The following is a 144,179-nucleotide window of genomic DNA, read 5'->3' on the forward strand; positions in this document are numbered from 1 at the left end:
TATCTGGTGTCGTCAGACCTCAGGTGTGAATAAAGCTGAAATGAATGAAATACTCTGATGTTTGTCTCTGATGTTGAACGGAGACGTTACGTCAGTGACGACGAAATGGGGGTTTCGCTTAGAAGCCTTCGAGTATTACAAAACAAGCCAATGGCAGTGGAAATGCCATGGGTCTGCGGAATTTGCATACCCTACCTCGTGGGTATATAAGGAAGTACGCCGCAACATGCAGATATGTTTCCTGCTGAAGAGCCTAGACTGAACTCCGGCGTTTCCAGCGGTACAGCGGAAGTGGCAGGAAGATGTAACATCTCCGTTCCCTACTCAGGGAACGAGGGTTACATACGTAACTGAGACGTTCCCTTTCATGGTCACTACGAGTTACGTCAGTGACGACGAAATGGGGGTTCCAGTCTAATCACGCCACCTTCTCGGCTGTCTTCCAGTGCCCTGTGTAAGTCTGAGCTCCCTGTCGTAAGACTGGCACGGACGAAGGAGTCCTACTTATCACAGGAATACCAAGGTACACTGGGAAGCATATCTCAGTGGAAATATGCAACACAATGCCTGCCCGAAGGGAGGTCTTAGAATACACATATGACCCGGAGGGGCTGCATATGGAGTATCACTGGGGTGTCCAGCCCAAAGGGTGGAATCTTTCAACCCCAGGGGTGGCAAAGTGGCTTGCCAAGGGAAAGACACATGCTCAAGGAGGCTTACAGTGGAAATACACACGGGGGGGTCGCCCAACGGGGGAACCATGCACATGGAGGCACCTAGCCAACCGCGAAAGCTGCCAGAGGCAAAACTCTGGCAATGGCGTCAGCAGTGCTGGAGGAACTTAGGGTTTCTTGTGGATACTCACCTGAGGAGAATATCGCACTGCCAGAGCAATGGCATCCACTATCCAGTGAGACATCCTTTGCTTGGAGAGAGCCTTTCCCTTCAGCTTCCCACTATAACAGACAAAGAGCTGGTCATTGGTCCTGAAACACTGCATTCTGTCTACATAGGCTGGACAGAGCAGTGCCAAGGCTGGGTCTGCCTCCTCCGAGGGCAGCGCTTGCAGGTTCACCACCTGATCTCGAAAAGGAGTGGTAGGAACCTTGGGCACATATCCAGGCCGGGGTCTCAGGATCATTTGAGAGTTAGCCGGCCCGAATTCCAGGCACGCTTTGTCAACGGAAAATGCCTGCAGGTCCCCTACCCTCTTGATGGAGGCCAGTGCAAGCAGGAGCGCTGTCTTCATTGACAGGAACTTAAGCTCCACAGCTTGTAAAGGCTCAAAGGGAGCACTCCGCAGGGCAGTTAAAATGACTGAGAGGTCCCAAGAGGGCACGAGAGGAGGGCGAAGAGGATTCAGTCTCCTCGCTCCCCTCAGGAACCTGATGACCAGGTCGTGCTTTCCAATGGACTTACCCTCAACTGCATCATGATGTGCGGCGATACTTTAAGGGTGGAGGGAGACAGCCTTCTCTCCAACCCTTCTTGCAGGAAGGAAAGCATGACATTGATCGGCATTTACTGGGGTCTTCTCGGCGAGAAGAGCACCAGGTGACGAAGAGGTTCCATTTCAACGCATAGGCATGTCTCGTGGACGATGCTCTAGCGGAAGTGATGGTAGCCACCACCGGTGGTGATAGGGTACTCAAACCTGCCTCGACCCGTCCAGGAGCCACACGTGGAGGTTCCAAAGATCGGGACGAGGGTGCCATAGGGTGCCCCGTCTCTGAGAAAGGAGATCCTTCCTCAGAGGAATTGGCCAGGGAGGGGCTGTCACGAGGAGTATGAGTTCGGAGAACCAAGTCCGGGTGGGCCAATGAGGTCGCAACCAGAAGGACCTGCTCCTCGTCCTCCCTGATCTTGCACAGGGAGCGTAGACCACCTTGACGGTTGATGTACGCTACAGTCACGGTATTGTCCGATCGGACTAGTACGTGCTGGTTCTTGAGCAACGCATGGAAGCGGTGCAGAGCGAGACGTACAGCCAGCAACTCGAGGCAAATGACATGCCAAAGGCTGTCCAGGAGCCCGTGGCAGCATGTCCATTGCACATGGCACCCCAACCCGTGGTGGAGGCATCTGTTGAGACAACAACATGCCTGGAAACTTGTTCTAAGGGCACTCCGGCCCGTAGAAAGCTGAGGTTTGTCCACGGGGTGAAGGTCTGACGACAGGTCGGAGTCACTGGTACTTGGAGCGTGCCGTGTTGCCATGCCCACCTCAGGACTCGATCGCGTAGCAAGTGCTGAAGCGGTCTCAAAAAATCTGAAAAACAGATTGTTTTAAAGGAGCAGCTCTAGTTCTCTGGTGATTTTGGACTTGATTTGGTAGTTAGTCTTTAAAGAGACAGTGCAGTCAGCATCAGTGTTGCTCGCCCGCACGGCTCTCTGGAAGCGATGGCAGAAGCCGTGGACGATCACACAGTCCTCCTCCAGTTTGAAGGACTTGTCATCTTCACAGAGGAACTCCACTAGAGCCTTGCTGCTCTTCTTTCCAGCTCATCCTGAGCTTCCTTCAGCCTCACCTCACAGCCTGAAGGAAGAAGTGATGGACTTACACGCTGAACAGGAGCATCAGCATCTGTGAACATGATCTGGACACACACGCACCTCTAGAAATGTTCTGGTCTGCATCTGGATTTCAGCATCCGCCTGAGCTCTGACTCTGAGCTCTGAGACTCGGCTTTGTAGTCGAGAAAGATCCTCCAGCACAGACTCTTCTGACGACCTGACCACAGAAACAGCTGATCGTTCACTCTCTAATATTATCCACTGAGGAACATCATGTCCTACGAGCACGGCTTGTTTTTGTGTAAAGCTGATGAAAATGAGGTCACAACAAACAAAGCCTATTTTTAAACCTTTATTTTCCACATTAAATGTAACATATAATTTGTGTTGATGTTGGGGTGAATCTGACCCAGACTGGCTTCATGACACTCATCCGCTGATATTCTTCTAGACTGATCTAAGAGGTTTGTTTGTCTCCTGATCTTGAAGCTGGAGCGACGTGACTCAAGCGGCTGGGAAACATCAGCAAGTCTTTATCCTTCTTCACAGACTCCTGCAGTGAGAAGAAGAAAAATCACTCATGCTGAATTTGATCTAGAATTCTGTCCAACTGATTCCATCCCATCATAATGACATCATCTGGTAGTTTCCTCTCATTTGAAGTGGCGTAATGAAAGTGAGGCTCTTGTGACATCATCACGACACTCACCATGGCAACAAAATGGAGGAGATTCACGCCTGGTTTGTTGGCTTTGGTGTCGGTCAGTTTGAGCAAAGAAGAAATCCTGAATCCAGCAGCATTCCCAGCGTAACCACCCTGCCAGATTTAATAGTGATATACTCACGTGAACAGTGTCGTGAACTCCGTTCCAGCCTGCATCCTGGTCGGTGGATCCCCGTCTCCGCCTCCGACCTCCGCGACCAGAACTCCGCCTCAGCCCAACGGTCCATTAGCTTCACCTTGGCTCCTACGTCCCTCAGCTCCACCGTGGCCCGTCAGTTCACCAGTTTCGCCAGGCTCCCTCGTCCGCCCAGATCCACCTTGGTCGCTCGTCAATCTACCCTCACCTCTGGACTGCACTCCTCTGGCTACGCCCCGTCCCTTCGTCCCCCCGGATCCACCTTGGTCGCTCATCGATCTACCTTCACCTCAGGACTGCACTCCTCTGGCTACGCCCCGTCCCTTCATCCCCCCGGCTCCATTGGACTCCTCACTTCCTTCTGTTCCTCCTTGGTCCTCAGTCCCTCTGTCTCCACCGCACCCTTCTGTGTCCCCACCTGTTTCTCAGTCGCCTTGGCTCTCCGGCTCTGGTCTCCTCTCCCACCTGCTCTCATTTCCCTGATCTGTTTCCCTATGTACTTAAGCCCTGTGTGTTGCCTTGTTCATGGTCCGATCTACGTCGTATTAAGTGTGTGAACCTTCTGCCTGTCTTCGTACCTGTATGATTTTCGTTGTGAGTAAAAGTTTGCATTGGCACTTTTGATTCTCCTTCGTCTTCTGCCTGAAACACACCATGACATCAACTTACCCTTCGAATTTTTGGACATTTTGTACTTTAACAACTAAATTAGCAAATGTTTCTATTTATTTCCTATAATAACACATTGACTGATGCATCATCATCCTGCTGTCAGGAAACACTCGCAGGAATAATGAGTAACAATAACACATGTTTATTTAAACAGGTGAATGGCAAGGTAAGTGTAGACAACCATGAAGATGAAGATAAATCAGTCCAATAAAGGTATTGCACCACTCGCACACACACACACACACACACACACACACACACACACACACACACACACCAATGAGTCTTGAATTAAGGATAGGTTTCTTCCATTGCTTCTTGTCAACACATCCACAGACACTTATGAAGAAATTATAAAAAGCTTGTTTTATCATATTAAACGTTAAGTGTGAACTATTCACCACTAGGAGTCTCTTTACCAACACAAAAGAACAGAACACAGTGGACTGTGTTAAATCCATGTTGAAAACGCTTCTCTACTCTGTTGCAGAGGCTACAGTCGCCCTTATGGTGTTTGGAGACTATTGTTAGGCTTATGTGCAGTGAGTGTATTGTCAGTGTGTGTTTGTTTTAAACATGTTGAGAGTGTAAAGCACTTTGGTCAACTTGTGTTGTTTTAAAATGTGCTATAGATATAAATGTTGATTGATTTATTTACTCATTTACTGTTTTTTACATTTATCAGTCACTTTATGTTATGTGGTCTGAATATGCTGTCAAAATAGGCCTGTTTAATACAATATTTATTATGCCCATGTATATTGTAAAACATTTTTGCTCTAAGTGATGTCACGTGTTTTTTAGGCCAAAATATTTTTTGTCACATACAGCAAACATCTCCTCACCATCCGCTAGCTGCCTGTCCCCTGAACACACTGTAATAAAACGCGGTCTCTTTAGACACCACAGGCTCCACAAACAGCAACAAAAACAAACTGGGCTCACCCACACTATGAAACATAACAAACTGTTCCAGCCAATAACTGACCAGAATGATTTGGGGGTGGGGTTTGGGGGGATAGTGCGTGGATGAGAAGGAGGGAGGGTCTAGCTAGCCTCCGTTTTGTTTGACAATACTTCGAACGTCAACAAGAAGTGACGTCACCCAACATCACTTAGAGCACCTTTAATAACCATTTGAAGTTATTCTGTTAACTTTAATCCCTAATCTAACCCCTTATACTAACCCTAAACTCCTAAACCTAATCATACCTCACAGTCATTAGCAGTTTAGTCAGATTCATTGATTAAAACGGGAGATTTATAGATCAGTGCATGCGGTGAACTAACTGGCTTCAGAGATTATGAATGAAGCGATCGTTGCTGGATTTGTGTAATTCATTCGCAATTTCAAAAAGGTTTTTATTTTTAATGAGAATTTTTGGACTGTTCCTACTTTATACTTCTGTACAAAAAAGTGCTAAACTTTGACAAAATTATATTTCTTAAACATAGTGATTTTATCTAGCCTAAGCAGGCTATAGTCTAAATATAAATGAATAAGTAAAACATGAAAACAATAAGGGTTTCTATGAGCCAATAGCTTCTCATCTGCCACAATCTGGTGACCTGAGAACCTTTATTTTTTTTAATAACAGTCATTACATATTTAGGTTGCAACTGCATCTGTCTCTGAAAACACACACACACACACACACTTTTTCCATCTCAGATATGTCGAAAGCCTATTCTGAATGTGAATGCAGTTCCACGTTTTCCATCTGCAGCACAAAAATAAATAAAACATTACTAAATAAAAAAAATAAAAAACAAATCAAGATGTGCAGTCAAGAAAAAAATGTGTCAAAAAGTTAACGCGTCTCATAGCCGCCTTATAGCAGCCAATAAATAATTTTTTTTTTTTTTTGAGTGTAGCAGCCAGTAACTAGAGTCATTTAAAACGCAGAAATTGTGTAAATAAAATATTATAAACAATAAACATTATTTGATATTTTAAAAATAGCCTTGGATATTTCACCTGCATCTGCTCTATCCTGATTCCCGACCTACAGATGAACCACAAATGATGACCTAAATATTTTCCATCCGTTATATCAAAAATTACCGATTCACATTTAACAGATTTCTATGTAAACTAATTATATAAAACTATAGGCTACTGTTAGTACACCATAATTATACAAAGGAACTAGATCAATCAATGCCTTTAATTCCATTCAAAGGAATAGAAAGCAAGTGAAAAACATTAGGCTGAAACGATTCCTTCTCCTGTGTCTCTCTCTAGTGGCCAACATTAATATCACAGCCTCATCTTTCAGGGTTTCAGGGTTTAGCTTTGGAATTTGCTGTTATACTCCGGAACATCATGAATTCATACTTCTGTATTATCATTACCCCTTCTCTAAGTCTTTTTGGTCACGAGACAGCGAGTCCACATGAAGTGTACCATTTGGGATCCAGCCTTGAGTTTATTGTAAACACGTAATTTGAACTGTTGAAAAATAAATGTTTTGGATGCATCTCCCTCAGTTTATATGGTGCTTGTTAATGTTATAACTGCATTTTTTTTTTTTTTTTTTTACGATTTTATGTAAGATGTGGCTATGTTATGTCTTTGTTTTATGTTCTTCAATAATTCTAATTTAAGAATCTAGTTTATCGGTTAGCCATGTCACTCTGAAAGCAATTGGAAATGTTTAGCTATCCCACATGACAACTTCATCAAAACAAGTGATTGGAGAATAGACCAGAGAAGGAAAACACCACTAAAGGCAAAAACACAACTAACCATTTGCTAATGTGTGTACAATTGTAAACATAATTATGTGAAAACAGACAATTATCACAAATTAGAAGAAGCTACACGTAGAACAGTGTCCAATCTCACCAAGCACCAATTAAAGTGTTTCTGATAATAAACTTTAATGTAGACAGAATAAAGGCAAATTGTGATTCTCAAGAGCATTTATTATACACAAATCTGTGAAACAGTAACAATAACATAAACTTGCACAACTTGCCACCAGCAACGAGCGCAGTTACTATGAGAATCAAAATCAATCAATACCTGAAATAACATAACCTACAAACTGAAATAAATACTAAAAAACAAAAAATTAGATTAATTATTTCTCATATGGTCCACTGATTGATCTAATATTGAAAGCATCTGGTCCATCTGCCGTTCTGCTCTTAGAGACTGCTGTTCCTCCTTTGCTCTGCTTCCATCTGACGGCGGTCTTGCTTGGCTACTATTTCTCTGATAACTTCAAGGGAGGTTTCCTCACTACGCCTCTTTCTATTTGAGGGTTTTTTCTCCATCCCTGCACTTGGCCTTGTGGAGGGTGTAGGAATCCCCTCTGGTGTTGTAGATCCACAGGTATGATCAGCCTCTGAAGGTCCTGCTTTCACAGTGTCCTCCATTTCTGCTGGTCCTGGCTCAGGAAAGGTGGGGAAAGGCTCCAGTAAATCAGCATCAACAGCACCAGAGGGACCAGCCTTGCATTCTGTCGGGGTGCTGATCTGGGAACTGTGACCAGATGAAAAGTTGTCCACTGGCAGCACATTCGGCCTCATGCATAGCTTCAATAAATGGCCATGATGCTGCTGTTAACTCTCCTTCATCTGTCCCAGATCCTTCTTAGGCAGGCACAAATCCTATAACAGTATTAATCAGATTATTAACAAACAAATGCATTAAACTTAATACTTTTTTACACTTTATATCACATTAAATTGATTCCTGTTACAAAGTAGTGTTTGTAGTGTACTGAAAATACCTTGTTTTTCCCACTTTCTTCTGGCTTGTTGAGGAGTGAGAATGTCTTGCAGTGACATTGCTTTAATAATCTCTCTAGCAGACAGATTACAATAATGGGTATGCAGTGATTTATTTCTTACAACTGCAAATTTTCTAATGCAGAACACAGACTTACTCAAACCCTTGAGCAGAGGTGTTCCTCATGCCTGTAAAGGCAAAATCTCTCTCAACACATAGCCGAATAAACTGCAGTGTCCTCTCATCGCCCCTTTATCAGATAAAGACAAACACATGGCATGTAGCATCAAGAACAATTCCCCACACAGGCTATATCCACCTTTAGTGGAGGACTATTACCTTGTATTTGCATGGTTTTATGCCACAAAGATACTTTTATTTATGTACACATTTATGCATATTTACTTGTACATTTAATAATTGAAATGAAAAAGAAGAATTTATATAAAACTACAATAAACTGTCAGGAGTGTATAGAACCTCAAAGTAGGGTAACCCGATACTAACATAACCCGGTAACCCAACATAACAAAATTCCTTGCATTAAATGGTATTATAATAAAATAATGGACTATAATTGAATAATGAAATCATACCTAAATAATGGGAAATAGTATTGCCTTAATTACCCACTATAAGAGTATTAATTTTCAGGCAGTTGTCCAACATATATGTTTAAATGTGTTCATTGTCAATTGTGCTATTGGTCAAAGCCATGTCTGGGGGATTTATGATGATAATCTTAACAAAACTTACACCTAAAAATCTTCTTCTCTGCCATGCCAACGAAAGTCAAACAGCCACGAAACTCCTGCCCTCATTTCTGATTGGGCGTTCGCAATGATTCGTGGGTAGGTACTGTAACTCGGCCCTGTCCCAAATGGCACCCTAAGCACTCCCTAAGGTGGCGCTCGCGAGCACACTTCTGAGCGCTGAAATGCCGAATGGGACACCCTACAGACTTGTATACTTGGCAAGCAATTTAAGGCGCAATTTAAGGCCACGAGACCGCGAGTCCACTTGAAGTGTACCATTTTGGATCCAGCCTTGTAGTGGCATTCACCCCTCATACTGTTAAATGCAGCGCGCCTCTCCTCGGGAGGCTGTTCTGAAATATTCGGTGTCTGAGATTTTCTGTGTCACCATGAGCAGAGCTTACATGAATATTCACGAGAATATTCAAGTGTAGCATGTCTGGACCGGACACACTTATGGCTCGTTTCCACTGAGCGGTACGGTACGGAACGGTACGCATTTATTTGCGTTTCCACTATCAAAAGTTGTGAATGGTACTAAAATGCCGAACCGTACCATACCACTTTTTAGGTACCCTTCCATTGGGGTACCTAGCACAGTGGAACGGTACTAAAAGGTGGAGCTAGACTCACTGCAGGACGTTGATTGGTTGACAGAGAATCGTCACTTGCGCGTGCTACAAGGGGAATGACAACATAAGAAGCGCCATTTTTTAATATACAGTTTAATATAATACTACAGTTATTGTATCACGAAATGTAATTTTAAGAGTTTTTCAGGCGAGAATGTAGTTGTTTAAAGCTCAAATCTGTGGTTTATTTATAAAGATGATTTTTTTCCCCCCGGTTGTGAGATCCATGCGGTCAGCGGGCGCTCGGCGCATGTTTCCTGGCTGGATGAGCCTTTTCTCGGCTAGTTCTTCTGACGTTCGCTGCTGGCCGCTGACGGTAGTGGTTAAACATGAGATATAATTCGTCTTGTGTAGACCTTAAGGGGCGATCTTTGGTCTCGTGAATATATAATTCGTTCCCTGTCAATCGTTTTGGCTGAGGGCTAAGTTTAGTTTCATATTATAGGCTATTTGTATTTAACTTTACTGTTACGTTAGACTAGAGCGCTGCATTTGGATATTTGACTGAATTGTTTGCTTCATTTCTTATTGTATAGCTTCTTGTACTTTTTACTTAAACTTTTATATTAGCTTTTATTGATAAAACTGAAATTTTACAAAAAGAAATATGGTTTCTTGTCATTTTTTATTACAAGATTATCACTGATGTTTATTGCAACATTTGTACAAATGCATATATTGCCTGGAATATGTTTACATTTTTTTTTATTTAAACGAAAAGAGGTAACGTTAGGGTTGTGTTTTAAATTTCGTTTTGTTATAAATAGAATAACGTATAACGTGCAGTGAATAATCAATATGCGTTGCGCATGAACCACATTTGTGTCCCTATAATGTTTCATTTATTTAAATGAAAACAAAAAGAGGCAGAGTGGTGTTTTATAACATTTCGTTTTATTGTTGCTTAAAATGTATACAAAGTAACAGAGATAAGCGGAGTAGCAGAGCGAGCTGAGTGACGCTTTTAAAGGGGTGATGAACTGAGAAATCAAAATTTCCTTGAGCTTTTGACATATAAGAGATCATCATACTATAATAATATCCTGCAAGTTTCAGAACTGAAAACTACCTTGTTAGTCCAATAAAAACTTTTATAGACATCAGGCTCAGCAAACCACTCGTTTTTCAAAGTGGGGAACTATGACGTCAAAGAGGATAAAACACTGCCTCCTATGGCAAGCCATTTTGACATTTAAAAGCTAGACTGGATATGTGTTGCAGATATCTGTAATTCAGTTTTGCCTAGTCAAAAAGAACATTTCAGATATCCGCAACTACATTCTTCCTATCCATAATTGCCATTTCAGATATCCACAAAGACATTCTTCCTAGGACAAATGACGTCACTTTTGCCATTCATTTGTATGGGGTTTATAATTACAGATATCTACAATTCAGTTTCAGATATCCACTATGTAAATTACTGATATCTGCAATTGAATTGTAGATATCTGTAATTCTAGTTTGAGATATCTTCAATTTGATTCTGACTAGTCATAACTCCAGTTCAAGATATCTTTAATTCACCTCAATTCAAGATATCTACATGTTCCTTTTCAGATATCTTAAATTAAGTTTTGACTAGGCGAAATGACGTTGTAGATATCTGTAACTGGAGTTATGACTAGGCGAAATGACGTTGTAGATATCTCAAACTGGAGTTAGGGATAGTCATAATTTAATTGTATATATAATTGTATATGTATAATTTATTTATAAAGCACAATTAAAAACAACGGGTAGTTGACCAATGCATGGGCGAGGCTAGCCCCTTTTTAGGGGTGCTTCAGCACCCCTAAAAAGGAGCTCAGCACCCCTAAAACTTGGAGTAAGAAATGTTGTTATTCTAAAAAAAAATTTTTTTTATTTTTTGTCTTTGACAAGGTTAAATAATGTTCTTCATCTTCAGTCCGCAGCAGCGCCAAGCAGAGCGCAGGTCAGAAACAGAGGCGCGCGCGTGTGTGTGTGTGTGTGTGTTTGTTCATCTGAGCCTCATTGGTCTTTCACTTCTCGTCAATGTCAGAATATTTGAGATGACCAATCAAATCAAAGTAGGCGGGCTTTATGTTCACAGAAGCTGCTGAGCGCGAATTTTAGCAGCACGACTGACACTTCAGTTTACGGTCAAGTGCGAGTTAAGAAGATGTAAGTAGCTAAACTAAACATTTTATATTTGACAGTTTTTTAGGTCATAAATGTTAAACGAATTACAAAAATAATTAGAAAACTAATAAACTTTTGTCTATTTTCGCCATTTTGAGCTGAAAATAGGCCTATATAACGTGTAATTATGTCATTGTGAGGGGACAAGAAACATTAACAAAGCCGTTTTCATAGGCACAAGATTAATAATGCATGTGCACATGTTGAGAATTAATATAATACAATTTGTAGCCTTCAGTAAATTAAAAAAGTTCAGCTTTAGGAGGGGAAGAGACAGGGCAAGATGAGGAGACTGAGAGAAAAAGACAGAGTGATGGAGATGAGGAGAGAGCAGGTTTTAAATCTATTTCTTATCCTTTTTTGGCCTTCAAACGTCTTGAAATGCACATATCAGAGAAATAAAATGTTTAACCCCATAACAACCTCAAATTTATGACCTCTTTGATTATAAAGCCCTGTCTACGGCCATGTATTAGGCCTAGATCAATAATGAATATGTACATATTGTGAATGAATTTAATAAACTTAGTTACCTAGCTTTCCTGGTAGCTTTGTCTGAGAAAATGATTCATGAATCAACCTATCAGTTGACCCTATGTTTACTTTCTTCACTGACAGACAAAAATGAAAAGCCTATATCAGTCAAAGCTCAGCTTCAGGAGGGGAAGAGACAGAGCAAGATAAAAACAAAGAGAAAAAGAATGTGATGCTGATGAGGTGTGGAAAATAAACAGCTGCCCGCACATGGTTTTAAAGCTGTTGTTATCCAATTTTTTTGGCCTTCAAAACATCTTAAAATGCACATATGTAGATCAGAGAAATCAAAGTTTTATCGGGGGAGCATGACCCCGAACCCCCCTACATACCTCACATTCGGTACCTCAGTGATTATAAAACCCTGCCATATGCATGTTAATGGATGAATGAATGAAACTAGTTAATAATGAGCATTAGACCATAAACTAACTTTTTTTTTTTTTTAAATCATACCCTCATTGGGGGCTGAGCACCCCTAAAATGAAAATCCTAGAATCGCCCCTGGACCAATGTGCTGTACAATTTGTAAAAACATGCAAAAAGCAAATGTACAAAACATTTATACAATATTATGCAAATATCTAACTACTCTCATAAAACAAACAATCAACTAACTCAGCTATTTGGTTTAGACAGGAAAGCCAGAGAAAAAATATGAGTTTTTAAAAAAGATTTAAAAGATACCACTGTGGAGGCAGTTCTAATATGCAAAGGCAGCCTATTCCAGAGTTTCGGAGCCAACACTGAAAAGGAACGATCACCCCAAAGTTTGCGTCTTGACCTTGGGACAATTAGCATTTTCTGGTCAGAAGACCTAAGTGATCTTGAAGGAGAGTATATCTGCAATAGATCTGAGAGGTAAGGTGGTGCCAGACCATTTAGAGATTTAAAAACAAACAACAAAATCTTAAAATCAATCCTATAACGGATAGGCAACCAATGTAAAGAAAACAAAATCGGAGTGATATGGCTCCGCTTCCGAGATCATGTCAGCAATCTAGCTGCGGCATTTTGAACAATTTGCAAACGTCTCAAAGTCGACTGATTAATTCCTGCATACAAGGCATTACAGTAATCTAAACGTGAGGTCACAAACGCGTGCATTACTCTCTCTAAATCCGAAAATGACAAAAATGACTTGACTTTTGTCAATGTTCTTAATTGAAAGAAGCCTGATCGCACAACAGCGTTTACTTGTTTGTCAAATTTTAGGGAGTTATCAAAAATGACCCCCAAGTTTTTCACCATGGATTTACAATAAATAGATAAAGAACCTACATCAACCCAGGGTGACTCAGATACATTAGAAGGTGCAAACACAACAATCTCAGTTTTACATTCATTTAGATGCAGAAAATTTGCAGCCAGCCAAGTTTTCAAATCATTCAGACATGCTAAAAGGGGCCCTAATGAATGATTGTCTTCCTTTTTTACAGGCATATATATCTGTGTATCATCTGCATAGCAGTGAAATGATACTCTGTGTTTTTGAAAGATAGCACCAATAGGAAGCATGTATAATGAAAACAAAATGGGTCCCAAGATGGACCCTTGAGGTATCCCACATTTAAGAGGGGCAGACGAAGATGTAAATTCCCCCATGGTAACTGAAAAACTTCTGTTTGTTAAATAAGACTTAAACCAATTTAAAACAACGCCTCGCATCCCTACCAACCTCTCCAGCCGTGCGATAAGAATTTCGTGGTCTATGGTATCAAATGCCGCGCTCAAATCAAGTAGCACCAAAACTGCTGCGTTTCCAGAATCTACAGTCAATAAAACATCATTAAGAACTTTTAAAAGTGCAGATTCTGTACTGTGATGTTTCCTAAAACCAGACTGAAATTCTTCAAAAAGCAAATTTTCATTTAAAAAAGACTCCAGCTGAATGAGAACTGCTTTCTCTAGTATCTTTGAGAGAAATTACAATTTTGAAATAGGTCTAAAATTATTTAACTCATTTGAGTTCAAATTGGTATTTTTAATTAAAGGCTGCACCATAGCATGTTTAAAAATGGCTGGCACAGACCCTGATACAAGGCAGCTATTTATTATATTTAAAACACTAGGACCGACTGTATCAAAAGCCTGTTTGATTAGTTTTGATGAGACTATATCTAGTGGAGAGTCTGATGGCCTTAACTGATCTACTATTTTTACCAAACTAGGATGATCAAGAACATCAAAGTGATCAAATACCACAGGAACAGATGGTGTAGCTGTAATATTACAAACAGCCAGAGGAATTTGAGACCTAATTTTTTCAATTTTTGCAACAAAAAATGTTTTAAAATTTTCACACATATCCATCGACATATCAGGCACAATTACATTGGGTGGATTTATAATAGAGTTTATAGTACTAAATAGTACTCTAGGTCTATGACAGTTTCTCTCAATAATATCAGAGAAATACTGTGCCTTTGCTGCTCTAACAGCACCTTGATATGTCTGCAAAGAGTCTCTTAATATATCATAAGACACTTGGAGTCTGTCTTTCTGCCATTTACGCTCTGCCCTCCTGCAGATTTGTCTGAGTGCGCGTATATTATCATTTATCCAAGGTTCTGCCTTAGTTTTTACACGCCTCGCCTTCAAGGGTGCAATATCATCTAAAATGGTTTTGCATACAGAATTAAAAGAAAACAGCAAAGACTCAGGGTCTGAAAAGGATAAAGGTGGATCAACCACATTATAGTTATTTTCAAACATCGTAGCGAACTCATTGATGACGCTAGTATTTATCCTACGACATAGGCGTACTCCTGGGAGAGGTTTGTCAGTCTGGCATGGAAAAGTAACCCCAAAAGTAACTGGTTTGTGGTCAGAAAAAACAGCATCACAAACATCTACATAACATACAGAAATGCCATAAGACAAAACTAAGTCCAGTGTGTGTCCATGCTCATGTGTAGGAGCATTCACAGATTGTACAAGATTAAAAGTCAATGAGATTCAAAAAGTCCTTCACCAGGGGGTCCGCTGGACAGCACACATGAATGTTAAAGTCCCCCACAATTAGAAACTTATCAAATTTCAATAAAATTTCCCCTAAAAATTCAGAGAAATCCAGAATAAAGTCTTTATTAAATTTAGGTGGCCGATAAATCAGCCCACAAAACACTGGCTCATCCAATTCAAGCTGAAAAGTCTGCAGTTCAAAACTTGGAAAAAGTTCAGTTTCCACAAGACGACAATGATAGCTGTTTTTGAAAACAGTTGCTAGACCTCCACCCTTGCCTGTAGACCGAGGAGAATTTATAAATTTACAATCTGAGGGAACAAGGTCGGCAAAAGGACTTAAATCACCAGTAGATAGCCACGTCTCAGTCACAAATAGTACATCCAGTAATTTCGATGTAAGGAAATCTCTCAAGATAAACGTCTTATTGCAGAGTGATCTCGCATTAACCAGTGCCATTTTGATCAATAAAGAGTCACCTGCTACTGACTGTGATGCATAACACAGTGATCGAAAGTTTCGGAGATTTACACCCCTACCTTTACGGACATATGGCATCGTATGTATAAGTTGTTGTTTGGTGATGATTGTCGGAACAATTTGCCGAAGCGCTACATATGCTGGCTCCAGTGAGCGCCAATGAATGAATCGATGATCGTCCCACGCGCCATAGCCATGACGGTCGAAATTGGACCTAGACTCCATCAACAGTTTTGCCTTGAGTTTAACAGAAAGCCCGCCGCGTTTCCCACGTCTTCTTCTACGCTTCTTCAGCGGAAAAGCGCAGGGGGCTGAGAGCCGATACAGCGCCAGTGGTACAGCAGACAAATCTGGATGAAAATATGAACACGATCCTCCTCGTTCTTTACCCGCCAGTATATCCACAGTAATTTTGATGTTAATAAGCATTTGCCGATCATAAACCAAAATAGCAGTAACATCCTGGACCAGGAGCGAGACGAACAAAACAAACACAAACAGGACAGGTACAGGTAGCAGACGGCCAGCCACACACAACGGCGCCATCTTGCAGGAGGTAATAGAAATAAAGAAATTAACCCACTTCTTCTTTGATTATGGCGGGGAGGGGAAATGGATATCTAAAATAGAGCAACGTCATGCACAATAATTTGCACTAGTCATAATGACGTTTGAGATATCTTTAACTTTCATTCTGCCTAGTCAAAACTGAATTACAGATATCTGCAATTGTCATTTAAGATGTGTGACGAGTTGAATGTCGTTTTCAATGACGTCATTGCAGATATCTGTAATTCAGTTTTGCCTAGTCAAAACTGAATTACAGATATCTCTATCTGTCGTTTCGACTAGTCACAATTACGTTACAGATATCTTGAATGACAATTCCAACTATCCAAAATGTAATTACAACTAGTCAGAAAGACATTGTTGATATCTACAATGTTAGTTCCGGATAGTCAAAATTAGCTTTTAAATGTTAAAATGGCTTGCCATATTCTCCACAAAAGAAGATCAACGCCTACTTCAACACGACCTGTTTAGCCCCGCCCACCGATTCGCCCAAACATGCTAAATATTAACATAGGACGTCATGATGCTAAACCGGATTGAGCTACTTCCAAGCAATAAACATGCTGTTTACTAAATATTGTGCAGTGCCTGTTTGTGGAAAAAGACAGTCTGCATAAGCTTCCTTCGGATTTCAGCATGGTTAAACTTTATCAAATCAGTCAATCACAATTTCCCGACATGGATCTGCCAGCAACACGTAAGTAACCATGTGTATTCTAATGCCTGATCTGCAATCAGTGATTTCTGTGTAATTATTCAAGTTCAGATTCTCTTAAAATCGTTCAATACTGTTTATGCATCAGTGACTAAATGATCAACTTCACATAATTTCTCGTAGTATTATGAAAATAATCTTTTTAAAACTGTTGTTAAATTATATACAGAAAGCGATCAAAGAACGATCCCTTTCCATTCGCCCAAGCTGTCAATCAAACAGCACAGTGCGAGCCGCGAGAGCTTATCTGGACACTTACCAAACTCGTGATGAAATAATGACACTGTTTCAACGTAGCTCTTACTGTGTATTCACGTCGTGTTTGCATTGTGATTTGGTGTTAGCATTTGTGAGAGTGCAAAAATTGCGTTGCAATGATAAGATCTTTATTCACGCGATCAACAGACTGTCTGTCATCTGCTCAGTCAGTGCTCATCATGCTGCAACCTTTCATGTGATGGAATAGATTTGCCCATCATCAGGGGGTGGCGTAGTCAGACTTAAAATAAGGTATACTGCATGGCAGGTACCACATAAATATAGATCAACAGTGGATCAACAGGGCATCGGCTTCTCTCTCTCTCTCTCTCTCTCTCTCTCTCTCTCTCTCTCGCGCTCTCTCTCTCTCTCTCTCTCTCTCTCTCTCTCTCACACAGTGATATTCACGGAGAGAAGCAAACATTGCGTATGCTCATCAGCCTCGCGCACAGGTAGACTGACATTATTACCAAAATTAAACAAAGAATTAAAAATACATATAAATAAATAAATAACTGATTACAATGTTTAAATGTATAATCTTCCATGTGATACATCACATTAATACTCTTATGAATACACTACAATAGTGTATAGTAGGCTAGCCTACATTACAATTAATGAATTACAATATTTTAGGCTACATACCTACATGAAGGTTTACAATTTTTACATAAACCATTTCAAATGCATGTTTACTAATACCAAACTTTAAAAATTAGAGACTCGTTGACTATTTTTATTTATTTATTTTATCTTTTCTTTTTACTTATAGTCAGTAGAATATCTGTTGGAGGAGCGTCAAAATAAAGAGTTCGCAGATATTAAGCAGACTGTCTACTAATACTCTAATGATAGTTGACATTGCAAAGTTACTTCAACAGAATGTTCAAAAGGGACCATCAAAATAAATTGTTACCAAAATTCTAAATTGTAGTAGGCTACTTTTGTTTGTGCAATAGGCTGTTCATTAACAAATTAATTCCAAATGCTGTTTCAAACTCTTCTATTCTTATATAATAAAAATTGCTAAGTGAGAATGCAAAAAAATAATTTTTATATGGCCTCGCATACAAGTATTTACCCCAATACAAGTGTTGTAATTTATTTCCTCGTTCCAAACCGGGAAGTGTGAAAATAATCCATTCGAGGAGGAGCTGCTGTATGTTTACCTATGACATTTAACTTACCTGTCTCACGGTGAAATCGAAAGAAGCCGATGACTGTAAAGACGCCATTTCGGAAGATAGAAAATCAGCAATTGCTTCACATGTGACAGTAAGTTCGTTAAACTTTTCATCTGTAATATTGATAGAGTATGCGTCTAAACAGACATTATGACGAACTCAAACTCAAATACATGATAAAGTGGAAAATTACTTGCGTGATACTTCACGTCAACTGTAACACTCATTAAATGGCCGAAAATGGTTAAACTTGCAATTTTTTTTCCTTTAACAGGAGAATTTTAGTTCAATGTTTAAATGTTTAAATTAATGTTTAAATCTTTGGTTGACTTTAAACAATTTAATTATTTATATAATCTATAGGCTATTGTAATGTGTGTTCAGTGATGACTGGGGGAAGTAATTGTAGTCGCAGATATACACACATAAACGTGTAAAAATAACATAATATTTGCTTAATGCGAGACGAAAAACGGATTGTGAAAAACACCTGCAAGAGTTCAGCAGTGTCATTAAAGTGAAGGTGAATCCAGTGTTTAAACGAGGATGCTGTGTTTGAAAGTGTGGCCGACATGTTGCTCTAAAAAACAACATTTACAGTAACTGGAGAAAAACTGTTGATGTTAAGTTAAAGTAAAATAAATGCTATTTAAATTAAATGTGTCAATGTGTTTTGTGCATGTTATCTGTGTCCATGCAGGTCTGGAATCAAGTCTCATCAAGGAGGAAGAGAAGGAGCAAACTTCCTGTAAAATGAAGAGGAGAACCGTACCTGTAAAATGAGTGTATGTGAGGAGAGAGATGAGGCATCTGTTCACACTCAGAGAGCAGCATCTCCAGTATCCAACTGTGTGTCCATGAAGAGTAACAGCTCCATGGATAATCCTCCTAAATTCAGTGATGGATCATCTTCAGGATCCAGCTGTGTGTCCATGAAGAGTAACATCTCCATGGATAATCCCCCTAAATTCAGTGATGGATCATCTTCAGGATCCAGCTGTGTGTCTATGAAGAGTAACATCTCCATGGATAATCCCCCTAAATTCAGTGATGGATCATCTTCAGGATCCAGCTGTGTGTCTATGAAGAGTAACATCTCCATGGATAATCCCCCTAAATTCAGTGATGGACCTGCTGTGACCTCTTACCCTGTGTGAGTATCATGCAGTTCAGGGCTGGTCCAGATTCTGTTGGCGCCGTAGACAAGATATTATATTCATCGCCCCTAAAAACTACAACACTGACAATAACACACACAAACACAAGTGTGTGTATGGGTGCACAAATAGTTTTTAAAATAAAGGGTAAAAAGGCTATATAAAATATGTATTCAAATTGAATATATGTATAGATGATAGTCTTGGTATCCAGATAACTAGTTAGTCTCATTAGCCTCTCACCTGGCAACACTATTCTTAAACATAGATTGGAAAATTACATATCCAAACTTAAATGGATGCTGAACTTAATGTGCTGCTTTACATTTATTTTTATTTTCTATTAATATAAAACCTGTGCCTGGGCACCTAAAACTTCAAGTCAAAAGTGGTAAATCCAACCATTGTTGTCTTTCAAATTTGTCTCAAACTATCAATATGCTCTGGGAGTTTTAGGCGCAGTAGCCAATATGGCCGCTAGGTGACATTCAAACTCCATTTGGTGATTTAAAAACTTGAAGGATTTAATTTCATGAATGCTTTGGACTACTGGCCTCTTTTGATAAAAGACACATAGGGTTTTATTGCTGAAGTGAAAGCAAGCAACAACAGAAGTAAAAATAAAGTTTTACACTGAACTTGCATTAAATGTAAATAAAATGAAAAAGTTTCCACTAGTCCTCCATTCCAGTTAAAATATTCTAAAGTAGCTCCTCAAAATATCAAATAATCATCAACTACTCAAAGAAATTGTAGTTATGATTCTTAGTTTTATATTGTTTTTACTGGTCTTCTTCTTTGCTTCACTTTACCAGTTGTCTGTGCGTTTATTGACCGTTTTAAAAAAGTAGACAAAAAAAAAACTGTAACTGACAAAAGGCAATTGACTAATTCAACGTTAATAAATGAAGAGTTCATTTGCAAAAAACGATAAACGTCACGTTTAAAATTTGTTTTTGTTTTTTGCGGACTTCTGTGCATTATACTCCACATATAGCACGTTCTGAATCTTAAACACGTTTTGTCACAAAAGCCGGTATTGTCCATTGTCAAGGCATCGCAAGTTCATGTTCTCTTACGAGAGGTCTCTCGTACTGCGTAAGTATCTTACGCTAGGGGAAAATCTCTTTTCCACGAGATATTGAAGGCAAAAAATTATCCTTTAATTTTGTATTAATGTAAAACGCATTGCAGCAGTATGCAGGCATAGGCGAGACAGCTCGCGCACATATTGGCTGCTCTGCGGCAACTGCATCAGCCTATCGAGCGAGGCCTATCGTGACGTCAGATCCAATGAGGGTGCTTCGCGCCCACTGCGTCACATCCCGCCGAAACGGGCGTGGCTTAGGCCTATAAAACAAGGCTCGGAGGCAGCTGATATCTGATTTTTTCATCTCTTCAGCGAAGCTCACGCATCGCTGGATCCGGAGAGAGAAGCCGCGCGCCGTCTGAAGAAGCCTTTCAGCGGGACGAGCCATCATCTGAAGCCGCTGGCCACGCCGCCTTCTACTGCCGTTCCCGCTGCACTATCCGGCGCCTATATCCTTTTCACTCTCTGTTCTGTGAGTGTGTGTTCACCGGCGCGACACACACTCTAAAAGAGCTCGCGTCTTTTTCAAGATGCCTTCATGCGGCTCGTGCAGAGCCCCACTCAGCAACGGGGACCGCCATGTTATCTGCGTTTCCTGCCTGGGTGAAGATCACGCAGCGCTCGCGCTCGCTGACGGCGGCTGCCTTCACTGCGAGCTACTGCCTATGGCGACTCTGAGGACTCGCCTGGCAGCTTTCTCCGAGCCTGCACTTCCGCCCGCTGAGGTGCCGCGCCGTAAAAAGCACCGTGCTCAGCGGAACCTTCCCAGGTCCCGGAACCTTCTCCAGCCCGCCAAAGCTTTGGTCGAGTCACTTCCTGTTGGACAGCGGCCGCGGTCCGTCGCCGCTTCTATTGAGGAGGATGATTTGAAAGCCGCGTCTGGGGAGGATGACACCTGCTCTCTGCTGGCGTCGGGCAGTGAGGATTGGGCGAGCTCTGTGGATCTCGCGCCTTCTGCTCGCGGACCGCTCGCTTTCTCCACCGCTGGGCATCAGTTCTCCAGCTGGGCTTGCTCCGCATGCGCCCTCTGCCGTTCTGGCTAAAAGCGCGAGTACCGGGCCGAGCGTGGGCGTCCGGTCTGCTTCATCTCAAGGTCGATCAGACTTGCATTTTAGCTCTGAAACCTTGGAAAGCGAACAACTGGTACCAATCAGGTGTAAGCCTGGGGACTTCCTCGAGGATGAAAGTGGTGTCAACAGACGCCTCCACCTCGGGATGGGGAGCGCTGCTCAAGGGCAGACCGTTCTTCGGCCAATGGTCAGAACGGGAGAAGCTTCAACATATAAACTGCCTGGAAATGTTGGCAGTGGACAACACGCTGGCGCGTTTTCGTCCTCAAATAAAGGGTCACCACGTCTTGGTCCACTCGGACAACATGTCGGTGGTGTCCTACATAAATCGCCAGGGCGGTCTCAGATCCCGAAACTTATACAGGTTGGCAGAACGCCTTCTGGTATGGGCTCAGCGCAACCTGCGCTCGCTGAGAGCGGTGCACGTGCCTGGGCTGCAGAATTTGGGGCCAGGCAGGCTGTCCAGGAACAACGTTCCAGCGGGCGAATGGTCTCTACACCCACATACAGTTGAACTGTTGTGGGAGAGGTTCGGCAGAGCGAAAGTGGACCTGTTCGCGTCTCACGAAAACGCTCACTGTCCGGAATTTTTCTCCAAGAGCAGGAACGCGCTGGCCCAAACGTGGCCGCGCTGCCCGCTCTATGCTTTTCCCCCAGTCTCTCTCCTGCCTCAGGTGATAGAACGGATCAGGGAAGAGGGATGCTCAGTGCTGCTCGTAGCGCCGCTCTGGAAGAACCAACCGTGGTTCCCAGTTCTGATGCAGCTAGCGGACACTGTCCCGTGGCCAGTGCCAGTGAGGAGGGGCATCCTCACCGGGAGCTGTGGTGCCTTCATGTGTGGACTATCAACGGGTACCCGCTGACCTCCCAGAGGGAGTGTTAAACACTATCACTCAGGCTAGAGCTCCGTCTACTCGACGGCTTTATTCCTCAAAGTGGTTGGTGTTTTCCGGCTGGTGCACAGCTCGGGGCATTTCACCCCTAGATTGCGGGGTGACGGAGGTTCTCTCCTTCCTACAAGAGCTACTGGATAAGGGCAGGACCCCTTCCACGCTCAAAGTCTATGTGGCGGCTATAGCAGCGTTTTCTAAAACAACGCTTGGTCAGTCAATAGGAAGGGGAGGCATATATATATATATATATATATATATATATATATATATATATATATATATATATATATATATAAAAACAATTTCATTGAACTTTAATTTTGTAAGTTACCTGTATTTGTTTTAGTTATTATTACTTAAAACAACCCGCCTTCAGTTTGATTGATATTATTTGGAATGCACAATATAAAAAAACATGATTTATGTTATTTAATTGACACTATTTTACATTAATACATATATTTAATGCTCTGTTAGTAATTATAGTTTAGAAATGTTCCTTTTTTTGTGAAGAGGGTTAATAGAATGTTTGTAATTATGGAATTATCGGTTTAAAGGGGTGGTATAATGCCCTTTTCACAAGATGTAAAATAAGTCTTTGATGTCCCCAGAGTGTGTATGTGAAGTTTTAGCTCAAAATACTCCACAGATATTTTTTTATATCATGTTAATATTGTCACTTTTTGAGGGTGAGCAAAAACCCACCATTTGTGTCTGTCCCTTTAAATGCAAATGAGCTGCTGCTCCCGGCACAGGGGGCGGAGCTACAACAACTTGTGTCCTTTTACCTCACACAGACATGCACTGGAAATTTAAAAAACTTTTAACCTTTTATGTTCAAACCAAAGTCAAACAATGATGGAGAGACTCAAGAAGAAGTGTCAACATGTAGAAGCAACAGGACGTTTCTGAATGGTTAGTTGATGATTTTTAGGTAGCTTATGTGTAGTTATCTTCTAGTCATTGATTAGCATATTCTGTCATGTTAATCTATAAATGGCATTCCCAGGGGCCATTCATGTACATTTTAGGGTTGGTGATGTCACTAACTCAGGAGGAATGTCAAAAAAACAGTATCAGAGGTTCTCAAACTTCTCAGACCAAGTACCGTCTACCAAATCCAAACATGTTCAATGTTATTTCAGCATAGAGCAAATACAAATCTTGATCCATCCCTCTTTTTCATTGCAAAAAGCAAAAAATTGGGATTACGGTGAGGCACTTGCAATGAAAGTGTTTATTTAAGTGATATTGTTTTGCAATATAAATTGTTTAAAATCAGCTTAACAGATAATGTTTGTCTCCTATAGGCACAAAACAGCTTAGTTATTTTGGTTAAAGTCAATATTCTTTGAGGTTCAGATGAATGATGTTGCTGCTGGAGTCCTCTGGAAGAGACCCACATTCAAGTGTTGATAAACTAAAGCTAGAATAAATGTTTTTTGTTTGTTTAAAAGCAAATGGTCTGTTTTTTCTTTTGATAAATTGCATGCTTGGATATTCATACAACAAAATATTCTGGGGGCCATGAAATTTGTGAAAATGATCAAAAACACTGGAGGTGGATTGCAACTTTTTTAAACGCTGGTTGGGGAATATTTTCCCCAAAAAATATATTCAATCATTTTAGCGATTCTCGATGGCTAATTAAATCAATAACGCTTTAAAAACAATTAAATATTAAATAAATTTAGCATAGAATCAACTTTGCACTGCTGCCTGCACGATCACATGAAGGATCAGCCAAATTTCCATGTGCATCTTGAAACATGGATGTTTTGTTTTTTTGTGCCATCTAGTGGTTTAGAGGAGAATAAAATCAAATGCACCTTTTACCCCGGTGGTCCTTTAGCCCTGTTTACCCTACCATTAATAAAACATGTTTTCTCTGTAAAACTATGCATAATACACATTCTCTATAAATTATAGTACTATTGCCCAATGTTAGTTTTTTTTCTTTTCTTTTTTTTTCTCTCAGTATCAACAACAGGAAGAGAAAGAGAGCAGCTTCTCCAGGATCCAATTGTGTGTCCGTGAAGAGGCAAGAGCCCCCAGAATTCAGTGATGGAGCAGTGACCTTTGACCCTGTGTGAGTATCATCATGGAGAGTGAGAGATACATGAACACAGAATGCACAAATGTTAACTAACAAACTAGTGGAAGGAAAGGAATCCTTTCACTTTGTTAAAGTGTCTTTGTTATAGTGTTTTTTTTTTTAATGCTTCTCTCTGTCATTTCTCTGTTAGACCTCCATTTACACAGGAATGATTTTTGTTAAATGTGTTGCATCAGTGTTATATTGACAGTTATCCTTTAAATGAGTTATCCTTTTAATCTTGATAAAAACTGAAACAAGAAAATTCTGGCTAGGAATAAATAAAATCAGTGGATCCCAAACTGGTTGTCGTGGCGAATGGCTCATTATTTCAGCTTCAAAAGTCCAATTGATGTCACAGTGACGGATGACAAATGCGACTTTGCAGATTTACATTTCGACTTGAGTTAACTCGCACAATAACTTTGACTGTTTGCCCTTTTGAACTGTAATAACGATTGCTCATTCAGTGCCATGGCCGCTGACATTAGCATAATTTATTTGCTATCATCTCTGTTCTCTCTACACCGAGTCTAACCACCAAAAATTTAAGATTAAACAAGACGGTTCATTCATATTATTATAAAAATGGGAGAAAGTGTAAAGTGCGGCTTGGCGGAATAAGTCCTGCCTTTTAATTAAAAGAGCTAATCGTCAATTGGTAAAATCATTGTGTCACTGCAGAAGCTCTGGTTGTCATAGCAACCTGAAGAGCTTTTTAACGCAATTTGTGTTTTTTATTTAACCTTATTTCCCGGCTCACACTTTTCTTATCCTAATTTTACAAGTTGCAAGTTACAAAAAACACACAAGCAGTACTGACTGACCCGGGATCCAAAGTAATAGATTGGGACCTGACCCGGACCCGGCTGACCATTTAAAATAAATAGGATCTCGGGTGCTCTGTGTAGACCTCTAGTTTGCAGTCTCTTTTATAATATATCATCTGTCATCAGTCTCCATCTACATGTAAATTTATTTCTACATGTGGTATGATTTTCATATTAAACCTACTTAAATATTTTTCTTTGTTCACAAAGAAAGTCTTCTCTGTTTGTTTTTGTGTCTCTGTTAAGTTAATGTGTTTTCAGTGGTGGGAGAGCTGACCAGATCAGAGATGTGTCCTGTCAGAAACACATCAGTCATCATGACACAGAAGCAGCCCTGCAGCTCGATTCTCACCAGCCAGTGCATGATGATCTTCAGAGAGTCAAAGGCCGGCACAAAACCAGCATGAAGAACAAGTATGAGAGCTTATTTGAGGGAATCAAACTACAAGAGAATCAGACCCTCCTGAACAGGATTTACACACAGCTGTACATCATAGAGGGAGAGAGTGAAGGAGTGAATGAAGAACATGAGGTGTTACAGATGGAGAAAAGTTACAAGACCCTTCAGGACAATCCAATCAACTGCAATGACATCTTTGATCCTTCATCTGAACTAGGATATGAGGAGAAGAGAAGAGAGAAGGACAAAATCAAGACTGTTCTTACTACAGGCATCGCTGGAATTGGAAAAACCGTCTCTGTGCAGAAGTTCATTCTGGACTGGGCCGAGGGAAAAGCCAATCAGGATGTAGATTTCATGTTTGTTCTTCCATTTAGAGAGCTGAACTTGATTAAAGATCATCAGTACAGTCTTCACAGACTTCTGCTGGACTTTCATCCTGATCTTCAAGATCTGGACTCAAAGATTTATGATGAATGTACAGTTGTGTTCATCTTTGATGGTCTGGATGAAAGCAGAATTACGCTGATGTTTTCAGACAGTGAGAAAGTTTCTGATGTGACTGAGTCTTCATCAGTGGGTGTGTTGATGTCAAACCTCATGAAAGGAGATCTGGTTCCCTCTGCTCTCATCTAGATCACCACCAGACCAGCAGCAGCCAATCAGATCCCCTCAAACTACATCAAGCGTGTGACAGAAATTCAGGGATTCAATGACCCTCAGAAGGAGGAATATTTCAGGAAGAGAAGCAGTGATGAGCATCAAGCCAGCAGAATTATCTCACACATCAGAAGAGCAAGAAGCCTCCACATCATGTGTCACATACCCGTCTTCTGCTGGATCTCAGCCACTGTGCTTCAAAACATCCTGAAACAAGATCTCAGTGCAGAAATCCCTCAAACTCTGACTGAAATGTACATACACTTCCTCCTCATTCAAACTAGTATGAGGAACCAGAAGTATGAAGAGAGAGATCCAGAGAAACTCCTGCAGTCCAACAGAGAAGTGATTGTGAAACTTGCTGAACTGGCTTTCAATCAGCTGATGAAGGGCAATGTGATGTTCTATGAGGAGGACCTGATTGAGAGCGGCATAGACGTCACTGACGCCTCAGTGTATTCTGGGATTTGCACTGAGATCTTTAGGGAGGAATCTGTGATTTATCACTGGAAGTTTACAGCTTTGTACATCTCAGCTTTCAGGAGTTTTTTGCAGCACTGTATGTGTTTTACTGTTATTTACACAAGAACAGTGAAGTTCTGAAAATGTTCCTGACTGGAATGTCCAGAACTCGGTGTAAGATTGTTTCTCTGGATGTGTTTCTGAAGGGAGCAGTGAATAAAGCCTTGAAGAGTAAAAATGGACACCTGGATCTTTTCCTTCGATTCCTTCATGGCATCTCACTGGAGTCCAATCAGAGACTCTTACAGAATCTGCTGATTCACACAAAGAACAACCCAAAGAGCATCAAGACAATAATCCACAACCTCAAACGAGGTCAAAAAAACAATATCAGCCCTGAAAGATGGATGAATCTGTCGCATTGCTTGATTGAGATGAAGAATAATTCTATTGTTGAAGAAATGCAGGCATTTTTAAAATCTGGAACAAACGACAAACCTCTTTCTCTTGCACAATGTTCAACTTTGGCAAACATGATCCTGATGTCAGAGGAGGTGATGGATGAGTTTGACCTTAAAAAGTACAGCATCACATCATCACAAGAGGGTCGAAGGAGACTGTTACCTGCTCTGAGGAACTGCAGAAAAGCTCTGTGAGTGTGAAAATATGAACATAATATCAACTGAATTGAAATATGAACATAATACCCCCATAATTATAGATTTCCTCTGGTAAATGCACTGTAATGATAATTTAAAAATATATATTTTTATTTATTTACATAAATTTGAAGTGTACACTGATTAAAATATTTAATATATATACATTTTGTAATTATAATTAATATCTCAGTAATTGCATTTCTGAATTCCAGAAGTTTTAAAAGCTAAATGTTCTCAGGGATTACAGTCTTTTTTTGCTTTTTATTTTAATTGATTTTCATAGATGATTACAGTCTTTTTAACCAATTAATTTACATGACTTTCCATCGTTCATGATTTACTGGATAAGGATTAAGTATTTTTAGTAAAATATTTTTCTCTACCCAATAAAAATGCCCAATTTTTGGTTTTTAGGTTTTTATTTAAATTACCTGACTTTTTCTGGTCTAGAAATCACACTTTTAAAATCACGCTACCTCATACAGTATATCTGGTTGTGGAGAGGCTTAATTAGAATAAGAAATATCTTGATTTAGGTCAGTGGTTTTCAATCCCAGCACTGTACATTTTTTATGTCTATCTTATCTAACACACATATAGAGGTCTTGGAGTCTTTACTAACTAGCTGATGAGTTGAATTTGAAAATGTGCAGTGCTGTGGGTACTCCAGGACCAGAATTGCCCAGAAACTGAGCCTGCTAGTCCAGGCCTTAAAGGAGAACTCAGGTCAATTTTAACATTTAACATTTTTTTGTCAATTTGGAGTGCTGTCAATACAGAGAACAATGACAAAAATCGGTGTTGCCTACACCGTGTTATCCTCTTTTTAAAATTTGCACCCTGTTGACTTCAATGGGGCAATATTTAAACCTGCTTTTAGCCTCTTAACATCCTTGATGTGTCATTACAAGTGCACAGGTCATGTGAGTGATTCCTTCAGAGTGAACACGAGTGAATCTGACTGCAGTAGATGTGAAAGATATGGATAAAAATGATGTTATTTAAGCCAGCGCAAATACCTGTATTTACATCCTGCTTTCGGTTGAAGTCCAAAGTAGTCGATTGCCGAGTTCACGCGCGTGATCATAGGTAACTAAACCTATGCGCGTGAACTCGACAATCGACAACGATCCACACATAGGAAACAGAGAGAAGATCCAATTGCAATATGTATCTTTAATGAGGGTAATCCATTACTCAGAAACAGTCCATGCAGGGGTCAAAACCAAGATAGCAATTCAACATAAAAAGACATACGAAAAACAGGCAAGAACAGAACTCGGAAGTGGCGTGATAATTGCAAGGACTCCACACACAGGGAAACGACAATGATAATGGGAAATTGGGTGCAATGATCAGTGATAAGGGACAGCTGAGTGCAAAGATGAGACAAGAATCGTGGGGAATGTAGTTCAGAAAGTGCCAGACACCGTGGGGAAGGAGGACATCTAGTGGTTACCCAGGGAACACAAACCAAACACTGTGACATAACCCCCCCTCTACGGAGCGGCTACCAGACGCTCCAAGACGTGATAAACAAAACAAGAGTCCAGGCGGGAGGTGGACTGGTGGAGGATCAGGGGGAGGGATGGGGGGCCAGGTCCATGGAGGGAAACGGGGACAGGGAGTGACAGTCCATCTGGCGGCCAGGGCGGAGACAACAGTCCATCGGGCGGCCAGGACGGAGACTCTCCCTCGGGCGGCCAGGGCAGAGACTCTCCCTCGGGTGGCCACGGCGGAGACGACCCCTCGGGCGGCCAGGGCGGAGACGACCCCTCGGGCGACCAGGGCGGAGACGACCCCTCAGGCGGCCACGGCGGAGACGACCCCTCGGGCAGCCATGGCACAGGAACAGACACCGGCTCAGGAACTGGAACAGACACCACCGGCTCAGGAACTGGAACAGACACTGGCTCAGGAACTGGAACAGACACCACCGGCTCAGGAACTGGAACAGACACCACCGGCTCAGGAGCAGACACCACTGGCTCAGAAACAGACACCACCGGCTCAGGAACAGACACCACCGGCTCAGGAAGAGACACCACCGGCTCAGGAACAGACACCTCCGGCTCAGGAACAGACACCACCGGCTCAGGAACAGACACCTCCGGCTCAGGAACAGACACCACCGGCTCAGGAACAGACACCACCGGCTCAGGAACAGACACCACCGGCTCTGGAACAGACACCACCGGCTCAGAAACAGACACCAACGGCTCAGGAACTGACGCCGGCTCGGCGGTGATAATCCTCTCCGAAGACACAGGCTCAGCGGCGGCCATCTTGTCCGAAGACACAGGCTCGGCAGATGTGACGTGAACAGTCTCGACAAAGACCCTCTTGTCCGCAGACACTGGATCCGGCTCGGCAGCGGCCATCTTGTCCGAAGACCCAGGCTCGGCGGCGGCCATCTTGTCCGAAGACACAGGCTCGGCAGATGTGACGTGAACAGGCTCGGTGGCGATCATCCTGTCCGAAGACACAGGCCGCTACCATTTTGTCTATTTGAATGGAGAAAAATCGATCATAACTTCAGTAAACTATGGAGTGCCGCAGGGATCTGTGTTGGGCCCTCTATTATTCTCAATATATATGATGCCACTTGGAAATATTATAAGGAAACATGGAATTAGTTTCCATTGTTATGCTGATGACACTCAAATATATATTTCATCACGGCCGGATGAAAACGCTAAATTATCCAAATTGACAGAGTGTGTTAAAGATATAAAAGATTGGATGACGCGTAATTTTCTTTTATTAAATCCTGACAAGACAGAGGTAATACTTATCGGTTCAAAAAACCGCCCACAAAACCTTTCACAATACAACTTTAACATCGTAGGATGTCCTGTTACTTTATCCTCTACAGTAAAAGACCTGGGTGTTATACTCGATTGTAACCTGTCTTTTGAAAAAAAAAAAAAAAAAAAAAAAAAACCAATTGGGACAAGAGGGCCAACCACTAATAACATTTGGTTATGTCAGGTCACAACCAGACTAAGGGAGCTTGGTATGGTGGTGCCTGATATGGTGCCCCAGCATACTTATTGGAGGAAGACTCAATGGAGCATAGAGGATTAATTGCTGTGGCCGGGTGTCACTGGTGGCGGTGGGGGGGGGGGGGAGGGGATTGGATTGTCGGATCAAGGAGAGGTGTCTATGTCGGGGGGACATGCTGGTTGTGCTCACTGGCAGTTGTGGATCAGCCCCTGACCTAGAGTTTAGAGCAAATATACAATAACTTATGGACTGATCTTAATGTATTGTTATTGTTATTATTATTACTGTCACTAATACTATCATTACTATTTACTATTTATTTATTTTTAATATATATATATATATATATATATATTTTTTTTTATAAATCACTAAAACTAACACTATTACTATTGTTATGATTATTATTATCATCGATAATAATAACACCACTAATATTGATATATTATTATTGATTATAAATATCAACAATGAGATTGAGCTGTCTTTTTTTTTTTCTTTTTTTTTTTCTCTCTTTTTCTTTCGTTGTTGTTATTCTGTTTCTGTTCCTCCCTCGCTTCTGTATTTATGTCAATGATTTCTTACCTTGTATATGTTACTGTTTTGTTAATCTGCAATAAAAAATAAAAAAAGAAAAAAAAAAAAAAGAAAATCATATTTCATATGTTACAAAAACAGCCTTTTTCCCAGCCTTTCACCCAGGCTTGGCGGCGGCCATCTTGTCCGAAGACACAGGCTCGGCTGATGTGACGTGAACAGGCTCGGCGGCGATCATCCTGTCCGAAGACACAGGCCGCTACCATTTTTTCTATTTGAATAGAGAAAAATCTATCATAACTTCAGTAAATTATGGAGTGCCGCAGGGATCTGTGTTAGGCCCTCTATTATTCTCAATATATATGATGCCACTTGGAAATATTATAAGGAAACATGGAATTAGTTTCCATTGTTATGCTGATGACACTCAAATATATATTTCATCACGGCCGGATGAAAACGCTAAATTATCCAAATTGACAGAGTGTGTTAAAGATATAAAAGATTGGATGACGGATAATTTTCTTTTATTAAATCCTGACAAGACAGAGGTAATACTTATCGGTTCAAAAAACCGCCCACAAAACCTTTCACAATACAACTTTAACATCGTAGGATGTCCTGTAACTTTATCCTCTACAGTAAAAGACCTGGGTGTTATACTCGATTGTAACCTGTCTTTTGAAAATCATATTTCATATGTTACAAAAACAGCCTTTTTCCACCTTAGAAACATTGCTAAGCTACGTAATATGCTATCAGTTTCTGATGCAGAAAAGTTAGTTCATGCATTCATCACCTCGAGACTAGATTACTGTAATGCTTTATTAGCTGGTTGTCCTGCATCCTCAATAAACAAGCTACAGTTAGTCCAAAATGCAGCCGCTAGAGTTCTTACTAGATCAAGAAAATATGATCATATAACACCGATTTTATCATAACTGAATTGGTTACCTATAAAGTTCCGTATTATTTACAAGGTATTGCTACTGACTTATAAAGCCCTAAACGGCTTAGCTCCAGTCTATTTAACGGATCTTCTATCGCCCTATAATCCATCGCGCTCTTTAAGATCAATAAATTCGAGGCTTTTGGTCATACCTAGGATCACATTTGACTCCGAAACTCTGGAATAGCCTTCCTGATACTGTTCGTTGCTCGGACTCGCTCTCCCAGTTTAAAACTAGATTAAAGACGCATCTTTTCGGCCAGGCATTCATATAATATTTTTAATTTTACAGTTCAAACTACAATCCGGCCTCTAGTTCATAAATGCCAGAGGAGAACTGGCCCCCGACTGAGCCTGGGTTCTCCCAAGGTTTTTTTTTTTCTCCATCAGGTCACCTGATGGAGTTTTAGGACACCATTAGGTCACTTGATGGAGTTTTTTCGGTTTCTTGCCACTGTTGCCTTTGGCTTGCTCAGTTGGGGATATTTTGGGGATATTTAATTTTATTTTATCAATCAATAAATTCCACTAGAAACAAACCTTGTTGTATTATTTTATTTTAATGTAATACTGTGAAGCTACTTTGATACAATCTGTATTGTGAAAAGCGCTATACAAATATACTTGACTTGACTTGACACAGGCTCGGCGGCGGCCATCTTGTCCGAAGACACAGGCTCGGCAGATGTGACGTGAACAGGCTCGGCGGGGGCCATCTTGTCCGAAGACACAGGTTCGGCAGACGTGAAGTGAACAGTCTCTGGATCGGCAGACGTGACGTGAACGGTCTCTGGATCGGCAGACGTGACGTGAACGGTCTCTGGATCGACAGGCGTGACGTGAACAGTCTCTGGATCGGCAGACGTGACGTGAACGGTCTCTGGATCGGCAGACGTGACGTGAACAGTCTCTGGATCAACAGACGTGACGTGAACAGTCTCTGGATCGGCAGACGTGACCTGAACACTCCTGGGAATCTCTAGGATCTTGGATAGCATAGAAAAATAATCCAATAACGTGTCAGCGGCCATCTTGTCCGAAGACACAGGCTCGGCAGATGTGATGTGAACAGGCTCGGTGGGGGCCATCTTGTCCGAAGACACAGGTTCGGCAGACGTGACGTGAACAGTCTCTGGATCGGCAGACGTGACGTGAACAGTCTCTGGATCGGCAGACGTGACGTGAACGGTCTCTGGATCGGCAGACGTGACGTGAACAGTCTCTGGATCGACAAACGTGACGTGAACAGTTTCTGGATCGGCAGACGTGTGCCTCCTCCCCCTTCTCCGTCCGCGATGGCGAGACGGCAGCTCCGATCTGTCCCTCACGAGTCCAGGGTCGAAGGGGGGCCATGGCGGAGAGTGATGTTGACTCTCCTCTCGACCACTCACTCCTCTGCGACCTCCCCGGGTCCCACGGAAAATGACTAGGCGGGTTCCCTCAAAACCAATCCTACTCTCCCGCTCGATGGCTGGGGAAGAAACACCGGAAAACATACCGCTGGATCCTTGGTGACGGAGTCTTTCGGTCATGATCCACACATAGGAAACAGAGAGAAGATCCAATTGCAATATGTATCTTTAATGAGGGTAAACCGTTACTCAGAAACAGTCCATGCAGGGGTCAAAACCAAGATAGCAATTCAACATAAAAAGACATACGAAAAACAGGCAAGAACAGAACTCGGAAGTGGCTTGATAATTACAAGGACTCCGTGACACACACTAAAACAGACAGGGTTATATACACAGGGAAACGACAATGATAATGGGAAATTGGGTGCAATGATCAGTGATAAGGGACAGCTGAGTGCAATGATGAGACAAGAATCGTGGGGAATGTAGTTCAGAAAGTGCCAGACACCATGGGGAGAAGGAGGACATCTAGTGGTTACCCAGGGAACACAAACCAAACACTGTGACAGTAAAGTTTCCATTGTATGCGCACTTCAGAATCTTGCCAGAAGTTGTAGGTCATCCGGTGACTTTTCGGAGATTCGGTTTTTCAAATACTATGTATTCAGACATACTGCTCTGTTAACATACAGTTTTTGGCATACTATATAGTAGGGAAGTATTCAATTTCAAACTCCGTGTCAGTTTCTCTGTGACCATATAAAGCATGGCACTCGATTGGCTGTCCATTGCCAAGTATTTAACCATAACATTCTAACACTGTAGTTTCACACTGTGCAAGTTTGGCACTGCAATGCAGGGTTAACAGCTCTAATCCTGCTAAACCCACTTTTAACTTTTAACTTACAAGTGTGAAATATTTCTTTACCCAGGGTTAAAAGTGGGTTTTGAATGACTATAACCAGTGGTTAATTGCAGTGTGAAAAGCCCTGTAAGAACATGTACATGCATGTAATGTGAAATTAAAGTGCAACCCAGGCCTTCCCGCTCTCAAACGTCTCTCCAGTGCTCAGAAGCTTCTCTATCATTAACACAGGACCAAGCTCTTGACTGATCATAACCTTTTAACCATAGTCATCTCTTTTTTTCAGATTAACAGTCTGTAATCTTAGTGATCAGCAGTGTGAAGTTGTGGCTTCAGTTCTACAGTCATCAAACTCCTCCCTGAGAGAGCTGGACCTGAGTAACAATGACCTGCAGGATTCAGGACTGAAGCTGCTCTGTGCTGGACTGAAGAGTCCAAACTGTGGCGTCAACATACTGAGGTTTGAGTTTCACATTCATTCTGTAAAGTAGCAGAAAGCGATTTCTGAGAAACAATGTCACTTTTTGAAATCAACACCCCTCCCTTCATTGCTCCGCCCCTGAAAATAATGAACACGGTATGCATCACACGTGCATTAGGTGACCATACGTTTTTCCTTTGACAGTCCTTTATTTAATCTCTCTTTTAAGTGTACCAAATTATTATGAGAAAATCATGTTTTGTCCCATATTTCTTCTTTCCTAAATTGTCTTTGCTAGGTGATCATAAAAGTGAATAGTAGTCTACTATTATAATAGTAAATTACCATCCTTTCACAATTCGTAATTGATTAACTTGCAGTTGGTGAAGGCGGGATATTAGAGAGTAAGGAGATCAAGTCAGACGTGAAGATGTCAAAGCAATGTGTGTGTTCATTTAAAAAGGATCTTCAAAAAGAGTTTATCCAGTTATTATGCGCAGGAAGTTGTGAAAAAAAGAACTAAATGTGGTATTGCACTGATTGACACACCAGAAGTGCTCTCTCAGACAGCGCCGCAATCCCAAATCAGGGTTTTTCCTATATTGATTTTTTTTTGTCAGCCTCACAAAAAAATGTTTGTCCTGCCAAAGCCTTATTTGATCAGTTGCCTGTCCATCCCTTCTTGTATACTGCCAAGAGAAATCTGGTTACCCTACACGTGCAACATCTAACAGCTGGTGCATCAGACAGTTTGAGTAAAAATGGATGAAACGGCTGTGCTTCAGCAACAACAACATCATACCTTGGTTCTGTAAAACAGCAAAAAACAATGTTATTTGCATATCGAGCAGAAGCAAAGCAACCTCGGCATCCGTTTTCAGGCCTTGGTAGCACTTTATTTTAGAGTCCTTTTCCTCATGTACATACTTATTACATATAGTAATTAATATGTTATAATAGTAATTACAATAACTGGGTACTAACTAGCTACTAACCAAGAACCTACAACCGGTACTTTCTAAAGTAAATACACTGTAAGAACATATAAGTGCATGTAATGTAAAATAAAAGTGCAACCCAGTCCTTCTTGCTCTCTAACGTCTCTCCAGTGCTCAGAAGCTTCTCCATTATTAACCCCCTGGGGTCGGCTATCGCGCCGGCTCGCTTTTTTTCTTATCAGTGCAAAAATACTTTGTTGACTTTGATCTTACATACAAGTGTCATACATCATTCGATCCTGTTAAGTGTCTATTTTTTTGTGTATACTCACAATAAAAACAAAGTATTGTGCTTTTTGCCAAATAAAGAAAAATAAACATGATGCGAGTTCTGCCTTCTCTCTGTCAGTGAAGTCCATTCTGAAACGCGTCCGAAAATGAACTATAACTCAACGAATACTCAGTCAAACAGTCACACAGGCACACAGACATGAAGCTTGAATTCTCTTCTTTTAAATTAAGTAATTTATATAAAAAACATATATTCTCAGTATATGCTGTTCTCAGTTTATGTAATATGTATGAAAAGAGAGAGATGTCAGTTGTTCTCATTTCAGCTCATTAAGTTTTAATGTGACCCCGCCCACGGAGAGCGCGCTATTCAAACACAAATGATCTGAGGCATCCATGCAAGCGTGTAAACGCCCACATCAGCTGGATAAAACACACCGCAAGTAATCAGAGTTATGTACTTTACGAGGTTGTGAGGAATAATACTATCTTAATAATAATCCTGGAAAAGTTACCTCAGAAGTGCTGGAAGTTTCATTTCGAGGAGCAACGGATCCAGCTGAGGAATAGGTCAGTTCTATATTTGCTTTGTTCTGATCGCATTAGTGTCTGTACACGCAAAAAGACATATTTCATGTTTAAATATGAATCGTGTTTCTGTGTGTGAACGAATGAACAGCTTTTACCAAAAAAAATCTAACCTTTCATTGAAGTAAAATAATTGAAATTGGGGGGTAAATCACATTATGAAATAAATGTTTATCTCTAAAACACGTCGGCCACAATTATTGGCACCCCTAGAATTTTTTATGAGTAAAATATCTCTGAAGTATATTCTCATTAATATTTACCTTTATTTCGCACACCAGGGTGACTAGGAACATGAAATTGTCCAGCTATGACTTCTTGTTTCACAGGAGTTTAAATATGACAAATACACAAAGGCCAAATTCCCTTAATCATCCATCACAATGAGTAAAACCAAAGAATATAGTTCTGATGTGCAGCAAAAGATTGTTGAGCATCACAAAATAGAAAGTGGCTGTAAGAAAATAGCTAAAGAATTGAAAATCCCCATTTTGACCATCAGGACAATAATTAAGAAGTTATAATGAACTAAAGATGTTACGAATCTGCCAGGAAGAAGATGTGTGTCTATATTGTCTTAATGCACAGTGATGAGGAAAGTTTGAGTGGCCAAAGACTCTCCAAGGATCATAGATGGAGAATTGCAGAGATTACTTGAGTCTTGGGGGTCAGAAAGCCTAAAAAAATATATATCAAACAACCCCTACATCACCACATGTTGTTTGGGAGGGTTTCAAGAAAAATCCTCCTTGCTCCTCCAAAATTAAACTCCAGCATATTCAGTTGTCAGACACGACTGGAACTTCAAAAGAGACCGGATTATGTGGTCAGCTGAAACAAAAAAAGGGCTTTTTGGTAGCAAACCCACCAGATGTGTTTGGTGCAAACAGGGATAAAAAGTACCCCATGCCTACGGTTAAATATACAGCTGGATCTTATATTTTTTGGGCATCAGGTCCTGGACATCTTGTTCAGATACATGGTATTATGGATTCTAGCAAATACCAACAGATAAAAAATCAAAACCTGACTGCCTCTGCTAGAAATCTTATAATGGGCCGTGGTTGGATCTTCCATCAGTACAACGGTCCAAAACAAACATCAAAATCAACACAAAAATGGGTAACTGAGCACAAAATGAAGCTTTTGCCATGACCGTCCCAGTCCCCTAAACTGAACCATATAGAAAATGAGTGGGCTGAACTGAATAGAAGAAGCACCAACATGAACTTGTGAATCTGAAGGATCTGGAGAGATTCTGTATGAAGGAATGATCGCTGATCTCTTGTCAGTTATTCTCCAAACTCATCAGGCATTATAGAAGAAGACTCAGATCTGTTATCTTGGCAAAAGGAGATTACAAAAAGTATGTAATAACAGAGTGCCAATAATTATGGCCAGCGTGTTTTGGAGAAAAACATTTATTTTATAATGTGATTTACCCCCCCACTTTCAATTCTTTTACTTCAATGAAAGGTTTGATTTTTGATTATTTATTTATATATATATATATATATATATATATATATATATATATATATATATATATAAAATCAAAAATAAAGTCATCAACTAAGATGTTATATAGTGTTTGTTCTAATGTAGGCTATATTCAAACTAATGAATCCTTAACTTTGAAATATGTATGATAACATGTATACATTAGTTTTTACAAAGAAAGATTACACTGGAAATATTGTTAATTTTAATTGTTGTTGTAATTGTATAACCTTTTTAATAAAATAGCACAAAAAAAAAATACAAGGATAGATGTAAACAAATTCTTAAAAGGGACAATATAAGCCTTCTCTTTAAATTATTTTTATTGTGTTTTATTAGTGACACATATGGGTAGAGAATATATTCCAAAACTTTCTGAAAATACAGTATGAGAAGAATTAACTGCACAATTACTAGGAATGTTTACCTTGGATATAATACAATTTGCAAGCACAATCTGTACACAAAAAACAACAGCAACTGTGTTTCCAACTGTGAACCAATTTTGTATTTTATATATATATATATATATATATATAGGCTCATTATGCAGCTCATTATGCGGGTCGTCGTCTTCTCAGGTGTGAATCACAGCCCCACGCATATTGCCTTTCCAAACAAAATATGTCTTACAAAATTTAAATCAATGTATTGTTTTATGTGAATGATTAGGCAGGATGATTTTCAGATCATTTTGAAGAAAAAAATCTAGGCGACAAAATGCATTATTCAAAAGTCTTGTGGACACATATTTAGTATGTATTTTGTGGCCTTATTTCAGAAACTTTCATTTTTAGTTTTTTCAATAACCATGCATAAACATTATTCTCTCAAAAATACAAACATGTACATACATGTTGCTCACATATTAAGGTAGCCCTGTTTGTGCTAAATAGAGTGTAATTACACCTTTGCCATTAATATGTTTATAAGCAACTGAAAAAAGCACAAATGTCAGGGCATGTCAAAACATCTCAAGGACCCCAAAAACACCTTAGACCCCAGAGGGTTAACAAGCTCTTGACTGATCATAACCTTTTAACCCGAGTCCTCTCTTTTTTTTCAGATTTACAGCCTGTAATCTCACTGATCAGCAATGTGAAACTGTAGCCTCAGTTCTACAGTCATCAAACTCCTCCCTGAGAGAGCTGGACCTGAGTAACAATGACCTGCAGGATTCAGGACTGAAGCTGCTCTGTACTGGACTGAAGAGTAAAAACTGTCAACTCAACATACTGAGGTTTGAGTTTCACCTTCATTCATTCATTAATGTTAATAATAATGTCTGCTTTTTATAAGTTTATACTGTGGGGGCTGTTGAAAGCATGAATCTGATTGGTTGATGAATAGGGGTGGTGGAAAAAAAAAATCACATATGAATCGTGATTCTATCTTCTGCCGATTTGCATCGATTCACACATTTTACAAATCTATATTCTAAGGTGTTACATTTCTTAAACTTCACTGTACAACTTAAAGTTATTGCCATGTTAGAGTGTTATTAATCACAATAAGCCACAAAAAAGGACTCAATGTGGTGCTCTCCAAGTGTGTCGGACTGCATCCCTCAGTGCTACAAACCACTACCCTACTAATCACGCCCCCGATCTCAAGTCACAATGAAACAGCCATTTGGAATGTCATCTGAGCCCCTCCCTCTGAAATCGCTGATGTAGTCACTACTGCTCTTTTTCTACTTCACTTTTCTTGCTATTTAAGCTTCACTATCTCCACCTAGTGATAAGGCATGCAGGTCGTATTACATAGGTCACCAGTAAGTAATCCTGTTTGTTTTCATCAGTTTTTAAAGTATTTTAGTTCTGAAACTCTACAGTAAATTTTTATTTTATGGAAAGGGTAGGTTTAAGGTAATTTGATAGTATAATTTGTTTTGCTTGCTGTTGTTTCATACTTTATGAAATTCAAAAGCAATATAAGATAGACTTATAAACATTTCATACATAATCATATAGTTCCGGTTACTAACGTAACCTTGGTTCCCTGAGATAATAGGAATGAGCATTGCGTGTTTTCTCCAAAATACTAAAGTCTGATTGGTTCACGTCTGTACAGCTGCACAGACAAATGGCTTTTCAGCCCATCAAAATGGGCGGAGCCGACTGCCTATTTAAGTTGCGCTCTGAGCCATTTTTTACTTTTATTTGTGTAAAATAAATAATGACAAAACTTTAAGTTTTTTGTAAAATAAAGAAAACAAACAGGGTGCGCTTTCTGCCATCAGAAACGCGTTTCAAATATTAACCGAAACTCTGTGAATACTCGCCACACAGACATGAGGCATTAGAAAGCTTGAAGTGTCTACTTTTGAATGAAGTAAGTCATATCAAAAACAAATATTCTCAGTTTATGTAATCCATATGAAATCAACAAGAGGTACATTTTCTCACGTCTCTGCTCATTATCTTAAATGTGACCACACCCATGCGCAGCAAGTTTATTCACGCGCTAATTGTCCACGTAAGGCATACCCACATCACCTTGATAAACAAACGTCAAGCTTCATGATTTATCTGCTTTTCATCAAGTTTGGAAGACGTGCTGTGAGGAATAAGGGACCGTGTTGGAGCGAGACTCCCGGCCCCTCTGAGAAATCTGACCACCACGTTGTGTTTCCCATCCGACTGGCCAGCCATAGGAGCATGGTACACCGTGATAGCTGCCATGTACTCTTTGAGCGTGGACGAGTGTGTCTGTCATCCAACAGTTCCTGCAAAAATGACAGTATAGAAGCGATTTCACAAGATATGGGGTCTTTGTGCCGGGCTGAGCACCAGCCAGAAAAGATAAACCACTTCTGAACTTAAAGGAGATTGTGTTCATGATCTCTCAGGAGAGGCGTGAAAGCTCCCGTTGAGTGGCCACAGATGGAGGCACCACAACTCAGGTTGGGGATTCCAAATTAACCCCTCCACTTGTGAAAGGAGGTCCCCCCTTAGAGGAATTGGCCACTGACAGCAGCTGAATTATTCTGGTTCTGGTTCTGTCAGAGTGGTGCCATGAGTAAGAGCACCTGTCCTCCCTGATTCGGGTAAAACACGCTTGAGATGTTTTACCCCTTTACTTACAAAGATCGCCGACAGCCCCAGATTATTGCACTATAACACTTCCTTGTTTCAAGCTCCATGAAAAACAAACTCAAAGAAACATAATTAAAATAGCCCCACATCATCACATACCCATCACCATACCTAGAGATTGGCATGGTTTTATTTCAGTTAGCCTAATAGCTGGTTTGATTTGCATTGAGAGATGATCTTATGGAAAGTACCCCATGCCAATCTCTAGGTATGGTGAAGGGTATGTGATGTGGGGCTATTTTAATTCCAAAGGCCATGGGAACTTTATCAGGATGCATAGTATCCTGGATCCCTGAAATAACTGGCCTTTAAAATAAAAATCTGCCTGCCTCTATGGGAATTTAACATAGGGGTGTCCTGACTTACGATACGTTATTCATTCACAAAGAAAATTGGTGTCCTTAAAGGTTGGAGTTTTCCTCATTTTTTAACCCTCATGTGGTGTTCGGGTCATTTTGACCCGGAGAAGATTTTCTTTTTCCCGAAAAATACTAGTTAATGTTATCGCTTTGTACTGAAACTTGGTTACTTTATTCACAAATGGTATAACTACTTCTGAAATGTTTTGTGACAATTTTCTTAATTTTTTAGGGGGAGTTTTGTCACCTTGTCACTCTTGTGGTGTTCCCGGTCAAAAATGACCGGACTACAAAAAATAGCTTATAAATCAGTTGTTATGCTATATTATCACCCGATATTGGATTCAATCTTTTTGTCAACTTGTTCTCTTTCAATTAGGACTGGTTTTATATTTCTATTTGCATCTGATTAATCGTAGGCCTCATTTATTTGAGAGTAGGCATCTAATTTTTTGAGTAAAAAAAACATTATTTTTGAATAATTTTGGAAATTTTAAATAAATTCTGAAGAAAATTGCCACTGTTGATCACACTAGTCTACTTTAATATTTCACCAGGAATTTTGTTTTGAAAAACTTTTATTTTGTACAAAATGGCACATTGTTACACTTGTGGTGTTCCCGGTCAAAAATGACCGGACTACAATAAATAGCTTATAAATCACTCATTATGCAATATTATCACCCAATATTGGATTCAATCTTTTTGTCCACTTGTTCTCTTTCAATTAGTACTGGTTTTATATTTCTATTTGCATCTGATTAATTGTAGGCCTCATTTATTTGAGAGAAGGCATCTCAATTTTTGAGTAAAAAAAACATTATTTTTGAATAATTTAGGAAAAATAAAAAAAAAATGCCACTGTTAATCACACTAGTCTACTTTAATTTTTCACCAGGAATTGTGTTTTGAAAAACTTTTATTTTGTACAATATGGCATAGAGTTACACTTGTGGTGTTCCACTGGGCCATTGAGGGCCATTGTGGGCCATTGTTTCAATGGGCCATTGAAAGTGAATGGGAGAGACCAATGCAACCAATGAATGGAACAACACAAAATATGTATCATTTTAAAGCTTAGAATCTCAGCTTGGATCTAATCACTTTGATCAACTCCTAACATCTGCTGAGTTATCACTCTAAAACTGAGTGTACCCCCCGCAGGCGCCACCTAGCTGCGAAACAAATAATCATAATATTTTTCAAAACTATTACCTTGATCAACTTAAAAAAGGTGTCATTTGAAAGCTTAGAGTCTGAAATTTACAATGAATGTAGCCAATTTGATAAACTCCTAAGTAGTGCTGAGTTATTTGCTGATAAATAAAAATAAAAAAAATCATAATTTATAAACTACTTTTTTTGTATTACATTCAGCAATATGTCAAATACATCATACAGCTCTGATAGTCCTGTGTCATACGTCATTTGAAAGGTCTCAATGAGTAGAATACAACAAGCATAATTGTTTGAGGCTTTTTTACTAAACTTGAGCAAGGTTTTTCTAAAAGAAGCCCTTCAAGAGACCCATGTGTAAACCATGTATGGATGCTTAATTTTAGACACATTTCCGCTCGTAACTTCATGAAACATGCTCCGATTGTGGAAAATGACACATCATTATTTACAGCAGATGCTTACAATTAAAATGAGTCCAAACTCAACATAATCCATCACTCAGAACTAAAGATATTCCTCATGGAGTTCTAACACAAAAAAATATCACAGACGCACAGACTCACGTAGCCAATCAAGGTAGCTTAGACTTGGCCTTTTTACTTGTATCTTCATGAAAATTATATCGATCATGAAAAATGGCACATCGTTATTTACAGCAGGAGCTCACGATTAAAAAGAGCCCAAGCTCAATATATTCCATCAATCAGATCTAAAGATATTCCTCATGGCGTTCTAACACAGAAAATACCACAGACGCACCTAGCCAAGTATATACTCATGAAGCACTCGCGTTTGGTTTTCGCTCATAACTTCACGAAGCATGCACAGTTCGTAGAAAACTGTACATCATTATTTTCAGCAGACTATCACTATTAAAAAGAGCCCAAACTCAGCATAATCCATCACTCAGATCTAAAGATATTCCTAATTGAGTTGTAACACACAAACCCCCACATGCGCTCACAGAGCCTTGAATATAGTTGTAGCCTAGCACTTATGTCGCGTTTTAACTCATAACTCAATGAAGCATGCATAAATTGTGGAAAATGGCACATCATTATTTACAGGAGATTGTTAAGATTAAAAAGAGCCCAAACTCACCATAATCCATCACTCAGATGTAAAGATATTCCTCATGGACTTCTAACACATGTCTCTCCCATTCACTTTCAATGGCCAATTGAAACAGTGGCCCTCAATGGCCCAGTGGAACACCACAAGTGTAACTCTGTGCCATTTTGTACAAAATAAAAGTTTTTCAAAACAAAATTCCTGGTGAAAAATTTAAGTAGACTAGTGTGATCATCAGTGCCAATTTTCTTCAGATTTTATTTTATTTTTCCAAAATTATTTAAAAAATAATGTTTTTTTACTCAAAAAATGAGATGCCTACTCTCAAATAAATTAGGCCTACAATTAATCAGATGCAAATAGAAATATAAAACCAGTCCTAATTGGAAGAGAACAAATGGACAAAAAGATTGAATCCAATATTGGGTGATAATATTGCATAATGAGTGATTTATAAGCTATTTTTTGTAGTCCGGTCATTTTTGACCGGGAACACCACAAGAGTGACAATGTGCCATTTTGTACAAAGTAAAAGTCTTTCAAAACAAAATTCCTGGTGAAAAATTAAAGTAGACTAGTGTGATCAACAGTGCCAATTTTCTTCAGATTTTCTTCAATATTTCCAAAATTATTAAAAAAAAAAAAAAAATGTACTCATAAAATGAGATGCCTACTATCAAATAAATGAGGCCTACAATTAATCAGATGCAAATAGAAATATAAAACCAGTCCTAACTGAAAGAGAACAAGTGGACAAAAAGATTGAATCCAATATTGGGTGATAATATTGCATAATGAGTGATTTATAAGCTATTTTTTGTAGTCCGGTCATTTTTGACCGGGAACACCACAAGTGTAACAATGTGCCATTTTGTACAAAATAAAAGTTTTTCAAAACAAAATTCCTGGTGAAATATTAAAGTAGACTAGTGTGATCAACAGTGGCAATTTTCTTCAGAATTTATTTAAAATTTCCAAAATTATTCAAAAATAATGTTTTTTTTACTCAAAAAATGAGATGCCTACTATCAAATAAATGAGGCCTACAATTAATCAGATGCAAATAGAAATATAAAACCAGTCCTAACTGAAAGAGAACAAGTGGACAAAAAGATTGAATCCAATATTGGGTGATAATATTGCATAATGAGTGATTTATAAGCTATTTTTTGTAGTCCGGTCATTTTTGACCGGGAACACCACAAGAGTGACAATGTGCCATTTTGTACAAAATAAAAGTTTTTCAAAACAAAATTCCTGGTGAAATATAAAAGTAGACTAGTGTGATCAACAGTGCCAATTTTCTTTAGATTTCATTTAATATTTCCAAAATTATTCAAAAATAATGTTTTTTTTACTCAAAAAATGAGATGCCTACTATCAAATAAATGAGGCCTACAATTAATCAGATGCAAATAGAAATATAAAACCAGTCCTAACCGAAAGAGAACAAGTGGACACAAAGATTGAATCCAATATTGGGTGATAATATTGCATAACAAGTGATTTATAAGCTATTTTTTATAGTCCGGTCATTTTTGACCGGGAACACCACAGGAGTTATTGGGTTGTGAACACCACACAAGGGTTAATTAAGGCTTTAAGATCAATTTCCAAAAGATGATTTTTTATTCCTCTTTTTAGTCAACTTTAGCATGGGTGTGTTCACTTATGGTAAGCACTGTATGTATATTCAAAATCGTCTTATGTGAACATATTAATGCCATTGTGAAGTTTAGAAGTGTGATTAATAATCTGTCAAATGTACACTTAATGTATATTGACCTATCCATGTGTGTTCGATTAATAAAGCTAACAAGTTTAAGGATGCACTTTATTTGTATATTGTATTACAGTGCTGAGTACAGCTTTACATCTGCTATGCTATCTGGTAATTTACATGTGGTATTGTTATCATGTTTATTTTTGACTCACTTAATTTGTCATTTATTTTTCCTTTCCTTTGTTAAGGACCACACACACACACACACACACACACACACACACACACACACCATCCATACCCATGTACACAAGTGACCATCCATACCAATGTAACCAGTGAACTTGATGTACATTAAAGTCATTTAAATGGGGTTACTGTCTCTGTGTCCTTACCGACACACCATGATGATGACCAAATCTACCTAAGAACCAGTCCACCTTCATTACATTGACAGTTATTGATGTATGTTATTGTGTCTCTGAAGACAAGGTAGACAATGGATGAGTGGATTGTGAGGGGAACGGATGAGGTAGAAGCATGTTTGCTCTGTGTGTAGAATTCCAACTTGTAGAGTGATTTCTGTGGTGGTACTATGGATGTGACCAGCTCCCAGAGGGTGTCCATCCTAGCGCTGCCACTGCCAAGGGAGATTCACAGGGGATGAGTGGTTTCTCATATTGTCAAGCTAAATCCTCATCAATAAAACTGCCTGCTGCAGCAGAGTCAAGTAGTGCTGTAGTAATGATGGTACTAGTAGAGAACATTATCTATAAAGGTACTTCTATACATGAAGTGGAATGACCAGGAAGAATGGAGGTAGTCACCATTCGGAGTATACTGTTGGGTTGGTCGCATTGGGCAGTTAGCAGTCAGATGTCAAGTCAAGTCACCTTCATTTATATAGCGCTTTTAACAATGTAGAATGTTTCAAAGCAGCTTTACAGTGATTATACACTGTAAAAAAAAAATCATTGCTAATATTGAAAAATTCAAGGCAACACATTGCATTCACATTTTTATGTTTTCCCAACGATTAGCAATGTAATTATCCCAATTACAATAACGTTGTTGTCCTTACTAATATTATTTAGTTCTGATAAGGGACAGCGCTTTAGCCATGTGATTACCCCAACAACAATAATGTTGTTGTCCTTACTAATATTACTTAGTTCTGTTGATGAACAGCACTTTAAATTCCTCGTTCTACCAATGAATATATGTTTGCTCAGTCAATAGCCTCGTTCACAGCACTAGAAAATGTTTATCAAGAATATATTGATTCTCTTTCCACTATACTGGAAACTCACTTATTTTCCTTTGGCCTACATATTTTTTTTTAATTCACAAACTAAAATAAATCCATAACAAACAATGTCATACATTTCAAGTATTTTATTTCACTGTGACCAAGGGTGTATTTTACTGATTAAAAACAAAAAAATAGGTGGCACTATGCAATTAAACCTCTTCAAAATAATATTAATGAAAAATAAACACAGAAAGGCCACATAAATGTTTTCAATTAAGATAAATGTCACAGTAGACATTGTCACAGTGTTCTGGCACTCAGAACATAGCCCTAACAGCCGTAATTCACAGTAGCTGAACATGAAAACGTGTTGGGAGTAAATGTTACCATTGTAACCAACATACAAGAACTATAAATGCATGTCAAATGACATACCATATAACTCCAAAATGAAACCACAGAAAGGATACCAATTTAAGAGGTTTACAATCCAGAACTTCTGGGGCTCAGAAACATGGGCCTATACAGGTCAAATTACAATTAAAATGTGAAAAGTGTAAATATGCAATCAACACAACCACCATAAATGAAAAACTATTAATACACATAAAATTTGACATCAAATACGTCCACAAAAACCTGAAACTTACACAGAATTACTGTTTGGGCAATGCGAAAAGTTCAAAAACATTTTGGTTAAAAGAGCCCATCCAGCATTACGTTAGAGCATCATGATACAAAATAAAATATGGTGTTTTTTTAGGCTGTGTGCATATGATTGTGTGTTTAATGTAAATGTTTGTCTGTGATGATCTTATGCATGTATTATGATGGTTATTGAGCAACTGTAACCAATCCTCTTGGGATGTGTGGAAGTTTGAACATTTGGTTAGAAGAGTCCATCAGCATTAGAGTTGCCAAGGAGCAAAACAGAAGAGAAGGCCAAGGCAGGAGAGATCTGGGATATTGTATGGTACTGTAAGCACCATACACCAAAAAACAAAACAAAAAACTTGAAAGATATCCTAACGATATCCTTAAGAATGCCATAAGTGTCTCTTGCATTTGTGCAAAAAAACAAAACATTGAAATCAACCACACATGAAGGTGCAAACTATTGTTAACATGAGCTACTTAATAAGAACAGTACATTCATATTACTATTGGCCTATACAGAAATTGCCCTTGGCCTCATTTTCCAGTATTTCACAATGCTAGTTTGTTCTTAAGCGATCGGACACGCTTTGTGCATTTAGGTCCCATTTCCATAAAGACGCTCTGTAGAGTATCAAAAGTGTACTTGAGATGTTTTGGGTAGGAAATGTTGAGGGCGTATAAAAGGCCAAAAAGGTATGCCACAGCAGTGGGAGTATCAGCGATGTCCTGTAGAACTACAGATTCCTCCACAATCAATGAAATGTTTTGCACCTTTGGAGAGGAGGTTTCCACAGCACAGTCCTCGAGGACATAAAGCACCCCCACAGCCACTCCCTTTACGGCCACATCATCTGGATCAGTTTCCTATAATAGAGATGTCAAAACATTAAAAGGTGATTTTCAACACACAACACAAAACACACACATCATCTTCATCTTGTAATTGTAATGGGGCAGCCGTGGCCTGCTGGCTAGGGGTTCGGGCTTGTAATCGAAGGCTTGCAGGTTCGATTCACTGTGTGCTCTGTGTGTTCACTAGTAGCTGAGGCAATCTTCTTCCATCCCATCTTTCTATGTTACTTTTTTCTCCATGTATTTCTGGAATGATGAGTGGTTATTCTGTTATGATAATTGACACTTACAAGACATTGCTTGAAAAGTTGTCCAGGTTCCTCACAGAGAAAAATGGGAAGTCCTCTGAGTGCAGCATCCTGGCGGTGCCGGATAATATTAGAGGTCTATCAAAAAAGACGGGAAAAATGTCTTTATATCAGACAAAGAAACATTCACCTCAGTGAGCAGAGGTATTTTCTCTACTATAACTCATACCTCATCATCAAGCTTCATCAGGATGTGTTCTAGGTCCTTTCCAAAGGATGCTTTCCGGGAACGGTAGAGCCGAAGGAGTTTCGGAGTGTATTTCTCCACTGCAGCTCTAAATGTCCCCAGTAAGTTCTTATTGGTGATGCGAAAAAACTCCTCACCAATCTGTTAACATGTACAGAAGAACAGTGAGTAAAGCAATAGTGTTGCTCTGAATATTACCATGTAAATGAAAGTTTACAGCTATTTAAATGACAAGAGTAAAAACATTACTGTCAGCTTTGTAAAAAACATACCTGTTCTTTAAAGAATAAAGCAGGCCATCGATTTTGTATCACCATGACCATGGGTTGCTCCTCAACTACCTCCCTTCTCCTGAGGGAGAATGTCAGGTCCATCTTCACTCTGATAAGTGAGTCATCTACTCGGGCTTTCTTTGATGCTTCCACCAAGAGCATTCTTTGTTCCTCAAGTGAAGCATCATCATGTTCATTTGGATGGTTAGGACAATGGTTAATTTCACCACGTTTAGCCCTTTTCAGAGTGTATGTCATGTCACCGTCTCCCTTGGATTTGCTATTGATAGAGACTTCACTGCAACCAGCCACTCGGAGCTTTGCTCTGAAGTTACTGAACCTATTCCTAATGCTGGTCAACCATCCCTCATAACCATTGCCATCATTCTCTTTGAGGCACGGGTACTTGGATATCAAAGCGACAGCAATGGATTCGACTTCATGAGGCCTAGGATATGCCGTAATGTCAAAAGTCACTTGAGTAATTTTGTCCAGAATGTCCGTCTTTATGTCTCTTGTCACATCAATCCCTGTTTTGGTCTTTTCATAAGCTTCATTTGCCTTTCTTAATTTCAGTTCCACATCATGAGACAGAGGGGGGATAGTAAATGGAGAAGGCCAAACTGAAGTGCTGTGCAAATTACCTGAAGTGGTTGGTGAGGGGTTAGTTGAGGTGTGCACTGGAGAATTTAAGCTTGCCGTATCCAACGACGATATGGATCCAAGGGACTGACTATCACTATTGTCAGGCTGGGATGCAATTTTCCACTTAATGTGCAAAACTGCACGATCATGGGGTAGTTCGGATATGTTTGACAAAGTGCAAAGTGCGTTTGTGAAATCAGGGTCCTCAAATTGTAATGTAAAGTCTCCCTGTAGCTGTAGCTTTTCTTTTAGCACGTCTATAAGGGCATCCACTGACTCTGGCACTTGTGAAAGATGAACACGCCGTGCCTCATCATCAGAAACCACAACACGGAGTAGCAAAGCCTACAAAGAAACAACAACAATGACTTTTAGCTTAGAGTAAAATTTTGATATCTTCATCAATTGACATTGAAAAAAATCTTAAGATAGCTCACCATTTTCTCTCAGCGCGAATGTGTTCTAAGGGTCACCCAGAGCTTTCCTCCAACAGAGTAGGCTGTCAAAGGATAGTAATGATTCAAGTCATTCATATCAAGAACGATGACCTCACCATAGCTGCTGTCATCAAGTTGAAAAGACCTATAATGTTCAAGGTACCATGCTACAAGCTTTTTGGATAGGAATGACACTTTGTCAGCATCAACTAAAATGCTCAAAATCTTGAAAAACTGTGGCTGACCATAGCATTGCCCAGCTGTGATGATCATGCCTTGACCATATTCTGTTCCAAAGAATTGCACTTTACGAGTGACAGAGACTGTTTCCACATCTGGGAATTTTCTTAACACAGCAGATCTCTGTGCAATGTCCAAAGATCCCACCTGAACAGCTCTGACTTTGTCAATGTAAAGGTCTGACTTGAAGACACTTTGCCCATCCAAATGGTATGCCATCAACTGCTGATGCTTCGTAGCTAAAGACATCAGCACATTCTTCATATTATGCACATTACGGGCAACTCTTTTGAAGAGACCATGTTTTGATTCAAACCGCATGGTCCAGAGGTCCACCAACGGACCATAACAGCGTATGAGGTGTGTGTAGTGCTCAATGAAATGATGTTTTGGCTTCAACACAAAATTAGGAAATGTGGTTGTAAGTAGTAAGTGATGATCTGATAACTTGAATGCAAGATAGCTTAATGTTTCCTCTGTGAATTTGTCAGAGACAACAATCTGAACGATCTCTTTTAGATCCATTAATATTTCCCATGATGGTTCATTCTCTGGAACACAACCACCAACCATGAGGGGAAGTAATCGCAACAACGCCCAATTTTCATGCCCATTGCCCCCAATAGTACCCTTTGAGAGGGCTGCTTTAGTAATGATCTTTGGTTTGTTGACTTGGTCAGTGTTCTTGTATGGGAATGAACTGATGCTGTGATTAAGCTTGTCAAGTGTGAAAAATCTTTTAGAAATTAAATCTTTGAGGCACAATGACAATTCCACTGGAATGACCCCTTCAAAAAAATCGTGTAAAATGTCTGGGGGAAATCCTGTCACAGGATGAAAGGAAGCCAAATGCTTACTTAACACACACTCTTGTTTTACCCCATTTACACTCGTAAGAGTTTGGTTTTGCTTTATGTCATCCACAAACCTATTGTGCTGCTCAATAGTTCTCAAAGGGAATTCTCTTGGTTTTATAGTACCTATTTGACTGTGACTGACCAAACAGAAACGACAAAACTTGTCTACTGTGAAGCTTTCTTGAAACCCTGCTAAGCCATGTGCTCCAAGATTATCTGCACAGACACAGAACAGCTTTGCTCCAACAGACCTCTGTAAAGCCTCCACAAACACCCCATTTTGCTCAACATGCTTTAGATCCTTTATCAGTGGCTCTAAAAATCTGTCATACCCAAATTTCTTGACATCAACACTTTTCCCTAAAACTCCCAACTGAATGGATGTCAGACCTGACCTGAACTTTGCTGGTAAATTTAAGATGACCCAATACACTGCAACTACCTTGTGGATCTTTCTGGATGTACCTAAAGGGTTGCACACTTCGAACTCATCGATGTACAGAGCTAAGCTGATTTCTACATCTTCACCAAGGCAAGCACTATTCAGCTTGAAGTACTGACCATCCTGGAAAGACCTGTAAACACCTGGTGAGCTTTCCTGTCTGAAAACTAATGCACCTGAAAAATCAGAGCGTCTCAAAAGATTTTCTAGCACTGATGCCAATGGTACATAGACAAATGAGTTCCTATTGCCCTGTCTATACAGATATTCTACAGGCTCAATCAGAGGAAAATTTTGTTTGAAATATAAGTTTCTTCGGTGGTCAGTAGATAGACAGCCTTTCACAGAGGTTGTAGTTACTAATGGGGTGGATGTAAATAAAGAATCAACTATTTCCCCAACCAGAGTGCCTTCGGTTGAAATATTGTGTTTTTCAATAACCTCTGCTACGGAGCGAAAGGCATGGAATTTTGTGCATGTCAATATATCCCGAATTTCCTCAACTATTCGTTGAACTGCGCTTCTTGAGACGTGTAAAACAGTCTGCATACAAAGGAAAAGACTTGCAATTTTGTGTTCTACTGTTTCATACTCACAATGACCTACTCTGTCTTCCCTCAACACATCATCTTGAAAGGACGTTGAAGCCACACTTTCATCACCTACACTTTCATCAGCAATGTCATCTCCAGAAATCACAACAGGCTGAATCACAGTTCTAAAATCTTTCAATGTGTAATGTTTGTGTTTCCTACATTTATGGGAGTTGAATGTTGAATATGTGTTTGTCTTAAACTCACAACCTAAGAACGGGCAAGGAACACTTTCCTGAATTTTAAGGTGATTTCCAAGATGTTTAAAAAAATCTCTTTCAGAACATATTTCTTGGAAATCACAACATTCACATTTGAATGTATAATTAGATTGATGGTGAACAGATGCACCTTTGCGATGATTTCTTGAAAGATGTGACCTTAAAGCTCCTTGAGTTTTGAAGACACACACACAGTTGGGGTGAACACACGGCCAATGGTTTGGTCTTCTGTGGTTAAGCTGGTGATGTCTGATGAGACTGTCTTGGTCTGCGGAATAATCGCAAAACTTGCAATGCATGTGGTGCCAATTCTCTCACCTGAAACATATAATTATGACATTCAAAGACTTAATATTACATAATACAAAATATTACATAGGACCCACACAATGCAAAAAAACTGCTTAGGTTACATCAAGCCGGAGGCTATATTGTTCATTCAAGGAAATAATTAAAATGCCAGTTTACTTTAGCTAAATAAAGTGTGTTTCCATAGCATTTTTTACAAGTAAATAATGTGATTTTAGTTCCATAAAAGTATATATACCATAACCAAAATGTAAGGCCATTAATCATGTTTTAAGGTGTAAATCAGATTAAGAGTAAAACCACTAATAGAATATTACAATGACAAGTTAGCTGAAAAAATATCTTCACTAGCCATATAACATAGGTTACTCCGAACAAAATAGCTGGATGCTGGGCTAACTGTTACCAAAGATCCTTGATTTCGTGCTAGTTAGCTAACTTAGTCTAGTACTATGATTTCTAAACCACCTCTGCTGTTAGCATCTAGCTGCAAGTTAGACAATATGTTCTAGTTCTTGATAGACAGGCATGACTACCTCATCAAGTTTAGCTCATCAACTTAGAATGTGGTACAATTAACTTACACGAAATGTACTGAAACAATAGGCTACAATATATTTCTGGCCACATAGGTATAATATCTGAACACCACACTTTAATGGTGGAATTCTACACCGAAAAAAAAATTGGTGGGATGTTAAGTTAGGTTGCTAGTATTACAACGATGGCAGTGCAATTCAAACTAGCACATCTTCTGACGAAATATTTTCGATTAAATGCTTTTTTTGAAAATCATCCAATTCTTCTAAATCATTCCACAACTAAAGTGTAGTTTCAAAACGTAATTTAATACTTACTTTTACGCCGTCAATCCCGATAGTCCTAACTGGATAACTTGCAGATGAGAGAAAGACAACTTCGAGGGAGAGGAAAGCCCGCGTTGAGATCCATGTTGAAACCCCGGATGTCAGACAACATGCGCATGCGCTTTTCGCATTCTAATTGGCTGTTGTGCTTAATACGTTTTCTATGTTCAGTTTATTCTCAAAAACATGTTTACACATCATTGATATGCAAAACATTGGTCTAACATGGTTTTCTGCATACATTTATATTAATACACATTTTCCTGTCTGGAATACTAAAAATATCAACTCTACTGAATAAAACACCGTTTTATTTTTTACAGTGTAGGAAATTAAAGTAACAGAGATTGTTTTGGCTTTATAGCAGCTCTAGAATAAAGTTATTGTCCAGCTAAAGTGAGTTTTGATTGATTCACTTCCGTCGCAACGATCATTGGTTATTAACATTGGTAATTAAGGGCCGTTAACACGACACCGTTCTAACAGAAAACTCTTAAGTTCTCTCTGCACAAACTTTAAAAATGCATTACGAGTTCAGTCTATAGATATGCGCGTTTGAATATATATGTGTGCAGGCGTGTAGTCCTTCTTTACAAACCAACCCTCAACAAACTACTAATTTTTATCGCTTATGTGTAGCCACGTTGACTGGAATTATCCCGACAATGTTTTATCTGTACAGAGGTAAAAGGAAGAGAACGGGCCTTCACAAGGGGAGAGACTAGTTGACACTTCAGGACTGCGTTGTCGTCGCGTCCAGGCGCAGGTCCTTCATCAGATCTAGATACAGCCTGTATCCGCTGAACTGCGGTAAACCTCGGGATAAACAGAGAGACTAATATTAGCGTAGATGCCATTATTATGATGTAAAAGGTACATCAGGGTTTATGGGAAGTGTTCCCGGTTCCGGCTGACCTAATCTATGCAGTGTAACGCACAGAAGATGATCAGATTGTCAGCTCTCTATATGATTAAATTACTGAAATTACCCTGTGATCCAAAACCCCTCTAGTCTGAGACCTAATCAACTCGCTGACATCCTTATCCACAAACACCTCTATTGTCTCAAGATTCTTCCTTGCAGGACGTGCAGACCAAACGGCGCCAACAAATGGCGTAAATCATTGACTGCCTATCTGAAAACACAGATCTCTTACTGCTGAATCAACAAGAACCTTTTGTTTATTGCCCGGCGAACATCCGCTGACCAATAAGAGCAATCTTGAGAGAACCCCCAGCGGTTCTCTCGGACATTGATTTACATTTAGACACTGATTTACACGTCAGAAAACAACAAGACTCTGTTCGACCAGATGCGCTGGCTGATAATCTCATCAAAACCAGTAAAACGCACACACATAGCCTCTCACCCCGCGGCTCGAGGACAAAAGTTCAACGCGCAGGCATGAACTTTCAAGACTGGTCACACACACACACACAGAAACACACGCAGATCCTGCCACGTGTGATCAAAAATCAGTTTGTAAAATGTTTAAAATGTATTTTCTTGATGTGTGCATGATCCCTTGTCCCAAATATTATGCCTATATAGCTTTATTGGTTTGTAATCAATTTGATGTGATTTTAATCGCAAGAAATCATGTATCCGTGTGTAACTTGGGTGATAGAAGTGCCATTCGTGGTATCGTTTTGTTCCAGAAATCCCAACGGTTTTGAATCTTTAACACAAAATATCAGAAAATGTGTTATTCGACTAAATACCAGCGGTATTGTTGATAAGAACAGAGTTATAATTCCAATATCTAGTATGAAGGGCGTATACACCTCGAAACGTCAGAAGGTTGGGCCCAATACGTTGTTAAAGACGATTGGCCTACAGGCGTGAGGGGGCGTGAGCTTGGCCCCTTCAAAATGTTGTGTTTCCCTCCTCTCAGGGCAGTCCGCCAGAGAGAGAAAGAAGACCCCGCCTCCTTCCTTCAAGGAAAAACTTTGCTCGCTTTTATTTTCATTTTCTTCCAAGTTTTATTTTCTTAAGACTACTTTACTTCAGTTGATAGTCTTCTTCAACCAACCAACGAAACCAACTTAAAGCTAAGATCATCTTTGCCGAGTTTTCGCTCGCTTCGAGTCGCTATAGCAACCAGAACGCTGTGACCACGTGATCCAGGCGCCTTTGTCCACACACGCATGCACAGAGGGCCGGTCTTCAAACAGAGTAACGTAAATCTTAAAATTCGCAATCTGAAAGGAATGCTGTTTAAGTTGTCTAAAGAATTACTAGAAATGTTGGGGTTTCGTTGTGAATGAATGTGTTAAACTGTTTCTGCCTTTCTCCAAATTCTCTCACTCACACTTACACTCTCTCTCACACACACACATACTCACATGCACATGTCTGGAGACAAACACACCACCACGTGCTCATAGAGACAAACACACCGCCACGTGCTCACAGGGACACACATCTCCTTACAAACGCTGCTAACTTACACACACATAAAATCATTCTTATTCTTATTTTTATTCTCTCCCTCTTACTCTCTCTCTCTCCCAATTCTCTACTCTCTCTCTCGTAACCTTTTATTGTATTTTAATTTTGATTTTATTTCTTATTACGATCGTTATATTGTTTGTTTGTTATGCATATTTACTCCTGCGTGATTTAAATAGTACATGTAATCTTTAGCTTGTGTGATTAAACTTCCATAATTCTTTGAATTGAAATTGTTCTTTTGTTTCATTACTGAAATCACTGAAAGTCGCGATTTAAGCTACAGCTCTACCTTTGATTTTACTATTGAAATATCTAAAATTGTCTAAACACGAAAATAATCATTCTTTTGTGGCCACAAGAAAAGGGTTATTTGTCGGTGTTAAAGACGATAGGTTTCTGTTCAGAAATTATACATGCTGGTCGCTGGACGGACAGTTTGCATGATAAATGAACATTAACCTCTACCTAAATTTTCCCCTAATTAAAATATAATTCTACCCACCTATATCAGTAATTACTACGAGAAATCGTGTAATTATTGATACAAGTTGAGGTTTTGACCTATTCCCTATTTGGAATAATTTAATTTGTGTAAACGGCATATGCATATTCATATCTTATGAATAATACCTCTCATTTGAGCTAATAAATTCCCTAACATAGAGGCATTGTTGTTACAGCAGTCTAGCATTGAATTATAGTAGTCTATAGTGTGTTATGTATATGCTAGGTCAAAGAGATGTGTTTGAGTGTGTCTGCTTCCCAGACAATGTTAGGAAGACTGTTCCAGAGTTTTGGTGCTAAAAAGGAAAAGGATCTACCGCCAGCAGTCGGTTTTGATATTCTAGGTATTGTCAACTTGCCAGAATTTTGAGATCGCAATAGACGTGAAGGACTATAATGCGTTAAGAGCTTGCTCAAGTACTGCGGAGCTAAACCATTTAGTGCTTTGTAAGTAATCAGCAATATTTTAAAATTCACACAATGTTTAATAGGGAGCCAATGCAGTGTTGACGTGACTTTCAAATGAAAAATCAAAGAGCACACCCAGGTTCCTAATCGACGACGAAGACTTGACAGAGCAGCCATCAAGTGTTAGACAGTATTCTAGGTTATTACTAGGGATGTCCCGATCCGATCACGTGATCGGAAATCGGGCCCGATCGCGTGTTTTCAGACTCGATCGGAATCGGACGTTACCTCCCGATCAGGACTCGGATATGTATTTATATTCTCATTATTTTTTAACACCTCTATTATGCGGTGACACAGAGTTACGGCGGTTTCACACTGCACGCGTTATTAGAGTGTAAGCAGCGCAGGAGCAGTGCGTATGGTGAGCAGGAGCAGGACACGCGCGTTTTGCTTTCATACTGGCAGCGTTTGTCACGCGCGGCTGAACCGTGGGTTGTGTACAGACAGAGTCTATAATGGATAAGTTGGCATTGCTTTTTTTCGTTTTCAAATACATTTAAGAGAAAAGACTTGTCAAGAAGCTTATTTTATTAATAATTTCATTTATATAACTTTTGGTTCATCTTTGTTTTTATTGTTATGGCAACAAGTTTGTTTTTGGACATTTGTTTTCTTTTTAAATTGCTGTTGGTCATTTGATTGACTGTTTAAAACACAATAGATATCATCAATGCACTTTTTGGATAAAACTGCGGTGTATTTTGGCCATGATCAATGTATTGTCACTTTAATTCAGCAAAAGCGGCGCAGCAAAAATAGACTCGGCGCCGAAACGATCACGGCACTCCTGCTTTGCTCTGCTACGCACTGCCGCGCCACCTCTGCGTGCGGTGTGAATGCTCTAAAGCCTGGTTTAATCTGTTAACATGGGCGGCGAAAAAAATACGCGCTGCACGCTCTGTTTTAACAGTGCAGTGTGAAATATTTTTTAATATTTACTGTTGCACTAAAGTCCAAAAGTGAAGAATTTATTTATTACTTGATTTTTCAAGCTACCTCACAGAAGTGCTCTGTTTGTTAACAGAGTTGTTGAATGTTAAAATAAGGTGAATTAAATAAAAAATAAGGAACATCCTGGATCTTTTTTTTTTCGCTCTTCTTTATTCTTTTTTGTTTTTGCAATATAAGTTAGAAGTATCGGATCGGGACTCGGTATCGGCAGATACTTAAAATCAAATGACTCGGACTCGGACTCGAGGGCAAAAAAACCTGATCGGGACATCCCTAGTTATTACGTGAGGAAGTTTTTTGTCCCATAATTAGACTCTGTTTTTTCAGAATTAATTAGTAGGAAATTACTAGTCATCCAACTTTTTATATCAGCTATGCATTCCGTTAATTTTGTGAATTGGTAATTTTTGTCAGGGCATGAAGAAATATAGAGCTGAGTGTATCATCAGCATAACAGTGAAAACTAATGCCATGCTTCCTAATGATATCTCCAAAGGGTAGCATGTACAGAGTGAACAGCATTGGTCCTAGTACTGAGCCTTGTGGTACACCATACTGAACTTGTGATCGATGAGACATCTCTTTATTTACTGCTACAAACTGATAATGGTCAGATAAGTATGATTTAAACCATGCTAATGCAATTCCACTAATGCCAACATAATTTTCAAGTCTATTTAAAAGAATGCTGTGGTCAATAGTATCAAATGCAGCATTAAGATCGAGATACAACACTATAGTTTAACACTATAGCGAGATACAACCACGATCGGATGATAATAGCAAATCATTTGTAACTCTAATGAGAGCAGTCTGAGTACTATGGTACGATCTAAATCCTGACTGATAATCCTTGCAGATATCATTTCTTTCTAAAAAGGAACATAGTTGTGAGGATACCGCCTTTTCTAATATCTTTGATCAACTACTCCTGAATCATGTTTAGATTGCCAAAATGCTCCCAATAGCTTAATTAACATCTGTGAATACAGGTCCAGGAGATTGCATAGTTCCACCATGGTTTCATTTTGAGAGTTTCACATGCGCTAAAAGTTAATGCTTTTGCACATGCCTTTCCTTGCCTAGAGTATCCAGACAGAGGGTGCAAGAAAGTCTGAAAGACTAATTTTCATTTTTTCTTTCTTTAATTTTTAACCATAGCTTCCACATTCTCTTACGGTTTAATAACGTGACCATTTTAATCACTGTCAATTGTGAAATTAGGTAATCCCTAATTACAGTCAATAAAAGGTCCTTGTAAAGATAATTGATGGGTCAAATTTAGCCAGCAATCTTCCAGTGGAAGAGCCCTGTATTTAATGTAGTGTATATTCTCTAAAAATGAAGCACACTAACATGAACCCTTATTGTTGTTGTAGATTATCTCAGTGTTTGGTGACAGAAGAAGATTGTGCTGCTCTGGCTTCAGCTCTGAGTTCAAACCCTTCACACCTGAGAGAGCTGGATCTGAGCTACAATCACCCAGGAGAATCAGGACTGAAGCTGCTCTCTGATGCAATGAATCATCCAGACTGCACACTGGACAAACTCAAGTAAGTGGATCAGTAAGAATCATCCTGTCTAGTGTGCATGTGAGACTGAGAGTTTTTAATAGTTGAGGTTGTCAAGAGACACTTCTTTATTAACCAGGATACTGTAGTCAACAAACATTGGTGCATATCTGTCAAAACTTTGTTTTTTACATTCTAAATGGTATAATTATAATAGATCCCTATGGACAGTTCACTTACAACTTATTTTTTTGCTATAATGTTGTTTTGCCCATATACAGCCGACCATAGGCTGTGGTTTGCTAACATAAGGCATCAAAAGCCAGGCTCATGTCTCATGCCATCTAATTCAGACAAAGTGATAAAGCATTCAGATGAGTTGTTAGTGACAATGTGGAGAAAAGAAGTAAGACTCTGATACTATAGAAGCTGTGGAAACCTCACAAAGAAATAGTACTGGAACTTCCTCCTTCATTTCCCAACATACTCTTTAAGAGCCCCCATCTTACACTGATCTCCCAAACAGATAATCTTTTCAAACATGTCTGTGAACCCATTTATGACAAAGCATGTGTGAGAGGTTATTTTCATTAAAAAAAAAAAAAATTCATTTTATTTCAGTCAATTTACAAATAATTAACATCTAGTTTCACACTATACACCTCCTCAATGAAAAAAAAGAGGGGGGGATGAAATCCTCCATCACAGTACAGAGGAAATGTTATAATAATAATAATCAGGGTTCCCACGCGTCCTGGAAAACCTGGAAAACCTGGAAAATGAAAGACTAATTTTCCAGTCCTGGAAAACACATGGAAAATGGGAAAAAAAGTAAAATGTCCTGGAAACGTTTGCGTTGTCCTGGAAAATAATTTTCCCTCCTTGTGGATGAAACGGGTTAAACATTTTACGCATGTATGTCTGTTTTCAGCTGCCTTCAACGGGTAATATCAGAGAATGTCTAAGGGCCTGTTCACATATCGCGTCTTTTGCACGCTCAAGTTCGTTATTTCAAATGTAGACGCGCGGTATGCGCGCTCATAATGGAAGCGACGTGCTCGTTTTTTCCAAGCGCGTCCGCGCCGCATCGAGACATCTCAACATCTCAACTTTTCAGAATGCCGCAAGCGCACCGTAGGTCACGTGACAAGAACCACGCTTAGCGACGACAGACGCCTCCGGAGCGCAACCGACCTAGCGTTTTGGAAAAATGAGAATGCGGCGCGCCTAGCGTTTTCTACGCGTTTTTAGGCGCGATATGTGAACGCCGCCTAATAGGAAGAGAATTGGCACTCTCTGGTTACTTCCGGTTTCTGGACTGGCTGCAGTAACACGTCTCTGTCCATGCGGGGGCGCTCGCAGGCGAGTGCAGAATGAATGGAGGTCTATGGAGCTATACCCCTCAAAATCCACTTTTCTCAGGATATCATTTTTTGTCTAGTAATTTGAATATTGTATTCGAAAGGAGATGCAAAGAAATTACACATTGCTGGGTGTTAGATTTTTTAGAGTCACTTATTTGCTTTAAAAAGTCTTTTAAAATGTCAATAACATACACATTTAAAGATACACATCGTACGACCAGAGATGCTGCTTTACGGCAATCCTTCAGTCACTTTGGTGTTTTCGCGCTCTGCACTTTCTTTTCTCTCGAGGCATCGACAACACAGCTGACACAGGTAAACACACGCGCTAGAAGAGTTTTTGTTTTGTTTGTTTCTGGTCCCGCTTCGGATGCCACGATGCCATCAAGCAGTATCTCTGGTTGTAATCAGTCGTTCACTGACCAATCAGTGTTCATTAGCAGAATGCTACCGTGTTATGGGCAACAACAACTCAACCTGTAAGAAATCAAAAGGACATAAGTACTCGTTCATTAAATTTTTCGACCTATAACCCATGTTGAACTTGCAAAACCTACAATAAAATCTGAGATTTCTCAATGGCAATCGGGTGAGGGAGACAAATTTAGCCGTCTAGCCCCATTGACTCCCATTCAGTCTGCACTCGCCCGCGATTACCTCCAGTGGAATTCTAATGGAACTGCAACCAAAATCGATACAATGACTGCAGAACCGCAGAACCATACGTCATAGCAGTGTGAGGATGACAGCGCCAGCCTAACAGTCTGATGCCGGAACCGCATACTATACATAGCCACCTTGCATATACCATACCTAAACCTACCCATCTCCACCCCCTGACCCCTAAACCTACCCATCTCCACCCCTTAGATGTTTTTACCCCGCCCACTTCCGGCATCAGACTGTTAGGCTGGCGCTGTCGTCCTCACACTGCTATGACGTATGGTTCTGCGGTTCTGCAGTTGGTTAATATTGATACAATGGGGCTAATAGGAAGTGCCAAAGCTCTCCGTAGACAGGCTCTGGTAATATTGGGCTGGAGCTGTCTGCTTTCATTTCTGCATGTAGCCAGCACAGCGCCCCACGTGACACAAACCTGCCAATATGTACGCATTTTGCGTAGCAAGTACGCAATTTGACATCTCAGTACGTTGGCATACATGCCAACCCTCCCGATTTTTCCGGGAGACTCCCGAATTTCAAAGCCCCTCCCGAAAATCTCCCGGACCGACCTTTCTCCCGAATTTCTCCCGATTTCCACCCGGACAACAATATTGCTACACTATCCGTCACTGGGCACCGTTTCAAACCGAACAATAATAAAGGTTACACCTCGAAGTCAAGCGCGGCAATCAGAACGGAAAAAGAAGCAGAAGAGGAAGGGGAAAAGGAAGAAAGAAGAGACCATGGCGAATAAAAAGAGAAAATATGCAGTATGTTATATCAGTATTCTCGAGAAAAGGAGTTTTCCCGTAGCGTAAGCTAAACTTACGCAACACGAGAGTACTCTCGTAAGAGAACGACACTCGGTTACTAACGTAACCTCGGTTCTCTCTAGAGAGGGAACGAGTGTTGCGTAGCCTGCCGTGCTTGTGCTGCACTTGGTTTCGCTTCTAGTCGACTGAAATCACTTGTGCAACCTGTGCGAGGGGGTGTTATAGGCTAGCCACACCCCTTTTTGGCGGGCCATGACGACACCCCCCCCTCAAGGTTGGCAAGTATGTACGCTGGTAGGACTTGCCCCTCTAAACTACGGTCATGTGAGTTCTGTGGCAAATGTGCACTGATATCAGCAAGTAAAATACCAGTGTATGAACTAAAGTAGAGAATAACTTCTGTTTTAGTAGTGTGGCATTGCAAGTAGAGGAAAGCAGGTGGCATTGTGAAAGACAACAATCTTTGCACAACTATAATACAGATATAACGGTATAGGTACAATATCACATCTGTTTCAAAATATATCTCGATATGATAATATCGGTATATCGCCCAGCTAGTTGTGATAACTTGACTCGCACTGTAGCAGCTGAAAAAGTCTTGAAAATGTCCTGGAAAAGTCCTGGAAAATCATTTCAAGAAAAGAGTGGGAACCCTGATAATAGCAGTGCATTTCAAAAGATGTCTTTGCCACAAGACGATGAAGATGAAGATGAAGGTCGACAGGATCCAATAACAAGTCATTTTAATATTACATCACAGGAACAGACAGAAGGTTTACCAGTGCATATGTAAAACATGGGGTAAACACACACAACGTGCAAATATCGACCGACAACCAAAGACTGAAAACAGAGGAACTAAATACACAGAGATAATTCAATGATTAAGAACAGGTGTGATGATTAGATGAGTGTCCATTTCTGTCGTGTCTGAGGCCTTCACAGGGGAGAGTCCGACACAATCTCTGCTAACACTTCAGAGATGCGTTATGGTCATGTCTAGGCGCAGGTCCACCATCTGATCTGGATACGGCCCGGATCCGGCTGACTTCAGTAAACCTCGGAATAAACAGAAAGACTAACATTAGCATAGATGCCATTCTTCTTATGATCAGGGTTCGTACGGGTGCTTGAAATCCTTGAAAGTGCTTGAATTTTGATGTTGTGTTTTCAAGGTTTGAAAAGTGCTTGAATTTTGGATACAATGCTTGAAAATGCTTGAATTTGTAACTGTATTTCTTTCACAAGAAATATCTTTCTGACGAAATAGTTCTTTATTAAATGGAGAAAAAAATGTAGCCCTACAGATTGATTGGCTTTACGCTGGCCAGAGCAAATCTAGGCGGAGTTTTCATTTTGATTTCAGTGGTTGTTTGGATGCACCGTTTGGCCACGCAGCAGCAACAGTTGAACTATTTTAAACTTTGACCGCGGCGTGCGCGCGAGCTTGCTGAGCTCCGCTTTGGTCCGAGTCGCGCGGCGCAATTGACCATTGAAATATATCGGTTTAATTTCATAGCGCAGCGCGGCCCGCGTCCTATCTGAAAGGGCCATTAGTGACTGAGAGTTCTTGGTGTGATAATGTAATGTAAGTATTGCATGTCCGTTATGTCACGTTCATTTGTGGAATATGCAGTGAACATTGCCAAAATTACAGAACTGTAACGTGCAAATTAACCCGCAAACGTTAGCCCAGTGCATAACAACAGTCGTTGATTGCTGAACTGAAATCAGTCAGTGTCATAAGTAGTATACTGTTACTGTAAGGTTTAGGATGGCCCTGTGCAATATTTACACTGCTCTATTCCAGTAAATGTATTAGCTAACATTATGTCTTGGCCCAAGACATCTTGGCAATGAAATACATTTATCAGGCAGGTGCCTGTGCACTCAGATATTGTTCAAACCTTGTCTATATAAACGGGAAGGCCTGTCAAATATTTCTGAATATTTCTAAGTCTTCATATTTGAAATTAATTCAGTTTTACAGCCTATAAATCACATTATCTGGTAAGCAATATTTGGACATTAATATAATGAAAAGTATATTATTCATATGCTTTAGGCTATATACTTAGTGATACATTTTGAAGAATAAAACTTGTGATTGGCTTAAATATTAGGGCTGCACAATATATCGAAATATTGCAAATGTATATATTACAATATGCATAATTGCATATTGCAACGGCTTGCAATAACTGGGGTCATGAACAAAAGACAAAGAAAATCACTCACTGCTTTTGGCTGAATAGGCTAACTTTTGTAGCTTTAATAAGAATCAGAATATTTAATTCATGCAGTGAAAACTAAGCAGTGTTTATTTTTACATTTGATTAATCAGTTTCTGTTGTTAAATAACCCTAATGTAGGATAACCTGAACCTAAACCCCAGTGATGTTAAAATAACACTTCTTATGCTACAGAACACTGATGTTCACTGTCTTGAAGTTGTAGGGATATTTTCACAAAAAGATTGTGAAACACGTATGTGTAGGTTATATCATTTTAAAGATATTTTAAAGATAATTTAAGGTAATTTGACACACTTTAAGCATTATTGTATCGCATATTGAATATCGCATTATTTAATGAGTTATCGCATATCTCATTTTTCTTCAATATCATGCAGCCCTCTGCTATTATGAAACATTTGGCTGTTTATCTCTTTTGATGTGATAAAAACACTGAATAATTATTTTAACTATGTATTGGTATGTAATTTACGGTAGTGTAAGGTGCTGGAAAAAGCTTTAAAATGGACCTGGAAAGTGCTTGAAAAGTGCTTGAATTTGACCTTGGAAAAAGTGTACGAACCCTGTATGATGTAACGAGCCACAATTGTTGTTTTGTAAAGCAGTTTTCAGTCTAGTTTTTTTTACCATCCAAGATTTTCCCTTCATACTGTATCACTTCTCACATTTAAAGCAGTTTTATTAAATACTTTAACAAAACATTCGTAAATAGGGCTAGTGTTGTCAAAAGTACCAACTTCGGTATCAAGCTGTTAAACGAATTCTTAAACACCTCTGGTTGTCCATTGTGTTCATGCTCTCAATATATATGTCTCTGATTGGCTACACGGGAGCGTTTGAAAGCAGGCGTCTGTCAGCGTATCCCTAATATATCCACTGATAGACAAGAGAGCTTTACAATAGTTCAGTCTGGACTCTGTACACAACAAGCAAGATGTGTGTGCGTGTGTGTGTGTGTGTGTGTGTGTGTGTGTGTGTGTGTGTGTGTGTGATGTGAACTGTTCATGTACAAAACAAAGAGATTGTGGTCACAATATGAGAAGCTTCTCTGTGTCTGTTTGATACAAACTGTAATAGACTGTAATAAACTGTGTGTGTGAGAGAGAGAGAGAGAGAGAGAGTGTGAGAGGGAGAGTGAGTGTGAGAGGGAGAGAGAGTGTGAGTGAGTGTGAGTGAGTGTGTGAGAGAGAGAGAGAGAGAGAGAGAGAGAGAGAGTGAGTGAAAATAGATTCTCGATTTTGAATAAAATTTTTATTCTATATATGCATAATTTTGATTTTAGATTTGATTCTAAACTTGTTTTTGAATTTTAATTAGTTTATTTTCCTGGAAGCCTTTGATCCTCCTTATAAATAAGAGAATCTCTAATTTATTGTTATTAAATACGACTCATAGGTGTAATTAAACTTTAAAGTTTTGTTGAATTATTATTTTTCAATCTCATGTTACTGTTTTACTTCATCAATCAATTTATAATATCTAAATATTATATCTTGAAATTTTTTATTCATAATAAATGTCTTGCCTTTTAATTTGGTTTAGGATATTGTTAATACTAGTTATATTGTTCATATTTGTTCCTCTGGTTCAGTTTTGTCTGTTTATTATATTGTGTTTATTAATGGGCTTGTTTAGATTTTTTTTGTGATATCTGGCAACCCTTCAGTGGAGCTTTAATGAAGCGAGGGAAGAGAGAAGAAGAGAGAAGGTTAGAAGAAGAGTGAAGAAGAGTTAAGAGGAGAGAAGAGAAGAGAGAAGAGGAGAGAAGAGAAGAGAGAAGAGGAGAGAAGAGCAGCTGCTGTTACTGCACTTATTTAATAATGTAGTTTAAATTCTGCACACTTATAACCTCATTATTATTTTACTCAAGCCCAGTGGAGACTGAGACGCTGTCGCTAGAAAAACACAATATTCTGTTGCTTTCTCAATATTTAGTGATTTAGTCTCAGATACAGGATATGATCATTCACTTTACAAGCAGGTGTTGTTCGTTACCATGGCAACCGCAGGTGTTGTTCGTTACCATGGCAACCGTTTAAGTGTCCACACTGAACCAAAGAGTATAGGGATGTCCCGCGTGACGTCACGCCAGTTGGAGCAGCCATTTTGACGGTATAGAAAATCCTAAACCGCTGGTCATAATACAGGTCGTCGCGAAATATTCACCAGAGAATGTCTATATTCACCTATTTTTCTATCATGCCCGAGCGATGCTGTGATACCGATAGCCTGCTAAGCTTGTGTATGCTTTTAATGAAGCTCCGGTGTAGCGTGATGGGAAGTGAATAAGGTAACTTAGCTGTAAATGTCACCGAACTCAATGTCAGGAAGTTTTTCTACACATTTAATGTCTGTAAAAAGAACTTGTGGTGCTTCATAAGGATCTATGATTACTAATTCCTTTATCTTCCTCTTGTATATTTCTTTTTGTGATGACATGACGTGAAGAGTTAGCTGACGGCCACTGTGCTAATAATAGTACCAGCTAATGGTCAGTGTTCGTCTAAACCAGTGTCCGTGACGCTGAAGTGTGTGAGAACAAATGAATAACATCAGTGTGAACCACGAACATTTATTTATTTGAATTAAATATTTAAATTTTAATCATTCTGTGTCATTTTTCAATGTCAGTCTTTTCATTATTTACATGTTTATGCCCAAAATGCTATAATATTCAAAGTAGTTGACTGTCATTCTCCTCTAACTTACCCTGTGTACATTATTGATTAAATAGCCTAGCCTATTTAACATCGTTACTAGGCACGATCGCAGGCATTCATTCAACTATTTTAAAAGACTGGAATAAACACCAGCACACACAAGCAATCTTTATACTCAATTTAATTAAAAAATGTAAACCCAACAGGTAAGAAATGTCAGAAAGAGAAGGAAAAAAAACTGTTAATGGGAAGACGAGCATATGACTGCTGCAGCTTAGTGGATAAATATATTTAGCCTATTTATTATTCAGAATGCACAGTTGGAAAGAAAATATATTTATAGGAACATTACAGCAGGCTCAAGATAATTAATACAGTGACCATTATATACTAATATATTATTTTAATCAATTCGCAGCCATAAAACATGTGATAATCCGCATTCTCATGTATGTAGGTGCGCTGAAGTATTCCGTCAAAATGGCTGACACGCGGCTAGGGGTCACGTGACTGGGAGATCCCTATAGAAGTACCAAGAGGCGAAACTCAATAGAACGTTCCATTGCAACAAACGCACCCATGCGCAGAGCTGCAGCTCCGCCATCTTGGACTGAACGCAACACAGCTGTCATAGAATTGAACGATACCGGTTCAAATTCAAAAGGGGTTAAATGAACTAAAAAGTAGTTTCTAGTTTTTAATATCTCTAGAGCAGACATGCCATGTCTCCCGGAAGATCCGGGAGTCTCCCGCATATTGATAGTGGCTCCCTGATGCCCGCAAATTAGCTAAAATCTCCCGGAATCTAGAGCGAGCGAGCAAGAGTGTGCAGCTCCAAACCGTGTAACGTTAGAGCACACGGCAGAAAGGGTGAGGGAGCGAGATATCAACATATCAACCTAAAATGTGGAACACAACTTGTTCAGATTTTTTGCTTTCATTTTCTTGCAGTTCTAGAGTAAAATATATTTTGTAATATATATATTTTATATAAAATATAAATAATAATATTTTTAAATTTGTACATTTTAATAAACTCAAACTTATATAAGTTTTTTCTGTTTCACTTTCATAATTTATTTCACTTCAACAATAATCTGACAAATTAAAACAAGACCAACCATAGGTCTATATTCCAAAGCATTCTTCAATTACAACCATTTAAGTTTGGATAGTGATTTTCATGTTTATGCGAAAAAAAGGTGACAGTTAAAGGGTTAATTTAGTGATAACAATGAATTAATAAAGCGGTCATTTGCCAGGTTAGGTGTTCATATATCTCTGAAAGTATGCGATTTAAAAAGCCCATTTCGAGTCTTGACAATTTCGACCAAATACATAACTTTAGCAAACTGTTACTGCGGTTATGGGATAGCTTACATTTACGTTACAGCACCTGTTATCGTTGACGTTAGCTCACTTTAAACTAAAGTTAATAAAAACCTTTTCTACTTTACCTCTCTGGATCTTTGGGGAATCTATGAAATGCTAGTTGATTGGTTGTACACTGGTAGTTGTTGCAATTGATGGCAGAGCACTGTTTTCTTTGTTTCCAATTATTTCCAGACATAATGTTAATGCTGTACAGTAGTTGTGCTAACGGTAAAGCCGTTGGTTCAGTCCAAAATGGCGGCCGTGCTACCGAAGCGCCACCTAGTGGCTGTTGTCAAAACTGCAACGGAGTTTCGCCTCTTGGTACTTCTATACTCTTTGACTGAACACGCTCTCGTGTGTAAAAAGTTCAAAAAAGCTTGACGTGTGTCGTAATTATACATTGTTTAAGGTTATTTTATTTTTGTTAAAATATTGATATACTGTAGGAATTAATTTGTCTCTCGATGCAAGCCAATGTCAACTGTGTGTGTATGTGTGTTTTCTAGTGTGGATCACGGTTCAGAAGTTAAAGAGTTCAGGATGATATCAAGACTACACAGATGTAAGTCCTCAAACACACAGTTTTAGTGTGTGTTGTTGTAAATGTTGCTGTTGTAATGTGTGTTCTTGTGTTCAGATGCTGTTGATCTCACACTGGATCCAAACACAGCACACACTCTTCTCGTTCTGTCTGAGGAGAACAGAAAGGTGACGCATGTGTCTGAGAGGCAGTCGTATCCTGATCATCCAGAGAGATTTGAGTGTGATCATCAGGTTCTGTGTGGAGAGAGTCTGACTGGACGCTGTTACTGGGAGGCTGAATGGAGTGGAGATTATACTGAAATATCAGTGTCATATAAAGGAATCAAAAGGAAAGGAGGGGGTGACAGTGTGTTTGGAGGGAATGAGAAGTCCTGGAGTCTGAACTGCTCTAATCACAGATTCACTGTCTGGCACAATAGTAACTCCACTGATGTTTCTGCTGGTTCAGGATCCTGTAAGAGAGCAGGAGTGTTTGTGGACGTGTCGGCCGGCACTCTGTCCTTCTACAGCGTCTCTGACACACACACTCTCACACACTTACACACATTCACACACACATTCACTGAACCCCTCTGTGCTGGATTTACAGTTTATTATAACTCTTCAGTGTCTCTGTGTCACATTAAACAACAAATACACTCTGACTGACACACACACTGTAAAAAAAAACAAAAAAACAAAAAAGAAAAAGTGGTACCATTTAACACATTTTAATTTTTATCAGAAGTGTGAAATTACATAAATATACACTCACTAAATTGACATTTTTCCAGTTGTTTAACTGATTATGTGTGTTACTGCATTATCACCGTTATTGATATTCATACACTTTATTTGTGCATAATGTGTTATTAATATTGTTATAGTGTTCAGTAAATACATTGTTTACAGTTATTTTACTTGAATACATAATGTGTTCTTATTAGCCAATCAGATGTGGCTCCGTCATTACGTAGGGATTAGTTCACTGCTTGTTTACGTTTAGCGTCAGATGCTCGTAGGCTCCGGTGCGGATGGTTGTATAAACCCATCAGCGCTGGGCAAGAGCATAAAACCCCTGTTGATGTAAAGTTGTGTCTTAATAAGTAAAGTTCATGAATGTACTCTCTGTTGTGTGCTTCTCTTCACGCCTCCACGGACACTGAGACGAGAAAGCACAACAAGTGGTGTCAGAAGCTGAGCGTGATTGACAGTTATCAGAGAATTGTGAGTGTTGTGAACTGCTGGGACATCCTTTGTTAATCGATGGACATTATAATCACTGCAAACGCTGTTGTGAAGTAGTATTAAAGACTGATTGACCACGTTTGGTCGTCGCATTGACCATAAACTCACGAAAATAAGAGCTGCACAGAGTTTCCCTTCCCCCATCGGAGAGGCGTGGCGCTGGCAGTTTGCCAAAGCTAGCGCTGCTGTTGGCTGCCTGGCAACTTTCACAGACACTACTAAACAGCCCTGCAAATCTACATCGAAGCTCACAAACTAGAATATATTTCAGTATTATATAAACAAAAAAAAAAGAGGAAGAGAAAAAAAAGAGGAAGAAAAAATAAGAAAAAAAATCAAGCTAAATTGTAATATAACATGGATGTGAGTGAGCCGGAAGTCCAACTTGGAGCATCAGCTGCTCCAGACCCCCCACAGTGGCTACAGGCTGTGCTGTCTCAACAAAATAAGCAACTTCAACATGCCATTTCACCTCTGCTCCAAAGATTGGAAGCAACAGAGGCTAGTTTGTCTGCCCTCAAGCAGCAGCGTCATGCCAGTAAAGGAACACATGGTCCCCACCAACATGACGACTCTACCATACTTGCAGCTGCCCCTGATAGAACCCTTATGACAGATGGAGATGTTACAGGGCCTTCAGATGCTGAACAGCTTTTTGCTGCTGAGCTTGCGGTCATTGATAGAAACGTACGGAGCCCAATTAGTCCAACTTCCTCCACACCTGGCCCCGATGTAAGACATAGAAGCCGTGCACAGGGACCCAGCCATTATAATGGCTCTTTCAACTTGGGCCCAATCATGCACACACCTTCAACTGCTGCAGCGCCCACCCATCACCTCACAACCCCTCGTGGTAGAGCTTCAGATGGACCTAAAGCTAAACTTGACACTTAGGATGGTAAGGATGACTGGGACTCCTTCATCATTCCTTTTGAGCGCAGAGCTGTCATTTACAGATGGAGTACAGTAGAGAGAGTGGATAAACTCCATGAATGTCTACGAGGAGCTGCTGTCAGATATCTTTGCTCATTACCCGAACACATACGTGAAGATTACTTTCTGCTGAAAGAACAGCTGGCTTTCCGATTTGGCCAGAAATAACCTCCCACCACAGCACGGAGTAGACTTGGAGAACTGCGCCAGTCTAAAGAAACTGTTTTGGAGTTCGCAGAGGAGGTTCACAGGCTGGTCATTTTAGCTTATCCTGGAGTTGACACTGAGCTCAGGGAGCAAATTGCTGCTGATGCTTTTCTCAAAGGGCTGCGCAACCAGAAAGTGGCATACAAGGTTATGAACCGTGACCCTGTATCACTGGATGAGGCACCATGGCTAGTATCATCTTATGAACACAATTTCAAAGCCACACTCGGACGAGACTTTGATCTGAAGGGGAGGACACGTCGAGTATCCTGGAGATACCAAGACATGGACTCTGATGAAGAGCCACCGGCCTTGCAGTCACGCAGAGTGCAGTCACAATGCAGTCACAAAGTTATGTTACACAGCACTAGTTGCAAACACTCATTGATAAAGTTGATAAGCTCCAACTAGCCATAGCCTGCCTGCCTCCTTCCTCTTCTGTTGCTCTTCCTTCTTCCGTAAAGGCCTATTTATACTTCTGCGTCGAACTGCCGCCGTAGCTACGTCGTAGGCTGTGTGTAGCGCGCGTACCCTACGGCGTACCCTGACGTGCACCTCTCCAAAAATGTAACAACGCGTCAATTCTACGCAGACACAAGCGCTGTGATTGGTCTGCCAGAACCCCTCCCTCGGGGTTTCACATGCTCCCTAGGTGCGCGTCAACGCGGACAACGACACAGAAGTATAAATTAAAACCAACACGTTGCCTACGGCGTATAGGCTCCGGCGTAGGTACAACGCAGAAGTATAATGAGGCCTTAAGACCTACCCAACAAATAAATTCCAGTATGGCAGTTCAGTCAGAAAGAGGATGTGCAGCTCAGACCTCTTTCAAGTCAAGTCACTGTTTTTACACGTTTGCTTTTTAATGTTCAGTTTTGACTGAACCACTTTATGAATCTTCATCAAAAGAGAGTTTGGATTGAATCTAATACAGAAGAACTGTTGAACAGGAAATTAAATGAGTCTGGGACAAATAATCAAAGTCAAAGTAAAAAAACACTTTATTTTTTTTATTTTTTTTTATTTTATGTAATTATATATTTAAGTAATGAGTAATATTAAGTACATGTACGTACTATAGGGTTAGGGTTAATTTATAGTTATTACATGTAAAAAATGTTTATATTATTTTCTACAAGTTTAAAAGCTGTAATGTGGTTTATGTAAAAATAATAGTACATATAGTCCTTAAACACCTTTATATGTGAGACTACATCTGAATTATGTTAAAAATATTGCAATTATAATTTTAAATCAGATCACAATTTTAGTTATGTATTGTGTTGAAATTACCATTAAAGCGGTATTTGCCATAAAAGCGTTTTAAATCAAAATGCATTGTAAAAGTATATAAGTATATATTATATCTATATTAATAAAGGTTAGTTCCAGTCGTTGATTCTGATTTCAGAGTAACACTGACAGACACTGACTGGTTCAATCACTACGATTCAAAATATCAATTATTATCTTTATTTCACATGTACAAAGTTGCATCAAATGAACGGTTGTTGTTGTTGTTTTTAATGGAAAGAGTTTCTCATTTCCCCAGATTAGTGTGTCAACATGCCCCATTACAAGATCAGTGTGTGTTGTTAATAATTACAAGCCCCATTACAAGATCATGCCCCATTACATGCCCCATTACAAGATCAGTGTGTGTTGTTGTTTTCCCCTGTGCAATAACAGTGAAAATGAGAGTGATTTGTGTGGAGAAATGAAGCAGATGTTGACTGGAGTAAAGTGTGAGTTCTGCATGAAATACTCAGCTGATGTTTGTCTCTCTAGTGGAATCACACACATATCTAGTTTAGCAGAAGGAAAATCTAATGCAAGTGTTGCTGGAGGAGAAAGAGGACAATCACTGTTTTGACTAGTTGTCTGTAAAGTTATTTAAGTACAAGCAAAATTATAAATATATATGATAAAGAGAGGTATCTCATGTGTATATATAAACACGTATATATAACCTCAATATATTTATTTGCATGTTTTGCACTTATTTATTAAGATTTTGAGATGAAAAGGGTGAATCAGTTTAAATCATCCATTAACATAACATCTAATGATCAAAAACACAAGGCTGACAAAAACAGATTACAGTCAAATAAACAGACTTCACCTCATTTACAAATATTACATAGAACATCCGTTCTGGTAATTTATCATTTCATAAACAGAAAACACAGCAGATTATCAGAGATCAGCATTAAATCTCTTTCATCTGTAAAGTGCATCAAAGTTGAAGAACCTCAACATGTACAAATGGAAACAACTCACACACAGTTTTACTTCAACATATTTGCTTTGGGATCTTGAATTATTACATATAACATCAGATTTTCATTGAAGTTTAACATCATTATTTTGTGCCTGTAACTAAAGTAAATCAGTTTGTCCTGAATCAAAGATCAAGTTAAATCAAGCGGAGCGCAGAGGTTCATGTCCTCCATCACGAGTTTCACTTCATCATTTACTGTGCTCTGTTTGGACCCGGAGGAACGTGAGCTTAGAAAACACTCACAACTTAATATTGTTCAACTTAAACCATATTGCATCTAATCAGTGACTTCTCATTAATGAGTGAATGCACTAAAGTTTTAAAGTTTTGAATGTCACCACGTTTTTAACATGCTATTACTTCATTTAACCCCTTTTTATTCATTAAAAAATGAGAAATTCTTCTTTTAGGAACTAGAGCAAAAACCAGTGTGATGCAAGAACAGATTCATTTGTATCAATATGAGACATTTTATTTGAATATATAATTAGATTTATGAACTTTATGAACTTTAGAACTTTATGAGAACATATAATAAGATAATTACCAGTATGAACTTCATTGACTTCAATGGATTTAATTAAATTAATTTGAAACTTATAACTCATGACTGCTCAAAATAGTCTAAATTTATGAAACCTACATATTCTTTTTCCAACAAAACAACATCAATATTACTCAGTAAAATGAGCATGTTGTTTGTAAGCATTTCATTAATAAACTTTTACTTCCATATGAAAAAATGAGATGATAAACAGCTTGAATCTTTTCATGCTGCAAAGGTTCATCAATAGGTGGCAGTAAAGTGAAATGTGGACTTTTGTGGGAAATGTGGGAAGGATCAAATGTGTGTGTGTAGGAAATAGGATAAATGTATTTTACAGAATCAATTTGAGACGAATCTAACCATTAGATGAAAAACATCATCATAATTTCATGTGTAAAGCTACAGTTCACTTTCAGGTCAATACAGACCCGAACGCAAAAGCCACAGTTTAAATGGTTCATATTTCTTACATAAAATCAGATTTCTATTTTTAGTTTGACTGTCTCAACAAACCTACAAAATTCCATCTTCGTAATAAAAACTATAGATAAATAAAAGTAAATAAAATGCTTGTACCTCTTCTGGGTCAAAATGGAGCCGAATGCAATAAGAGTTCAGACAGACGTTTCAATAGAGTCTCTGATTTCAACTTTAGTTTAGTTTAAATAGTTTGGTGAATATAAATGATGATTCTCCCTTGCATTTATTTAGTTAAAGACAGTAAAACAAAAAAACTTAAAAGTTTAAGGCATTTCAGAGAAACTCCATGAAGGAAGATTAATATCTAATATTGTAAAAGGCTGAAAAACAGATTGTTTTAAAGGAGCAGCTCTAGTTCTCTGGTGATTTTGGACTTGATTTGGTAGTTAGTCTTTAAAGAGACAGTGCAGTCAGCATCACTGTTGCTCGCCCGCACGGCTCGGGAAGCGATGGCAGAAGCCGTGGACGATCACACAGGCCTCCTCCAGTTTGAAGGACTTGTCTTCTTCACAGAGGAACTCCACTCTCTAATAGTATCCACTGATTAACATCATGTCCTACGAGCACTCCTTATTTTTGAGTAAAGCTGATGAAAATTACGTCAAACAAAGCCTATTTTCTACATTAAATGTAACATATAATTTGTGTTGATGTTGGGGTGAATCTGACCCAGACTGGCTTCATGACACTCATCCGCTGATATTCTTCTAGACTGATCTAAGAGGTTTGTTTGTCTCCTGATCTTGAAGCTGGAGCGACGTGACTCAAGCGGCTGGGAAACATCAGCAAGTCTTTATCCTTCTTCACAGACTCCTGTAGTGAGAAGAAGAAAAATCACTCATGCTGAATTTGATCTAGAATTCTGCCCAACTGATTCCATCCCATCATAATGACATCATCTGGTAGTTTTCTCTCATTTGAAGTGGCGTAATGAAAGTGAGGCTCTTGTGACATCATCACGACACTCACCATGGCAACAAAATGGAGGAGGTTCACGCCTGGTTTGTTGGCTTTGGTGTCGGTCAGTTTGAGCAAAAGTAAAAATCCTGAATCCAGCAGCATTCCCAGCGTAACCACCCTGCCAGTTTTAATAGTGATACATTCACATATATTTTCTTTATTTTCACTGTGGTTACAACATAAACAGCATAGGAGACTAACACAGAGGGTGTGTAAGGGAGAAACGATGCGAATGAAAACAGAGTCTTAAGGGCCGTACACACCGGGACGAATATCGGCTCGCGTTATTCGCCAGCGTTTTTCAACGCGTTTTTTGTGTTCACACCCAAGCGATTTTCGCTGACGATGAGCCGAGTGAACATGCAAATACATTCCCTGACATTAGATGGCGCTTAATGTAAAACAGAAATACCCCGGTACACAAGGTCCATTTGCTCTGCATTACCACTCCATAACAGTTCTCTTTTATCAAGATTTTTGTAGTCGCTGTCGTGTTTGTCATATAGTTCTTTATGTTCCGACACCAACGAGACCAGCAGCTCTACATTCATCTTGCCTTGCATCTTCCTCGTCTTATTTCTTCCCAGTGTAGACGCTACTTGGCGTATATCTTCTTCGCCGTTACGTGCTCGGCAAGACCGTTTTGTGTTTGAGCGCCCCCAAGTTGTGTTTTACTGTAACTTCAGAAGCTTCAGACACGTGAGCAAAAGCGCCAATCTCATCTCGCGGCGCGTCAAACCAAAAAAACGAACCCGAGGCTTTTTTAAAAAAAATGATGCTTTTACGCGTGCCATTTTTCGTGTCGGTGTGCACACTCACATTGGCGCCCTTTGTTTAGTCACGAGGCGTTAAACGTCGGCGAATATCACGCGCGAAATTCATCCCGGTGTGAACAGGGCTTTAGTGGTGTGACAGAACGACCCCTCACAAAGAGGATGAGGAGATGGTGAAGGGTAGGAGAAACCGGAAGAGGATACAGGAGGAGGTTCGGGAGGTGGAGGGCTGACGGGGAGAAGGCAGAACTGAAGGGTCCAGGGCAGTGCTGAAGCTGGTGAGAGCCAGGGAGGAGCCTTGAAGAGGGGCTTGATGTGTCCAGGCCACAGCCAGAACTGTGATCATGGTGGTACGCTGTGACGCCACTGTGGGGACAGCCAGAGGCAATGGCGCTGGAGAAAGAGCCCACTGTGTTGCCGAAGGGTCGAGGTGATAAAGCGAAATCAAAGACCCTGGCGACCTCGACTGAGCAGTAGCTGCAACCTCCTGCAATGGTGGTGTGTGTCCGGAGGTCAGAGGGCAAGCTGGAGTGACCGAGGGCGGTGGTGGAGGCTGAGCGGGTCATAGTCGACGGGGTGGAGGGCTGAAGAGCAGCGGACGACAGGTGTGGTGAGGTGTGACACAGGTGGAGCCGACTGACCTCGGCGAAGGTGAACGCCTGATGGTCCATGCTGGCATCATTGGCCACAGGAGTGTAGACACAGGAGTCAGGGTGAAGGGTCGAGGAGGAGCAAAGTCTGCTGAGGTTGTTTGTGGAGTCGTGGCCTCCTCTTGCCCAGGTGAAGACGGTTCCCAGCTGGCCCGAGATGTATCCGCACCACAGAGAGAAGGAGTGGATACATAGGGAATTGTGGGAGATGGTGACGAGTGGGTGGCAGGAGTGGCTGAGGGCGAGAATGGAGAGAGAGAGAGAGAGAAACAGTCCAATGATAAGGGATAAGTCCTCTAAGGTGGCTGGAAGAGGTGGTGGGAGAGGGAGGCTGGGTGGGACTGGCGGGACAGATGAAGAATCTCTTAACTAAAGGTCTGAATGTGGTTCTGCCAGAGTCTCGCTCTCAGTGGCGGGAGGGTCTCCTTCTTGCCCTCCAATTCATAGAAACGTCCAGAGGCAGTCGTCCGGGAAGATGGTCTGATGCGCAAGATCAAGAAACTCTTCCAGGTGATCCTCGAGGGAGCGTCTCCCTGCTCAAGGTATAGCAGCGTGACAGCAGGGAAGTCCATGATAGACCGGGGAAAAAACAGAGACAAGACACGAATGGGAAGCGAAGAAAAACAAATACAAACGATTCACCGTTTTACTTTTCTTTTCTTTTTGGGTCAGGTCTTCTGTCACAGGTTGTGTGGTAAACAAACACCCAATAAAGATGATGAAGAATAACAGTCTTTTAATAATCCACACAGTAAATTCCAACAGAGGTAGCAGTCCAACACAATGAAAAAAAAAAAAAAAAAAAATATATATATATATATATATATATATATATATATATATTTATATATATTATATATATATATATATATATATATATATATATATATATATATATATATAAACAACACTTAATAGATATCAGTACTGGAAATTAAAAATGTAAATGTTGTATGTGTATTTTCTCTCACCTGTTGAAATGAGGAATGTTCTCTCTCCTGACAAAATCAAGCCAGGTAAAAAAAAAGCTCTACACTAATACATATCCCACTATATACAGATGAATCTATTTACACAAGATGGAGAAGAAACAACCTCGTCACTGAGGAGAGCAAATGAACCACAGCGAGTGATCGCAGCAGAAACTGAGGTGAGAGAATCATGTAGATTCAGTGTTCAGAGGCTTCTGCTCTCACTCCATATACAGCTGTGCAGGAGAGATGGAGAAAAACCACAGTTTCTTCATCCAACATGAGCTGAGAGCTGATTCCTCCTTCACCCTGGACACAACTGGAGTAATAAAGACAGACTGATGTGCTTTAATGTGTCTGAACGAAACACTCTGGGCTTTAGAGGAACTGAATGGCAGTAACAGGTGCTCAAACTCAATGAATCATAAGAGGGATTTGAGCGCTGATGAAAATGAACTTTGGGACAGTTGTCATCAGCGCGGGTCTGTGCGGGCTGCTCAGTTTCATCCTGCTCACCGTGTCCATCGGCACTGAATACTGGTACATTATAGATGTGGATGAAGGCAAGAACTCCAGCCTGGAATACAGCAGCTCTCATTCCGGACTCTGGAGGATTTATGAAGGTAAGATGCTCAACACACACAACTTAAGCGCAGTTTTATGTCTGATTTTATTGTGCAGCTGTTGCACACATTTATATTCTTCCAATAATGTGTATATCCAGACTAATTTCTCACTATACAGAAATATACACATATGAATATTCATTTAACATTAGGCTAAATACTGAGTATTAATGAGTATGAAGTACATGGACTTAATGTGCCATTTGTTCATGGCCATATTAATGAGTCAAGCATATAGTGACATTTAATGTGTGTAACACATTTAATATAATAGGTGTCACCACATCTCCCTTCTCTTGCTGTTTAGCAAGTCATTTCATTTGCCTCATTAGATGAAAGTATTTTTAATATCTTTTTAATCGCAGCATATAAACTGGCAACCGGTTCTACTGGCTGCAAAGTAATTTCTCAAATGTTCACAGAGAGAGTCCTCATCACCGGCTGAGGCTCCATTATGTACATAATTAATGTCTCGTCCAATTCTGTAGCTGTTTCATGGCACTAGAGACCATTAAAAAGAGAAGCAGTTCATCACAGAACTGTAAATGTTTAATGTTACACACGTTGTGATGACAGTTACTAAATCTGTTGTATGCAAAAATACTGTTTTCCATTTTATTCTAATTGCTGTAACGATGATTTGTTCTCTCTTACACAAATGCTGCTTTTCCTTTTACAAAAATAATCCTTTAAATGATATTGAATGCCTTGAACTTTTAGGCTGTAGTAGTATAGAAGAGATTGCCAAGAAAATTGATTTGCGGTCAACTGTGTGAAGTATAATGGGTGTTTCCAGCTTTGACTTGGTGTTTCAATGTCACCCACAGGAGAGAATGGCAGTTATCATGACATCTCGTTCTACACGGACACCTCCGACCACACTGAGCAGGAGAAGCACCTTTTAAGTGAGTCTCTGAAACTGCCATCTACACATTAACCACAATCAGAGAATGGCACTGGGAATAGGCTTGTTATGTGTGGTTAGTGTGTTCTCCGTCTGTTTAAAAGCTGTATTCTCAGCACGACATTTAACCATCGCGACCCATCATTGGCCACCCTCATTATACAGTAAGGAAGATTGACCAATGATCAAAGCTGATGATCTTTGATTAGTAATGTCACACTGGCATATGGACAAAAAATAAATATATAATTAAAGCTGCAAGCAGCGATGGAAAGGGCCCTCGCACCCGTGCCACCGCCACCCAGGGAAAACAGAGCATGGCGGCCAGTATGTAAATATAGGAGGACTATGTTAAAGTCATTTGTATTTGCCACACTTCCTGCTACCAGCAGGTGGCGCTATTGCTATAACCGAATATGAGAATGGTCATGTTTTCAGGAAAGGACAGGAAAAAATTTTAAGAGGATCATATCAAAACTGTAGGAGGAGTTTGTTAAAGTATGAAGCCTGAAAATGACAAAATCTGCACAAAAATCGGAGAGGAAATTAAAAATGACAGACTTCCGGTTGTGTTTAGGGCTATGCTCCAAGATACTTTTTAGTAGGTATTGGGTCATTACATGTATGTGCCGAATTTCGTCCACGTACATGAAACGTAGCGCCAGGGGCGATTAGTCTAAATATTTGTTTGCCCCACATTTTGCCCTTTTTCCCCACCCAATTCTGAAACCCATATCAGATGTAAATTTTGCACCCGTGCCACCACCGCCTTTAGGAAGACCGAGGACGGTGGGCAGTATGGCACGTATAACACGTACGGCCGGGTCCTGGACTGACGAGGAGGCGGTGGACCATTCCTCGCTGTCAGAGGCCAGGATAGAACAGCTGTTAGCGGCGGCGTCCTCCTGTAGTTCATCTGCCTCGTCCCCTGAAGCGGCGGCGGCGCGGGGGGGGGGTGGAGAAGGAGAGAGAGAAGCTCGAGGGAACGGTCCGGCGAGCTTCTCGATGCCACAACGGTCTCCGGTGGTCTCTGGGAGCGGCGCTTCTTCCTGCGCGGCCCCGCAGGGACAGGCGGAGTGACAGCTTTGTCGTCGAAAGCTTTAAGTCAAGTTTAGAAAAACGGTCTTTTAGGAGAGAGAAAGTGTGTGTCGCGGGGGCAAACACACACAGCAGAAAAAGGATATGTCGCCGGATGGCGTAGCAGGCACGGATGGCTGAAGGCGGCGAAGCTGGCCGGCTTACTCAGACGCTTCCTAGGCTTGCTGGTCGCTGAATTCAACGGCGGCGGCTCTCAAGATCCAGCGATGCGAAGAGCTTCGCTGAAGACATGAAAATTAGAATTCCAGCCTGTGAGCCCCTCTTTTATACACGCTAGCCACACCCATTCTGGCGGGCAAAGCGCATGGAGGGCGCGACGTCACGCGGGGCTCACTGGTAGGCTGCTGCAGTTGCCGCAGGACAGCCAATGAGCACGCTTTATCAGCCTGCTTTGGTCTGCTGTCTGCTGTCTGCTGTCTGCTGCACTGCGTTGACAATAAATACAAAATTAAGGATCATTTTTGGCTTCAGATCTCGAGAAAAGACAACTTTACCCATAGTGTAAGCAACTTACGCAATACGAGAGAACCTCTCGTAAGAGAACTGGTCATTCAACCAAGTTGGTTAATGATGTCACGAAGGTGGTGGAGTAATAACTTATTTTAATTAATCTGTTTGAGGTCGAATTAACACTAGATGTTTTGATATAAATTACAGTCCTATAGGACCAATCTGAGGACTATTTCTCATTTTTCTCAGTTATTTTGCTTTATTTCCAGATTCAATCGTAGGCTCGTTCTTACATAGTAGAGCACGTTCACACACGCGCAGTCTTAAAAAACGGTGCTTTAAATTTCTTCACAAGCTAAAAGACGTAATTGACATTTGTATGTATTCTAAATAAAAAACAAAGGTTGTACTGAATGTCAGCTTGCTTATTTTGCTCAAGATAAGGATTTATTAAGTACACATATCATGCAAATTAGAAACTCTGCTTCTAACCACAGGTTGAGAGCTGTCGTTCCAACTACACAAGTTTGCGATGCTGTTTGCGAATGTTCGTTGGAACGATGGTTTCGGTAAACACAGACTTGTTGAACTTTGCTGATAACGACGGAACTTGTGAACATAGTTGGCTAACAATGCTTTTAGGAAAAGCACCCCAGATTGACTTTATTTCTGTCACGTCTACAGAAGCTCTTTTTGAGAATTAGCAATAAGGTTCAAGCGTTGATGATTTATTGAAAATGTTTGGTCACCATTATGGTAAGCAGTGTTGTCTTTAGTCGGGCAGTTTGAGTCTTGACATTTTATGTGAGTTTGTGGTCTGTTGACCGATGATTTTCACCTTTCTTGCCACAGATTAGACATTCTGAATTTGGATTTTTAAATATATTGCTGGAATCTTTTTTTAGACACAAATAGACATCAAGAATCGGCATATGAATCTCAACAATGGTGACATGCTTCATGCTGCAATGCATGCTGGGAGCCATGAGCTTTATACTATGAGCTCCCAGAATGCATTGCGGCATGAAGCATGTCACAATTTTTGAGATCCATATGCTGATTCCTGATGTCTGTGTGTGTGTGAAGATGTTTTCCCCTTAATTAAATTAAAATGTCTCATCTGTGGCACAAAAGTATTGTTGGTGAAAATAATTGTTTAATAACAAATAACCACTTATGGTCAGCGATAAGATTAGTAAACTATATCACCTGACCCTTTTTGTTTCTGTCTTTCTTCGCAACAGATTGCATAAACACTGTTACAAAGACCACAAACTTACATAAATTGTTGAGTCAAACTGGCCAACTAAAGCAAACTCTGATCACCATAATGGTGACCAAACATTTTCAATAAAAACATCAACATCTAAACCTCAGTTAATTCTCAAAAAGAAATTCTGTAGATGAAGCTGAAGTAAAGCTGGTAGTGCTGTTTGTGGAGTTGTTTAATCCTCCTCCTCTAAGATCTTGAAAGATTTAATGTCTTTTATCCTCATTTGATTTTGCCTATGACTGTGGCTGAAGTCTCTCCTTTTTTCTCTTCTTCTTGTTCCTCTTTCCTTCAGTGATTCTGCTAATTATCATTAGGTGTCACCACTAATGTTCAATCATCACCTAATTAATCACTTAATTATCTAATTAACTTTAACACTGCTTCAGTGTTATAACAGTCCGTAGAGTGGCACAATGTGTGCTCTGAGCAGTGCTGATTTAACACTGGGGATTTTGTTGTGCAGTAGTGACAGAACTTAACTTTTCCAGGGGCATTTTTACCTTTTATAGGTATTTTGTCTAACCTTATTGGATATATGCATCATATTCATTTTATGAATGAATTTAATCAATAAATTCAATTATAATGATAAGACACTAGGATGTTTCCAAAGTATCAACAAAATTATTTTTAATACTGCAGAAGTGGCACAGAAGCAGCATTTAGATGTATTTACACGGCAATTACAATTGCATAAACATAATGTTATGACATTAATGTTTAAAAAATAGTATTTTGAATACTGAAATATGAAATAATTTTTAAAGAAATACTTTGAAACATTGATTGATTTGTTCAAAAACGCTGATAAATTCAGGAACAAAACACCACTGTGTTGCTCAGAGACACACAACGGCTCCAATCTGGCTTTGTTTGGAACTCAAAATAGAACAAAAATAGAGACAATATTAACAATAATGTGTGTGTAACTCACAATATTAACTTATTGTTAACTAATATTAACTATAACTTGACATCATATAGAAATATAAGACAAATACTCATTCTGGGGCTTGAACTTTGGGGTCCTTCTAACTGAATCTAACTGTATTGTAATCTACATCTGTTAATGCATTGCAAAGTGAGTGACATACTAGTTAATTTTTCATGGTTAAAACAACAATTACGATATTATTGTAGACAGCCCTAATCAAACACACCTGCCTTTAATTTTCAAGAGGTTAATTGGTTGCTTCAGTTATGTTTGATTAGGGTTGGAGATGAACTGTGCAGGACAGTCTATCAGCAGGACATTACATACAATGCATTATTATTGTACACACCCACTCACTCAAACTCACTGAAAATGAAAGGGCAAATTGTCCCCTGAACTCCAGCCTTCTTTAAAGTCTTAAGTTTGTGTCATGTAATAAAGGCTTGTGTCTCTCAGACTTGCACAGGGTCATCGTGGTCCTGCTGCCTCTCAGCCTGGTGCTGCTGGTGTTTGGGGGCATCTTCGGTCTGGTGGCGTCTTTGGCTCAGAGCTTCTCTCTCCTCTCCTGCATCGCTGCATACTTCCTCGTCTGCAGTGAGTGTCATGAACAGCTACATTCCCCGTCTACAGATAGCAGCTGAAATGAAGTGAGGTCTCAGTGGAGTTTGTGTTGTTGTGTATGGGTCAGTGAGAGATGTGTTTCGGGGATCAGTCAATGCCACACATGGATATAAATCACAATGGCAAAGAAAGAAAACACAAAATGTCAGGCGCTCGAGCTGAGTGCAGCTGTTAGGTGAACTGGACACACAGAGAGAGCGTTTAAATACATATGGAGGTTTTAGCTCAATAATAAATATACACAAAGTCTGTTTCAATCTTTCCAAATGTTCAATCTTTAAAAATGGTACATAAAATAATTAATAATATGGCCCCAGTGTATTTTAACTCATATTTCTCTCGGGTTAATATAAGACATGGACACTATACTAGACAAAGTAGCCTACTATGGACCTGAATCTATGTAAGTGTAAGACTTTGTATGGTTAGAGAACGTTCAAATATACAGGTGCGCAGGAATGGAACAAGTTGCCATTGGACACTAAGGTTTTAATGCATAATGTTGGTTATAGTTTAAGAGTGAAGAGATTGTTTTTAGATAGGATGGTTTAATATACATAGATATATGTGTATTTTTTAATTATTATTATTATTATTATTATTTAATAATAGTCTAGTTAAAAAATCAAGGACCACACTGGAAATAAGTTAATGCAACTTTATTGTGTTATCCTTGACAAAGAAGTTTTGCTACTTTAATTGTTACTGTATTGCTTTTTATGTCAAATAAACTCAACTCAACACAACTTTAACACTCTTGAGTCTAGAGCCAAATGAACTCCCAGGAGTTTTTGCTGAGCACTTGCTGAACTTTGCAGTTTGTGCAGAACATAGTTTGAAACTTCTGAGTTTACGCTGTGGGATGGGACAACACTGTCGATATTCTTTGATGTTGTGAACGCATCTGAATAATAGTGTGAGCTTAGCATAGGCAAGGCAAGGCAAGGCAAGTTTATTTATATAACACATTTCATACACAATGGCAATTCAAAGTGATTTACATAGAAGAAATTAAAATAATAAAAAGAAATAAGAATAATTAAAACAGTTTAGAAAAATAAAATATAAAATACAGTACAGTACAAACAGTCGGACGAACATTGGAACAGTGCTCATTCATTAAATGCATAGCTAAACAGATGTGTTTTGAGCCTGGATTTGAATGTGACTACTGTAGGAGCACATCTGATCTCTTCTGGAAGCTGGTTACAGCTGCGGCTGGCATAATAGCTAAAAGCAGACTCGCCATGCTTAGAGTGAACCCTTGGTATTTCTAGCTGATATGATCCTAATGATCTGAGTGATCTGTTGGGTTTATATTCAGTGAGCATATCTGCAATGTATTGAGGTACTAGGCCATTGAATGATTTATATACCAGTAATAATACTTTAAAATAAATCCTAAATTTAACTGGGAGCCAGTGTAAAGACCTGAGGACTGGTGTGATGTGTTCATATTTTCTGGTTCTGCTCAGAATCCTGGAGGCAGCGTTCTGTATGAGCTGCAACTGTCTTATGGTCTTTTTGGGAAGGCCAGTGAGGAGTCCATTACAATAATCCACCCTGCTGGTGATGAAAGCATGAACAAGTTTCTCTAAGTCTTGTCTGGAAACAAAGCATCTAATTCTTGCAATATTTTTCAGATGATAGTATGCTGATTTAGTTATTGCTTTGACATGACTACTGAAACTAAGGTCTGACTCTAGTGTCACACCAAGATTCCTGACTTGATGTTTAGTTGTTTGACCCCTAGAGTGAAGGTATGCATTCACCTTGAGAACTTCATCTTTGTTTCCAAACGCAATGACTTCAGTTTTGTCTTTGTTTAACTGAAGAAAGTTTTGACACATCCAACTGTTGACTTCATCAATGCACTGGCACAGGGAGTCAATGGGGCTGTAATCGTTAGGCGATAGGGCTAAGTAGAGCTTTGTGTCGTCTGCATAGCTGTGGTAAGAAATTTGGTTCTTTCTCATTATTTGGCTCATTGGGAGCATATACAGGTTGAACAGGAGTGGCGCAAGAATTGAGCCTTGAGGGACTTCGCATGTCATGGATGTCCACTCAGACTTATGGTCTCCTATACTCACATAATAACCTCTCCCATCTAAGTATGACCTGAACCATTTTAGGACTATCCCAGAAAGCCCCACCCAGTTTTCCAGCCTGTCAAGAAGTATGTTATGATCGACAGTGTCAAATGCACCACTGAGGTCGAGTAGTACCAGCACTGATAATTTGCCTGAATCAGTATTTAAGCGAATATCGTTTATTATTTTTATGAGCGCTGTCTCTGTGCTGTGGTGCGGTCGGAAACCAGATTGAAAATTGTCAAAGTATCCATTCGAGCATAAGAGTTTGTTCAGCTGATTGAAGACAACTTTTTCAATGATCTTGCCTATGAAAGGATGATTTGAGATCGGCCTATAATTGCTTAATATGGTCTTATCCAGATTGTTCATAGTGAGCTGCTATGAGAAAAGTACACAATCCAAGTCCTAATCATGAGACGTGCTTTATATTAAGTGCCTCAATCTAACTCATGAGCCTATATGCGTATGTTTATATGACAACGATGTACTAAAAAACGGAAACGTTTTTCCTTTGCGTTTTTCGTGTATAGATTGTCAAAACGATCCCTGTTCACACGGATCAGTGAAAACTAAAAACGCTCATTACTCATGCCAGGCCAGGAGTTGGCGATGCCACTTTGTAAAAGAAACACTACGCGCCTAAACAATTACGCATGACTTCAACGTTTTCACAAATTTGCTTTTTTGTAGTATACATGGAGATGATAACGGTAACACTTTGAAACCTGTTTTCAAAAAAATGAATTTTCAGGCCCCCAAGATGAATGACCAAAACGCATAAACAAACAGTGTTGTGTAAATGGCCCCTTTAAAGTGAATGAAGGCCAAGTATTGTAACCCATACTTGAAATTTGTCCTCTGCATTTAACCCATCCAAGTTACTGCACACACATTAGCAGCAGTGAGTAGTGAATACACACACGCACGCACACACGCAGTTAAATCAGGTGTGTTTGATTAGGAAGAACATCTGGACAGATAGTAAAACACTATAGGCATCATACATTTTCACATTCACACATTCACATGATCCCCGCTGTAAGTCATGTCACACTCTAGGATCTCAGTTGTCATTAATGTCAGACATGTGTGTGTGGAGCAAGTGGTGGTTTGTTGTTGCCTCATTAATTGCAATCGGGTTCTACGCTCCTATTGGGTTTTGATTTGATGGTTGTCGTGGAAGAAGTCACGGAGCAGGACTGTCTCTCAAAACCTATGACACTGCCAGAATTTAGTTGGAGGAACATGTTGGTGAACATGTCAAACTAGCAATCAAGGACTTCAGATTTTGTCCTAGGATCAGAGGAAGATTCTGGCCAAATTGTGGCCACATTCGTATAGTGTAAACCCGGCTTAAATGGTTCCAGAGAAAAACTGGTCATCATACACTAAACAACTGATCAGATTCAGAATGACTCTGGTAGAGTGCAGCTCTACCAGAGTCATTCTGAATCTGAACACAACAAACTCACACAAAAACACTCCCACTTTGCTTAGAGATTCTAAAATGAAAATGAAAATTTAAGACAATGTATTCTAAATGCATCAGACTATGCATCAGCACAAAATAAATCAAATATGTTTGAAAGTGCATATATCTGTAATCAGCAGATTTTATAGAAAAGTTCTACATTTAATGCTCATGTGTCTGTAAAGGTGTTAAAGCTGCATTATGCAGCTTTGCCGACTTCTTCGCTGTTTTCTCGCTTTTTGCTCGCGGGTTTCTCTATAGAGCTCCCCCTACAGCTTTGGAATAGATATTTGATAACATATCTATTATTTAGTCGTTAAAGCTCGTTGGCTCGTCCCATAGATATCATATATAAAGGCTAGATATCTCGTGCGCGCTGCTGGCCAATGGAGGTCGACGTCCGCACGTGGCGGCCATCTTGCCACAGTGTTCTCGCTCACTTGTTTAATGGTGCATTTACTTTTAAATAACCATAACTTGCTCAATTTTCTACCGATTTTCAAACGGTTTGGTTTGTTATAAACGTCAGAGATGTAGTTATGACACTGCATACATATACTGCATACTTATGAAAAATTATAACATACATGTTCAAGCATTCTGAATTATAGCCACGTTAATAACGTTTGTAAAAAACCAAACCGTTTGTAAATCCGTCAAGATTTCAGCGAGATAAGAGGATTTGTGTGCGTGCTGATCACTCACCTTAATTCACAGCTTCACTGAGACAAGATGGCCGAACGGTGATGCCGGAAGTTACTGCGCCATAAGACATCTAGCGTTTATATGATATCTATGGGCTCGTCCCATCTTCTCCCGCTGGTCATGTGCATTTGTTTTCAAAGAACCCGGCGAACGCACGGAGCCATGTCCACTGAGGTATGTATAATACACAGAAGGCTAGAATATAAATGTTTAGATAGTATGTGTGCAGTGCCGTAAAGCAGTTTGTTACATCGCGAGACCTGATATCACGCGATACTTCCTGATGCTGCGGCCGGCGTCCCGGTGGCCCAAAGTTGCAAGGGTGGTTTTTCGTCTCACAGGCGCTCGAGGGGTGCGAGAAGACCACCATTCAACCCGAAAACATGTCATATAACCATTCCAATGACTCCCAAGCTATTCGGTTAAGATAAAAAAGTTACTTAGATCACCTTTAAAATATAATAAGTCAAGTCAAGTCGCCTTCATTTATACAGTGCTTTTAACATTGTAGATTGTTTCAAAGCAGCTTTACAGTGATAATAGGAAATGAAAGTAACTGAGATTGTTTTGGCTTTATAGCAGCTCTAGAATAAAGTTATTGTCCAGCTAAAGTTAGTTTTGATTGATTCACTTCCGTTGCAACGATCTTTAGTTATTAACTTAGGGGCCGCTAACACGGCAACATTTTAACAGAAAACTCTTAAGTTCTCTCTGCGCAAACTTTAAAAACACGAACCTGTGAGAACACAGATGGCACGCACATGTGTATTACATGTTTAGTCTATAGGTATGCGCGTTTGAATATATATATATGTGTGCTGCCGTCCTTCTTTACAAACCAATTATTTGTCTGGCCTTAAAATTTATAATACAGAATTTTTATTGTTTCCGCGTAGCCACGAGAACCGGAATTATCCTGACTACGCTTTATCTGTACAGAGGTAAAGGGAAGGGGGGGAAATAAGAAATAAGAACAACAGGATTTGATTATATCTTGAATGACATAATTAATTCTTACCCTCATTCCACTGTCACAGCATCACAATAACTCAAATCAGGATTGACACTGTATGTGTGCTATAGTTTTTTAAATGAGTTGTTATAGAGCACATTTTAATTTAAGTGGGAATTACATCTACAGGCTTTTTACATCTTCAGTAGATGATCTGTGTTGATTCTGTCCACAATATTATTGTGATAGTATTATTGGTTATGTTTGTTATGATAGGATGTGATGATGATGGTGTGTAGTTTGGGCTCTTTTGAGGCACTGTAACAGTGCTTGTGTTCCAGCCTGAGCACAACAGAAAACTGAAGTGCAGGTGAATTAAGGGAGGGATGGAGCAAATGACTGGGATCTGCAAAAGGTTGAAACACTGAGGTCACCACAGACATTTACAGCTTTTTATTTGTGTTCTGTTTTCAGTCCTGTTGGACAGGGATCCAGAGATGAAAAAATATCACTAATCTTCCCCAGAACAATGTTAAAAGGGTATATGCATGTGAACTTTGCACAGCTGTCTATGTTATGGTTTAGTGTGCTTATCTAGTAGCTTTTATAATTGCTGAGGTAAATTGTTGCAGTAATTGTGCCATTGAGGACTGAAAATTGCACACAATTGATGGATTGGAGTAAAACTGTGGAAAGATTGAAGTCTCATAGGAGTTTACTGAGGGATCCCATCTGTAAACATAGTTATTTTCTTCACAAAAACAATTGGCATTCCCTCTGGAATACGAAGACATGACAGAGAAGAAGATGGTGATGGTGTTTCCATCTGCTCTTGCCTCATAAACATTTGCTGTTCTCCAACTCCCACAAAACATGAATTGTAGCCGCATGTCTCCTTTCACGACACTGATGAATCATACTGCAATAGCAGCACCTATAGCAGCACAATACATCTCAAAGCCCTTTCTAATGTTTGGAATTCCTGCATTGATGAATTAATTTATCCCAGTGTGCATCATCAGACATTGTGTATTTTTCATTCAGTTCAACTCTCTCCTGACACACTCAGTCAGTATGTAACACTGTGAGTGTTGCTTTTTAAAAAAAATTTTTTTTTTTTATAAAGAGCACTTCATGACCTCCAGGGTGTCTGTGCTTCTGAGAGCTGTTGCATCCTTCTGGTTTTAAAACTTTTCTTCAGATCAGACAGATGCACCCTTGTAGAAAAAAGGTGAGCCTAATTGTATTGAATTAATTAAGTATATATAAAAAATAAAATAAAATAAAAACTGTACTTGCAGATAATTGTCATCATGCAGGCAAGGAAGGATCTCAATTGCAGCAGATTTACTTTTATTTATAAAACAAAAGCAAAGAAAGCTATTCAAAAGGTGAGAATCAACGTAACAGTTTCACTAATGCAAAGACAATAGTGGATATTGAGTGGAACAAAGGACCAAGGAGGTGACGCTGGAGGAAGGAGCCAGAGCAGAGCCATTAGGACGAAGGTCCATGACAGAACCGATGGAGGGAGAAGCCAGGATGAAGCTAAAAGCCTGACCCACAGAGATGGAGTTGGGTCGTGACAAAGATAATGACCTGGGGTTACACCGCAGGCCAGGAGGGCCAATGTCGAACTGCAGGCTTGCGGGACTGAGGAGGAGATGGGGAGTTGGAAGACCAGGGCAGAGTTGGTGGGACTGAGGACAATGAAAGAACCAGAGGGATGGAGGAGACTGGCAGAGACAGAGGGGTGTAGGTGTAGTGTAGTGTACTGTAGGTTGAAGTGTAGCTGGAGACTCTGAAGTCTGAAGAGGAGCCAGAGCAACAATTGACCAATTGGTGGATTCAGAGGGACGAGGGAGCCCGGCAGAGCCGATGGGTCTGAGGGCCAAGGCGGATTCCAGGGCTCGGAGGCCCGAGGTGGAGCTAAGGGATAAACACACCAGGGCAGAACTGGAGACCTGGAAGCCAAAGGCAGATCCAAGCAGATCCAAGCTGAGCCACTGAAGGAGTCGTCAAGGGGCTGAAGGGAGCCTGCTTAGGCGGGGCAGAAGAACTGAATGGTGTTATTAGAGGTGCGGAGAGTGGGAGGCTGGGAAGGACCAGTGGTGATGAAGGAGACTTGAGGCTGAGTGGGACCAGCTGCACTGAATGAGACTTAAGACTGGCCGGGACCAGCAATGACGAAGGAGACTAAAGGCGGGGTGAGACCAGTGGACACAACAGGACACAACAGGGCTTGGAAGTGGGAGGGGATCTGGGAATCAAGGAGGTCGCCAGGAGAGGAATAGGCTTACACGGAGGATGAATACAACACCTCACACACCTGGTGAGACAGAGCAGACTCAAGCTCTGGGTCTGTGGTGGGCTCTGGTTTGTTTGTTTGTTGTCCAATCACATAGAGAGTGTAGTTTTGAGATTTGGGGTGGATGTTGGCTCTGGCTCTGGCTCTGGCTCTGGCTCAAGCTCTGACACGGACATTGGGGCTGGCTAACACACCTGGTCAGACTCGGCTGGCTTAGGCCTCAGGTCTGCAGGGGCTTTGGGTCTTTGGCGGGTATAGGCACTGGCTTGGGTCCGTGGCAAGCGTGAATAGGTGTGGGGAAGGTCTAGGGAGGAGTCACTGGAACAAGGTTTGATTACGACAGGACTGGCAGCATTTGGAAAAGCCCACTCCAAAAACAGGTCTTTAAGGTGCCTTCGCTCTAGACACCTGATGGCTGAGCTCAAGGAACTCTAGGAATGTACAGTTGCAATGAACAAATCAATCAAAAGTTATTGAAATAGCTCAACACAACAAATGTTTCAAATGTTTTCTCCAAATTGAACTGAAAATGCATCTTTCAATGACTTCTGCAGTCTAAAAATTAGTCAACTCCTTAATGGCAAGCATCTTTAATACTTAGTAGAACACCCTTTTGCTGTTATGACCTGCTGCAAACGAGATGTGTAACCAGACACCAGCTTCTGGCAGCGTTTCTGTGGAATCTTTAGCACATTTCTCATGAGCAATGGCCTCCAGTTCAGTAATATTCTTGGGTTCACGTGCTGCTGTTTTGCGTTCCTTATTTGTGAAGGGTGATGATATCTTCTCTTAACTTTTTGGACCATTCTTTTAACTTAACCATATTTCTAACTTGCAGTCAAACGTGATACTCAACAAACCTAGCCAGTTCAGATATTTTGTGTGTTCTAGCTCAAGCACACCTGGTGCAACTAATGAAGCCCTTGATTAGTTGCATCAGGTGTGCTTGAGACAACACCTTTTTTGCAGATGTGTGCTGTTGTGAGGGATTCTATTCAGGGAGTTGAATAATTTTGAAACTGTAGAAGTCATTAAAAGTTGCATTTTCAGTTAAATTTGGGGAAACCACTTGAAACATTTGTTGTGTTGAGCTATTTCAATTACTTTTGTTTGATTTGTTCATTGCAAACAGCTGAAAGTCTTTAAATTTGGCCAATAAACCTGATTTGCAATGGGGGTTGAATAATTTTGATTGCAACTGTATCTTCTTCCATGGGACAGCCATCTTCTGCAAGGGAGAGGAGACCCAGATAGCAACATTGTGTCGGCTTAGATCTGGCCCACACCTGACATGTCTGGAATGATGATCCGGCCCACATACTGTAACACGTGGAATGACTACAAATTTAAACTGAGGGCTTACATACACAGGAGAAAATAAACAGAACAAGAAACCGGTGAACAAAGCAACCAGTAACCAGACAACAAACAAGGGCATAATCAGTAACCTAGGAAACTGAAAATAAGGAACAAAGGAAGTAGGAACAGAACACTGGGAAACAATGAAATACAAACTAAAAGCCCATAAAATGCATTCATCAGTGACTGAGATCTGCACTTTCACCAAAACTCCCCTTATTATTAATAACACAGTCTACATGCTCAATGAATCTTTTATTTGCATTGTGTTTGCCCTTTAAACACAGCCTTTAAGTACTAAAATCAGTGTAGAAAATTGCCTTTTATTTTCTATATTATGACAGTTTTAATGTAAATATCCTACTACCATTAAAAAAGTTTTGCAGGAAACATAAAATTTACAAAAACGGTCAAGACCCCTTTAACAAAATGGTTAAACATGCTCTCTGTTTTTTCTATACTTTTCTCATCTTTGTCTGTCAACTGTCGCTCTCTCTGACAAGTACATAAGCAAACCCCTTAATCTTTTGAAAAAACAATGCATCGTTGATCAGAACATCTGACATGGAAATGAGTAGAAAAACAGCTAGACGACTGAAATATTGTGTTTAATTGCAGAGCAGCAGGAACACCTCTCCTCTGTTCTTCCAGTTGTCTATGATGAGTGACTGTGAAAGGTCAGGGCTCCTCTGAGCTTCTTGTAAGTGGGTTACTAACAGTAATAATGACTGAGTTCATGACAGTTCCCTCAAACATGGTCTTCTCTCCTTTCTTATTAATATTCTTAGCTGGTGTCACCATCATATTCTGTGCTTGTGACTGGTTATTTTCATTGTAAATGAGAGACTCCATGTACTTATCCCAGTCAGGATTTTGTATCTACAATGAGACCTGTGTTCATGACTGTTGCTTGAACTGTTGTTCCCATTGCACCATTTTAACAATCTTCACTGTTGATCAAAATGTCCAGTCAGTAATTCATAAACACCCCAACCATGGTGGGTAGTGGCAGGGTAATTGTACAATAATCTTATTGGAAGGAAACAGTGCATCACATTTCCTTGTGAAAAACAAGTACACTTTAGCATACTTTTAAAAATACTACTTATTTAATGAAATAATATTTGCTAATGGCCCATTGCTAATTCTGTTTGTTCTACGTATATTGTGAATGGAGTGTAATGACTGCTCTTTGTGCACAGGTCTGTTGACGGTGTCTGGTGTGAGCATCTACATCAGTTACTCTCAGCAGGCTTTGGAAGAGCTGCAGCACATGGTGGATGTGGAGTCACTGGCTCACGTCCACATGTCCTTCGGCTGGTCTCTGGCCATGGCCTGTCTGTCCTTCAGCCTGGAGATGCTAACAGGGATCCTGCTCTTGCTAGCAGCCCGTCTCATCCGCCGGCAGTGCCACCACGAGCCTGCTGCGGTGTTCTTCATGAGTCAGAGTTCACCACAGCTTCTGAGACTGCAGTGATGATGATGTGGTCTACATTCACATGCATTTCATCCACAGCTTGATCAGGAAATGAGTTTGTGCTGTGTCAAAGTTTAAATGGAGAGTGCCGGGTGGCAAATGAAACAGCTGCATCAATTATTGAAGGAGAGGCTCACTCAAGGACTGCACTCGACTGTGTCTGTGCAATCACATATTTTCCTCAAGGCTTCTAGAAACTTGTTTTCCTCTGCTCACCAATGCTGCACACAAGATATATACCACGATGAATCAAGCAATTGCAGCTTTTATATGCAGTATCTCTATGGTACACATTTTTACAATATATATATTTTTTTTTCTAGTCCAAAAACAGAATAATAACTCATAGTGGTATGTCTGTTAAGTAATGACAATTACGATTTTTGGTAAAAGTTGCTATAATATAAACATTTAAATACATATTACTGGTTAATCAAATTAAGATATTCATTTGTACATTACCAACAATATCTGGAGTAAACGTGCTACATAACAAAAAGTACACTACTGTTCAAAAGTTTGGGGTCAGTGTGTGACAGCACAACTGTTTTCAACATTGATAATAATACTGTATGTTTCTTGAGTGTCAAATCGTCATATTAGAATGATTTCTGAGGGATCATGTAACACTGAAGATGTAATGATGCTTAAAATTCAGCTTTGATCACAGGAATAAATTACATTTTAAAATACATTCAAATAGAAAATAGTTATTTTAAATTATTATAATATTTCACAATATTACTGTTTTAATGTATTTTAAATAAATAAATAATAAATAAATGCAGCTTTGGTGAGAAAAAACTTTGAAAGATTCTTTCCGAGCCTAGTAATCCATACACCTCACCCATATGTGCTTATTGAACTTTTAATACAGATAATGATCATATCCTTAATTTACACATAATATTTTTGCATACTGAGATTTAATGCATTAAATTGTAGTTGTTTGTTTTTATTATTTCTTAATAGAAAATTGTTCTGTGGTGAAACTTGTACAATTTATAGTAAGCAACATTTCATGTACTGTCTACCACGAAGTGCCATAATAAACATAACTTATGCCCATCATTTTACCCTGCATGTTGTTACAACTTATTTCATAATTTAACAACATTATGTATGGAGTTGTTTTTAATGATCTGTACTGTCTGATCATTACCATACAAACTTTGTGTCCACAAAGATACTTTGCAATGCATATATCAATTTTAAATGTAGCTAGTTATAATTATGTTTTCATTTGTGGTAATTATATGTATATCCCTAAGGCTTATTTCCAAGATGCACCATGTGATTTCAATTAAAATATCAATTTGTCAGTAATTAACCAATGTGAGTGAACAATTTATGAAACGTATCATTGGAACAGTGGGCTGTTTTCTTGAGCACAAAATAGTCCCTTTTCATTCCAATTTCAAGAAAGAAAGTCTTCTCAAAAGATTAGAAGTTAGTCCAGAGTGTAATATCCTGCATTATTTGCAGGGAAATATGTCTGTGTAATACTATTAAATTGCAACTGGCTGGTTGTAAATCTCTGACTGCTGCTGTGGAGGCTAAAATAGCTGCATTCAAGACAGCATTAAAAGTGAAACCCATGCTCTTAAGTCAAAATAAAGGCTGACCTGGGGATAAATGGAGTGAGAAGAGTGCCTGAGTGAAGTTTCTCTCCATCACCTACACCAGAAAATTAATTCTATGAGCAAACAATGCCAAAGTATTGCATTGTTAAAAAAAAAGAAAATTTTTTTTTACAAATATGGTTGCTTGGTGATTTCTGGCCCAAGTCAAAAATGCATTTGGGGTGGTCTGAGATGGATTAATGCACAAATGTAAATGTGTCAAATTCAGGTGCACAAGAAATATGAGGTCATGCCACAAATAATTATATAAATCAGGTAGACACAATTTTGCTGTGGGTTTTAATTTTTTGGCTGTTTCTTCTGCTCCCACGATGTGAAAAATACAATAGATTTTTATTGCGAACAGCTCTCCTGGTTTATTGAAGGTTTGGAAAGTTTCTTTTATTCCCCCACCTGAAGATAATGCTTTAAAACTTGGGCAAAGAGGTTTAAAGACACACATTAAAAAATCTCAGATGAAGTCAATGAACCGGCTACACACCACTTGGAAACCTTCCCAGTTAATGGCACTGCATGACTCTGGCTACCCAACTCTCTCTGCTCAATATAAAATAATACACCCTGAACATTATGTTGTAATGGAAACTCAGACACGAAGATGGTGTTAGAACCCAATGGCAGGTATTTATTAACAACACACAAGAGAATACAGGTGAGTAACAACAACAATGTGTTGGTATAGTGAATGGAAAACTTTTTCACCAGTAATTGGAGTCTTTGATGAGCCAACACACATGAATAGCAGACTGGACACATGAGGAGAGGAGAGACAAGGACTTGAGGTCGATGGTAAGTGTCACTGGAGATTGGCATTGCGCAGGTAATTGAGTGTCTGTAGGAGACCGTACTGATTGAAGAGTGTGTGTGTGTGTGTGTGTGTGTGTGAGGGAGCTGATTGATGCGGTGATGAGGGACAGGTGCTGGTGATTAGGGATGAGTGTGTGACTGTGGCTAATGCTGATTTGTTCAATTACTTGAAATGTTCCCTCATCCTTGATTCATCTGAGCTGAATTTCTTTTTTGGCATTGGTGGTCACACAAAAAAACCTTTCAATGGTTCTCTAAAAGGTTCTTCTATGGAACCATTATATCTTCTATTTTTAAGAGTGTATAACATTCTACACTGTTGACTTTAACTCATTTATATGGGTTTGGAACTCATGAGGGGTTTGTAATTTCACATGCTTAAAATTTAGTGTGACACACTTTAAATGTGACTCTTTTTATACCTCTTGCAAGTATGATTTGTGTGTGAATAATTGTTATTCATGTGTGTTAATTTAATTGTCCATGATAAATTATTGGCAGTGCTTCCTATATGAGTGCATGATGGTAATGCTCTTTATTAATAGATTTATGTGTAGAAAAGTTTGAAGAGCTGCAATTTGTCAAAATGGCTAAGTAATGTTAATTAGTGATCATGTTTTAGTAATTGATTAATTGTAATTGATTGATTAGCTCCCTGTAGCCATCCGAACAGCAACATCTTTTTTTTTTTTTTTTAAATCTATGCTTAGATCCTATTTCCTTGAACAAATTCTGTTAGCCTAAAATATATTATGTAGTTGTCTTTTATCCCTTTGTAAATTGTTATGTACAGCACTTTGGTCGACCCAGGGTTGTTTTTAAATGTGCTTTATAAATAAATGAAATGAAATGAAATGATTAAATTTGAAGTGTTTTGCTCATTAAATGGGTTTTAGCATGAGAAAAACAACTAATGTGCGAATTTTCTTTTGGTCTCCACGGTGAACAGTTTTGTGATTATCAAAGTTTGATGATTAGTGTAACCTAGCTTTGTCATATCTCTGTAGAAACAGAATAGCTCCAGGTAAAATACAGTAATGTCATGCTTTCACCGAACTCTCGCTGGTTGAGAGCGAATGACTGGGGAGATTGATAGGACCTCTGTTATAGATTAAACCTGGACCAAACGCATTAAACATTTATGGGACATTATATTTCTTCTCTCACTTGCTGCATAATCAAGCAGAGCACGGGGTAAACACATTATTCTTTTCTCTATATTGGCTTTGACAGATCGGTGCAATTTCTTTTCCCCCCCATACACATCTGAGAATCTGTGAACTCTGAAAGCTTTTTCCTACATCCAGAACTCAGATGGGGGGATTTTTTCCTTTCAAACCACAAAATACATAACAACCCATTGATTGATTCTCACATTCATTTCATAATTCACACATATCATTATTTACAGAATCGAAGTCACCTATCTTTCCTGCTGTGGTGTTATTGACTGGTTTGCGCAGTAGCTTAGACTGACTGTGTTTTCCACTCCAGTTTTCCACAGAACTGAACGTTCCTAATATTAGGTAGAATGCGTAGCTTGTTGTATGTTTTCTTCTTCAACCTTGAATGCCTTTCATTATATTTCTCATTTGAACCTCACAAACCATTGGCTGAACGTGCTCAAAATCTCATGTCCTTCATCTCATCAATATACTGGTCATATTTGATGTGTCTTGAATCATTAATTAGTTAATCAGTCATTTGGTATTTTTCCAAGCCCCTATGTGACCTCTCAATTAAAGCGTTGATGTTTGAAGAGCACAGTGTTTGTGGACTGTGGATTGAGGGATTGTGGCTGGAGAGTCGAAGGCGGATTTGAGGACTGTGGAGTCAAATTTTGCTTTAAGAAACTCCTCCGCTTTGACTAGAACAGACTTTAGGCGCCAGATCTCTGTTGCAAATTATTTTCCTAGTAGAATGCTATGCATAAATTAAATTCTATGGCACAATCTCCAAAACAATCTTGGTAGCACATAAAAAGTTCTTGAACCACAGAAAAAAAATGATTTTCAGAAGCACAATACATATATTAAACAATATTAATGCATTTTGATTATTGCACATAGTACTGCACATGAATACTGTATGTGCAAGAAAAAATGTGTTGGTAAAAGGTACTCTATGTTACTTTTGAAACTTTTTAAACAAAACTGCATGTATTTTGCAGAAGAACATTGTTTTGGTTGTGCATAGACTGCGTGACTGTGATCTCAAGCGGACTAGCTGAAGACGTTACTGTAGCTAAACTCATTAATAGACATGGTGCTTCCTTGAAAATAAATTCCAGCACAGCGCTACAACAACCATAATTTTAGAACAGATTTTTACCGCTTTTACAACATTTCAAATCCCTCAGTTCTCGTCATCTCTGAAAGCCAACCCGATGTTGATTCTTGTTTTGTTTACGAGCTGTTACGTTCTCTTTTTGCCAGCAGACTCTCCTCTGTTCAGCGTTTGTTTAAACAGGTGGACGTTGGAGATTTAGCTGCTCCATGTCAACCTTTCTCGCTCATTGTGACAACAAATCACTGCCACTCACACACTAGAGGATTTGATGATATATTAACATAAAGTTACATAGTGTGCCTTTAAAAAGGGCATTTAAATTGAAACACTGTAAAAAGTGGTAACCTGCAGTTGCTACTTTATAGAGCTATTTATACCTGATTTAACCCATAAAAACTACTTTTGTTTGGTATAAATTAATGTATTTAGGTTGATTCAGTGATATTAAAATAATATTTTGACTTCAGTAAAAACAGTTAGATTTAGATTATATAATTTTAGGTTATCATTTTGTTTCAGTTCACTTTCTGTGCACACCACATGACAGAAATTTACCTTTGGATCTGACATGTCCCATTAGGATTCACAAATTCTGCTTAACAAGCTACTGTTACTGTTGTGAGAAACAAGCCTTACTTCACTGTAAAAAAGCGTTCAGGGATAGAGACGATGACAGCATATAAATTAATCTCTACTCCTGTCAGCTATATAAATACTCAAGAACAGTGTTTGGGTTGTGACCCAAAAATGGGTTGCAGGTCTCTTCTGATTGGTCGAACTGCATGAAAAAAACATGCTAAATAGAAATAATACAACATAATTAATCATGTACCATAATTATATATATTTGGGAGAGCAAAATAAATTCTTCCCGTTCATTTTGCTGTTGATGTGAAAGGTTGGGCATCCAAATCAAAATCTGGGTCTTAGAGTAAAATCATTGAGAATCACTGCACAGGAATAACGGGTGATTGTTACACACATAAATCCAGTCAAATATAGAGTTGAACAGATTTAGAGCAGCTAATTGTCATATCTCCAGTCCATGCACATATGTTGTTCATTCAAATGCTGCTCTCATCTGGAGTTCATAATTTAGCTAAATTGCCCATTGGGAGGAAAAAATCCAGATGGCATCGCTTAATGTTGACAGACTATGATGTAAGCATGCTAAAAGCAAAAACTGCAACATGAATCAAACTTTACTTTCTTAATGAACGTTCATGGTCTTATTGATGTTTCATCAGTGCACATTATCCCAAACAGGGATTGATATAAAGGGCCCTATTTTAAGTATCCAAGCGCATGGTCTAAAGCGCACGGCGCAAGTGCACTTAGGGCGTGTCCGAATCCACTTTTGCTAGTTTAACGATGGGAACAATGGTCATGTGTGTAATAATCAAAGTGTACGCGCGCTGTGGAGCCGCCAGTTGGCAGAAAACAATTGCACTCATATAATCATCAGCGATGCACGCGATTACATTTAGAAATAGACAAGCTTTGTTTCCAAATGCAACAAGCAAAGATCCTTTCAATTTTATAAACTTTTATAAACCCAGCCAATATAATGAACACAATGAACACATCCAAAATAAAATCTTTAACATATATATAACAACTGCAAAGCGACTAATTTGTAAACAAAATGATTTACGTACTAAATCCAGCATAAATTCTCACCACACCGGCAGCCAGTTTGCACGTCTAAATTAGTTGCTTACATTTAAAAAAATTAGCATACAATAGCATAAAAAGTATTTTTAATGAACATAAAGGTCCATGTTTAATCAAAATGTTCACGAAATTTGAAATTTTCTAATTTCACAAAAATGAAATGTTTAGTGAAATTAGAAAATATATAATAGATCGTTAATTTAGTTATATTGTATACACATTCTCATATCCATATATTTTGTTTTATCTTCACGAGTAATAATCTCAGGGTTTACTGGGTTTTACACGATTATTTTTGTAGTGTGGTATTGGTGGTGGTGTACTAAAATAAACATTGTCACGTGTGTATAGCTTTCTTCTTCTCACCGCTGATTCCTGATTGTTTAGAGGACAATTACTTGAGTCGCCCCCTGTCGTTTCAAAGAATAGTACAACGGCGAGCGCGTCAAGTTTAAACGCCTCGTCCGTTTGGGGAGGTGCGCGCGCAGTCTGCGGAGACTCGTGCTGCGGAGCCAGGCGAAAGTAAAAACAAGGCTTTACATTATGAGCGCGCTTGCCACGCGCAACACACCTACATTTGAAATAACGAAATTTTGGTTGGCAGGAAAAATGGTCCAATGAACCGTTCGGTTTGAAAATGCGTACCGAAAACCGAACCGAAAGCCTCGTACCGAACGGTTCAATACGAATATGCGTATCGTTACACCCCTACTGTTTATGGCCTCGCCCACTGATCTGGCAAATCCTATTACTCTCCTGCAGAGACCTATACTTGCAGGAGGGGGTGAAGGGAAACAACTCCAATATTTTGAATTTGGACTGCAGTACCCTTTTCAACTGCTAGCTGTCAATTTCACATACTGCACCTTTAACACCACCAACCCGCCAAATACGGGTGGATCTGTATAACGCAGTCACTCCTTCTAGCCACTTTGGCTGGTTAAATTTTGTATATAATATATATATTTTTTGCAATCGTAGTCTTTTAAAAAAGCATCTTAAGTAATAAACTAAGTGCAATGTTGTGTCCTCAAATTACATATTGATACTGAAATATCTTAAACGCTGGCAATACTAATTTTCCGCAGAATAGACACACTATACCAGCTGCTCTTTCTCTCTCTCTCTCTCTCTCTCTCTCCCTCTCTCTCTCTCTCTCTCTCTCTCTCATCTCTCTGACAGTGAGTTACTCACAAACCCGCCTCCCTTCAGTCACTCGTTTCATTATCTCCGGATGAATATTGTTGATGTTACAGGGCTTGAATTTCGCCTTGGGATTAAGTTTATTGTGCATTATTTTACTCATTCCTGCAGATTTTGTGCTCACACCCAAAGTGTGCACAGATAAAGCCACCTCTCAGTATTAAGTTGAGTTATAATTGTGTTTAAACAATACACACAAAATAATGTGAAAATGCCAGTCTTGGCGAGTATTCATGTAAACACAGTCACTTATTTCTTAAGTGAATGTAAACAGTCGAGAAAGGAAATGCATGTGTAACAACAGTATATCGGATCCGTGCGTCAGGTCTTAATGTAACAGCAAAATAATCCTGCAGCCAAATTATGAGATAATATTAAAAATATCTATATGGCAGTTTTTCCCTATGGTGTCAATGTCAAAATTGTGGCCAGTAAAAATGCTGAGTGGCAAGTAACTTTGGAAAACAGTGGCTAGTGAGCAAAATTGAAAAAGCCTGATCCCAAAGATAATAAATGTCTTCCTCAATAAAATTCTAACTTGGTTTTGATCTGAAATGACTGATGACATTACCAATCTCTCTTATTTTTCAATGCTTTCCACTAAACCAGTAACCCAAATGGATGAATTAAATCCCCACTCTACATTTTCTCCTAGTTAAATTGCTTGTTTTGCTTGAATACATGTTGTGATTATTGTGTCATGTTTACTTCAACCAAATCCCCCCCCCCCCCCAAAAAAAAAAAAACCTGTGCCGCCAGAGACCAAAATGCCCTGAAATACAGTTTTCTGTGTTGAATGTCTGTGTTGTCTGGTAGTGTGTAATAAAATTCTGAGTAATAGAGTGAAGTAATGCATTGACAAGCAGTGAAATTGGTTTTCTCAGAAAGAACCATATAATTTAACCTGCAGAGAGTCTCCTGAGGCCTTCAATGGGCATGTCAAGGCTTGATATATAGACTTGAAATTGAAAAAAAAATTGCACTCACCTACTTCTCAACAACTGATACAAATCAGCAGCCACATTTACACTGCAGGGCCTAATGCACATGTCCAACATTTTGACATGTTTTGCCAAAACATTTCAGTGCAAATGCAGCTAAAATTCTGTTCTAAGAACGGTTTCCAAACATTCTGTTTTTGTAATGGGAACCTTAAAATATCCAGTTTTCTTTAATGTTAGTGGATTTTCTTTTTTAAGGTTATTATGATGTTCCTGAAACATTCTTTTCATTTTTATTAACAACTCTATATGGGTCCAATCTACAGTGTTAAAGTAACACTGAATAAACTTCAGTTAATGAGATAATTGATTAAATTTTGACTTTCATTTATGTCATACATCTACAGAAGTTCTTATTGATATTACCAGAGGCTTAGATGTTGATGTTTTATTGAATATTCCTTTGAAGTGTTTTCTTTAGTTGGGACCTTTACCCAAAGGGTTTAGTTGGGTTTGTTGACAAAATGACAAAAATGCTGGCGGCCGGAAACAACAACAGCTACAGTGAGTTATTCAAAACCTTTCTTTTTAGTAAATTCCATGTACACAAACAATGTTCTCAATGCTCGAGTTTATGTGTAGAGTCCCTGGTGATACTTCGAGCAAAGTTTCATGTTGTGTCGAGCCTTCTTAGTGTTTGAAAAATAGTGATTTTGATGCTATCATAGTCGTGCCCCTAGCTCTCCCATTCAAAAGGCAATTTGACCGAAAAACGAAAATACGGTCAAACTTAAAAGTGCCGTTTCCATCCTAATTATGCTTTTAAATGAAAGTTTGCCTCGGGTAGATTCACAAAAAGACCCTAGGTTGCATTTTGGCGAGAGTTACGCATTAAACCAGAATGGTTCGCGTTCTGGAGCCAGAGTCTGTTCTCGGCCTGGCAAACTGGAGTCTGTCATGAACCGGCTGCGTTTTTTCTTGAGACCTGAAGAACGAACTGTGACGCAACTCTACTGCATGTTGTTTACCTGACTATAACCAGTCTAAAATCACTCTGGTTCTCTCTACTGCACATAGTTTTATATATTTATAAAGAGAAATGTTGTGCAATGTTATTACAATACTCAAAAAGACTGCAATAGATAGTGGTAGCATTTATCCACTCTCTGGCTCTGTTCGACACCACCAAGTTTTTAGGGCCGGGGTTGAACCGATCTTTCTGGCTTGGAACCCCCTTTTTCTGCAGTGGAAATGATCAGAACAGAACAGACGAAAATATCAGTGAAATATTTCAGTTTTATTTCCATCTACTCCCTTAAGCTCCAACAGTGTTTATAATATGTTTTATTTTTCTACATCAACCTTTTGTGACGACACTGAACAGATACATGTCTTTCGGAGTGGAGGAACAGACAGAGATACTGGACCGGCACGTCAAAGAGCATGATGTAGTATTGTGGTTGATGAGTCCTCTGAGATCTCAGTGCAAACCCACTGAAGTCATCAGCAGTTTCATTCTGGCTCTCTACATGCTGACTGTGCGGTAATACATTAAGAAGCAGCATGTGCAATGCAAGATAATTGCCCTCAGTGCTGCCCAATGTTAAGTGTGTTTTTGTTCAGAGATGACTAGATACTCTGAATGATCCTTGTGTTGTTACTGTGTTTTCCCCCTGTCAATCACTGTTAATGTTTATTTATTTAAAAAATGAAAGGATAGCCCTGTAATACGTGTCACAATGCTAACAAGGCGGATGACAAGAGATCATACGAAGATAATCCAAATAAGTGATATTTATTCCAGGAAGACAAAGAGTACTCACCGGGTAACACATACAAATCACCAACAGTGGACTGGACAGAACAGGGAGACTTTATAAGGGAACTAATGAAGGAGAACGTAATCAGGGAGAACAGAAACAGGTGTGAATGGTTAACTAATCAAGATACACAATGAGGGCAAATGAACTGAACAAGACAAGACAAACTAAACAAAGACATAACTATTACAGTACTTCCTGTACAGCCAACAGATGACCAGGAAGTAGGGACCAGGGCGGAGCAGATGGTGGGAGGAGCCAAGGAGGAGCCATGGTGAAGAAAGGGTAGATGAATCCAGGGGGCCGACTGATGGAGGCGGAGCAGGTGGAAGAGGAGACCAGGGTGCAGACGGAGTGCCGACAAGCCAAGGCGATGCTGAGGATACAGAGGGCTGTGGTGGATCTGGAGGGAGTGAGGAGCCCAACGGATCCAGAGGGACGAGGCGAAGCCGGAGGAGTGTAGTCCTGAGGCGAGGGCAGGTTGACGAACGACCAAGGCGAAAGGAGCCCAGCGGAACTGGTGGACTGATGGGCCACGGTGGAGATGAAGGAGGTAGGAGCCAAGGTTGAGCTACTGGACCGACGGGCCGAGGTGGAGTCCTGGTCGCGGAGGCGGAGACCGAGGATCCACCGACCACAATGAGGCTGGAGACTGACAGACCCGCGGCGAGCCCACATCACTGGTGGTGAAATGAGGGTGAGCTGAGGGGCTGATAGGAAGCAGCGGAGGTGGAGATGAGGAATAGATGATGGGAGGAGGTGGGAGAGGGAGGCTGTGTGGGAATTTGGGACTGACAGACAGTTCGGGACAGACAGATAAAACATGTGATGGCAGAAGACAGGGTATCTCAGTACAGAAGTCTATTGAGTCCAATTCCTCTGAACAGAGCCTCTGTTCACTCTCAGTGGTGGTACAGTGGGAAGGGTTTCCTTCCACGCCCTCGCTCTCCACTGTAGACTCCCTCACGAATGCTGTAGCCGGCTCAAGCACCTCGTCAGATGCACTCTGGCTCAGTGGCGATCTTCAGCTCTGTCGCTCCTTTTGGCAATGACTCGACAGTCGCGGCGATTCCCTGTGAGTGATCCATGCAGTGGGGTGGTTGTTGGCCGGGCTCTGGGTCCGGAGTGGGGCTGGCGAGATCCTCTTCTCCGAGGCAGACAGTGAATGGAGAGATACAGCTCACCAGCACCCACTCCACAAATGCAGCAAAATTCCCCATATGGGACCTTCTCCGGACGACTGCGCTCTGCACGTGGTGTTCAAGCTCGCATGGTAGAAAGTGCAGAGGCAGTCGTCCGGGTAGTGAGTCAAAGGGGCAACTTCCAAAAAGATCCTTGTGTGGTCCTCTAAGGTTAGTTCCCCCTGCTCCAAACACAGAAGGAGGACAACGGGGATATCCATAATAAAAAAAATGAAAACGTCGTTAAACTTTTTTTTTTTTTTCGGTCTGTGATTCTGTCACTCTGCTAACAAGGCGGATGACAGGAGAGCTTACGAAGACGAAGATACTCCAAATAAGTGATATTTATTCCAGGAAGATGAAGAGTACTCACAGGGTATCACATACAATCACCGACAGTGGACTGAACAGAACAGGGAGACTTTATAAGGGATCTAATGAGGGAGGTTTTTAAATATTTTATGTACTTGCTCCTGTTTTGTGGGAAGAAATTTTGCTATATACTATAATATTTTGATACTTAATAATCAAATTATATAAAAATTGCATTTATTAAACTCCTTATGTTGGTAAAATAACACCAACATCACATGATGATTTATTTAACTATCCTAAGTAAAATGAAATCTTAGTGTCAGGGTTAACCTGTTTGACTTAATTGGCATTAATAATGTAGCCACTAGATGTCTCTCTAAAATCATGCAAATGCTCGTCAGATGATTCAGTTTACAGTAAGACATCCCCAAACTTTAAAGCAATATTCACATGCTATTATGTGCATTACATATCTATTAAATCTTTTGTGCAAAACCTACTGTTGTTAACCATGGAAGGTGAAAGGAATATTTCATAAATCCATGTGTGGTCCATTCACTGCCAGGCCGTCCCGGCATACTGAACACATCACATCTGCCGCTTTTCGTCTCTGAGGTCATTTTTAAACGTTTGCAGTGGGAGCCCGAGCAGGGCAGTCTTGTTAGGTTGTTATTTGGGAAAATGTCAGTTTCCATCATACTATTGCAGTACATGACTGATTTTCTCAGAGGTTCTCAAATCATTTTTTTCCCAATGCAGGCAAGCTTCTTTCGCTCGACCCAGCTTACAGTTTAAAAGCAAACTAAATGTAAAGAATGTGGGATGAACACACAAACAAATATTTAAAACTGAGTGTACAGTACACGGACACGATCACTTCAGACTAAAAAAATTGTGAGGACATTGTGATGATTGTTGAATGTCAGTGCTTTCTACATGAACAAAATAACATAATGGTCTGTTACAGTATGTATTCGTTATTGAACAAGTTTTGGTGTTGAAATGATTGGAAAAATAAATAAATTATTTGAGTTCATGGCATCAAGGTTGTATTGTAAAGTGTCTTACTTCAATGGCCATGTTATTCTGATAATACATTTAACATACAAATCTCAAATATTTAATTATATGATAACAAATGATTTAGCAGTATTCGATCTGAAAAGCGTGGTATTGATATTTTCACCGCTGCCTGCTGTCTTTGTTTGAGACTGTATGTCTTTCACCACCATTAGGCTTCTGACAACCATTTAAAATCTAGTTTTAAAAGTTTTCAAGAGTGCAGTTATAAACACAGTGAGGATGTAAAAGTGACGAGTAGATAAGTTGGTACTTTATTTTGATGGTCCCTTTTGAACATACTGTGTGTTGACTATAAGTAACTTTGCAGCTACATGTCAAATAACTTTCATTAGAGTATTAGTAGACTGCCTGCTTAATATCTGCAAACTCTTTATTTTGATGGTCCTCCAAAAGACTTTCTACTGACTATAAGTAACTTTGCAACTACATGTCAGCTTATTCTAACCCTAACCCAACCAGACTAATACTACTAACACTCTAATGAGAGTTAGTAGACATGTAGGTGCAATGTGACTTAGAGTCAACTGTGTGAAAGGGACCATCAAAATAAAATGAAACCGATGAGTTTACCTGTTGATGAACTTCTGTAGTCCCATTTAGACTCTTGTAAAACTAAGATAAGTAAATATTGTAAAAAAAATTGTATTGAGTATTGAGCTTGTATTCACCACATATCTTACTGCAGGCATTTACCAAAATCTCATTCAAAAAAACACATTGATTTTGGGCACCCAACTTCCTGTTTCAATAGAAAATACGTCAATACAGAAAAAATAATAATAATTCATGAAATCGTTCTTTTTACTCATACATTTTTGTGATAAAAGGTGGTGTGATTTTAAACACAGCCTCTGAGTGTCGACTTTGGACGCTGTTAATTCACAGTATATTCCTGTAGGCTATTTTCTCGAAAAGGACAAATATCACCCAGAATGCATTTTTATACGGTATATTGCTGTTTTAATGGAAAACAGCATGTAGCCTAACTGTAAAAATTTGCAGCAATTTTTTACAGTGGATCTATTGTTTACATCAAATTCATGCTTCAATAGTAGACTAATCAGCAGAGGTTTCATCAGTCCAGCCTGTCATCATACCTTCAATGCTAACATCAACTGGCTTGCTTCGGGGACGCTTAATATTCAACAATATTACTGGCAGTACTGACGCTGCTGTATGAGAACTGAACTGAGCTGGACAATGACATCACTGTTTTCTGCAGAACTGCTTTATAGGTGAAATTAACTATTTCGATGATCTTTACAACGGAACTGAATCAACAGTGAACTGACTTCAGTTGTGACACAACAATGACACAAGCTGCTGAACAGCTCTACGAAATGAACTGTTTGCATAATATAATCATTTTCCTGTTATCACTGTAAAGCTGCTTTGAAACATTCTGTATTGTATAAAGCGCTATATATAAATAAAGGTAACTTGACTTTGATGATGGTATTCTATAAAATTGTAGACCATCTTTTTTGCATTCTGATTTTGCCATCCAAATGCACAACAAAACATTTTTTTTCTTAAATCGTATTCAATTTTCCTCCACGTTATAGTTTGTGCACAACTGTAACTGTGGCTTCTACTCCCAAATGGTCTATTGAGATGAAGGGGAATGCAAATGGATAGTTTTCTTCAGGTATAGAACTCCCTTTGATGAACAGCTGAGCAATGTACTTTTGTAGAGTAATAAAGTCCTGTGGGAAATTAAAAGAGGATACTGGTAGATTTCTGGTAAAGCCAGTTTCAGAAATGACAGAAGAACAGATACCCTTATCTTAGGGGTGTGTGTGTGTGCGTGTGTGTGTGTGTGTGTGTGTGTGTGTGTGTGTGTGTGTGTGTGTGTGTGTGTGTGTGTGTGTGTGTGTGTGTGTGTGTGTGCAGTAATGTGTCTGTATAATTGCGGTTCTGGCAAAGCAATGAGTCATTGTTTATAAGTGATTAATTGTTCTTCGGAATGTTGACTGTTATATTTACACTAGCTTAGAAGAGTTTAAACATGCCATAAACACTAAATTCAAGGGAAAACTGTGCCATTGTCACAGTCAACCTTGACTTCCATCTTATGTAAGGTAGATTAAATGGAACTCAATCCACCATAAAATGCTCTATGACTCATTTGGCTATATTCAAATATGACATGATCACAATAAAGGGCTGTTAATTAGACAGCAGTTTGGCACTGTCATTTGCGTGTGTGTATGTGTGTGTGTGTGTGTGTGTGTGTGTGTGTGTGTGTGTGTGTGTGTGTGTGTGTGTGTGTGTGTGTGTGTGTGTGTGTGTGTGTGTGTGTGTGTGTGTGTGTGTGTGTGTGTGTGTGTGTGTGTGTGTGTGTATATGTCAAGTCAAGTCACCTTCATTTATAATATAGATCAATATAGATTGTTTCAAAGCAGCTTTACAGTGATAATAGGGAATTACCATAACAGATTGTTTTGGCTTTACAGCAGCTCAAAGTTATTGTCCAGCTAAAGTTAGTTTTGATTGATTCACTTCCGTTGCCAAGATCATTAGTTATTAACTTAGGGGTCGCTAACACAAAACCGTTCTAACAGAAAACCATTAACACGCTCTGGCCCGCTCATTTGCACGAAACAGTGCCTGGTGGCTCGAGAACGCAAACCTTGAAATAGGTTCCAAGGTGCAAACCTTGAAAAAAATTTAAATAAAGGTTCTCTCTGCGCAAACTTCAAAAACGCAAACCTGTGAAAACACTGACGGTGTGCACATGCATATTACGTGTTTAGTCTATAGGTATGCGCGTTTGAATGCATTTAATACGTGCGCTGGCGTGTATTGACCTCAACAAATTACTTGCCTGGCCTTAAAAATGTATAATACAGAATTATTTATCGCTTCCGCGTAGCCATGTGAACTGGAATTATTCTGACAATGGTTTATCTGTACAGGGGTAAAGGGAAGGGAAGGAGGCCTTCACAGGGGAGAGACTAGTTGACACTTCAGGACTGCATTGTCGTCATGTCCAGGCGCAGGTCCTTCAGATCTGGATATGGCCTGGATCTGGAGGACTGCGGTAAACCTCAGGATAAACAGAGAGACTAATATTAGCATAGATGTCATCCTTCTTATGATGTAACAAGTACATCAGGATTTATGGGAAGTGTTCCCGGTTCCGGCTGACCTAAACTATAAAGCCTAATATTGAATTATAGAAGTTTATAATGTGTTATGTGTATGCTAGGTCAAAGAGATGTGTCTTTAGTCTAGATTTGAACTGTTCCACAGTTTTGGTGCTAAATAGGAGAAGGATCTACCGCCAGCAGTCGATTTTGATATTCTAGGTTTTATCAACTGGCCGGAATTTTGAGATCGCAATAGACGTGATGGACTATAATGCGTTAAGAGCTCGCTCAAGTACTGGGGAGCTAAACCATTTAGTGCTTTGTAAGTAAGTAAAGTAAGTAAGTAAAATGTATACAATGTTTAATAGGGAGCCAGTGCAGTGTGCAGAACCGGAACCGGGCTAATGTGGTCATACCTCCTGGTTCTCTAGCTGTCATAATTTTCATAAAACTTCATCATTTTCTCAACCTCGTGGATTTTAAATCTGTTTTATTTTTCTGTGAACCCCAGAAGTACAGTGTATCATTTTGAAGAATTTTTGCACAGCTCTTTTTGTGCTTTGAATGAACTATTCCTTTCAGAGCAGAAGGCATTACCACAGACTGGAGGGAAATGAGCTTCCCAAAAAGCCCCTGAAAAATAGCTCTACATTTCTCAGCATGTGTTCTCAGCATTCTTCAGCTCACATCAATTCCTCTTGTTTAGTGCTGAAGGGAGGAGTTCTCGTGTCCCGTGAATCAGTTGAACAGCAGCCGTCACCTCACCTGCAATGTTAAGAATCGATTCAAAATAAATGAAAACTGTGGCACAGGCTGCAGGGTGAGTCTGAGACTATAGTAGATGATGCAGTTCATTTTGAAAGTGAAAAATTCTTTAAATTCAGGCTTCATTTAAATAAAATGAAACATATTTGTAAATGTGTCATAGTAAGTACAGCAAATCTCTTCTTTGGTAAATGACGGGAATGGTTTTAGATGGCTCATACAATGACAATGAGTGTGTTGGTTGATACACAGAAAAAAAAAAAAAAAAAAAAACTGTTAGTAAGCAGGAATGCAAGGAATGTTTTAGTATTGTTATGTTAACATGGTTGCTTACTAATTTACAATGTAATGGAAAACTTCAGACGATGTTCTGATAAACATTCTGATCAACAACTGAGTTCCTGTGCGTCCACGTCAGAAAGGCATTTACGGGATGGGGTTGCCGCGAAAGAAACATTTAGACCTGAAGAATCTCACACATGCAGATTGCTAAGCCCTTTGTTTGGTTTGTAAAGGGTGCTGTTCAATGATGTACATCAGTGGCTGCTAGCTGTTTCTTGCATACATTACTGTTTTGTGTATTTAGCATCTATGGAGTGCTGTAATCAACAATCAAAAACCAATAACCTTTTACATCAAATAAAAGAGCAAAAACCAATCACCAACTAATGGCTAAATCGCACCAAGAATGAAATTAATAATGTTTGGAATGCTTATTTTGGATTATTCTGAATTAAATTCTGAACGCTTGATTCTGACTGGTTGACGGACATCCTAAAGTGTGCAGTTATTTTCCAGTAAACACGCAGCTAAAATATAACCCACCTTAAAAAATAAAAATAATACAGAACAAGAAAAAACAGAGATATAACTAACAATAGGTTAAAAATGACAAACTATATTCATGTTTTGCCCACAAAATTACATTTCATTATTAATGGAATCCTGCTCTCTTTCTCACGCTCTTTCTCCCATACAAACGTACACACATGTATGAAACAATCATCCAACCAAACAACCAATCAACCAACCAACCAACCAGCCAACCAACCAACCAGCCAACCAACCAGCCAACCAACCAACCAACCAACCAGCCAACCAACCAACCAACCAGCCAACCAACCAACCAGCCAACCGACCAACCAACCAACCAATTTATCATCCAACCAACCAACCAACCAATTTATCATCCAACCAACCAACCAACCAACCAACCAACCAACCAACCAACCAACCAACCAGCCAGCCAGCCAGCCAGCCAGCCAGCCAGCCAACCAACCAACCAACCAGCCAACCAGCCAACCAACCAACCAACCAACCAACCAACCAAACAGTCAACCAACCAACCAGCCAGCCAACCAACCAACCAACCAACCAACCAACCAGCCAACCAACCAAACAGCCAACCAACCAGCCAACCAACCAACCAATTTATCATCCAACCAACCAATCAATCTCTCTTTAATAATTGCATTAGTCTGGCATAAGCCTTGGTTACAAGCCCAAAAATGACGTTTTGGAATTAGCAATGGAGGCGTGGGATTAGATGCGTAAGAAATTAGTCCTACACACAAGAGCATTTTTTTAAGCACAATAACCTGACAAAAATAAAAAATACAACATCTGAACAATGTCTTGAGGTATGGTAACTGTTGTATAAACGAAGAAAAAAAAAAAGAGACTACTGGACATTGAATTATTCGAAAAATAATGCACACCTGAGGTTTAACAGCATAACTACCTCGTGTGCATTGTTTTTCTAATAATTCAATGCCCTGTCTTCAATTACTCTTTACTTAATACCTACTGGTTTACTCACACTATAAAGTGCATACTGTGCAGAATTCAGTTAGTTAGCTAGTATTCCTTTCCCAACAACCTATTTGAGCCTACGCATCACACCACATTTAGTTGTCATGATAGCAAAGGGGGCTTGGCTTTCTCGTAAAGCCTGGAATAGCAAATCTATATCCTCTGTTCATCGCCTGTCAGGAAACTATTTTTTGCCTTCTTCAACAGCATATTATTAATCTTGACACAATCCACTTTGAAACATTTTCTTGTCAGTTTACATATTCTCAGACTATTTCATCTGCATGTGTACAGAGCAGAAAAGCGAGAGCAGAAGGACATGTTTCATGCACATTTGCACTGTGCTGTGATTTTTCATATTAGTAGTCTGTTGGGTCTCCAGATGATGTCAAATTTGGGTCCTGAAGCAAAACGCATGACAGCATGACTCTTTAAAACTATATTATTTAGACACTGTTCTTCACAGTGCAAACAGTATATGACAGCTGAGCAAACAGCTCTGTCAACAGTGGCATACCATTACAGTAAATGAAGGGCATGTCTTTTTTTACCCAACGTGCAATTGTGTCCTGTGTTTACACACGTTTGTTTAAAGGCTTCTCCCTCCACTCCGCTGGTGTGCAGTGAATCGTGAAAGATTCTCCATCTGTCATCGTTCATTGCACACCAGCGCCAACGGGAATTTCAGTGGAAGTTATAAAAGCGTACCTAATTGGTAATAAGGCCCAGGTTTCCCATTTAAATAATAACTGCAGTATTACCTCAATGTGTGCAGTAAAGAGTACATGTAGTGGATGATGCATTTTACCACAACTACAGTAAACTGGAATGCAGTAGATTACAGCAGCTTTGACTGCTTCAGTAAAAATGTGGTTATTTAAAGTTAAAGGTGTAATCTAACGGTTGCACGTGTTCCAGCCATGCTAAGCATTAGCATTCATGTGCTTCATAATTTGAATCCGACTTGACTGACTTCCTATTAGTTTATATCAGCTGTGTGCCATCACCGTTAACCGTTAAAATAGCACAGAGCCCTACACCTCCCACAAACATCACAGACACCTGCTCCATATTTCATCTCTCTGATCATCACAGAATAAAATGGAACTACATCTACAAACAGATTTGGTTGTAATATATTTTAAAACAAATTTTCAAATGAGTCCTTATTTCCTCTAGCGAGAAATTTGTCTACAGCTGCTGCTTTTAGATAATATCTTACACTTGGTTACACTTACACTGGTTCAGTTCAGTTTGCTTGTGGATGTACTACAAATAAGTAGATGAATAAAAAGTGTTGCCTTTATTTTCATGTTTTATTAATGCAAATTTAGTTAAATTGTTATACTGTTTTATCCTGGCAGGCTAAAAAAAATATATATATTTATAGGATCTACTTGATAACAATTCCTCATTACAATTTGCACATTTTAAGTAAGTTTTACTGCTACTGCTCTATACAACTTACCTGTTATTATCAAGTAAAATCTACTTACTATTGAACTTAAAATTCATTTGACATTTAATTGACACTTAACATTTAATCGAAGTAATTAAATAATTATTATTTAATTATACTTAATTTATTTAATTTCACATATAGAATTAAGTAACATAATAAATTTGACAAAATTTACTTTTTACTCAAACAATACAACACTGAATTAAACCACACTTTTTAAGTGTATACTTTTCTTAGAAACATCTAAATAATTAATACAAAATATATTGTATAAATTCCATACTGTATCTACATAATAGAAGTAAAATGATGCCCAAACACAGAGACCTGAATACTTGGTACACAATACACAATGACGGTAACATTCGATAAATCGTTTTTGAGTATGAATGTGTCATTTTGAGTAGACGATGAATCCAGATGTCACAAAATGGCAAGTTACCAAACTTAACAATAAAAGCAATGATAAAATACAGCTGGAAAACAGTGAAAAATCTACTTTTTTGAATTATTCATGCGCCAGTGCATGATGGGAACACCAGTATTAGAAAATTTGAGTAGGTTTTACCTAATTTTATATTGTTGATATTTACACTTTTTTTTTTCTACAAGCTTGAATTGAGTACACATATAGGATTTACTTTGTTTTTTAAGTTCTTGCCTGAAGTAACTTTTTCATGTAGAAATTACATTTGTTTTTTCTGTAGCATTTACTTCAGCACAGAATCATTTTCACCAGTGTAGTTCCACTATACAATGAATGTCCTATTCATAAAAATACATGAATCAAACTGGTTTAAATACACATGACCTAGTCTAGTGGCTTTATCTCCAGATAGGCAGAGCAGTGGATTTGAATGGAGGGAAAATTATCTGTAGCAGATTCCAGGAAAAGGGTAGATATAAGAACGCATGAATGAATGGATATACTATTTACATTCTTCTGAATGGAGCTTGTGTGCATCTGTTTCCATAGAGTATGTTTGAACAGTATGTTTGAGAGTTGATTTTGTTACAGACAAATGCTTCTCTGAATTTAAATAAGTCGCTGGTACTGTTTCAGGCAGACCGTACGATTTGTGGAAAAGCCTTTGCTATTATTTGAACAAGTCTTCATAGAAGCTCACAATTGCAGAAGAGTTCAAAGCATTTCCAGGTAGCTGAGGTTTGACTAATTATAACCGAGTCAGATATGAATGTTAAGAAAGAGCTGTTTTGAGAATTAGGGTGTGCTCAACGCCCACATGAACATCTGAACGTGTGGGCGGAACTGTTGCAGTTAGTGGGTTGTATATTCTTGAGCTACAATGTTTCCTGTATGTTGATAAAATAGTTACAGTATAAAAACACTAAAATAAATAAGTATTTTTTTATAAAATACACTGAATACACACCAAAGATGTTTACAGACAAAAGGTGCATTGCTAATAATCAAAAAGTTTATTTGATTTACTTAAAGCCGTTGATACTTATTCCATTGCTCTTTAAAGGTAAAGTGTGTATTATTTTTTTTTATTTTTATTTTTTTAATACTTTGTCTAATCACAGCTTATACAGCCATTTCTAGATTGGTTACCCAAAAAGGTCAGCACCACTGACCTTCAAAAAGTGCATTTCTACCATTGGGCTGAACATAATGAAGAATGGTTCCAGTTGTGTTTCTACTTGAACATGATTGGCACAGTACAATTACAAACCATTCATGGCCTGGCTTTCTTAGCATGATAGCTAATCGTGTTCTCCTGTGCTGGTGGAGCACCTGTAGAGACGTTTATGGTTGATTATGGTTTGACGATCGTCAGTGAGGTCCATTATGTAAGCTAACTCATTAAAACATACAATATAACAACATTTTACTCATATAATATTTATCTGGGAAACTTCCTACCTATCTACACATTGTAAAGTGATCATCCTCTATTGTGTGCTCACTCCAGTGTTTACCTACAATATCAGACCATCGGCCAGTCCTGCGTCAGCAAGCTAATGCATTTTCTAATCCTGATTTCACAGCACCACAGTGGAAAATGAAACCGTAAATCTGCCAACTGGCCTGGATCAGCTAGGAAGGGCACTGTCTAACAACAAAAAAAATGTTGATGGTGGAAAAGAGGTTAAATATTGCACTGTTTGTTTGAGCAGCGTTTTCCAAAAGCGGCGATAGCTAACTATGGTCTCATGTTTTGTCGTTTCCAACATAGTTCAACGATTTGGTATTTCTTAAAACAATAGATTTAACAAACATTCAAGGACAGCATTGCAAAGTTGTGAGGTCAGAACTACAGCTCTTAACCTGTTTAGAAGTTTAGGGTACGTTTACACAACAACAATGCACTAAATCCATGAAATCCATGAAAACGACTAAAATCGCTGTATTATTTATGCCAGGCCAGTAGGTGGCGACGTCACTTTGTAAAGAAACACTACGAGCCTATAGACTAAGCAAGCAATATGCATGCGCATGACGTCACTCTTTCACAAATGTGTGATTTTTGTAGTTTACATGGAGACGACAATGGTATCGTTTTCAAAAACTTGCACTTTGAAACACTTTTTCAAAAGATTGCATTTTCAGGCCCCCAAAACACTGTTATCATGTAAATGAATGGCCTGAATGTCTTAAAATGACTTAAACAAATCATTATTTTGAGCTAAATAAACTAGTTAACATGCAGTTGCAATGTATGCAATGTATTTCATCGACAACACCTGGGGCCAGATTTACTAAACAGGGCAAATTAGCAAGAGAGCATAATCTCATAAAAGCACTGATGTAGGTGGAAAGTTCTACTCGTGATCTACTGACGACACGCAAATGAAAGAACACAGATGCAGCCAGATCATTTCCATAATGGCCAACACAATCCACCAAGAGCAGCGCAAACTAGCTTCTGGTTTAAGACATGCTTTTCTGGGGCAGTAAATACCAGTAAACTGACTAGCGCAAACCTTAGTAAATCCCCTTGCATGATTCATTTAAATATTCTCCTCCCATAAATTGATAAAAAAAATTTAGAGCTGGTTTTCAGCAGAATTAAAGTCATTGAATCATAATTTTTCTGTTATCACTGTAAAGCTGCTTTGAAACAATCATTCATTGAAAAATCATTGAAAACAATGTATTGTATAAAAAGCACTATATAAATAATTGATGCATCGTGCTTAAGCAGCGAGTTATGTTGTTTTATGTTGAAATGCCTTCCAGCCCAATGCATCATTGAATCTAACAATATCATGATTGGGGGCAGGGCTATTTGTTCGTCCTGCCCCAATGGTTCATTTGGAGTTTTATGAATCAGCCGCTGCATTGCTGAAATGTACCCAAAGGGCCCTATTTTAAGGATCTAAGTGCATGGTCTAAAGCGCACGGTGCACTTAAGGCGTGTCCAAATCCACTTTTGCTAGGTTAACGACGGGACAAATAGTCGGTGCATCCGGCGCATGGTCTAAATGGGTCGTCCCTATTCTCTTAATGAGTAATGTGCAATAAACCAACCAGAGTCTCATCTCTCATTCCCTTTAAATGCCAGTTGCCCTTGCGCAATGGCAGTTTCACTATTTACATGGTGGAATTTGCAAGTGGAAAAACGAATCTGCTCGTGTGCAAGGTTAAAGCGAGACCATCTACGGGACAAAGTGTACACGCATTGTGGACCCGCCTATAGGGTCATATTACGAACACGCTCTTTAAATGACAAAAAAATACTGCGCCATTGACTTTAGACCAGGTTTCAGTTGGTCAATGGCGCAGTATACTTCAGTTGCCACAAAATAGCAAAGCGCCAACAATGTGCCTGAACACAAACTCGTTTTCAGATCAACACGCCCAAATACATTTAGCTATTTAAACAACTTGGCGCAGGACGTGAAAATGATAACTGTGTCAGGCTGAAACTAGCAAAAAACACTTGCGCCGTGCCTGGCGCTGCATTGCACCGGGTGTGTGAAAGGGCCCTAAATGCCAATTGTGTATATTGATTATAAGCTTCAAATAAATACTCCCTGTAAGAAAAGAAAAAAATGGAGGTGTCACTGCACACTCATCCAAACTCTTTGATCCAGCTCATGTTTACTCAAAAGGAGCAGCAGGGTTTTTCAGGAGTGATGATGTGCCTGTGGGTTTATGAGTGTTCGGTTAGCTCCAAGGCCTCTGTGTATGTCATTTCCTGTCAGAGTGGTGAGTAGCCAGGATGTCTTCTCTCTGGGTCATACAGTTGCATTGAATTGATATGACTAAAGCACCACCCATATTTTCTGTAATATAAAAGCTAATAAAAATAGTAAAATAGAACTGTTGTGAATCTCAACACAAGGCTGATTTTGAGTACAAAAGGATTCTTGCTTATGAAATATTGCTTAAATACTTTATATAGTGTAGACTATAAATGGCTATAGGCAAGCTCTTTTCATAAACCAGGAAGAAATTAACTGAGAACAAAAGAAACATGGCACTACTCTCTGAATCATAAGCTGATGATACATTGTGTTCATCGGAAGGGATTCCTGATACCACAATATGAGTCACATTTCTCAGACACTTATTTGAATCACTGAAGAAAAAGACTACCTTACTTTCACATATGCTCACTCACTCATGGACAGCTCTCACCTACCTACAAATAACATCTATTTATTTCTTCATTCTTTCTCCTAAAAGTCGATGGGATTAAATGGAGAGCAAATGGAGAATATCCAGCCTTTAAGATGTTTCTCCTAAAAGAAAAGAAATCTCACATTGCCTCCTCTAGAGGTTCAGAAGAGATCTCAGAGATCTCCTCAGATTTTCCATGATAGGCCAACAACGAAACATGTACGATTTCAGTATGATCTCAGACATTTCTCATCACTTTCATCAAAGACCAGATTATCACCCCCACGCTTTCCCTGATATTCCAAGGGTTGCTGGTGAGCATCTGTGGGGCTAGTTTTTAAGGTGTTGACAGGGCTTGACATTAACCTTTTGTTCACCAGCCACTGTGGCGAGTGGTTTTTCAAAGTTTCTAACCACTCAGCATTTCACTGGCCACAATTTTGATACCATGGGGAAAAACTGGCATGTAGATATTTTTAATATTATCTAATAATTTGGCAGCAGGTTTATTAGGCCGCTGTCCCTTTAAGACCTGACGCATAGATCCATGCGTTACACATGCGTTTTCTTTCTCAACTGTTTACGTTCACTTAAAACAGAACTGACTGTGTTTACGATAATACTTGAGAATATTTGACTGTTAAGGTCAATAAGTAGCAAAAAAGAACTCAATTTAGTTCTGAGAGGCGGCTTTATGTGCGCAAGCTTTGAGTGTGAGCACAAAATCTGTGGTGAATGAGTAAAATGATGCGCAATACATGCAACCCCTCGCCAAAATTCCTGTACTGTACTTAAGAATCTTTTTGGCTACTTTGCACTTTGACTGAAAACTTCTACTCTCTAGATGCATGTTTTTTTGTTTTTTTTTTGTTTTTTATGGCTGCATTTTAAATCGCATACTTTCCCTATTATACAGCAGGCGAAAAACAGTATGTCACAAAAAAGAAAGAAAAAAAGAAAGAAAATATGTCTGAATTCACAGTACTCATAAAAGAGTAGGCAAAAAGAACCAGATGACCTACTTCTCCCGGTGAGATGCTGAAGTGTGCAGACGATGATCACTTTACTATCCCATGAGGCCACAGGAGAGGATTTGTGAATGACAGTGAACTGACGCTAGTCACATGATAATGGCAGATGTAGTATGTAGTACGAATTGCATTCATACTACACAAATTCATACATACTTTCTACAGCGGTCGTGAAGTAATTACTTATTCAAAATAAGTCCCTTAGAGAGTATGTCAAGTCAAGTCACCTTTATTTATATCTAGCGCTTTTTACAATACAGATTGCAATAGACAGACTCTGACAGATTTTGTCTGACAGGGTTTTGTCGGATCAATGTGTTACGTCGGTGTCTGTTGGTTTTAGTCTGTGCTTGTTTTTGGCACATATTCAATCGGTGTCGGGTTGTGGAAAGTCTGAGAAGTGACATACTGTAATCTGGTGATTGTCCACATTGGTCAGCGTCTGTCGGTGCAGTGTGAATTGGCCTTAACTCGTCAACATAATTTAACCAAAGTTGTACAGCCAATTTGATTATTCTTCACATTTTATGGCAGCAACTGAACTTGAACTTGATTTTTATACTTATATTTCTTCTAAGGAATTTGAGAAGAGACAAATGTTTTTGAAGTCAGAGAAATCAGTCTACAAACTGCTGACATATAGTCTCAGAAATGAATCTGTGATAACATTAAAATTACACCATTCACCTTTAAATGAAACACGGGAACTCCACAATCTATAAGTCTCCTGAGTAACGACAGCGCAACCTCTGAGTAATACAGTTTTCCTCTGGATTTCTCTAACAGATGTAGATTCACACAGCATTGTGACTGTCCTCCTCTGAGAAATCCTCCTCTTTGATTCAGTGCCCTTGTCCTCACATGCTCTCACCCAAGGCTGGCGTTTAAATATATATCTCTTATCTTTGCTCCTCAGCCGGTTGAGGCTTTGTTCTCACCTGACCGACCTCGTGCTATTTGAGCTTGTTCTCCTTCTGCTAAACTTCTGAACCGCAAAAATGTGTGAACACCTGTTGCCTAGCTTGCTTCTGATTCCTGGAAAACTGACAGGATGTTACAGTAGATGAGGTCTCATAATGGCACTGAGAGATCTGCAGTAGTGGAAATACTCACACACACACACATTCACATATAATGGAGAGAAACATGACCGCAGTAGTGGAAGTGATAGAGACTGAGAGAGTGTGTGGTGTTTAGTACAGTGTGCGTTGAGGGTCTTTTTGTTCTACAGACTGAGTCAAAAAGAATGTGATACCACAAAAGAGGGTCTGTTAAGACCACTCGAGATACGTCTCTGATCAAGGTTTCCATTAGAGGAAATCTGAACGTTTAGTTACTGTAAAGCTTTGACAAGTGTGAGAAGTATAAAAAAGATGTTACTCAGATGAATGCGTGTTCACGGCTCTGTGTGTGGTTGTATGTGTCTTTTACGATAATGCAAGTAATGATGGAAACATTTTGTGTTGCTGATTAGCTAATGCAGATGACAGTAATTGTTTATCTAGCTCACCTAAATGAGAATGTACTATAGACTTTAAAAAAAAAGGTCTCTGCAGAAATTGCTAGTAAATGTCACAAACGGTTGCAATGAATCAGCAAGTGACCTATTTATGAAACATGACGTTTTGGTTACACTTTATTTCGATAGTCCACTTTAGACATTCTACTAACTATAGGTAACTTTGCAACTACATGTCAACTAACACTGATTAGAGTAACTGTCAGTAGACTGTTTGGTTATGGTTAGGTGTTAGGGTTTGGGTTAGGAGAAGTTGAACTTGTAGTTGCCAAGTTACTTATAGTCAGTTGAATGTCTGTTGGGTGACCATCAAAATAAAGTGTTAGCAGACAGTCTACTAATACTCTAATGACAGTTAGTTGACATTTAGCTGCAAAGTTACTTATAGTTAGTAGAATGTCTAAAGTGGACTATCAAAATAAAGTGTTACCGACATTTTGACATTTGACATTGTTAGACATTACTTTCTAAACGTACTCCAATAATCTTTGTTTTATGTACAACTTCACAGTGTAGACCTTTAGGATTTTTTTTTTTTTTTTTTAGTATAGTCTAACAGAAACCCTATCCCTTAGGCCGCAAAAAGCATTTTAGCCAGCTGAAAACAGCCAGACGCTCTTCCTCGTTAGAGATGTATTGCATTTTTACCCAAAGCTGAACATTTTTCAACTCTCTGCAACCAGAAATAATCGCCAAGCACGCTGCGTGAAATAGATGCACAGCGCCTCTTCACCCTGCTGCTGTTTTTAAAGAGGTCATGACATGGATTTTTTTAAATTATTTTAAAACTTTCCTTGAGGTTCACTTATAATATATATATATTCGGAAAAAACTATTTTCAACCTTCATTCTGACCCTCTCTGTATAAAAATTATATAGTGATGGGGACAAGACCGCCTATGCCGAGTCTGAGTCAAGACCGAGTCTTTGAAGGGTCGAGACCGAGTCAAGACCGAGTCCGTTGGTTTTCAAATACAGTCGAGTCCGAGTCAAGACCGAGTCTTTAGGAGTCGAGACCAAGACCATAAAAACATGTCAGTTTTCATATTCATGATTTAATATCACCCCAGTTAATAATCAACAGTTAGGCCTACAGACTAAGCTAGATTGGGAATTGTTTAGAGGAGCAGTCTTAACGTCTTAATATGGACTATGCTTTTACTATCATTAAAAAAATCCCTACCACATGCATCATCTTCTGCATATTTTTCTAAACTGCTTCAACAGTGCTGCTCTGTCATCAACATGTTAAGCCCACCCTGACTTTTTTAATCATAGTTAAGACATGCAGAGCAAATTAAAATTGTCTAGTGGTATGTATTCTAGTGGACTAGTGATGGGGACGAGACCGCCTATGCCGAGTCCGAGTCAAGACCGAGTCTTTGAAGGGTCAAGACCGAGTCAAGACCGAGTCTTTGAAGGGTCAAGACCGAGTCTTTGAAGGAACAAGTCCGAGACGAGTCCGAGAAAGCAGAAATCGGTCTCGAGACCGGTCTCGAGTACTACATCACTAGTTTTTAAGGCGCGGCTCTTTTAAGGCCTATCAGTAAACAGCCTCTGTTATGATTGGCTAACATCATTGCATAGGAAACAGTTTCAACGCCCACTTGCTATTGCATGTGAGTAAGTGTTTTGAAGACATTATCCTGTAACACTTTAGTTTAGGGTCCAATTCTCACTATTAACTAGTTGCTTATTGTGGCGAGCAGGACAAGGCCTCGTATCTCTCACGGAGGAGCGGAGGCATAAAAGGAGGAGCGACGACAGTGAAGAGTGAGAGAGGAACAGACCTGAACTTATGTTGTGTTTTGTTTATTATATGTGACAGCAGTCATCCGTGAGGGGCTCCTCTCTTTTACTTTCGTTTTGTTGTTTGGTTATTTTACGTTATTAAAGTCTTTAAATGTTTGCCGGTTCCCGCCTCCTTCTTCTACGTCTAACTGTGATACACTAATTATCATGTTTTTTACTGGGATATTGGCTGTTTATTAGTACTTATAAAGCACATATTAATGCCTTATTCTGCATGACCATATTCTACATCCCTTAATCCTACACCATATACTTAACAACTACCTTACTATCTATATTTAAGAAGTAATTAGGACTTTTGAAACAAAAGTCATAGTTTATAGTTAGTTAATAGTGAGAATTGGACCCTAATTTAAAGTGTGACCCATTATCCATATAAAACAGTAATTTACAGACAGCTTTTAATACGGTTTGTGATGCAGCTGCTGTCAGATCCAAGATGGCTGCTTCATCTGTCAACAAAAGTTTCTTTGTGAACTCTCTGTGCCTCTTGTACAAAACTATCTGAAGTCAAATGCTCCGAACAAACATATAATCCTCCAACGTGATTCAGGACACCATTAAGTTAAACCATCCACTTGTTCCTGACGCTGGGATCCTCCTGAAGTCCGTACAGACACGCAAACCAAACTGAACTCCATTTGTCCTGTTTTTGTTGACAGATGCAAGCGCGTTTGTGGAGTACATCAGAGATTGAACACATACGCTATCTGTAAACTGTATCCAGTATAGACCATGCCAAGTATTAAAGGATTAAATGGTCATTCCATGTCAAATCAACCAAATTTCAGAAGCTTCTCCTGCTCACATTTTTCTATTATTATTGACATCTCAATATCTCTGGGATTGATATTGGGCCTTAAAAATTAAGATTCCAAAAGAAAAGTTTATTAAGAATTAGAATCTAGAAGGATATTAAGATATATTTAATACTGTTAGAGTTACAGGCACGCAAACTTTGGAAAAACTATATTTATGGCACTCAGACAGGTATATCATATGCAGTTGTGTTAAAAAAACGAGATACATTGCTAGTTTCAACATAATTTGTTGTTCAGATATTCCTCGGATATTAAAAAAATGATCAGCTGTGTGCAAAGTTACCCACATTTGGTTTTCAACCACTAAAAATGTGTACAATTAACCAGTTTATTCGTGGAACCACATTAAGATCTCTGGAAGTGAAACATATAGGGCCTTTAAAACATGAATCTAAAAGGATATTACGATATCTGGGTTAGGGTTAGGGTTAGTTTCTACTTAGTTTCTACTTAGTTTCTACTTCTTGAGTGAGTATGTAAACCAGAAGTGCTTTTTGCTATGAAGCTTAATGCAAAAACAAAAGTGCTGCATGGGGTGTATAAAATCTCGGTGCTCTTTGGTTGTGGGATAATATATCTCTGAAGACAAGAATTCCAAGGCACTCGAATGTTAGTGAAAAAAGTTAAAAAGCCTTTATTTCATTCCTGGCTTATTTTAAAAATTGGTGAGAAGTACACCTACGCGTTGCGGCTACATGCCTTCATCAGGGTGTTTTGCTATTTTTGAACTGTCACCGTTGGCATATAATAGAAGAAAGATGACTAAAGTCAACAGCTTTAACGATAGACCTACCAATCTCTGTGTAAAAATAAAATAATGATGCTGCCATCTTTCTTAAGTAATTTTACCGCTCTGTAATTTGATCAAATCTCTGGTGATTATTGTCATTTTGACCTCCTCGACAAAACAGTGAATTACTCAGTAAATATACATTCATGACATGTAATATTTGGCTTTCTTCTCAATTTATGTATTTCTTTCACAAGAAGAAAAAAAGATCAAAATCAAAAATTTCTCCGGTTGAGTTGACACAGAATGACTCTAGATTTTTGATCAGGCCGAACAGACAGCTGACGTTTGGGGTCGACATTTGGCGTGAGTTTCTGTAGACACTGCAAGAGCTGCGAAAGGCAGCGTGCGATCTTGCCCACCTCTGTGGCGTAAAGTTAGCATGCATCATGTACATAATTTCTGAGAAAGAGGAAGTGCCTGGCTGTTGACACAGCAGCTGATGTGTGAGAACCATGGCTGGTTCTTGTAAGTACACTTGAACTGAATTCAACCAAATTAAACATGAGGGCCGTGACTTCCTGTGGTCTTTCACGTAAGAGCCGGTCAGTTGCTTTCTTTTTATTGTTTATTTAAAAAATAAAAAAAAGTGTGAGATAAATTTGGTGTTACAAGGTACTAAGAGTACTAAGAGTACAAGTTTGAACTGAGTTACCTGGAACTTGCATTTCATCACAACAATCTTGTTGCTTAATTCTTTAATTGAGAAAGCAACAAGAAATGACATCAAACTGCCCATCTTCTGCTGATTGTGAAACATTGTCAAACCCAGAATCTGATTTACTGGTAATTTACATGCAACAATAGTTTTTTTGTTTTTTGTTTTCTTGATGATGTTAATTTAGTACAAATGTATTAATGAGTTTAATTTGGATTATTTATTTTCTGTTTGTGCAAATGTGCAAACCCTAATGCTTCAAGCTATAAACAACCTTGATTTTGTGAGTTGTCAGAATGCAGTTCATAAAGTGTTTGCATACTTGTTTCTGGTCTTGGATTGCAGTGAACCTTTGTTGAGTTTATTACTTTTATTATGTATGAATGAGTTCATTACTTTCATTATGTTTTTATTTTCCCTGAGGTCAGCTTGCTAACCATTTCCATATTTTTTCTTATTCTCAAACTGTTAAGGTCAGACTGAAGTGATCAGGGACGTTGTCCACAATAAACTTCATCTACACTAGTGGTTTTCAAACTTTATTGATACTCCCCCCCAAACTTTTAAAAAAAAACAGCCTGACTACCAAATAATTTCACTAAAAATAATAAAGACAGAATTTTTTTTTTAAATTGCAAACCATGCAATGAACATAACTTTTAAGTGAAATAAAAAATGTAAATATTTCAGTGATGCTTTGGCTAAACAATAATATAATCAATGTATAATCAGTTGCTGCAGTGAGCTCTGGACAGTCTTCTCGAGGTGCTTTTCAATGGTGAATAAGGTCTATGCTGGGCTTGTTCAGACAGAGACAAGTGAACGGTCTGAAGAATGATTCAGTGGAATTGTCTTTCAGTGCGACTTTATAAAGACAGAGCGCCAACCGCTTTCCACGCCATTGCAATGGCTGTTTTCTTTTATTTATTTTCTAAAGGCTGACCCCCCACCCCCCCCCCCCACCCCACCCCCACGCACACACACACACACACCCCCACAGTCCCCAACAGTCCGTAGCAAAACATGGACAATGTTTTTTAAAGTTCAGAGTCACTGCCAAGTGTTAAAAAGTACAGCTTTCTGTCTTTCCAGTAAGTCTCTTTTAACCTCTTTCAGTTCTACTGCACTGGAGATTGATCAACAACACTCTGCAGTGACACAATATCTTCACATGCAAGCCAGCGTCTTTCCCATTTTTGTAATATTGGCCAACGTTCAGAGTATTCCACTGTTACGAGAGAACATCTTGGCAGAATGCCTTTAACTGTGCAGTGTGAGTCTTTCGGGCAGCCTTACAAATCTTTTTTAAGAACACAGTGTTTATGTGTAAACCAACTAAAGCAAAATTATCCGCTGCTCTGGCATCCTCCACTGTTTTGTGACGAAATGTTACTATTTATATGACAGGTTAAAGAGGTACTTCATGTGCGCAAAATGGGCTTTAAATAAAACTCGGTTGCCTAAACAGTAGAAAATGGGTTATCCGATTAGAGAAAACATAGAAAAAAAAGGCTGTTGTCTTCCCTTTTTCCAAATAGCCATGGGCCCTGGCTTTTAAACATCATTTTCCCGGTGCGCAAGTTCAACTGAGGGGGACCGTTAAATTTGTTTTGCATATGGGCCCAGGGCTGACTTGCTAAATGCCACAGCTTTTAACAGAGTCAAATATCACCTTGCTTAAGTAGGAAATACTTCTTAGCAAACTTTTAGTCATAATGCTGTCGACTTGTATTGTTCCCATTTCAAGAATTCCAAGAGTAAATGTTTAGCGGTAGTGGGTTCCTTTGGGTTTCCAGTGTAAGATCCAGTGCGTTGTAGCAAATAATCGTAAATACGGAGAGAACGGCAACATGGAAAATCTGAAATTTGATTTCAAATGATCATGGACACAGTATTTTAGGCCAAACGGAGGGGAAAAACAGAAAGAAACTACGGTTCTGTCAGTTCCCACCAAAATTGATCTTGGAAATGACTTGGAATATGTAACACAAGTTATATGGGTTATTTTGTCAAATGTGGGAATGGAAAGATTAGGGTTTGTAAAGACATGAGGGCGAGTAAATAATCCTGTTCTTTATCCGTGTCATGTCAGGGACTTCAGGCTGAGTTTCAACTGGCATGGCTTTTAAGCATAATTTCTTTAGAAACATATTTCTTTAAAGTTTCCTCTTTTCTATGTGGGCTCTATGGCAACAGCAACGGTACAATAATATCATATTTCTTTCAGGTGGGCAGCTAGTTTCCATGGATGCACAGAGGGCTGTGTTTGTGCTGGGCTTTGTGCTGCGAGGTTTCCATTGACGTCAGAGTCTCTGGCTGTAATCTGGAGCGGTCACCATGGTTGCAGTGTATTTCTCTCTCTCTCTCTCTCTCTCTCTCTCTCTCTCTCTCTCTCTCTCTCTCTCTCTGTCTCTCTCTCTCTCTCTCTCTGGGAGTAGTTCCAAACGAGCAGGCGCATTGCTGTCTCTGTCTTTCTCTCTGATTTTTTTGGATCAGGGATATAATTACTGTAGGTACTTGTTTAGAGAAAACTTGAACAAGAAAAGTGAAAAAACTTTAACACTAAAAACAAGGCTACCTGTGATATAGGCTCTGGCACTGGAGACAATCTAAACAATTAGGCAAATTTTAATATCTAAATTTCATTATGTATCTCCTCTCGTGTTTTATTGTGTGCCAGCAAACTGTGCTGTAGGAAAAAGAGAGCAGAATGGTGAATGACGGAGCGCCAGTGTGATTCATGCTGTGACCTGTTATGATAAGTGTCACTGAAGATCACGGAGAGACGGCGTTCTCCATCGCTGTCTGGGAGCTTCATCTTAGACAGACCTTTATCTCACACTGCAAAAATGCAGGAGGCATTGTAATGTTGTCATTTCTTTCTGTTCAGTGTTTGGACTGTGCTGAGAGATTGGATTTATTACAGAGGGATCAAAAGGTCTGAGATCACACTGAAATTATGCAAAAACGTTTTTACATTTCGGGAAAATGTTGGTTATTTTGAAAACTTCTGGGTCGAAGTAAATAAAGGTCGAAGATAGATTGACATTAATATTTGGGAAATACTAAAGGGGAATTGCACAAAGTTATTATGTGTGAAAGTCACAAGACTCAGTGCTATACTCTATTATATGTCTGAGTTGGACGTGTTCAGCTGTTTTGTTTTACTTTATTAAGGTCGGATTTGAAGCATAACCTTCTGTGGTGCAAAATCAAATATTAATGCTTATTTCGAGGAAAAGCTAAAAGGCTGTTTAATTATTCCATGTTTTTATTGAGCTGTGCTGACAGAATCACCAGAAATTACATTATGTAATAGTTCTCATACTATACACCCTTTACATGAGAAACATCACCGCTGAATTATCATACAAAGGAAGGCCATTCAATAATGCTTTGGTCTTTGAGAATCGCTATGAATCACCTTTTTACTCTTTCTCTTCTTTCCTTTTTCACTTTCTACTTCAACCTCTTTGCTTTGCTTTAAGCACTTTTACAGTAAGCAGAAACTGTCCAGCTTGACTGTGTTGAAAATGAAACAAAGGACATTCAATATTTTGACCTTTTCTTTGTTTCGTTTGGTCTTGGCATTCATTGCGGAGTCACATGCACACATGTGAGCATTTAGCCTTTTTCTGTGTAACTACAGTACATGGAAACTCCAATCCCTTCAAACAAAACCATCTATTTATTCATAGTGAAATTTTAAATTGGTTCCCTTTCTACTAAATGGAACTCATAACTAATCATATGACAATACATGTTACGACATGTAGGAGGACCAAAGGGCATTTGGAAAAATGAAAAATGTCATTGCTGTAAATGCCAAAATAATGAAGCAACTGGTATTTTAAAGAAAGATAGTACAAGCACACATTTCAAGCAAACATTTCAAAGATCACTAGGTTAGAAAAGATATAGGGATCAAAGTCAAGACAAAGTATTGAGACAGCACTTTATTTCAATAGTCACTTTAGACATTCTACTAACTATAAGTAACTTTGCAACTACACGTCAACTTATCCTAACCCCAACCTGACAGTCTACTTACAGTCTACTAACAGTCTACTAAGGGGCCGTTTACACACCACCATTTTCAACTAAAAAGCTTTTGGTGCCCTAAAAACGCAAACCTTTGAAAATGGGTTTCAAAGTGCAAGTTTTTGAAAACGACTATTATCTCCATCTAAACTACAAAAACGTGAATTTGTGAAAACGGTGATGTCATGCGCATGCGTGTTACGTGTTCAGTCTATAGGCACGTAGTGTTTCTTTACAAAGTGACATTGCCACCTACTGGCCTGGCAGCAGAATACAGAGTTTTTAGTTGTTTTTGCGGATCTGTGTAAACCGAGATTGTGAGACAGCACTGTCATGTGTGCGCCTCATACTCTAATAAGAGAAAGTTTACATATAGTTACAAAGTACGGTGACTGGGAGGGGACATGTTCGGTTCACTTATTTTTGTCGTGGCCACAACATATAAACTCGTGGGAACGTGATATTAACTCGTGGGGACGTCATAATATCTCGTGGGAACGTCATATTAAGTCGTGGCCACGAGATCATTTTGTTGAGGTAACGACATCATTATGTCGTGGCCACGCGATGCAAAGTCGTAGCCTCGAGATCATATGTTGAGGGAACGATATATTTTGCTCGTGGCCACGACTTCATATTTTGAGAGAACGACATCTATTTGTCGTGACCACGAGTTATGTTGAGGGAGCCACAGCGGCCAATACTGTAACCGTATAGCATTGACTGGGTACAGCAGAGATGGAAATGACAGAAGAAATAACATTTTACTTTAAATTAGGAATGTCATAAAAAGATATAGTGCTGTCTTTGGCATTCTTAAATTGGATGGGCTTTTTTGTCGCACTTTTGCACTGGCATGAAGTTGGTTTGACGTTGGACGTTCGATATTCGCATATTTAGGGACCGTCTCAAAATTACATGCAACATTGGCATAAACGTTTCTAACTTCAATAGCATTTGAAGACAATGACTTACAGTCATAAAACCAACTGTACATTGTTCACCCAGGTCTCATGTATGATGCACACCTTTTAGATTTTTGATATTTATGACAATAAACTGTTAAATCATATGCAAATATTGCTATGTATTTCACTACTGTATGGGATCATATACAGAATATGACCATATTTAAAGCTCAATAGCATATGAAGACAATGACTTACAGTGATAAAACCAACTGTACATTGTTCGTCTAGGTGTCAGGTATGTGACTGTAGTGAAATGATTTAGCAGTTTATTGTCATAAATATCAAAAATCTAAAAGGTGTGCATCATACCTGACACCTAGATGAACAATATACAGTTGGTTTTATGACTGTAAGTCATTGTCTTCAAATGCTATTGAAGTTAGAAACGTTTATGCCAATGTCGCATGTAATTTTGAGACGGTCCCTAAATATGCATGCGACAAAAAAGTCAAAAGAAGAATGTGCTTCATGTGTCTTTCACTTATAACGTACCCATGTCTTAATGCCAAAGACCGCACTATATCTTTATATGACATTCCTAATTTAAAGTAAAATGTTATTTCTTCTGTCATCTCCATCTCTGCTGTACCCAGTCAATGCTATACGGTTACAGTATTGGCCGCTGTGGCTCCCTCAACTCGTGGCCACGACAAATAGATGTCGTTCTCTCAAAATATGAAATCGTGGCCACGAGAAAAATATATCGTTCCCTCAACATATGATCTCGAGGCTACGACTTTGCATCGCGTGGCCACGACATGATGTCGTTACCTCAACAAAATGATCTCGTGGCCACGACTTAATATGACGTTCCCACGAGATATTATGACGTTCCCACGACTTAATATCACGTTCCCACGAGTTTATATGTTGTGGCCACGGCAAAAATAAGTGAACCGAACATGTCCCCTCCCGGTCACCGTAACAATACTTATAGCTAAAATATCTAAAGTGGAATGTCTAGAATGTCTAAAACATTGAAATAGGATGTAGCCTTGAGACATTTGTGGTTGTGTAAGTTAGTGAATCATGTTGATAGTTTTTACTCTCTACACCTGTGGTTATTCACCTGTGTGAACTTGAAGAGAGCAGACTTCAAACATCCACTAAATTCACCAAAAACATCAGCTGATTAAACAGCACTGATGATAACTGTCACGGTGAAGGCAATGAGGAGGTTAGTAGGATATAATAAGAGCCATTTTACTTTATTAGTAAACAAAAAAAGTAATCCAAACACGAGCCAAAAATCACCATAACAGCTTCACAAACAAAAAGACAATTCTGGACAGCGAGTAGAGCTAAACCGTGGGCTTATATACACAGGAGATAAACTGAACAAGAAACAGGTGTAAAAAGCAATCAGTAACCATGACAACAAACTAGGGCATAATCTGTAACCTATAGGAAACAGAAAGGAAGCCCAAGAGCCGAACAGAAGCAGAAAAGCAAACACACAGTCCACAGGACAGAATGTAAAACTGACCAAAACACAGTCACTACGTTTACATGGACAGCAGTAATCTAATTTATTGACCTTATTCTGAATAAGAAAATATTCTGAATAAGGTGTTTACATGAGTTGCATTTATATTACTTTCCTGTTTTACATGTATAGAACATAGATCGATTAATGGCGCACGCAATTAAGCCACCATGCCACGCCATTCGACGGTCCTTCCTTATCAACACACAGTTCTTCGTTCTGGTACCATATGAGACCCTTGACCACAAAACCAGTCACAATGGTCTTTTTTTTTAAAATTGAGATGTATACATCATCTGAACTCTGAATAAATAAGATTCCCATTGATGTATGGATTGTTAGGATAGGAAGATATTTGGCCGAGATACAACTATTTGAAAAGCTGGAATCTGAGGCTGCAAAAAAAAAAAACATTGAGAAAATCTCCTTTAAAGTTGGTCATTTATGTTGGCGATTGTGCTGCATTCACTCACAAAAATACATGTTTTATATATTTACGGTAGGAAATTTACTAAATATCTTCATGGAACATGATCTTTACTTAATATCCTCATGATTTTTGGCATAAAAGAAAAATTGATCATTTTGACCCATGCAATGTATTGTTGGCTATTGCCACAAATGTACCCATGCGACTCGTGACTCGGGTTTTGTGATCCAGGGTCACATATGCAGTTTTGGGTGTTTAATTTCAAATTTTACAAAAGCTTCAAGTGCAGTAAATTATTTGTCATGCTATACATGCAAACAGACGAAGGCGAATACAAATTCTGAAGCCATGCTCTCTTGTTTGCAGTCAAAAGAAACGGTTGACCACAGCCGTGTGTGTATGTGTCCTGTCGCAAAACACGGCGAAAACTCCCACACGACATTAGTGTTATTAAAGTGTGTACATGTCTTACACGTCTTAATCCGATTTGTGTTTACTTCGAGTATGACTTTAGCCGGATTAAGGTAATCAGAAATCACTGTTTACATAGTAGTTTCTTAATCAGAGTATTGTTTTAACTGGCTTAATATCGGAATATTGTTGTCCATGTACACATTCTAACTGTCCCATGCTGAATTGGGAACCGCATACAAGTATATTACTCGTACTATGTTTACCATATCTTATGACAGAAATAGTATGTATACATACTATTTCTGTCATAAGATATGGTAAACATAGTACGAGTAATATACTAGTATGCGGTTTCCAATTCAGCTTGTCATCTTTAAAATAGCTCAATTCAACATTGTGTTGTCTTAAATGACATAACAATGTGAAATTACTATTTACCTAAACGTTTTGTGTAATGAGATAATACATTTGCTTTCATGGTTAAAACTCAAATGCCATGTAAATGCTCAGCTCAGAAGTCATGAGGTGTGGTCATTACGTAATAGCAATGCATGACTTGCTTCTAATAAGGTACTGAATGTCCTCACTGCTAATTATGTATTTCTGTGAAACACAGATCCAAACCAGCTGATGCGGTTGTCTGCCCTGAAGCTATCATTACTGTTTCTGCCATTAAAAATAGAAATATTCTCTCAGATGAGTAAGGAATCTATTGTCACAGTTCCACTGGAGCGCCGGGGATTCCTGCGAGCTCTTTATCTCTGTTCAAAATCAAAACAACAGAACTCCGAAGAAGAACTCAAACACCTCAGGGCTTCTGACTGGTCTGTCTGGTATTTTCACCCTCATTCCCCCTGAATTTCGCCTGAATCAGGGAACACTTTGCTGGGCCTTTAGAGGGAAAATACCTTTTAAATGTTTTAGATACAAAAAAGTGGGAACAATTGCAGTTTTAAGTGTACAAAGTCTCAAACCAAAATTGCATGAAATGTTCTATGGAAACTTGAAACACATGCCACCTATAGACATGTAACATGCTTATCTACTTGTTCTGAAGTATAAATAGTTTTTCCATTGTTTTACAAGTTATGCAAATTGTTCCTCATTTAGGATAAGAATACGCATGATGTCATCCGCTTTTCACTGTTTCCATGAACTCTGTTGCACTGCTATTTTAGCGTGCTGTTGTAAGCAGGATGTTGCAGAGCTCATTTTGGCTTTATATTGAGCAATGCTGACAGATATGCACAGGGCTGTAATGTCATTTAAGTTAGTTCGTAATCAAGATTAGTAACATCCTGTATGAGAGCATTTTAGCCATTTCAGAGAAGTGCTCTTTGAGAAAGATTAGCTTACTTACTGAGGAATGTAGTCCTCATGCTTAACTGTTTTCCTCATGCTTATAAGGTTAGCGAAGAGAAAATCTTTGGCATGTAACAAATAGTGCTGAGGATTGTGATTCTTACGATTTTGCCTGCAGACTTTACATTGCTTGGAAAATCTCACAGACTGGAGGAGATACATATCATAGAGATCATGGACTTGTTTGAAATGTGACAGTATAAGTCAGAGGTCTTCAATCCTGCTCCTGGGGACGAACTGTCCTGCAAACTTTATATCCAACCTGCTTCAGCACAACTATAGGGGTCATTTACACAATTTCAATTATTCAATTTTCAATTAAAAACTGAACACTTTTTATGTGTTTTGGCCGTTTTCACAAATGTATGCACCTCTTGATAGGAATAAATGTTGATTTCCATCAAGAGGTGCATACATTTTTGGTCAAGATCTTGTATTGACAATGCAAGAGTCCAGCACTGTGTAATGTCTCCTCCAGCACATCCCAAAGACTTTCAATGAATTTAATGTCTAGACTCAGAGGTGCCTATTCATGTGTGAAAATGATACTTAATGCTCCTCCCAACCATTCTTTCGCAATCTGAGCCTGATGAATCTTGGCATTGTCATCCTGGAATATGGCCATGATGTGTCTTCCTACATGGTTGTTTAAGAAATGAAAAGCTACACACTCCCTTAATTCGAATTAGAAGAACTGTTGCCAAACATATAACATGCTAGAAACATAATAATCACTACAAAAAGGATCCAGGCATAGACTCTAAGCATTTGCCTATTTAAATCCAAACGGGGCCTTTTTTCGTCCGGGAAGTGTGTAAGAATAGTTCACCCAAAAATGAACATTTCCTGATTATTAAATCACCCCAAGGCCATCCTATATGTATATGAATTTATTTCCTCAACCGAAGGGAAATTAAGGTTTTGGAGGAAAGGTGTTTTTTTTTTAACAGTCCAAAATCCATATTTTGGTAGCTCCACACAACCACAGCTGACATATTTTCTAGCCAAACGATCAGACACTTTCATAAAAAAATAAAAATAAAAATAATCCTTCACAAATTTTTAAACAAACTTTTAATCAACAGATGCTCGCCTTTGTCCAGCTCTGCGAATCGCGTTTACAAGACTGCTGAGTTCACAACCTCTCGCGTGACATATGCACCAAGAACTGTTTACAAATGAGAAGGAGTGCTGCCCAAAACAAATATTCATTGCTGGATATAAGTATTTGTCTCAGTTTATTGTTAGAAATGGTCCGTTCGTGGGTGTATCCTGGATGTAAAATCCTCTAGACAATGGGATGATTCTTGCTGCCTCCGTCGTGCGTGACCTTCCCATCCATAGATATATATCCATACCATATATATAGATACATAGATTAGCGGCTGTTTCTATGGGCCGCTATAAGTTAGTCGTCCGCCATATTGGAACAGTCAAAGCTGTGCAAAGTGCAAGTGTATGAATATCTATATTTGCAATAGACTTCAGCAAGTGATTTTCACAGGATTTAGTTTATCATTAACACAAAACAAGATGGCGTTTTACCATCAAATTACCATAGTTTAAAACCTGTAATAGTGAGTTAATACATATAAAAACACCAACCAATACATTTTCACCAGTGAAAGGTTATCCCACTTCTTCAGGAATTTAAATCTTTACAGTTTTTAAAACCCGCAATGCCGTGGCATCTTGGAAAAAGCATATAATTTTACTGTGAGTGATGACAGCATCTGAAATGTTGACTGTTCAAAGATGGCGGATGCGTCATTGTGTCTGGAGTGTTTGAATGTGGCATCTATACGTCACGTGAGAGTTTGTGAACTCAACCGCCTTGAGTCATTTTCTTTATCAAGCAAAGTATATGTTGATTTGCGAATGTTTAGATATGAATCCCCCCCCCGTCTTCCTGTTTCAGTGGAAATTACATCAACACACGGAATAATGCTGCGTTTTTTAAGGCACTCCATTGAGCCTTTGAGAATTTGGATGCACCTCTAGTTTTATTAATCTGTAACTTTATTTGAATTAAAACATTACATTGTATGTTGCCCTGTAAACGCATTAAAAAGAAAGTCTCGAAATGTCATTGTGTCACTGAGAGTCCAGGGTGGTATATCATTCTGTAACATGTCCTCACATGGCTAAAGTAGTCATAGTCCTAGGCTATAAGCACAATGAGTGTGATTATGTATATGAAGGTGTGTTTACATATTACACTTGTATGAGTAGGAGTTAGACGTGCCCTCATGACTCACTCCACTTATCCACTGGCTGCGCTTGTATCACAGAAACATGCCAAACAAGCACTTGTGATGTTTCTTGGATTATGAGTTTGTTTGGAACAGTGTGTTTAAACCTGTACACTTTTGGGCAGTAACCAGCCATTTACAGACAGAGCTCAAGGCTTTCGAAATATTGACGCCAACCCTTTCACAGCCGCTTCTCTGCACAGAGATTACATCATTTCCCTATCGTCATACGGGAAAAGCGCAGCTCCACAGCTGCAAATGAGAAAAATGACAAAGAGGTGCTTGTAAGGGGACGTCCCTCTGATCGCGATCGGCGTCTTCTCATTTTACTACAGCCCTTCATGTCATAAGCATTGGTTATCACAAGTCCATAAAGGCATCGCTTTATTTTCATAGTCATCTGAGATAAGTGTTCTGGGAAGTTGTGACATCTGTTGTAAAGTTGATAAGAAGTAATATTAATGCACTACATGTACTTACTATAGGGTTTAGTTACTTATTATAGGTATTATTACAGTAAGTGCATGTGTAACTACGTCACCTTAAAATGAAGTGTTACCGAAAGTGCTGCATTACTTTAACAACCTGCTATTTCTTTTCTGAAATTTTGGGTAAATTCCTTAATATTTGACCTCAGTGTCGTCGATGAATCATTTTAGTGTCATACTTCCACTTAGCTGGGGAGAAATTCAACTCTGATATTTTAGTCCTACTTACATCTGATTTAGTGTCATTTGTACTTCCTTGAATGGGTTCTCTTTAAATCCACAACTTCCTTAATTCTTAAGAAAAGAGCCCTGTCAAGGCAGCACACGCTGAGCTCAGGAAAGACAAAAGCAGGGTGGCACACGTCTTGTGAAAGAGAGAAAAATGAAAAAGCAAGAGACGTCGTGAAGTGTTTACGACAGCAAGCTTCTATCGCAGCTCACTGTTGTGTAATTACAAAAGAAGTTCTGTGGAATCACATGATCACTCCCGGCTACTAGAGAATTTCACATTTGATTACGAGTACACTGGAAAGCTCTGGCCGCTGGCTTAGAACTGAAAAATAGCAACCTCATGAAAGGATCTTTTGTGTTTTTTTATCACAGCAACTGAAAATAAAAACAACTGTTTGTAGTGCTGGCTATTAGGTTAGATTTGAACACACCCTTAATCCTCAGCGTTAAACTTCTGTTCCAAACTCATTTGGCTCTTTTAGAGAGAGGCGTGCTCTAATTTTCCTAAGTGGACAATAAAATGGGCAAAATTATATTATAGACTTCCACTGAAAGAGGGAACTGATCCACATCTAGAGACAAGAATATCACAGAGACCTGAGGGCAAGACCTAGGAACTCAATGAGAACATCTTAGCAAAACTGATGCCAAATTAGTGATTTTAGCGACTTTTCACACCCCGTTAGCTTTTTATCGAAAAAGCAACTTACATGGCAGGTGCAAATGCATGTATCTGATTCATATCAGATTTATTTCCACATATGAATGAGGCCTTAAACCGATCGGAGAATATCGGATCTTTTTTTCTGCTTACAAGTTCATGGGTCATATCCGATCTGTGCCAAATGGGAGGAAAACAATCAAAATTGGGTCACTTTAACCATGTAATGTAAATGTAACCTTAGAGACTTTCTGAGCAGGTTTTGCTACTTTCCATTGAAAATAATTGGCAACACTGCTTAGAAACAGCATCGCTGTTCCCTGGAAAACACCCATAACCCCTTGACATGAGTTCAGCATACTTGCATACAACACTTTCTTCAAATAATGTAAAACTTTCAGTTTCAAATCTGATATCAAAGGTCACTGGGAGGATTGACTATGACTTGAGAAGTACAAATTCAGCATGAATTTTGTAGTTTGTGTTCATTATTTATCTTTCATGGTATTTCTTTTTTATTTTATTATCAATGAGGGTGCAGCAAACACATTGTTGACAGCACATATTGACAGTGTTGGGGTAGTGCATTACAAGTAACGTGATTTACATAATTAGATTACTTTTTTCAAGTAACTAGTAAAGTAACATTACTTTTAAACAGAGGGTAGATTACTTACAAATTGTAATTAGTTACTGATTACAAATTACAAGACAAAAATGGTAGTTAGTAACGTAATCCATTACAATACACATTTAGGGTAATATAATCGGACTACTTTTGGATTACTTTTAGATTACTTTTAGATTACTTTTGACCTAATTTGTTTATTACATTGATTTGAGTAAAATAATCTTTTACCATATTGATATAAAAATACAAAGAGAAAGAAAATATATTACATTATGTCAAGGTTTCCCAGACTGGGGTCTGTGATGCACTGCAGGGGGCTTGTAAGTTTAATGAAAAGCTATCAAGTAATTAAATCATATGTTTTAATTAAAACAAATTATTAAAAAAAATAATAATAATTAAAACAATAAAAATAAAACTATACTAAAAAAGATTACTTTTCTTAATATGTTTGCCTGCATGTCATTTGACCATTAAAGGACATCAGAGAACCGTGAACTTAATTTGATTATTTATTATGTTATTTTTATTGACTGAATTTTATGATTGACCTAACTTACAAATGAAAATCTCAGGGGGTATTTCAAGTAGATATATTAAGTCAAAGAAATTTCAGCTGACAAAAAAAGTTGGGGAATCCCTGAATTGCATGTAAATATGAAATGACATGAATTTGTACATTTTAATGTGTGTGAAAGACATTAGAAAGACATTAATGCATGGTTAAAAAACTCACTGAAACTGAGTGATGATTCAAATAATAATTAATGTGTGAATCAGGAGTTGATTAGATATGCAATGTTGAGAAAACACATATTTATTTAAATTCAGTGTTCAATTGCTGAGTAGCTCTTAGTTTTCAGCGATAGGCTGAATATTTTCTGGTCAGTGTTTATGATTCCACAAACCCGGAAGACCTTATGAACGTATACAAGCAGTTGTGTTTTTAGAAAGGAACATTTAAAAGATAAAAGATAAGTAGCAGGAAGAATCAATGAATGATGAATATTTTACTGCTGTTTTGAGAATAACATATAATCATGCAATCAATAAAAAAGTAACTGTATTCTGATTACAATTATTTTAAAATGTAATATAATCCAATTACAAGTACTTAATTTTAGGAATCTGATAACGTAATCCAGATTACATGTAATCAGTTGCTACCCAGCTCTGCTTTTAAGTTACTTTTTTCAAGTAAATAACGCAAGTTTAAAAATAGAAAAAGTAATGCAAAAGTAATTTCTTCTTTAACTTTCCTGTAGCTCAAACAAGAGCATTGGCACTTGCAACGCCACAGTCATGGGTTCGATTCCCAGTAAAAGCAAGAACTGATAAGAATGTAAATGTGCTTAGGATAAAAGTGTCTGCCAAATGCATAAATGTAAATGTAATTTAACACATAACATTCTATAAAAGTAACAGAATAAGTTACTTTTAAGGAAGTATAAGTTACTTTTTAACTAACTTTCCCTAACACTGCATATTTACAGCTGAGAGAATTTGCAGACAAACAGCTGACTATCATTGAACTCTGGTAAAGGTTTGTTCTGCACATGCGTGGTTGCACGCCTTTGTGTGGCTGGTATGAAACTGTTTCCTCGGTACAGCTCTCATTGTTCTCATGTGTTGTGAGACAGGTGTGTAGTTTTCTCGCTTTACTGTAAACGTCAGTGTAGCAGGAAGAAGAAAGAGGCAAAGGGTTGTGAGTACAAAATGTACAGAGCTGTCTGTTTGTCAGAAGCAACTTACTTCTCTGTGGTGATTTTTTTTTTCCCCTCTCGACCAATACTCGAGATTTATAATTTTGTGTGATAATTCCATGGGCGTGACCTTAAAGCTTTGGTTAAAGTGTTTTATTGCAAAACTCTGTAATAGTTCTGGAAGGGGATAATTTAGCACAGCATGAAACCAAAACACAAGTTTGAGTTTGAACATGAATGAATCACCGTAGTGCAGTTTTCAATTTAAAAAAAGGTGTGTACTGAATGTCAGCGTTAAAAGCTTCATCAAGGTATGAACTCTGATACGAATGGATTTTTTTCCTCATTGTGACATCATTATTCTGCCAATGCATTGATTGTCACATACGCAATTCTCTTACTCACACAAATACAATCAGTCTCTATCACAGTCACATTCTCAGACGAACCTCTCACACACACTCCCCAGCTGTCTAAGTACATTATAGCGTGACTTTACAAATCTGACTGGTTTCCCAGCAGACTTCAAGTTCAAAAGACTTCGAAACAGTCACACCTCTTCCCTTTTGTCACAGTCTCTACCAAGTAAAGCTAGACTCAGAGATAAAGAGATCAGCTGTTACTACACACACACACACACACACACACACACTTGTCAAAGCTGTGGACACTTGACTAGATTAATGATTCTTATTATAAGTTTTGATCTAAAGGTTTCTGCTTAAATGCTTGAAATGAGTTTTCTAGACAAATATAAATGGGCTGTAAGCTAGATTTTAATACAAGTTTTAGTCACTACATAATTCAATTTGTTTTATTTCATAGTTGATGACTTATATTTCTAGAGAATAGTAACAATAAAGGAACGAGTAGGTGTGTTCAAGCTATTGACTGTTTAATGTTTTGTAACCTTTTTGGGCTTAAAATGTGGATATAATCTGAATTCGTACTTTATATAAAAAGAAAATAAGATTGAATAAGTTGGCAAAGTTACTTATAGTCAGTAAAATGTCTAAAGTAGACCATCGAACTTAAGTGTAACCCGAAAATAAAATGGGTAACACTTTATTTTAGTATCTGTTACATGTACTTACTATCAACGCATTCTCATCCCCAAATCGTCACTTTCCGTCACTTTCAGACATTCTTCAATATCCGACGCACAAAGCACCCTTTAGCGTCCATATGAGACGCTTCGGTTATGGGTAGGTTTAGGTCTGTGGTAGGGTTATGCGTCTCATATGGACGCTAAAGGGTGCTTTGTGCGTCAGATATTGAAGAAATTTTGAAAGCGTCAGTATATGACGACTTGGGATGAGAACGGGCTGTTACTATAGTAATAACGTTAAATTATGCATAATTACATGCAACTAACACTAAACCAAACCAAACTCTAACCCAATACTAAGTAAATGAAGTTGCTCAATATTACTCAGTACTTAAATGTAGTTACAGAGTAACAAAGATACCTTAAAATGAAGTGTAACCATAAAATGTTATCATTTGTAATTACCTTTTAATTGCAATATAACCGCTTATCTGTCTTCGCATATTATATCTACTCAGTTGTCCAAGGTTGTTCCTTTAAATAGTGAGTAAAACATTGACTGTAATCCTGAGCTTCCCCATATCAGTCAAAGTTTTACTGGAACAGCCTTGTCGGAGAGAGTGGGGGGAGGATCATTCCCGCTCGCTAAAGTGAATATCTCTGAATCAACTTTAACCCTTCCAGGAGAAGAGCTGCGGGAATCTGAATCATAGGTGCCGGCAGCTCTGATTCATCTACAACCATTTTAAACATTTTCAACCATTTGAGAAATGAAAAACCCAAGACATGAAATTCATTTGTACAAAAATAGTGCTCTTTAATAAATTATTGAAATGTTCTTTTTTGTATATATAAATATAAATACGTAACATCACCAACATGGTTGAGATGTCTTTACAAAAGATAACCGATCTTCATATATGTAAACAGTGTTTTGTATGACAAGGTGAAACATGGGCGATCTTTTAGACACAGACCACTCATGTAATGTTAATACATTCAATGACAAGCAGTGTCGTTTAAACTGCTCCCGACACAAACACAAACCCACACGTCGACTCTACAAACACACACACATTTTGTTTCAAAGTGTCGCTCTTTCAAGTACAAGTCCGTTTTTATACATGTTCAGTCATGGTGTGTTTTATCCGAACTGCTTTGACTCTTTTGTTCCCAGCCAGAAGTCGTTTCTCAACAGCTTGTGCCTCAGTGCTATGCTGTTACTCACTTCTTCCTTTTTCCCTTGAAAGGCACAAATATTTACTTGGAAGAAGGCGGTGGCGGCTGGTTTCGGTTAAATGGCTTTCTGTCTCTCCCTGCAGATTCGGGGCAGTGCAGAGGCAGTGATTGGTGCCCACAGATACTGGCACTGGTACAAGCGAGGGAACAGTACAAATGTCCATTCACTGGCAAGAACGAGGCTTGGAGATCAGTCACGTGAGAATCCATCAGTACCCGCCAACTCCATGTACTCATGAACAGTTCAATACTTCTTTGGCCCATCTAGCCACCAAGGGCCTTTGGGTCTCGACTAGCTTCGGCTCCCTCGTTTCTTCATTCACCGTAGCTCACAGATCAGTGCATCTCTATCAGCTAGCAGTTGTTTAAATGGGAGCATCGTACTCTTGAAGGAAGTCTTTGAGCTGTTGTGGCAGCTGCTCTCTCTTGTCAGAAACTTCTATATGTCCATTCACAGTCTTCCTGCAGAGGTGTTGCAGGGAGGACATTATGCAAGGTAGGGGTCTTAAAAGCTCCAGAGGGATTTTCTCCCCCCCTGTGTAGATGTAGTACGCGCTTCTTGAGTTTCCAATTGACAGGTTGCTTTTGGGCGAGGGCATGTAGTGATGGACGAGCTTCAACACGCAGTCGAAGCGTGGCACGGACTGTGCGCTCTTGGAGTCTGTCTGCAGGAAAAAGGACTTGTTGTCGCACTGAACCCGCAAGTTCTTGGTGCCCGACTCGGTCTTGACGCTAAGCGTGAAGAAGTGCCGGTTGTCCGAACTGTCCCTGACCAGAAAGGTCCCGCTAGTCTCCGAGTTCAACAGGTGGTTGGCCTCTTTTCCGCTGATGGACCCCCAGTAGAAGCCGCTCTCCTGGAGCATTCGGATGGCGTGTTGCACCATCTGGTATTGCAGCTTGGAGCTGAAGGTTTTGTAACGGTGAGACGGCAGCCGCATGCTTGCGTCAAAAAGGCTGCTGCTCATTGCGTTGTCAAACTTGCTGTGGGATACCATGGCGTGAGTCTCTCAAAGCGGGTAGCAGGAGCCTGTGGAGAAAGACTTTGATGAGTACCACAGGAAACACACGTTCAATGAGTCAATGGGGTAGGGGTTTGAAGCCAGTCATCAAACTAAGACATTTGATACTGTTCTATCATTGCAGATTGATGTACATGTAGTGAAGATACCCAACTTATTCAAGTACATTTGATTTTGGTATAATTATGATATGTTGACAAAATTTAAAAATAATTGGCTAATAGCTCTTATTCCTTATATTGGCTGAACATAAGTGTCGGTAACACTTTATTTTACATTTTTACTGTATTTTACTGTAGTAGTAACTATAAATTATGTATAATTACATGCAATTAAACCTTAACCAAACCTTATAGTAAGTAAGTACATATAGTTAATTATTATTACTCATGTATTTTACACTGTAACACGAACACCTTAAAATAAAGGGTTACACTTTATTTTAAGGTGTCTTTGTTACACTGTAAGTATACATTTAAGTACTGAGTAATATTAACGAACTACATGTACTTACTATATAGGGTTAGGATTAGGGTTTGGTTTAGTTTATGGTTAGTTGAATGTAATAATGCACAATTTATAGTTATTACAACTAACGTTGCATGTAACATATGTATCAATGACATGGTCAAATAAAGTGTTACCAATAAAGTGTAACCTAAGTATTGTGCTATTAGCTAT

At 39.2% G+C, this 144,179-nt stretch overlaps 3 protein-coding genes and 1 pseudogene across 4 annotated transcripts in view; 2 read left to right on the plus strand and 2 right to left on the minus strand.

Annotated features, from left to right (window-relative positions):
* Positions 1–16,389: 16,389 nt before the first annotated feature.
* On the plus strand, positions 16,390–72,268 carry LOC311080071 (NACHT, LRR and PYD domains-containing protein 3-like; annotated as a pseudogene). Its single transcript, XR_014609605.1, has 9 exons — positions 16,390–16,583; positions 18,747–19,199; positions 24,235–24,345; positions 25,443–27,355; positions 34,364–34,537; positions 38,882–39,055; positions 59,144–59,317; positions 68,874–68,929; positions 69,005–72,268. The product of XR_014609605.1 is annotated as an NACHT, LRR and PYD domains-containing protein 3-like (transcript).
* Positions 46,547–49,313, minus strand: LOC311080086 (uncharacterized protein). The gene is made up of 4 exons (XM_084109854.1): positions 48,774–49,313; positions 48,484–48,642; positions 48,297–48,392; positions 46,547–48,018 (listed from the first exon to the last, which is right to left on the minus strand). The coding sequence occupies exons 1-4, from the start codon at positions 49,029–49,031 to the stop codon at positions 47,704–47,706; spliced, it is 828 nt and encodes a 275-aa protein (XP_083965980.1). The 5' UTR covers positions 49,032–49,313; the 3' UTR covers positions 46,547–47,703.
* Positions 72,269–78,387: 6,119 nt separating the features above from the next.
* On the plus strand, positions 78,388–94,213 carry LOC311080862 (transmembrane protein 235; the record flags this gene model as incomplete). The annotated part of the gene is made up of 4 exons (XM_084111035.1): positions 78,388–78,565; positions 79,396–79,473; positions 83,684–83,821; positions 93,939–94,213. 4 exons carry the CDS (start codon positions 78,388–78,390, stop codon positions 94,211–94,213), a joined length of 669 nt encoding a protein of 222 aa, XP_083967161.1.
* Positions 94,214–142,032: 47,819 nt separating this feature from the next.
* socs3a (suppressor of cytokine signaling 3a) overlaps positions 142,033–144,179 on the minus strand; it is a 2,555-nt gene continuing 408 nt past the window's right edge. The window contains exon 2 of the mRNA XM_084123344.1: positions 142,033–143,506. Within this exon, the coding sequence (XP_083979470.1) occupies positions 142,845–143,474 (630 nt within the window). The 5' untranslated portion in view covers positions 143,475–143,506 and the 3' untranslated portion in view covers positions 142,033–142,844. The remainder of the gene's footprint in view (positions 143,507–144,179) is intronic.

The sequence above is a fragment of the Abramis brama genome (genome assembly GCF_963993115.1).
Source record: "Abramis brama genome assembly, chromosome: 1".
Classification (NCBI taxonomy): Eukaryota; Metazoa; Chordata; class Actinopteri; order Cypriniformes; family Leuciscidae; genus Abramis; species Abramis brama.

Bases quoted from the DNA above. Each gene is read 5' to 3' on its own strand.
- LOC311080086 (XM_084109854.1), bottom strand. From the start codon at position 49,031: ATGACATACACTCTGAAAAGGGCTAAACGTGGTGAAATTAACCATTGT. The intron at 48,393-48,483 runs GTATGAGTTATA...CTTTTTTGATAG, and splicing joins TGATGAAGCTTGATGATGAG to ACCTCTAATATTATCCGGCA. The intron at 48,019-48,296 runs GTAAGTGTCAAT...TCTCTATTATAG, and splicing joins AACTTTTCAAGCAATGTCTT to GAAACTGATCCAGATGATGT.